The sequence below is a fragment of the Pomacea canaliculata genome, linkage group LG2, assembly GCF_003073045.1.
Source record: "Pomacea canaliculata isolate SZHN2017 linkage group LG2, ASM307304v1, whole genome shotgun sequence".
Lineage (NCBI taxonomy): Eukaryota > Metazoa > Mollusca > Gastropoda > Architaenioglossa > Ampullariidae > Pomacea > Pomacea canaliculata.
The window spans coordinates 26,260,628-26,382,523 of record NC_037591.1 but is presented as its reverse complement, the minus strand read 5'-3'; the positions used below and the strand labels follow the sequence as shown (position 1 = coordinate 26,382,523).

Below are 121,896 nucleotides of genomic sequence, written 5' to 3'. Positions count from 1 at the left end.
CTTTCAAAAAACAAAATTAGCATTTCCTACATTGACTCTGCTGCTCCACAAAGCCAAACCATCATGATGCTGCTACCCCAGGGGGTCTTAAAGTTTACATTATTATATTACATTGTGTAAACCTTTCTAGGAAGCGTGCTCTCGGGTGACAACTTTGCATCCATTCAATCTTTTGTGAAAACAAAAGAAAGTAGTAGTGTCAACAAAATTCATGTAATCTGGTTATAAAAATATCACATAAGCTGCCATAAAATACTTCACTGTCATACTTCATAAACAGCTACCAGACGTTTAATACTGGAATCCTGAAAAGACAAAAAAGGTTAAAAAAAAGTCTTTGTATTGTGTTGTGCTGGCACAATACTATACACACGCACGAACGCACGCATACATCAGGATTTCGTGCAATGCCTGTTGCCTTTTCCCCTACTAAAGATCCATGAAGGGTGTACTATATGTTACTAAAGATGTCCTGTATGTTCCTAAATACCCATGAAAGATGTTCCATATGTCACAGAACATTTGCCAACGATGTCCTATATGTCAGTAAAGACACGTGACAGATGTGCTGTTTGTCGGAGTTTGATGCAGAACAAAGACGAAAAACGTTCATTAAATATTGTTATTGTACTTTCTAGTCTTTAAATGAAATTTCGAAATGTCGCTAATTCGTTTTGACTCTTCCAACAGTTAAAAAAAAATCACATGATAACTAAATGAGTATTTTACTATCCATTTGAGAGTCTTAATGTAGAGGATAGTAAGCTTTTTAAATAAAACATTTGCTATTTACAGTCAAACGGACCACATACGGAAAACCTTCTGATGGCAATACTTTTGTTAAGGTGGATAATAAAAATATCTTTAGATATGTTTAAAAACACATAGTACAGCCATGGAAAGTGGTACTATTGACAATGAATTATTGAAATAATGAAAACAAGGAGCATTGAGGAGAAAAATGAGTGCATGAAGGTGTGCACATTTAAATGAGGGTGCATGATATGTGCGTTGAATAACCTCTGTCTTTCTTAACTTTCACTTCACAGGTGTCATGCCGTCACTTCTCAATTTTTGTTCTCGTATTTCAAATATCACATTTGTAAAAATTAAAAATGTTATAATTGATGTATTGATAAACCTATCCTAGAAACATGAGAGATAATGTGCGGACAATCATGTATCAGGAGATATTACAGACAAATGTCAGTCACTCGTGCCATCTTCAATCATTCACTTTTTGCAGGTCTGTAAGTGCAGAAACTAAAATTCAGGTAATATTTATGTAAAATGGCTTCAACTGATTGCTACTACTAAACTTTAAGGTGAGACAATTACAAGTTGTGAGGTACACCTGGAAATTCCGTGAAGACACGGGGAGATGTCCTCCTCCTGCAGACACACGACGACTTTCCTCTCAAGACTGCGGACATCATCTTCATTGGCCACCCACACCACATCACTGTGAGCAGTGGCCAGGTCGTTAATGTCATCATCGTTCGTTGTCACCTTCACTGGAATTCCACATTGTGCCAGCCCCTTCACAAAATCAAACTTTGTGTTGACTTCCCCTGGGTACAGTACGAGCATATCTTTGTTCAGCAGAATAGGGGGCGTCGGTGGCGGTGTCGAGCTACCAGAGCTTGACGGACTGGTGGCTGTGGGAACTGCTCCTTCTAAAGAAAATTGAACACCTCTTTTATTATCATTTCTGAGTACATTTGTAAACGCTTTTTTATCAAATTTTATATGTTTTATATATATACATACACGTCCATCTAGGCACTGTTTCTATGCCTTATCTTTGAAACGGAAGTTTTCTGGGTGAAACCATAAGTGTCTGCCGTTAATAGAAGAAAAAAGTTCTAATATGAGAGACAGAAGATGTTCCTTTTGTCGCCCTAAAATACAAACGCGGTCACAAAAGACTAAGGGGTGTGTGTGTGCCTATGTCAGAAAGTTGTGTTCACTGCCATGTTAGGCGCATGTATTCAGTGGAATTTACTGAGATAGCTTAAGAAAAACGGTTAAGAACATTCTAGAATTGTGACTGAAGCTGCAATAGCTTGGTGGGTAAAGCGAAGCTTGCTCACATGTGGCGCATATTCAGTGCGGGAGTCAAAAGCTTTCATTCTCTCGCCAGTAGTAACCTACCTATATCTCCTCTTTTGAGGCTGCACAAAAAACTTGCCACCTCCTGGCCACAGCGCAAACAGTCACGAACAGCACCTGAGTGACCTTTATGATACACGTGCTGGATCTTTGGGCCGTCCGTGTGATTTTGGAAACCGCGATCGTCATACTCTATGACCGTCTTGTCTGTGGCGATCTCTCTGGTCTTGATGACCTCTCTCACCACAACCGGCGGGCAGCGGAGTGACCTCCTCAAAGCGAACTCACTCCAGCCTTCGTCAGAGATGAGCTCGCTTCCATGGAAACAACTTGCAGCCCACAGATGAAGGCGAGGAAACTTACTTCTCAATTTGTCACAGAATTGTTCAAAGTAGTCCTTGTCCTTGTCCCTGTTTCACATTGAGTATTACAGAGGTGGCTATTACTGTTTCAGCAGCTTTACCATTTTTAGTGTAAAAGGGGATTATTATTGTATGTGTGCATGTTTGTTTGAACAAATATATGTATTTATAGATGTTAAATTTATGACATAATCCTACTGCAAAAACAAAGAAAGTCGTAGCATCATAAGTTGTCTTGAACATGTAAAATAATATGCAGAGGAGTGACCTGGCCAAAGGGAACTCAACTCAGCCTTCGTTATGTGTATTTGAATCATTACAACTCCCAAAGATCAGTTAGCGATATAATATTGTTCTTCGCAGTAACGAAGAAAAAAAAAATTGTCTTTGTTATCTATCAGTACGCTACATCCTACTTGCCAGTTATCAGGGCCCGCTTCATCAGCGATGACGTACAATGATCCATCCTTCGCTGCCTTTGTAAAGACATCTACAGCCTTGTCCACATCTTCCTCTGAATTAAGATCTTGCGTGACGAGGTGGAGCTCACCCCATTGGGTCGCTGCCTCCGTCTGCTTGCCGACAGCCTTCTGGAGTAGGAGATGCATCATGCAGCTCGCCGCGCGACTCTTTTTCCAAGAGTTCATGACCTGCACGTCTTTTCCGGAGCGCAGCCAACTTGCGGCAATCAGCTGCAGCACCACGGTTTTACCCGTACCCGGCGGTCCGGACAGGAAGACCCTCGGTTGTTCACCATTAATCAACTTAACTTGCTCTGGGTAGAGAGTTATCTGAGCAAAGCCCTCTCCTTGAGCACCGTAGCACTCCCCTGTGTATGACACGGCCTGCCCTAGGGTCTTGATAGACATGCGTGGGGCAGATGTGCAGGGCACTGTCACTGTTGCCGCAGGTCCACCCAACCTAATGTATAATTAAAACAATGACTTGTAATACAGAACAATAATAATTTGTTTCCCTCTCATTAAATCTAAATGCATTCCTCAGGTAAAAACACTGGTGCGTGTGTATTTTGTACTTTGGATGGTTTCTTAGAAAAGTGTTTTTCATAGTAGTCTTAAATGACAATCCCAGCCCCTCTCCTTAAAAATTGATGGCGCCGAAAAGAGAAAAGAGAAGACCAAAATTTCGTGAATCATAGTGATTCCAGAAGTCCCAGTATTCGTAAATCGTCACAGGTCACAAGAGGGTAGATGCTTAATGATGTCCTCCTGTCTTCTACACTTGAATATTGCATACTCTCGGCGACATGAAATATAATCCACACTTCAGTTACTTCATTTCCTGATTGGTATACAGCATCAGTCTTTCGAGTAAGTCAGGCTTATGCTCTTCTACCAACCTGGCTACCAGTTTTTTGTACAGGTCTGAAGTCATGAGAGGGTCAGGCCCGGATCCAGCAACACATCGTTGCCACCAGCCCTTGAGTTTCTCCAACAAGTCGCTGCTGATGTTCCATGGTGTCTTGGGGTCAGACAGTAGGTCGGCGCAGAGAATGAGATCCATAATGTTGGTGGGATCAGTCACTCCTAGACACTGACTCAGTTTCTGTAGCAAAGTTTCTCATTGTTAAGAAAGAATTCACTATCATAACCGAATATCACTCAAAGCTATAAATTTCGAATGTCTGAAAAGAAGACTGCTTGGAATGAAAGAGTTAAAGTAGTGTCGATGCTCTGTTCATTATTAACGTTACTATAAAAAAAAATAAGTATCTGAAATCCCAGCTCTAGGTTCAAAAAGCCCGCCGGGAAGTAATGTTTTATGGTCATGAATGAATCCTGGAGGGTTTCATGCATGATGTTCTTCGAACCTTGACCGAGGCCTACTGCCGTGTGAAAGAAAAGGTGTTAGTATGTCAAATGTCTGAAATGGCTGCTCATCGTCAAAATAAAGTTCACTTCTTACCCTTGCTAGCTCTTCGTTGCCATTGATGGCCTTTTTTATTTGTTCAGAGGTGAGGTTAGGGAAGGCTATTGTCTTGGTGATGTGCAGGCCAGGTGCGATGTCTGACACCATGTCTGACAGGACTCTGTCTGCCTTGTCAAGCTGTGACACGGATTCTGTGAGCTTTTTTCTGATATTGTCATTAATCTGCTGCTCCGACATCTTCAGCTCGTTCACATTGTCACCAAAAGCTTTTACTTCGCAAACTGTAAATCCATTGTTTTGGTGAATAAGAAGAAAATCAAAGTCACCTCGCAGTTTGTTACCTAGACAAACATACTAAATTTTATATATATATAAATAAGACTTTATTATTACTTAAAACTATGTCTTGATATTAGATATATTATTATTATTATTCATGTGCATAAATAATTTGTTAACTAGACATAAATACTGAGCTTTAGATACATGCATATATATATAAATGACTATCATTACTTAAAAGTATGCATGTTTTGTTATTAGGTACATTATTATTGCTGTGCAGCTAACCTATGACACAAGGGATCCAAGGTGCCTGCTGTGGATATTTGTGCTTGATGTGTGTGAGATGTGAAAAGAACATATTTGTTTAAGGGTGTTTTATTGTGTAAAATTTGTCATTTTCAAACATAATACTTGACTGCAGTGGCTGTTTCCATCTTGCACAAAGAAAGACTATAATAAATGCTGTTTCACTCGCACTTTATAACAAATGCAACTTCATTCTCATGTCACAATACATGCTGTATCATGTTACAAAAAGAAAAAAATGAAGAGCAAAAAAAGTGTACCCATGACCATGTTTAAAATGTTTTTGAGAGTATTAGAAGCATCTTTAGATAAAAAAAAGAGAGTACATTTCTACGACTGGAAAACAGCTGATAAGAAATTGGATGTATATACTCTTAGATGACTGTTACCTTATATGTAAGTTTGTGGTTTTTTACTTTTGCATGTTGTATTTTATGTATTATGTATCGATGGAACAGAACAAATGTTAAAAACGTATTCAAGGAAAATTTAAGATGCACATTAGATACGATTATATTTTATCATAGATTAGTATTTCTTTTTCATGTTGCGAGATATAAAACATTGCAAGTTACACAATATTATCTCATTTTTTGTTAACATCAGTAGTTAAAAAGTTATTAGGGCTATTGTAATACTCTTGTGGAATATATATTTTCGTAGATATTAAAAAAGTCACCTTGTGGCGAGTTTTGCTGCGCAGCCTTTGGAATGTTGGAGCGAACTGGGTACTGGTGAGCTGCTTTAGCATAGCAAGGTTCTCCTAAGTTCCTGCTGAATGGAAGATTGCTTAGTGCAAAGAACACCGGTGTGTCCTCGGACAATTTTTGGAGACAGAGAAAGACTCGTTGCATTGCTGCATCGTCCCTGACATAACAATCTTGAATGGGTGTCTGGGTGAATGAAGCCTGACCAGGTAGAACAGGTGATGTTGGCGTTGAAGACTGTTGGCATTGCTGACCAGCCTGTCCAGGTGCTCTACGGAGGACGTTAACATCCTGACCGGCTACCGACTCTCTTGTCGTCGGTACTCTGTTGAAGTACACCGGGGGCAGGAAGTAGGTACGTGAGTCGAGTTCAGGAAATGCGTCCTCAACCCATTGTAGCCAATATTCTTCTTTGCGACCTGCAAATGATAATTTTGTAAAATTACCTTTAAAGAATTAAACGAATAACACCTTTCTAATGTCAAAACATTTTTATCTCATACTTAAATTAAATCATTTGGCATTTTTAGTTGAATGTCTCCTTTGTTCTATAAGTTTTTTTTTTTAATCTGAGGAAATTAAAAACGCTGCATGATTGTTTATTTTTGTGTTGTTGACGTGGTATTTCATGGACAATAAAATTTCGCTTTGACAGTAAATTGAGCGGGAAAGAAGAAACTCTGTTATTATTTTTCTGCTTCAATGACGGCTATGAGAGATAAAGCCCCAACAGCCGTGATGATTGCGACAAGAAACTGTGACTAAATCATAAATAATTATGACTGTAAATTATTTACCTGGATGGCGACAGCTGACAATTGTTGTTCCGCCTTCACGGCGACAGCTGACTGGTTATCAGACATGATGGATTTCTCAACACTGAAACAATGGTAAGTGCCTAGGCGCCGGTACCTATGTTGTTATTAAAACAATAACAACAATAATAACAACAATAACAACAACAACAATAATAATGATAATAATAGCAGGACATCTGAAAGTTTTCTTAGCAAGCCTCTCAGAAACATAAATGTTGGAGTTGTCTCTCCATTTCTTTTTGACTTCCTTCACTAAGGTTACAAATGCAAAATGATAAAGCATTACTGAAAGGAAAAACCATTTAAGTAATTGTATTAATTCTATCAAAGCGATATGGGATTTAGAATGACTAAGGTTGAAATACCCCATGACATGCTATCGCTATCTCTCACCCCCACCCACCTCTAATAGTAATTATACAGCCATGATATCAGAGCTTGAAGTGCCTCCAAGTCATTGTTTACTTAACGATGACTTGGAATCGTTAAACTTGTCCTTGGCATTCAAACGCTTGTCAGCTAGAAAAAATGCAGTTCATTCAATAGGGGTGCTTGAAGGCGGGGGCGTGCGTTGGGTAATTTTGGTTTCCAGTGCAGACACTTCTACGACATACCCGCCCTACTATCAGTAGTAGCTTTGTACCGGTATTTCAACTCTCTCCAGGGCACCCTCATCCCACCAGTCACCCAATGTTGTTATCTGTTGCTGCTACAGTTTTCCTCCTAGTGTTCAGTGTTGACTAATAACCACATTATAACAAAGTCGTTTTTCAGAAACACCAAACGAGCTGTCGAGTGAAGGACCGAAGAAAGCAGATATATCTCGAAACAATTGATAAGCTAAACCTAGTGTCAACATCTCTAGGGAGAATCTATTAGCGTACGGACCAAATCCTTCTTAAATTGTGCATTTACATATAATCGGATTAAGACTGTGACATATGTCTACTTGTCCTAATATGATAGGCCTTGATAGAATTTGATAGACATTCATTTAGTGGTTAAACTACTGTAAATATTACTCAATGCACAACGTGGTCAATCTAGACACGTGAACATGTGATTCCTGAAAATGAAGAGATATTTTGAAAACACGAAAGATAACAATTAATTGACAATAAAAGTAGTTGTTGTGCTGCCATTTTATTATGTTTATGGTTAAAAAACACGCATGTATGATCTCCTTTGGTAGGGGAATCGGGCAAAAAAAAAAAAAAAAAAAAAAAAAAAGAAGGAATATTGGAGCAGGCTTGTAAAGAAAGAAGAATCTGCGGGTGAGTAGCTATGACACCTGAACTATTTCCGTGTTGATTCTCTGATTTCTATAGTATTATACCCTCGCAGGTCTCGGCAATGAACTCAGACCACAGTGATAAGATATTATTAATAAACTCAGACCCTCACCTGAAAAGGCCTTACTTACAGCAAAATGTCGGCACACAAACTGAGCTCTAAAACATCCTGGTTTGTTTAGACGATTAGTCGCGGATCAACAGCTTGACTAGACCGAAATCGTCACATGACCATTGACCAGGTTATTGTATCTTTTTATCTAGGGAAAGGAGTTTGAAAACTTATGCTGCGATAAAATAAAAAATCTCTCTTCAACTCTTTATTTCTCATAAGACCTAGTATTTTCCGTAATATGAGCCTGTTACCCAGATTGTAAGAACCAGCAAGAGCTCTTGGACCTGTCAACTAACATGTGACATAAATGTCAACTTGTTTACCTTCCATTTAATTCTACATAACGAAACGACATAGACTTGTGGTATTAGTGACAATAACACAGTCGGTTAATCATTAGCCAGGAACAGAGACACTCACCTTTATCCAGTGTCGACGCCTAATTGACGGGCCGACTTCTTTTGGGTGACATCATGGCAATAGCACCCTAAGGACAGATGTCCTGCACAGCACACTCTTCCTGTTCCTAGTCCTTTACACAACCTGTATTCCAAATCCTTTATTGCCTGGCAGTGGAGGTGTCGTCCTTAGCAACGATGAAGGTTGTAAGGTTGCTGCTGGTCGGAGGGTGCAGGCGCAGCCGCGGCCATATTGCACTGTGACATTATAAACATATGGCCACCAACATTGGGCGTGAACCTTAGCAACACCGCTTACAAAACATGCTATCCCTAAAATACAAGGTGTGGGCACTAACAACACAATTTCCTAGTTCTGAACACGCTCACGTCAGTGATGTTAAAAATAGATCAAGAAGTTTTTACTGAGATGATCTACTTTTTGAGAAACTGTAATCGGAAAAATCCGATTTTGTGAAAATGTCCTCATTCTGTAGGTGAACCTGATTGATCAATACTTTATTATTCAGACGTGTAAGCCTATCTACAGTTGAAGACCATTTATACAGGAAGAGTTTAGAAAGGGTGAAAACAAATCTGAAGAAGGAAGTATGTTGAAACATTCAAGCAGTATGTCACGCTGACATTTTAACAACTATGCAGCCATGTCCTACTTACCCTGTCTCATATTAAATCACTGCCACCACGCAGAGTTTTAAAAAAGTGCGAGGAGAGCCTCTTTCATGAGTACAACCATGAACATGTAGTTTGTTGTTTGGAATTGAAATGAATTGATTGTGACACCAGTCCCGTTACTTTCAGACAGACCTGTATGTCATGACCTAATGACAAGTAGGACGCCTTCCCTATTTGTATATTTTCATGCACCTATGTTATTCGTGAAATTTATAAATATGATCAACTTACTACGTGCGTTCGTCGATGTGTAAAGAAAGAAAAGAGTGTGTGTGTGAGAGAGAGAAAGTGTGTGAAGGATGACATCTCTCTAGTCTCGGAGAGCACCTATGGTTTCGTCGGGTCTACGTCTATTTTTTGAGAAACCATTTCCGGTAAGCCCCAGATTTGTCAAAATCAAGATAAAGCATGAATAAAACTCGGACATAAATCATGTTTATTTTTATTGCAGTGTTTTCAACAACGTGTTGAACAACAGTATAAATTAGCAATGAGAGGCAAACAAAGTGACTGTTAGTGTGGACTAGACAGTGCACATAGTCATCTATGCCCACTAGCCCGATTAAGAAAACCAGTATGATGCTCATTCTCGTATATTTTTTTCTCTTTTACATCATTCAGACCGAACAACATGGAATTACAGGTTCTGTTTGGCTCGGAATTTAACGACAGATTTCAACCGTTAAACGTCTAGCGGCACTAAATATCCATTCAGATTTCATCAAGGAACTCACTCTCACAGAAACACAGTCTCATAAACACTACACATTTCAAATACAAATTAGTATGTATAAATTATAAAACATATTACATGCACATCATAATATCTAATATCACATGGCAGTTTGTAGCAACAAAATCAAAACAATGGAAAGGCAGTCCTGTTAGCTACTGCCTGCTTAATGTGGAGCATAATATTGGTAAACTTCTAGAACTGTCTGAAGGTGGAGAAACTTTCAATCTTAAAGAAAATCCACAGACACATTTATACAACAACAGTCAGAGAATACTGCGAAGGCTGTAATGGGCAGATAAAAAGGCCTTGATGTCAAATTTTCTTCCGAAACATTGTGAAGAAATGGCAAAAGTGTTAGAGACATAAAGGAAATTCTCAAGAACTTTAACAATGTAAACGTTTAATTAAACAACAAAAATAATACATAATACCAAAATAATACAACAAATACTTTAAAGGCTTTGGCAGTGGTGTGTCCTAAGTTATAAAAATGATGAAGAGAACACCGACCTTTTAGAAGATGAATAGTATTATTCATACTTAGGTTGTGAAGTTTGATCCCGTTACGAGTAAAAGTTGGGTTGCAAGAACGCTGATTGTAATGAAGCCTCAAATAAAAATAAGAATACTGTAAGCAATCTAATAGTACCATTTACAATAACTTTGGCTTAATTCATGCGAAAACTGAATACTGAATTAATTATTGCCCAGTCTTTGACATTGAAGAACAAAATTTCAAATTAAAAATTAAAAAACAGCGAAGAAAAGTTTAGGAAAGCAAAAATAATAATCGAAGCATAAGACCAAAATCAAATGGAAACAAAATTAAATAATATAAAAAAGTAAGGACAAAATTTTAAAAAATACCAAATTAAAAAAAGACAGAATTCAAACCACCATTGCATAGCCTGCTAAAAAAAAGTAACAAATATCCTGGTTTCCTAAAAAAAACAACACACAAAAAACACGAGTGTAATAATATTATAATCAATCACGGATAAAGTAAAAAAAAAGTGGAGGGGATCAATGCGGCTTTCAAATTAAGAGAACGCACAAGAGGCAACTAAAGGTTTTGTTGCTCCCATCGGGAGACGACCACGAGTTGTGACGAACACCGTGACATAATGTGCAGGGGGAAGTCATCGTCCCCAAGACACACGATGATTTTTCTCTCCAGACCCCGCACCCGGTCACCATTGGCCGCCCACACGACGTCCTGTCTGGCCATGGCCACGTCATCGATGTCACCGTCCATCATCACCATCAGTGGAACGCTGCCATCGCTCAGTCCCTTCAACACGCCATCGTAGTCACCATCGTCACCGGTGTACAGGACCAGGACGTCTCTGTACTGCAGGCGGGGTGGATCGGAGACTGCGCTGCTCGAGGGAACTTGGTCTGCTCCGACCTCGGGACTTCCTGTGACATTAAAAGTAGTAAGGTCATCCTGACGGAGATACAACGGATAAAGCGGTCTAAATGACGCAGGTAAGGCCTCAGGATATACAGAAAGGAATTGGCTTAATTCAACTCAGTTTATAGTCTGTTTCTGTTACTGATCCTCAGACATGTAGAGACAAGTACTCCTAGACATTTTACAAACCCTCAAAACACTGACCTACCCAGATCACCCACATTGAGACTTCGGAGGATTTTGGCCACCTTCCGACCGCACCTGGTGCAGGCCCCGATCGACTCGGCATGGTTCTCACCGCCGTGAAACACCCTCATCACGGGTGGTCCATCAGCAGGGACAGGCAGCCCGCTGCTTGTGTAGACGTCGACGTGGGGATCCCTGGTCTTGCGCCAGTGACTCACCACTTCCCTCACGACGACCGGGGGAGAGCGGAGGGCTTTAGTGAAATACTTTTGTTGCCAGCTTGCCGGCGCGTGTCCATGATAACAACTTGCCGCCCACAGGTGAAGCTCGGTAGTTCGAGTTACTAGCTTATTGCAGAACATCTCAAAGCGTATTCTGGTACAGACAGAAATGTATCAGGAAGTTAAGAGACTAGTCAAACTAATCACCGTAATGGCCAAAAATACTGCCACTATAGTATTATAGGGTCGTGATAAAACCCCAAACAAATGAGAAAAAAAATGTTGGTAGACTGCACAGTTTCACAAAATAACAGCAACGGACTGACATATTGCGAAACATAGCAAAAGTCTTTGTCTTTATTTATACATATTTACAAAACGGGGGAAAACTACAACACCATGTGATTTTCTCAACGTCTATTTATTTGTTTTTGGATAAAATTCCACTTCTAAAACTTACACGTCTGGTCCCGCTTCATCGGCTATGACGTGTAACCTCCCTTTCCTGGCCAGCGCTGCCTGCGCCAAGTTGTTCACGGCGGCTTCCATTTGTCCTGCCGTCGAGAGGTCATAGTGCAGAAGGTGAAGCTGGTCTGATGTGACCTTTGCCGTCTGCTCTAGGAGATGGTGCAGCATGGCGCACGATGCACGGCTGCTGTCGCAAGTACTCATGATGTACACGTCGCTGCCCCGTCGCAACCATACTGTCGCCATCAGCTGCAGCACGACAGACTTTCCTGTCCCTGGAGGTCCGGCAAGGATGACCTTTGGGGGCGCCGAGTTGATAAGGTCAAACTGATATGGGAGTAAGGTTATCTGAGAGGTGTAGCACTCTCCTGTCAGGGAGACGGCCCGACCTAAAGTCCTGACACAGCGACGAGGGGGCGCTGTACACAGCACGTTCACGGTTGTTGGAGGTCCACAGAACCTAAATTTATTTACATTTATTAGCCAGACAGAACAGTTAAATCTGGAAAGCAATGGAAATATTAGAAAGAACTAACTCTGCTCGACTTGTAGATGTGAAGGTTTGTCATCAATGTCTCTAGCATAGTATCTGTAGAGGCAAGAAAACATAAAGAATTTTCCCCTCCCTTTAGAAATTAGAGCAAATGTGCTTAATTAAGTAAGAGAGAGCGTGTGGGAGTGCATCAAAACAAAGTTACAACCTGTTAATAAAATAATAATTGCTTTTTATAACGAACAAATGTTACAATGTAGTCATTTTATGAAAGAAGACAGTACATAATAGGAAAAAGTAATGTCACGAATATACAATAAACATGCAAATCGAAAAGGACATAAATATTTTTTTGCACATCAGACAGTAACCAGAAGAATATTTTGGGCTTGTACTTCTGATGTATTTTTTAAAATTACGGCTGTTTATTTTCGAACACTCTCCTACGTAAGTTCTTATTTTCACACTTTGATCTGGAGCTCTCATTAATTCAAGATGTTCTGCTCATTAGCTCAAGTTTTATATCTCACTTATGATATTGCACAATACAACACAATGTCATACGATACAATATATTACAGCGCAATGTAATGTCACATGAGACAAATCCATATATTTATATTTGGCACTAGCCTGGACACCAGTGTCATGTACACGTCACTGGTCATGTGACTGTCAGCCCCAGGCCCAGCCACTCGTCGCTGCCACCAGTTCTTGAATTCATTCAGCACATCTTCACTGATGTCACATGGTGTCTCGGGGTCAGAGAGACAATCAGAGCAAAGAAGGTGGCCAGAAATGCTTCCAGAATCTGTTGTTCCCAGACATCGGCGCAGGTCCTTTAACAGAAGCATGTGTTGTAGGGAGATAGCCTCCTAGTGAACCATTGAGCACTATCATTTCTACATGCTGACTGCATTTAAAGCCCTTAAATTAATATTAAATTCATCTTATTTCATCTCTAAATTTATTTCTTTGTATAATGTTTTTATGATCTGACTATCGTCAATAAGGCTCCAGAAAATACTGCTTTCGTCTTATTTTATATTCAATTATTTTAAAGTATTATTTTTGACATTTTTTCCCACTTAAACTGAGCTTATTGCACAAACCTACCTCTATGAGGTCGTCGCCGGATAATGCATTTTCTACCTGAAGTCTTGTGAGATTCGGAACAGCAATCGTCTTGGCAATGCGCAGGCCAGGTGCGAGGTCGGATACCACATGTGACAGCATGTCCTCCGCCCTGTCCAGCTGGGAAACGGCTTTTGCAAGCTTCACTCTAATTATACTGTCTTTTTCCTCCTGTGACAGGTCCAGTTGTTTGAAGTTGTCGCCAACAGCCTTCACCTCACAGACGACAAGCCCATAGCATCGATGAATGAGAAGAACATCGAAGTCCCCCCGTTTTGGCCAGGTAGGCAGATGTGCAGCGGCAGCAGCGTAATGAGGCTCTCCCAGGTAATCACCAAACTGAAAATTGCTCAGGCCAACAAAAACCTCTTTGGTCTTTCGCGCCATTTCCTGCAAGCAGAAGAGTACCCTTTCCACGGAGGCGTCCTCCCTCACCTGGCAGTCCTGGACGACCTTACCAGTACATAGGGAGATCCAGACACCTGGGTCCCTGCCTGTCCAAAGGGTTCGACAATGACGGAGACATTCTGGCCAGCAATCAATTCGTTGGTTGTCGACACACGCTTGAAGAAGACCGAAGGAACAAAATAGGCGCACGTGTCCAGATCAGGAAACGCCTCCTGAACCCACTGAAGCCAGTATTTTTGCGCTTGCTTCGTTAATGTATCCTGAAAACCAGCAAAAGTATCAGTTTGACATATTTTCATGTCTGATTTCCATCCCCCTTTTACCCTCCACCTCCTTTTCGGGTCCAACTGCTTTGCCATTTACCCCCTTTGATGGCTCGGCGTAAATGCAAATATTTTTTAGCCATCCATACCATCTCTCTATATATTCTCTCTAAACAGCTAAAGACCATTTTTTCTTTCCGACTCTTTTCCCCCTCTCCCCACACACATTTCCATCTGCAATTCTATCAAGAAAACACGAAGCAAACACTACCATTAGACTCTGACTATCCCAAGCCTACAGTATTCCTTGTAATCTTGGGTTTCACCATCGACATTGTTTGGGCTGATGTCTCTAAGAAGCGATTTGTCGGTTTAACGTACCTCAACGCCTGTCTGTTCATTGATGAGTCGGACTGCCTCTTCAATCTGCGAGCGAGAACCTTGGATGACGATAACCCTTGAGTCGTGTATGAGCTGCAGACTGGTGCCAGACCTACTTTCAATCTCTTCCACTGCACCTGTACTTTCTGCATGCACACCCAATGCGTTGATACGACTCAATACAGTTTCAAAATAACTGACACTTAAGAAAACATTTCTACAAGCATTTCAAAAGTGTTTCACTGAACAGTTTTATAAGTCATCTGCGGCAATAAGAAATTGACATTTCAGTAATGATAAGCGACCTTAAAGACGAAAGATGGATGAACTAGGACGATAAGAAAGGAAAAAAGACAATAAAGAATCGGTGAAGATTAAAGAGGAAAAAAAGCAGCGAAGTAGGCTGAGAAGAGGTTATTTTCTCTATATTATCACCCTCCATATAGTGCGTTCTTAGACTCAAATGTTCTGACACTGACTTAAAGTTTTAGCATCTGTGTCTGTTGTCTTGTCGCCCTTACTGTCAGCAATCAAAGAACGAGAACTGCAACAAGAACGATAAGCCTGCCTACCGGCGAGCACAGCCAGAGCTGCCAGTGTCACAGGATGGTGATATGTCTCACGAGGATCGCCTTTCTTTGCTCGTTTTTTGGGTTCCATGCCACACTCTTCACGAGGCTCTTTACCTCGTTTCCGACACTGGGAAGAGAATAAGAAAGTTCATATTCCAAATCATAAAGCATTGAAATATTATACAGGATCACAAAAACTTTTAAAAATGACATTATACGAGATAAACGTTACGGAAAGTTTTAATATATTCGTTGTCTAAGGGTTCGATCGACAAATCTGAGCTGTTACTTTAGAGAGAATATTGAAAGAAAATCTGGTATAGAGGTAGGTAGGTCAACATCACTAGACTCTGCCAAGCTTCATCTGTTCTTCCTGCTGCCACCTACTCTCCTCAGTATTTTATAAACTGTTTTCTCTGATAGGAACCTAAATCAGCAAAACACGATGGGGTCTGTGTTCGTAAACGCCATCATAATTTCGTTTTTTTCTGACACACATAAGCGATGGATCTGACAGCGCCATGTCACTCAGCATCAGGTGTCGCCATTGCTACTTTCCCCTCATTCAACACCCTGTTACCCTGTGAGTCAATCTGACCCAACCCTCCACGTGTTGCTGATTTTGCTGTCATACGACAATCCAGACACTGCAAACGGTAACCGAAATGTCAAGAGGTCTGGGAATAAAATGGAGACTACCTTATAAATATTTTTTAAAATAAGATAAATTAAAATGAAACAAAAATCTTCTTAATACTAAGAAATTAAACAACCGTAAAATAAATGTAAAAATAAATAAAAAAATTGTAAACAAAAAAAAAATGGGTTAGACTAGGATATAGCAGCTAATAAATCTCCTTACTAAGTCTAATGTTCTGGACAAAGTACCCTCAAAATTTAAAAGATATTAAACCAGATACTTATTAACGGGATACTGTTGGTTTTGAACTTGTGACTACGACCATTTTGTATGTGACTGCCATGTGAAACATGTCAGTTCGACAGTTTGCGCCCCCAGTAAGAAAGCCGCAATATCGTTAGCTGTAAAAGGTGCAGCTACTTTTAGAAGGCCCGCGAAAACATTATTTTGGTCTGGCCATGCTAAGCCACTCGCAGTTCCGACAGTTGCAATGTCAGTGCAACATAGGTGACGGCAAAAGTTATACAAACACACATACCTGCTAGGTAGTAACAGTCCCCCACTGCCTTCACACATACCCGCTAGGTAGTGACAGTTCCTTCATTGTCTCACCTTCTTTCTATCTTCAACAGATAGGTGAGGAAGAGACATGATGACCAGAAAGGACTGTCTGTCCACACCATGTCTGCTGGATACAGCATCTGCTGTCTGCGCCGTTGGTCATAGCAGGCGGCCTACTTTCGTGGCTCCGCCTATTGGATGGAAGCTGTAAATCACTGATACACATGGTCGAGAGGTACCGCGCCCACGCACTGCAATGTTACAAAACTAAGACTGATAAAGTCTGCAACACCTGCCTCAAACTGTACAATGCCCAAAGTTTGAGGGAATGTGAATGGTTGGATCCTGATGTTCTCTCATTTCAAACGAAGCAAAATCTAAGTTTAGCGAATAGTTTTTTTTAAATTATTATTTCATTGCTAGGTGCAAGATACAGGTAACAAAGTTGAAAGAGAGGCAGACAAATATTTTATTATTTAGCCATTATATGCATTATGGCAATTTAACATTCTTAATAGCACTTTGTGTTTCTGATTTATGATAGCATTAATGTTGTTTCCAGAAAATAGATGATATTTCAGTACAGTGGCAGCAGATTAAACTGCTTCTCCCCATAAATCTTCATAAATTTAACTAAGACGTTCGTTATTACGATGCCCAAAATTTACAGCATTAAAGGCCAACCTGAATGGTTTGCGTTTTTTGCAGATATCTGTAGATACATGCGATATAAACCTAACCTGCACATTTCAGCTTCTAAAACCCATCCCTTAATTATCCGCTAGTAAAGCAGGCGATTCGTACCTGCGATCAACTATACGTCACGTTGGTGCACCATTCACAACAGCCGTCAACACCAATCAGAGAGAGAGAAAGAGCGACAGTTCGGGTCACTCGGACGTTGAAAGTCTGCATTTCTCGTGCTACAGTAGCAGTTTTACAGAACCACGAGAAATGCAGACTGTCAGTGTCCGAATAACCCGAGATGTCACTCATTCTCTCTCTGTGGATAATTAATTAACAGATGGGTTTTGGAGGCTGAAATTTACAGGTCATCGCCTTTTGGTTTTAGCTAGAACTGAGAAGCACGGGATTCACTTGTAAAGATTGTCTTGTTACTTGGTTTGCTCATGTAAAAAAATTCACCTTTCAAAAAGAGATGACTCAACCCGTTTTATGCTTGCGATATCAAGGGTAGAGTATTCTTGAAGATGCGTAAAGTTGCTTTCTCAGTATTGTACAAGGTCTTGTTTACTATTTATGAGACTCCTTGTATTTTAGCCTAAGTTGATATATCTCCTACGTGCTCCGTTCCAGCTAAAGGGGGGAGTGTGAGATGGCAAGGCAGAATTATTATCCTGGACTCATTTTCGCGATTTATAGCTGGTGTAGGCCATATTCTGCCACTTCTAACGGGGTTTGCTTGTACCTTCGCTAACTGTACCACAGTCGTCCTCGTGCAGTGATAATGACCTCATTTCTTGTCACGGAGAAAGCGGAACACACGAGTCTTGCACCTGTGACGGCTGCCGCGCTAAATTTACACCTTTAGCTCAAGAGCTCCAGTTCGAAAAACAGATCATTCCATTTTCTTTTACTTTATACACCTGTGGTCCCTACCCCAGCACGCCAGAGCAGTGCTACAACAGCAAGCAGGAGTGAAAGGCTGGGGCGTGGTGCACTGTGGTGGGAAATCAACCAAAAGGTCATGACCGGCTAGTCGTGGGACACTATCGCCGTGCACCCCGCAGTTCGAGCAACGATGCATCACATGCCAACATTTTTACCATGCAGTATTAACAAAATCAGTAATAAAATGCAAGTGAAACGGAGTACATTAAGTGATGCATGCTTTTTCGTTGCGAGAGGAATAGACTTACAACATGGCGGGTACAACCCCATCCCTGACGAGCCTCAACTAATTTATGAAGAAATGCTACTTCATCGGGTTTTCCCGAACCTATTTTCATGAGTTGCCAAAAGAACAGAAAATAATGTGCGACTCCTCTATTTTACACCAGACATGATAATGTCAAAGAAAAGACAATATTACGTAACAATTATAATTTTCTGATTAAAGATAAGATTAAAACAAAAGTCATCTGCTGCGTGTGTTATCATAGTGGCAACAGTCTTACAAGGGACGTTACTGACTAGAAGGTTTTCTAAAAAGAAAGGTTACTTCCCTCTATGCCTAATGGGTAAGACGCGCGCAGATATCTGAAAGAATGGAAGTAAATGCGTGTAAACAGGTTAGGTAAAGGAGAGCCTCTAACCTTTAGGCTGTTGCGGAATGATCGAGGTGTTAGAGGCGTGTTAGCTAAGAGTGGTCAAGATTACCAGCAGGGTAGATTTCCACAAAGACCTTCAGGTGATCTACACTCCAGGGCTGTGAGGTTAAAAGCTGTCGGCATCACCCACTGCATCACCAAATGCATTCCTCTGGCCCTAAATATAATTAACTAGTAGCCATAAAGAGTGCTTTTGCCAAGTTGTTTATATCAACTGCATTGGCACTAGACAACATGAGGAATCTGGAGCAAATAATTCCTTCGAGAACAGAGCAACTTTTTTTCTGTACATTCTTTTTATCATTAAATTAAAGTAAATAATTTAATTGAAAAAAATGTGGAGAGTCACGAGAATATTTTGAAAACACCTGAAGGGACACTGACACACTGTATACAGCACTGATGACAAACACTCCCTTCCTCTCACAGACAACGTGTGAAAGACAGACTGCAGTCTTGCGGTCAAAGGTAGATAAGTTATAGAAAACGTTACGACCCAAAATCGAGTTCGCTCCCCTATCACGAGCATAAATTTTCCGCCGCGCGTTATGTGTGTGTGTGAGAATTACTATGGATACGATGATAGCTGTAACTCTGTATGAAAGCAAGGTGTCTAACATACTATTGTGAATGTTTCTTCGTCTGGAAGATTGCCATAGAAATGGTTTCAAAAGCGACAGACTGTCAAGCTTTTTCGGATCAGAATTTTTATGAATGCCACAGACGAGCATATTTGAATAAGGACGTATTCCAGTCTACAGGAGTTCAATGCAGACAGTATTTAGAATGTTTCTAACAAACTTTGGGAACCTGAAATTCTCTTGAGATCCGCGGCAGAAAACTCTTTAAACGCTTTCGCTTCTCTTTTTCTCACGATTCGCGCTTGTGTTTGTACGTAAATGCGTCTGTGTATCAATGTATGCATGCGTAATGAATGTGTGCCTGGACGTATGAATGCACATATTAAGTTTATCTTTGGTTGTTTGTCTTTTGTAAATATGTAGACACTCATATCCAGCAGTCATCCAAAGCAACAGTGCACGAGACTGGTTTTCATAAACAAAATTCCTATTTTAATATTTACATGCTGTGGTTCTAGACAATAAACTAAAAACAACATCACATTATGTCGAAAACGAAAGTCTGCTGTAAAATGTGATATGTTGGCAGGATGTCCTCAGTGCATGAAACCAAGACAATCACTTCGCGATGTGATAAACTCAGTAAAAGTAGCACGTTCCGTGACAAACACGTTGTCGGAACGTGATGCAGGCACAGCACCACAGTGTCTGGCTATGTGACGCCACAAATACTCTCAACCAATAAGAAGTCTCATACATACTACTTCGACCTGCAAAGGAAAAATATTTTAAATAAAAGTATTACAGATTCCATGATTACAGCTAATTCAAATAAAAATATATAATTTTATGGAAATTTTACTGTAGCTATCAGGATTCAACTAAATCCGCTGGTACTCGCACACATCGTCCTAACGGCATTAAACATCTTGTTCTACTGCTGCTATACTTCTGCAGGTAGGGTACAACTGCTACTATCACTACTGCTGCTGCTAAATGTCTACATCTTCAAGATATTATTGTGATCAACAAAGTTCTATTTCCATTGCTTCTTCTTCTACCTATGGAAGACGCGGACAGAGAAGAAAAAAAGTGCGAGAGACAGAAAAAAAATTAGATCGACAGATAGAGAATGTATAATAATAGTCGGTTATACTTACATATGCACAAAAGTGAATGTTTACGCTTTGTAGCTTCCAATCTCTCGTCGCAGCTGTTCCAGTTCTGGAATGGGCTCGTACTTTTGGTTCATCACTATCATCTGAAGCATACAACATTTTTGTCACAATCGTAAAATGCGTAATTTATTTTAGAACGACATTTCTTGCAGCAGGTCGATCAAGAACCTCTCAATCTGTTTTTCAGTCTCTCAAGCACAGAACTAGGAGGACTCAGTGCAGAATGGATTCAGAACCCAGAAAAGAAAGGGAGAGAGGAGAACAGATCACTCTTCCAGTAATACGGTACCTTTCTTCTTTCGGTTGGTGCAACCTTCTCCCACGGAGGTAGCTCACTAGATTTGACGACCCTGTAATTTAAAAAAGACCTTTTAAGTTCTATCAACTTTGAATGGTCACTTCACATATGCGACATAACAGAGTTACGCTGTAAAGACTGAGGGTCCACTTAATGCAATGATGCACATAGCAACTTGAGAAATCCCCGCCCCATCAACATACACACACACACACAAACACACTCACCTCACGTCTGGCTTGGTGGCCAGAGCATAAGCCATGAAGCAGCAGGCGCCAACGCAGGCCGTGCTGATGATGGTTGCCAGCGGAATGAGCTGCAGACAGGAACAGAACAGTGACATCCCCCGCACTGTAGTCTAAATTTACTTTATGACCGTTGTCAGTGCTGTTGCTATTTAGGTCCAGCGCAAGAGGTGGTCTTAACTTGGCCTAAGGTGTCGAAAGTGGGTCTTTTTATTTTGGTTCCGAGGAAAATCTCTTTAAATTAGTTTCTAGCACCATGAGGTTCCAGGACTCATAAATCTGAAGACGACGTTTATCTCCCTTCCTACATTAGCCTGAACTTCCTACAGACTGCTTACTGGTATCCTTAAAAAGATATTACTTTCTTAAAGAAACGACGAACTTTTTTTAAAAGAAACGACAGACTTTGCGTGATCCCTCAATTTTGCATAATGCGAAGAGTCTTAGTATTTGCGTCCGACTTTTTGAGAAGTAAGCAGTCCAGGAGATATTTTTCTTTCCCTGAGGATTGTCTGCCCCTTTCCTTGGAGCTCATATATGGATTGTAGCTACTACAGTCAACGGTTTCGCTCACTGTAAATTCCATTTACTGCATCATCATCATCATCATCATCATATGAATTCTGATAAACAATAAAATAAGTGCTAAGCATCACGAAATGTTTGTGAGGCTGACAATTTTTAATAGGAAATAACAGATACGCAGGAACTAGAATGCAGACAAAAAAGCTGGCTTTTTCGTTTTCTTTCCTTGTGCAACGCCCATCTCTCTTTTTTTACACACACTGTAGTGTCAGTCCTACAGACGCACTGGCTAGCCGAGCCAAGTTATCGACGTCGTCATCAAGATCGATACCAGTATTATCTGCAACACCAACCCACGTGATCGCTCACCTCCGGGAATTTCTTGAAGGCCCTCATGCCGAAGCCGAAACGCTGCTGTGCACGAGCCGTGGAGTCCATGGTCTGGTGTTGCAGGATTCACTGGAACTGCAGACACGTAAACAAACAAAACACTTGAGACCTTCCAGCTTGACCTGGAGCAAGCTTTGCCTGCTAGTGGACACTTAATGGCGGATACTGAACAAAGACAGGGTCGTCAAATGTTCGTGTACTTCCGAGAGTTGAACTTAATCTACAAGTGCCTTATTGGACCAAATAATCATCCCTGTATGACTATATTTATATAACATATATATATAATAAATAGCACGTTTGTATAGCGCCTTTTTCCAGCATCAGCCAGACTCAAGTCATTTACATATAGGCATGCAAAGACATAATATTAATTAATACACATATATATATAGTACTGTAGATACGCGAATGTTATATGAATGTAGGCCTCTTCTGATCCTAAGTTTTCAGAACCCTGATAGTTCATTTCCTGCTCATCTTCGTAAACCGGGTTCCTCGCCACCATCGTTATCGTGTTGATGAGAAACAAAATCACTTCCGCCTTTTATGGCACATAGTCGCCGAACGTAGACAAATTTTTATCGGTTTATTGGAGACCGGCTGGCCATGTGTTGTGTTTCCTTCTGTGTTTATGGCCCCGTGTCATGTTGCGCATGTTCTTTTTTCTTTTCCTTTCTTCCTATGGATTTTTTATTTTTTATTTATTTGTTTGTTTTTTTTGGGGGGGGGGGTTCTTTCTTCTGTGACGGATATTTTAAAGAGTTTTTTTTTCTATTTCACGATCACTCTATCTGAAATACACAATCACTTCGCTCCAATGTTGTAAGTAGAACAGACTTTATAGATATATATGTTGCTTTGAACAGAAATGCAAGCTTTGACATTTGGAAAAAAAGCTACTGGCGACCAAAACATGAGAGGTATGAAACGTCCTTCACCGCTACTGTCGTCACTCGCCAACATCATCGCGCATGACTGGCGCCGTTACAGGTGTTGGTTTTTGCGCACGATCGATTTCACCTGTTCACATTGAGTGGTGGGTCGTTTCGCCCACCACAGTCTGCTTACCTGGGTAACTGCACGTAGGCCCTATACCCCGCCCAGACACGCACAGGCACCCGGCCTGGTTTGCACCCGATCCTTTGTTCTGAGAGGGAGGGTGAAAGTGCTTCCTTCCCCAGGAGTCAAGGTTTTTACTTTATGTTTGTGAAAGGCTTGGGTATAAAAGAGGGAGGGGTACAAGTTGGGGCAGAATATTCAAGGAGCAAAAACGTTCTGAAATGTTGTGCAGGGGATTTAAAATATTGCAATCAGAAAGCTTATAAAAAATGTTTTTAGCCTAAGAACAAATACCCACAGTTAATCATTGAACACTCATTCTCAGTCTCTGTTTTCTTTCATTCTCCAAACGTGTCATACTACATATTCCCGAGATAGCCACTCCCTATGTAAAGTACACTGAACTATTTTTTTTTGTGAAAACATTTCCTAATAAATCGTGTAAACAACTGTAGTCGACCTCGTCTTTTCTCGTACATGCAAATAAAAACTGCGTTTCAAAATTTGAATAGTACATCAGTCGCTTCAGCATCATTACCAGCAAACTTTTTGCGCAGAAACAATGTTTCGCAAGACCAACAACACGATTGTTGAAAGTCTCTCCCCGTCAATTGCGCAATATTTTTGTAACTGGCGCATCACGAGGTCTACGTGACGGACCATTCTAGAATCCTCCCTGTCGACATCTCCGCGCCCTTTGTTGCTCTCTGGCATCCGCTGTTGTCTATTTATATCACACTAACTGCTGACATTGGTGATGCACTAACTGCCCGATCCAGTATTTCATGCTATAGAAAAGTGTAAATTTTTTTTTTAAACATTGTTAGGGATTTATTTAGTTTGGGATAATTTGGCAAAGTACATCCTAGTCAGCATATATATGTGTGTGGCCCAGTGTGTGTATTTTATTATTGTTGACAATTATAACGTGACTAAAGCGTATATGAGGGATATATTGCGCCCACCAAAGATATGAGTATTTTTATGTGCTGAAGTATGAGCAGAATGCGAGTCAGCTCATGGCAGGGCAGTTTGTTGCATTAAACTAATCAGTCGCAAGATAATTTCACATATTTGGAGATGCAACATTTACCAGGTCTCACAAAACGAGATCCTACAACAGCTACTGTGATGTGACATCTCATGGCGAGACATGAGGCCCAGGAAGTCATATCTCTGTCAGTGGATGTGTACTCCGGCATACCGCCGTAGTATCGACGTAGTTCATCAAGAACTTTCCTGCCGAACGTTCGAGTGATAAAAGCAATCACATTTCCTGGCTTACTGCGATCAGCAGAAAGTTCCAGTGACAAATGTATGACGAGTTCACCCTTGTTATTCTGTGGTAATATATTACAAGACGAAGACGAATAAAAATTTCTGCCATGTTTACTGTGTGTGTGAGAGGGGAGGGGTGTGGTGAAAATGCTTCAGCCCAATGTTAGGACGCATTAAATACTCAACTGCCGACGTTTCTAGAACCTTTTAATCCTGTAAACACAAAGCGCGTAGTACTTCCTCGTTCAGAATCGCAGTAAACAAACCTTGTAGTTAGGTACGGCGACATTATTGCAGTCCATCGAGATGTCTCGAAAAAGAAATCCGAGACTTCCCTTTGCTACTCAGCTATGTGTACAGAGTTTGTTTACTTATCCCTACATATAAACGTGTATCTATTAAAAACAAAACGCCTACCCCATCGATCCACATACACAGCGAGACCTTGTTTTCTCACCCAAGTAACAAAACATACATCAACGATTCTGACACACAACTACACAACCTGTCCGACCGATACTTTATTGTAATCTGCTGAAGTGTCGCTGTTAGGAAAAAGGTGAAGAGCTATGTTTGTTAGTCCTGCAGCAGATAAGGGCTGAGTGGTCCTTCACCTACACACTTATCCCTCTAGATCGCCAAGACTAGCATTGTCAAACACTAACCGAGATTAAATGCACCTCAAAAAGTGCTACTGAAAAAGAAAAAGGTTTTTCTTACGATACAATGAAGACATCTGAACCAAAACATATAATTGGCAGAAAACATTGTAAAAATGTGGGGAGGATGAGGTAAAGGGAAAGACGGGGTGGAACCCATGTACCTATATTGTAAGCTCCACGAAGGATTTATTCTCACAGCTACGCTTTATCTATGTACCTGTTCACACAGACACGATTCTCTGTGTACGTTTATTTATAAATCTACCTGTCATCATACAATAACTTACTACAGGTTACAAAATAACTCGGTTCTGTTCACTCAGAAGCTGAGATTGCGTCCACCTGACCTTATTGACACAACAATGCAATGATCCACAAATCAGTCGTCTTGAGGACCACTCATACGACTTGTCCCGCCTCTACCCAAGGCCCTGACAAGGACGCGAGTTGTTTGCTCCCTAGGTCCCTGTGCATCGAAACCGGATGTGTGCATGAAAAAACTGTCCTGTTTTCTTTAGGACAACTGTGTTCTGCTCATATTAATAGCCACCAAGACCTTGCGAAACTTGTTGTGTCGGGATATAAGCGGGATAAACAAACTAAAGCGCTGCGCATGTCCACAAATCACAGTCCAGAAGATGACATGTCACAATCATTGCCCATGACACATGTTCCCCTACCTGCTGAGTCTGACATGGTCTTGTTGAGGTAACGAACTGCTGAGTATCTCTCTCTCCTTCCTCCCCCAACTTAAAACAAAAATCACAATCGTTGCTGCGATAAACATGATTATTAAAGTCTCTCATTTGTCGTTAACGAACAGCGTTGTCTGTTGGAGTATGTCGGACGGCTGGCTGGGCGGGGTCTTTGTTCATCCCGTACACAGACTTGTTTTCATAATTTGCAGGAAGCTTGCTGTGTAGACACGTTATACTCTCCCTCATAAAAATACTTGAAATCGTAACACTTCATTTCATAAAAAATGTTGTTCTCTTGTAAGATAACGCCCAGGTATTCAGCGCACTGAATAGAGCCACAATCAGGATGAAATAGCTCTTTGCCACTAACCTAGTTACAAGCTTCTCCATGATTGAGAGAAGGGTGGAGAGGTTGAGAGGCATGTCCTGGGTGTAGAAGATCGATCAACCTTTACGAATAGCAAATGAATAGTCTGTGAGTTTGTGTGCGCACCTGCCCGCGTGTACATTCAGTATTATGTTGCACTATGATTACTTATAATTGATCTTGACATTTGTGTACAGTGTGATATGTCTCTAAAGACCTTTTTCAAGTAAATAGTTCCAGCCAAGTGAAAGAAAGAAGTTTGTAGCTGATCTAATTTATCATTTTACACTGACAAACGTATTTAAACAAAACCTGCTGTCGTATGTCACATGAGGAGTGATAAACTTTCTCGCTTCTTTTTGTAGTATGTGATATGAAGTAGGTCTGTAGGTCCACCTGTTATCAATTTTAGTAGCCTTTCTACTTTGATAGTACAAACAGCCTTTTCCGCACGTCTTCAAGGTGACCTCACACCAACGGACTAATGTTTAAAGGAGATGGTTCTAATTTTCCCATATTTGTTTATCTTGATACATTTATATCTAAAACGCACATAGGACTGGTTTCTTAGCAAAAAGTATCCAACACACAATCTGAAGTGGGGGCGTTCTTAATGTAAGGATGCCAACATAAAAATAAACGCATTTTTTTAAATGTTAAAACTAAATTGGTCATTAGAAATAATTGAAATAATGTACCCGTTTTCTCTTTTCGTAACTGTAACACATCACCTGATTAAAATCACAGGAAAACAAGAGACCTATCAACGGGCCCCACCGAATAATCAACAAAGTGTTCATCGCCCTCTCCCCCACTCACAAAATTAGAGTAACTCATAACTGATTATTAATTATTAATCTACAATACAAAGAAAAAATTAAATTGAAAATAAAATTTAACTGAATCCTTACCCGAAATGAAAACAGAGTATCTGCTCGCTGTCAGGTGAGACTGCGCGTCGCGTAACGACTGAAGTCCTCGTCGTTGGCTCACACCGACTACTGGTCCCCCCCACACTCTCTCAGTCGCGATAACATCGACCGCCGCTGACGAGAGAGGAAAAAATGACGTTAGAAAATGCACGTAGGCTCGCCTCGATCTCGCGCCTGCCCACCGCCCGTCCTAACCTTGGCGGAGGGCAACCACGCGAGGCCGTGACCGGGTGCCAGGGTGGTGCCAGGGTGGTGTCAGGATGGTGCCAGCACTGGGTGCACATCCTGCTGCCAAGGCCGTCCACACACTCGCGCGCGCAACAATCAATGTATTTCCGGATACGTCACAGCTCTCGTTAGCCGAGGCGATCGCTGATTGACTGTTCTCACAGCGACAACGACATAGAGCTGAGCTCCAACATCTCTGTCCTCGAGCAACTTAGTGTTTTCTACTTAATGGGACGTCCTGAATGTTTTGTGTTAGTGGGACGTCCTGAATGTTTTGTTTTAACGGGGTGTCCTGAGTCGCTGTCTCTGCTTGGAAATTTTTGTGTTTGAATGTTCGTGTATTACTAGGTTTATCGAGAAAATTCCGAGGTTTATCTAGTCATGCGCTCTGGCATGCTATGAGGGCTGAGAAATAAAAATAGGTTTGTCTATGCAGACCTGGACCAGTTGGGACGATAGTTAAAAAAGTGGATCCTGTTTAACTGCATTCCTAACAAGGCAAACATACAGTGACATAAAATGGGTTTGATGTCATGGACTGGTAAAAACCTTCGTCGTCGATCTAACTTTTTGTCGAGTATTTTTTTTGTCTACGGATATATCTGCGTAATATTTTGTATTTTGGGGTGGAGATCACTTGTCAGACACGCGGGTCGAGCAAGACAGTGTTTCTGACTTAACACCCAAGGAAGACAAAAGCCAGGCCTGATCGAGGTGTTTATTCCAGCCGATTGGTTTTCAATAAACCGTGATGTTGCCGTTGGTGTTTGACCTGGAACTGTGCCGGGATACTACAAGATTGGACAGGATAAAAAAATACTGTTGGCTAGGAACGTGACTGCTATTGTGTGAATATTTTCAGGTTGAGTGGCTTTGTTTCTGGTCTGCAGCTGTTCACAAGCTTACAAAAGATACCATTACTGATTTAACTGATGAGAAATCGTCGTGGTGAGGAGTGCGACTTGATGGAATTGCATTCGATCAGGAGGAGATGAACCCCAGTAACAACCAAAGCTGGTTTGTGTTCTGCTGGGCACGACGACTGATAGATAACTCCGGGGATCTGTAACTGATTGTTAACTGTGACACAAGCTCTACCAACACAGAAAAATAGAAGCACCTTTAAAGTCCTAGAAAGTGTGCCAGTTTCTCTCCACATCCATTTAACCCCGAGTACAAACACTAAAACAGTTGGTTTGGTGCTGGTACCAAAGCGAATATCCTTAATAGAATTTTTTTTTCAAACCAACCTACTCTTCGAAGTCCCTACCACTTAATTAAAAAGAAAAAAATTCGTGGACTTACCAAATTAAACAGAAACAATTAGCTAGCACACGTACCACTTAAATAGTGCACCGCCCACTAAGCAAGCTGCCCGCTAAAGCACACGGAACTACATTATCTCGTCACGTGACTTGCCTCCGCTGACGACGTAGACGATCCCATGCGTGCACGGTTGTTGTGAGTGGCTTGCTGGTCTTTCTGTGCAACAGTTTCAATAGAATCCGTTTAGGAACTGAAGCCGGTGTATGTGTGTGTGATTGCGCTTGCTTGCTAGTATATTTCTGGATGTTCAGGACAGTATAAACATGGGGAAGTAGTGAGACAGACGATGACAATAAGAGATGATTTTAAGATGGTGACGCGGATGCTAAATGCGACAGGAAGATGCTAAGCCCACATCGGACCTTCATTCCTACTTTTTCATAAATCCCCGGTCATGACACAATACTATTAATTAACATATGAACCTGAGTTGTTGCAAGTGGCTTGTGTTGCTAATAATGTCCGGCTAAGAGTTTGTGCTACGTGACAACAGTCGCGTACTGGGGGGAATTCCACTTTCTCTCATCATGGTGGTTTTGTCCTAGTCAGTCATCTGCCCGCGATACGTCATCAGACACCAGCTTCCGTACACCGCACGCGCGCCATTGTTTATGGGGAAGAGGGTAGAGGTAAAAGAGTAGGTGTGCCTAGTCTCAGTTTGTTACAGATGTTGTGACTTGTTACTGTAGCGGGTGAGTGGCGAACGTTAGGAAAGAGAGAAGGTAGCAGCAATTTTGCCTAACAACCACTTGTCCTGCACCTATTGGTGGGAGAGAGCGGAAGTTGGGCACAATGTCTGAGGCATTTCTTCTAGCAGACCGTCAATCATGGCAGTAATTGGTAATTAGCACTCAACATTACCTACTTTATGAATGACAAGATGCTCATTAAAAAGATATAAACTTACCTGCGTTACGATCTGTACAGATGAAGGCAAGATAAGAGAAGACATCGAAAAGTACTTACGCGGACATAGACCACCCTCTTACCATCCCGACACACCTACGCTTATAACAAAATAATTGCAAACAGGTGATGGAGCTTAAAAACGAAGATGTGTTCCTAATTGAGACAGAACAATAACCAGACAGCACCGTCCCTGACTCCGTCGGAAGGAAAAGTATAAGAAAAATAATGTGTTTGAAAAAATAAATGAGAGCAAGATTTGCAAAGAAAGCTTCCTAAATAAAAGCTGGCGCAAGATTGGCATTAATTCGCTGGAAAGCTGCCAACAGAATCGAATGGTGGCTGGAGATTTTAACTGGGGCAGAAAACCGGTACGAAAATAGCTGGCATTTCACGGCGAAAGAGAGAATGCACTTGACCCTGTGGCCTGCTTTGTGACAGAAACAGATTATGGTTCCCCTACTTAGTTTGTACCAAATGGATTTTTGAAAACATTTATGTTCTCGAAACTACTAGTTAGGGAGGCTTGCGAAGGAAGCAGTTGTTAGGAAGTGGAGGGTTGGGGGTCGCTAATAGTCTTGTATGACGGGCATGTGTAATGAGTCTTGTCAGAGAAAATGTCAGCGCGCCTAATGAGAGTCTAGTGGTCAGTGGTCAGTCATCTGCACCAAACAGTTTACATATTGCTTTGAAAAAAAATCCTCAACACTCATAGCTACAAGTACACAAACCTCTCTACTAGCATTTAGGACTGCGTTTATTGCCTTTCACACAGTCACGCCCATTTAGCTGTTTACTGAAAAAAAAAAAAAAAACGGAACACAGATAAAAGACTTATTTACATCGAGCTATCTCTGTCGTTCTCCACAAAGGCTCATTCGTGTTTTGGACAGTTCAGATCGCATGTGTGGGCTCTAGCATTTCAAGGTATCCTCAAAGAGAGACTTTGATCCCTATGGATACATTTCCTATGTTACCGATGGTCTTGATGGTCATGCTGCGTTCAGAGGAAGTTTTTTTTTTCTCCAGCTTCTTTACAGTCAAACGCAATACCTCACTCACAATCACTGTTATTTATGCCAGCCCGCTGTAGCTGAATAAGGGAAGGGAAACAACTATCAAGTATAAGGGAAAGATTTACGAAGAGCTTAGCTCCCTTGATATGTCAGCGCTGAGTTTCTGGCGGTTCATTTCTTTCATGGTCTTTGTCTCAGATATTTTAGAAAATTATCGAAAGGCTACTTTGACATGCCATTTATTCATCTTTGAACAATTTAGCCGTTACACACAAAGTTGAAAAAAAACAACAAATCAACTACTTTGTTCAACTGCCTTTCACGCACACAAAGCACTGTAATGTCTAGTCAGAAACGGAGAGATTTCTGTGCCATGAGGAGTGTGCAAGCATCTGTGATGAGCTTATGCTCACTGTACTTGGGGTGCTCACTTTCTTTTCGTTTCTGAGACGATGATTTTAACCACGCTGTCAACGACATAGGTTAAGGGAATTCTTCCCGGTAAGGGAAAAAAAAACCCCAAAAAACAAAAAAACAAAAAAACAAAAAACTCAGTGCAAGGGAAGTAACTCTCACCTTGTAGCAGACGACAACAATAGATATGGCTACGATGTCAGACACTACACTTACCCAATTTTTTATCTGTTCTTCGCCCAAATTTGAAGGGGTCCCCTGGAACCCCATTGACGAAAATTGAAGGGGTCCTCCGAACTTTTAATGCGTACTGTACGCAATTTTTTGCGTAAGCAGAAGCCCTGAATATATATTCAAGTGGTGCTGCATTAACGTAGTTGGAATTGTGTTTATTTTTCCTTCATTTTTTTTCTACTAACTTGAAAAGAAGACTTGTTACCCAGCGACTGATTCAATGACAAGCTAACACAAAGAAGAAGAAGACGCCTCGTAAAGTGCAAAGCAAGAACAATAATTTATCGAGCACATCAGCTGCGAAGCATAACATTTTTTTTTTAAGCAAATCAGTCAGCCAAAAGGATCTTATTAAAAAACGATGCGATGGAAGCATCTGCGTTGGCAAACTGCTTTGTTAGAATAAATAAAGGTATTGCATTTTACTTAGTAAAACTTTGTAATTTAACTTTTAAAATAATCTAAATAAAACATTATCTGAAAAAAGTAAACTTTTTATTATAGGAAGATGTTATTAATTTTCTGTGATGGATTTTTAAAATCTAGTTCTTTAATAGATATGTAGGTGTTATATGGCGTGTAAACATTGTTTAAGAAAAGTGTATATAGGTAGCTATCAATGCCCTGCAGCGTCCTGCCTTCGCTTCCCTCTCTTCTACAGATTGCTTCCAATAACTTTTATTTGAAACAACCTTCACAATGAGTAATGTTACCAACGTCAATATGTTCTCGAAACATGGACAGTCGATCTCTGCAGTTTCTTTCGTCGTGCAAAGATGGTGTCGAGTCGCTTATTTAGACTGCAATCGCTCGTTTTAAATGTCTAGTGGAACGAATTCGATGATCAAACTTTCATTTCAGTGTTCAGTCATTTTAGTTCTAGGGGGAACACCCCCTGTTGCCTGCATGAGGCAGATCCATATGAGCGCAAGCTGCTTTCGATTTTGATCTTTATCTTGGCCGCAGTATATAAGGATTAAAGCGCACAGTAAACATTAACTATCCAGCTCTGCTCGAGGTTCTCCGAACCTTCTTCTCCGTGAACTTACAGCAACTTATGACTCTCATTACAACCAAAGGTGAGTAAATTATTATTACTAGTAGTTGTAGTAAAGCACATTTCCCAGTGTAAATGCGAGCTCAGTGAGCTGTATACAAAAGACTGCAAACAAACCGGCAGTCAGTCATCTATAAACGCAAGCGCCAGCAAACATAAAACCTGAACAAAAATATGAACTAAGTGCATTGATGAAGAATTTAAATAGATGACGGAAACAATATTTTTGTGTAGTATGGTTTGTGGACTCTTTGCAGCCAACTGTTTTCTCATCCAAAATATGTACTTGTCTGACTGTTTCTTTCAATCTTCTTGTCCTGAAACCTGCGAATAAAAAAATTGAGTCAATTATGGTTTTTATTTAAAATAAACGCACGGAGACTGACACATTTTTTTAATTACTAAAATATAAATGGTCTTGTTTCCTGTGTTACTCCGGCTCGAGGTAAACAGACTGTTTCTTGTGTAGTGGTCATGCAATGAAAATTGCTTCAAACCTTATGTGAAGTGTTTGCAGTGACTTCATTCCCCATTTTTATTCAGTTACAGTGAATGTTTCTCAATACAAGAGATTTGCACTATGAACGTCCCCTCGAATAGGACAAACTTTTTTCTGAAAAGAAAACTCGTTACGAAAGCGAAAAGTACTAAATTACAGCGCCTGCCTGAAGGAAAGGAAACAAATAAATGATTGACTGGTCACTGGGTGAGATAGATGGTTCTCACTCAATCCCCCAGACACTTCATGAGACTGACACACTTGAAGTGTCGGGGATGAAGTGTCGGGGATGAAATGCTGCTTGGATCACTGTGACATTTTGGCTTAATGAAGGCGGTGAACGAAAAGAGACGGCTGGTAAGTCTAACTGCCCCTTGTTAGATATTAACTAACCTCAAAATAGTAAAGAGAAGTTGGGAGTGTATTTAATGACAGGTCTATACAACCACTGTCACACCAACTGCAGGCTCATATGCATGTTCTTTCATTCACCAAGATTCCACTTTAAAAAATTGAAGTCGTTTACAGCAGGTGATAAAGGATATAAAGAATTGTAGGGATCCAGCTGGGTCAACACAAAAGCAAGGTTTTTGATGGCACAGACTGACTCCATGGGTTGGACCTGACTGATCTTGCGAAGCTCGAGGGAGATGGATTTACAGACTGCACTGATGGTACACTCAAGAAATGCCGATCGATGGTAACACGAAGATTCCGGAGGACATAGGAAAAGAGATTGAACCAGAGAAAGTAATAGTAGTTGTGTTTCACATTTCAGTTTATTTGCAGAGGTTGTTGGAAAGATCTCAGTTTTGTCGTGATTTATTTTCCGTTTGTTAATGAACATTCGGGATTTCAAAGTCTAGTATGTTCTGTGTGGTGGTGCAGACCTGCTGGGCTAGGCCAGCTACTAGCAGGTATTCATGTTTAGGATATATGAGACACTTCAGGCCCTAGCGGTGAATGATGACACTAAGTGGTTGGATGTACACGTCCAAGAACAGAACCTCGAGGCACCATGTTTTTTTTTAAAAAAAAAAGTAGGTAAAGATGTGGTGAACTACCACAGACTGCATGCGATTGATCATGATGAATCATGAAAGATTACTTTCTATGCGTAAACAGGAGGCCCCAGCCTTTCAAAAAATCAGTATTCAAAACAACATGTGGTGACGATAGATTCTACTCACCACCTGGGAACGATCGAACAAACCGTCGAAATCCCAGTGGCTAAAGGACGTAGAGACAATAAAAGTGTTTACAAAAGTAGTAAGAGAGAGTTTTGATGAATGATTAAAATAAAGCTTAAATTCAATTGACAAAACCCTAACCGTAAGTGCCACCATGTTTCGAGTGTCAAAGAATGAAATGAAAGACCACTCGACTTCGTCCTCTATGGTTTTGTTTGCCTGGCTGTCATGGCTCGCAATAGTTTCTGTCGAACGGTATAAAAAAAGAGAGATGTCACGTCTGATGGACAAGTTCATACACAAAGCATTCCAAGAAAGTGTCCAGATCTTTCACAGCTTCATCAAAAACAAAACATTTTATCGATGAGTGCTGATCCACGTTTCTAATGGTCGACTCCATTCTTAAGCAGTTTCTGTTGTAATACAAATTTTATTTCTATATAGAAATCATTTTTCTTCTTCAAAGCAAATTTTCCTTAGTCTGTTCTTCTAAATGAAGTTTCTGTGTATTTCTCTTCCTCCAGTAAAAGTCTTCCTTCTTTTTGTCGCTCTGCTCCTGACGTCAATCTTTTAATTAACTTCATCGCTACTAATTTTACAAGTTTTTCTTTGGCCAGACCTCGTTCTATAGCCCCAGTTGTCCATCGCTGATGTTTTGCTGAGTCGTCCCTCCAAAGTTTACTAGTAGAGCCTCAAATATATCAAAGAAAAAGCTCACAATATGACCACGCCATCGCACTCTCCCACAAACCCATCACCATCTGCCCACCTTTTCCATTTCCCGTTTCCTTCCCATCTGATTGATTATAAAAAAAGCAACAGAATTGTGACACTGCGTGACAAAGTGTACAGGGTCACGGAGATGACAGCCGCATTCCATCAGGTACCGCAGGACAAACCAATCAAAGACCTTCAGGGCAATCAGTATTAAGACCACCGGTTGAAAATCATTGAACTGGTCACTTTTGTGTCTTCCTCGGTGTGAGAACAGTGAGATGAAATACTTGACACATCGTCAAACTGCAGGTTGTTGTGTGAGAGGTTGAAAATATTATCAGAAACTGAAGCCAACTGAGTTGACACGCCTTGCTGATATTTCGCTTCTTGAACAAGTTCTTTACCTCTGCTCTCTCAGTAACAAAGGATGGAGTAAAGAAGAGCAAGGGGGTCGGGGGTCATCTGGCAATTGCAGTCACAACACTGGAAATGCATTCTTTCCATCGAACTGACAATAAATCTTTCTCAGTGGGTTACACAGTGTCGGGTGGACGTACCAAAAATGTCCAGCTGTGTACGAGTATTGCCTGATCTACTGTAGTACTTGCAATATAGTTTTATTTACTTCTAACAGATTTCGACTTCCGGATCTTTCTGCGCAGTTTATTGTCTGCGCAGTTGTACAGCACCACATCTTTCTTAGTCAGGAAAAGTTCTGAAGCCAAGCCTCCCAACTGGATCATAATGTCAAATGTGTTGCCAAATCTTTTGTCACGTGTATATGCAAATCCAGCGGCAATGTATGAGACTTAGCATATTGACAACAGCCCCACGCACAACTTTGCCAACCTTACCGAACCCGTCCACGATGTTGTTCGGTTAATAACATGCAAGTTCCAAGACTGTCTTAAAAAATAATCCAACATTCATGTCCACGCAAAAGCATGAGAACAAAGGCTTAGGCATTCAGCTGTTGCACTTCATCCAAGCCTTAACGATTTTGAGAGTTCTGTCGCTACTTAGGGATTGAGTCCAAAGAACAATAGCAACCTCTAAATCCCTCACGGGAATCCCAGGTGGTGAGACGATAAGCACGTGTAATGTTGGGTAACAGCATGTCAGTATGTTTTCTTGGCGCGTGAGACAGTGAACAAGCCGATCAAATCAGATTCTGCATCTTACAAATACTAGTTTTTATATATTGAAGTTATTTATTGTCAAAGCGTGACGTGGCATATGTGGTAAACAAAATCGCCGTCGAAAACAACATTGCTGCGTGGACACGCTGTCTCAACAATTCCTCAGCAGGTACTGGAGAGATGAGGCGGCAACGATGACTGGAGAAAGCTTATGTGTCAAATACGCACGCGCATGGACAGATGTTCGCTCAGATATTCTTCTTCGAGCGGTGGTGTAAGACGAGACTGGTGTCGATGCATTGCCTGTTATTTGCTAAAAAGTCCCCCCCCACACCCACAGCTTCCCCTCTTCCTCCCACCATCCAGCTGCTTCTCAAAGTCGGTTAGGTCTGTAAATACTGCAACCAGAGAGTAGTAGGGTGGGGTGAGATGGGGTGAGTTGCAGCTGAATATCAGCAGGTGAAATAACTCATCTCTCTCCTGTTGCTCAGTGAGCGAGGACATTATTATTATGGTTATTGTTATTGTTATGATTATGATTATTGGTTATGGTTGTGATTATGATTATTGTTATTGTTATTGTTATGATTATTATTATGATTATTATTGTTGTTGTTGTGCCACAATCAAGCTCTATGGGAAAGCTCATGGCGCTGTACAAAGAACACAAGAGAAGTAAGTTAACGGAATGCCCAGACTGTATTGTGAAGATGACCTCCTGTTCTCACATTAAGATGTCAAGGTTCGATCTACAGACCATACAATCACTGGTCAAGCTCACAATTAAATTTAGCCACGTTCTTGATTATTCATCGCAACGATACCGGGGTGTGTGTGTGTGTCTCGGGTACAAAGGGGAGAGCTGGATCAGATGCAGCCAACCTCGCCCCACTTGTTTTCAAATCGCAGTCCGCCTCGAAGTAAAAAAGGAATATTGGCCAACTCGGTCCGTGAAATAATTCGTAAGAATGCTAAGGAAAGAAGGAAAATTGGTTTTATGTCGCTAAACAGTCAACACACACACACAGCCAGTGTAGTGGAAATTGAGATCGACTGATATTTGATTATTGACATCTTGTTCCCCTGCAAGAATATGTTGACATGGGTAGCAAGAGTTCAACCCTGTCACCCACGGGCCTAGTTCCCCGGGGTCAGTGTCCGCGTTTGTCTTAAACTTAGAAACCTTGCAACACTATCAATGATCTCTGGATTGTGTTTCAAAGGCGTGAGCTGAGTGCACAAGCGGTCAATGTTCAATAGCTCATCACCTGTGTTTACAAGGCATGCAGCGAGGACTTCATCCGGTTAGTGAATACCTTTTGATGCTCACAGCTGCGCGCCACCTACAGTCGTTCATCGTAGACAGGTTCAAAAGCACTCAACCACAACCCGAGGACAGTAAAAGTGTAACACCTGACAGGTACGAAGACAGCAGCGGGAAGGTGCACATGGAAGGAAAAGGAGGTGGGTGAGCGGATGTCCCTTTTTTGTCCCGTGTGTCACATCAGTTCCTTCGCCACTGAGCAGCGTCGAGTCACTTTTACGATTCCTTGTGCGCGAGATGGTGTTCCGAAGGTCAGTGTGATGTGCAGCAGCAGGACCACAGCAATGGACTGTCTGGTTGGCCGGGCAAACACAGCTGATCGGATGCATCTTCGTGCACGTCTTCTGTTTCTATAGCGAAGCTCGGATTCCTTGCGAAATGAAGCCCTCAAAAGGATTCCCTTACGGGGGTTTGACAAAGATAATGGTAGTAGCTGTAAGTATGCTTTTGATGCACAGTTATTAATACAGATTATTTTTTTAATTAAAACTTCATTACTTTACATTTCTGTCACACATGAAAAACTATCAGATAATCAACCAGTAAACTCACAGATCAAAAATATTAAGAAAGAAAGGAGAAATAATAAAGTAAAGCTTTTAGTCATCAACGAAATTTTTGACAGCATGCGCGATGGCGTTTCTAAGACATGAATTTCCAATGCCTTATCCTACGGAAGAGGAATAGCATAGGACAACAGGTGAGGAGTGATAGCATACTGAAGGAGCAATTCAAGTGATAACGTTGGTTTATAATTTCTTTTTATTTCAATTCTTTGCCTTGAGTGCAAGCCAAAATCCTATTTTTAGTTGAAGATCTTAAAAAATTTCCTGCAAAATCCAGAAAAGGAATAAGCATTTTGTTTATAAAAAGAAAGTATACTAGGACCTTAATTCTATTGTAAACGTTTTAGAGCACTTGTATTAACATTTTAGAACAGAGTTGAAGTATTCTGTACAATACATTCATGTCCTCAACGATGACAGGTTACAGTCACACTCTTATGTCACTTCAATGTGAACGCCTGCGACGACTGATGTGTGTGTGTGCACAGTGAACAGTGTGCAAACATTATCCTGAGCACACGAAAACTGTTTTGTAAACTTATTCTAAACACATTTGTTATATGTTTTCTGTGTAAAGAAAGGAAAATATCTGATTAACTGATTCTAAAGTAGCGCACCGTAGTATGTGTTCTTGTGTACATATAAAACCATCTTGAACACGGAGACGGCTTGTATTGAAACTATTCGTGAAAGTTCCTTCAGAGGTAAAGAATTTTTTTTAAAGACTGGATGTACAATTTTGAAAATCGCAAGTTTGAAGTAAAGTGTTTATAAGTGTAAGTGCATGTGGTGTCAGATATGTCAGCCCATGTCGTGACAAGGTGAATGTCTCACTCCACAAAAGCCGACTTTTCGCCTGGCGAACAGGCAGGTCGCAGGGTTTGCATCACGGAGGACAAAGCATGTTGGGCGACCATCACAGGTGACAGTTTGTGATGAAGTGTGTGCTAGATTCAGCTATGTCATTAATTAAACGTGTAGACAAGAAAAGGCCGCTGTAGCTAGTCTGTCTTCAAAATGAGGCTAACTCTCGAAGGCACAACACGTATAGGACCTTCGGGATGGGACACATACACACCATGAGCACGAGACCGACGATAAAACAATTATCACTTGTGTAACAGTATGCCTTTAATAATAATAATAATAATAATAATAATAATAATAATAATAATAATAATAATAATAATAATAATAATAATAATACGTCGGTTTAGTGGATTAGAAAATAGCAGTTGGAGTGAAAGAAGATGCATTATGTCAGAATGATAAATGTGAACATTGTGACAATGTTTGCCGAATGACCATCTTTGTCTTGCATTGTACATACTCCAGCTGAGTGCATGCTACAGAAAAAAAGCTCGCTGGTGACAACCTGACGTGAAAACAAAAGATAAATGGTTCAGCTCAGAATATTTTAAACTGAAGTAGGTACCCCGAGGAGCTATGTCATGAGCAAAAGAGTGATGCCGTGTTTTCTTGAAAGAGGAAGTTACAAATCACTGTTGAGGCATAGAAAAAAAACTTTTGTTCAAAAGTCCTAGAGACGTTAGCAAGCTACTGACATGTCCCTTTCACAGTTTTCTGGCAGCTCATAAAGAATTAAGTAAGGTGTCAACAGATTTATTTAAAATACTAGCGAAAAGACTTGGTCAGTATGTGTTTCGTGAAAAATTTTAACATCACAAGAACCAAGTATTAAAGAAGTCAACAGCATAGCTAACGTGTTAGCCCTTCCCCCCATACCTTAAATGGCTCTGCGAATGTGTGGATTTATTTTTATACGTCCATACATTTCTTCTTGTCAGGTGGAATTTTGTGGATACAAATACCAAACTGTTGTTTAATAACAGTTGTATTACAAGTAGTTAAAAACGGAATTACAATAATCCCTTCATTAAATTATAAGTGATTACCAAGTATTCTGGCATTGAATCTCCTTTGAACAAATGTAATGTAAGTACAAACAATGTGAACTTTGTTTTGTGGAAGGCAGATCCACAGTCTGACCCAAGAACACCACCATATGCAGCAGACATAGCCAACTCTTGTATCGCTTTGTCTTCCATATTGTTATGATTGCTTCTTGACACGTGCAAAAGCCATAAACACACTTTCTCCTCTCTCTAACATCAGTCAGATGAAGAGAAAGAGAAAAAAAGGAAAGAAGTTATAGTGTGTTGACAGTTGAAGGACAGTTGACAGGACAGTCACGAAGTAGCTCTGTGGGTCTAATGAGAAATGTGTGAAGGAGTAACGAAGACATACAGCCACTGCAAAGCGTGCACAGGGTGGAAGGCGACAGAAAGCTGTTCTTATTATCATTCTGCCATCAATCATCTTCTGACGGGTACGCAGGGGATAGAACCATCGCTCCAACTGTGCGTCACTCGCAGGGGAGGGGAGATTATGCACGAAAAAGACAATGCAGCGCTTCTCCGTCCACACCATCACTACTAAGAAATCGGTTTTGTAAGGTTGGGATTTGGGGAAGGAGTTCTTATTTATTTATTCGAAAAATGATCAGAGCTGTGACACAGGCCTTTTTTCACTGTGTCCACTTTGTCAATCCCAGGTTCACTGCCAACGGCAGCCTGTGCAGATATAACAAGCCTTCATAAAAAGCTTATCAAGATGGTCGGAGAAATTTTATTTTTTGGTGGAATATTTTTGAAAATCCGTAGCAGGTAAACAGCGTGAAAAAAGTTATTATCAGAAGAGATCTTCGTTACTGTTTGTGCGCAATGCTGCTTTTTCTGCTCACGTAGGACATCTGTCAACTTCTCGACGTAGAGTGAATGTTTCTCTTTGGTAATTAGCATACATGGCATAGTTTTTATAATTATGTAAAGAGAGTTTGTTCTTGTGGAACAATACAACGTGCGAGTTCATAGTTAGAAAGACAAAGAAATATATTTAGAAAGACAAAGACAGAACAGATGCACAAGCGCAAGAGAGGGACAAACCCTTCCGGGTTTGTTTTTCTCTCTGATGTAGCTATGGTGTCGTCGACGCCCAGAGTTTCTGTCTTTTTGCTGTCAGCGAGAAGATTGCCTTCGAGGGATTCACGTCTGCCTTTAAAATAATTTCATTTTTTCTTACTGGTTTCTTTCATTTGGCAGGGCGACAAACATCTGTTATCATGTAGTGATGTTGATGCTGTGTTGCATGTACTTATTCTTTTCTTCATTTCATTGTCAATATTGCATTATTAAGTGAACTGTAGAAAACATCAGCTAAAAAAAAATTTCTATTTCGAGAAAAACTAATTTACGATCACAATTTCCAAGGGTCCGAAAAGGTCGTCTGCCCTGAGGACCGTAGTGGCTCTCTGTGATACTGGGAGAAGGGATTTTATTGCTGCCTTTTATTGCTGATAAAAATCAACAGGTGGAACACAAAACATTTATTAATAAAGTTTTCGTGACATACCATCGATATCATTCCTGTGCCATCGATTTCTAGATCCGCAGACAGCAATGTATGCCCTGCCTTCAACATCACTAAAAGCTGGAAAGTTTGTAACTTGTCTTTTTTCTCGTTTATTTCGTTCTTCCTAATGTGAACATCGGCTAATAATCTGTTTAATTTATCTGAGCTGTCACTAACTTCCAAAAACGTATCTTCTGTTTGGGTCTTGTACACGTGTGATCATCATCATCTCATACACAGCATATAAATAAAATCTTCGTTGCCTAACGACGAGAAGTTTAAATACAGTAGGTGTTACGACTACAACATACGGGCGTTTTACCTTATATGGCTGTGGACATCGGAGAGTTGGACGTGGTTGTGGTGTAGGCCGAGATTTATTCTCCTTATAATAAAAGATCTGGCGTCAGAACAAATAAGAAAATGTTATAACTAGTTCTCTTGTCGTTTCTTTCAGATGATGGGAGTTGGTTGCTACAAATGCCCGACATACAAGCGACTAGGGATCGCGCTGGGCACGATGGCTCTGCTGCTCGTCTGTCAACTGGTCTTCGGGATCTCGAGCCTTCGGCAGTTCTCCCCATGGCACATCAACCCTCGGAATGTCGTGACGCCAGGCGCCGAGACCGGCAGCGCGAGGCCGCGGTACGTCGATGCCGCAAACTCATCTGCTGCACGCCACACGGATGCGGCTGCCGTTGTTGTCAGCAGCTGCAGCAACGAGAACTCCTCAAATGCTTCTTCTCGCTTGGTGTGCACGCTGCAGAGAATGCTGACCAACATGACCGGCGAGTTGGGGTACCTGCGCGATGAGGATGTCTTGAGGTTGGAAAGAGTATTGATCGAGTCCCTCAGCGCCCTCTGGGTAACCACCAGCAGCAGCAGCAGCAGCAGCAGCAGCAGCAGCAGCAGCAGCAGCAGCGGCAGAGCTGAAATCTCACTAGGCGTGTTCGGAGGGAGCGAAGCTGTTGCTCAAAATAAAAAGATAACGGAGAAGGTCAAGGATGAAGTACCAAACATGGACCGATTTATCTCCCTTGGCACGAGTAGACAACCACAGCAGACGTCATCACTCTGGTCATCACTTTGTCCGGATAGTCGTTCTTTGCAGCGTAAGTTTGTATTCAATCAGCGGCTTACGACGCAGAGGCTGTGGTGTCATTTCTACTATATCCACTAATCTTTTCGTAGAAAACTTTCTTTTGGATACCTTGCGACACAAGTATATTTGATCCTTTTCAAGCCAAAAACCCAAAAATCAAGGTTTCAACTTTAGCCACATTCACTTCCTATACATCGAGTACATATTTCACCGGTATGCTTTACAAATTAATATTCCACAACCAGCTTTATTTTTTTTTTCTTCAGGCTGTCCTTAAAGGTGAGAAAATCAACGTTTTATATAGAGATCTTTATAATCGAACGGCTTTGATATAAGTATATTATTCGTTTGATTGCTCGCTTGGTTTTCTTCCTCTAGTTGGACCTCGACCAGCCAACCAGTCTGTACAAAACCCAATCCATCTCGAAAAATTGTTTTCCTTTATGAAGATGGGTGGCAGCTACAGTCCTCCTCACTGCCAGGCTCGGCAGAAGACAGCGGTCATCATTCCGTATCGCAACCGCTGGGATCATTTACACGTGCTGTTGTACAATCTCATACCTTTCCTCGTTCGACAGATGATTGAGTTTACAATCTTCGTGATTGAATTGGTATGTCATCGTGGATACATGTTACTTACATATTTGTAACGGCACGTGCTTTTCTGCAAATGTTTGTATACAGAAATCTCAAGCAATATATGAAGATCTTGAGACAGCGTCGATAAAATGTTTACTATGAGAGATACATTGATATTTAGAGTAAATATCAATTATTTTCACATGTAAAGAAAGAGCGAATATCAGGTTAACACGGCCGCTGATACTCGTATACACCCCTGACCTTTTAAAGATGAACCACAATTCCTTTGATAAATGTACCTAATTTTCCACAGGTTTAGACAGCAATATGCACTTGTATCGACCAATCAGTGTCATTGTATATGTGCATCTTTACGTGTATCTGTGTACCCACAGGCACTGCCAACTGACTTCAACAAGGCTATGTTGCTAAATGTTGGTGTTCTGGAATCCCTGAAGTTAGACAACTATACGTGTTTTATCTTCCAAGATGTCGATCTTATTCCACTGGATGAGCGTAACGTTTATCAGTGTGGCGCACATCCACGCCATCTAGCGGTCGCCATCAACAAGTTCCATTTCAGGTAGGCTTGAGGTGCACACATCGACAATTTGGCTTGCAGTTTATTATTAATTTGACATTCATCTCTTTTTCATTTCAGGTTTAGGGTTCAACCATGCTCTCTCCGGAAAAATGGGGGCAAATAATAAAACTAAGGCTTTGGTCAGCAAGCATAATTATGTTCTGTAAAGACACCATCAAGAACCAGAAGAAGCGTTGCTACTGAAAGTTTTTTTATATATAACCAGTACTGGTCTTTTGTTAACATATACATATGTTCAAATGCTCCTGAGATACCGACAGGAAGACTTTTGGAGAAGGATATGAGCAATGTTGGCATGGTATGTTCCAGAATGCAGAGCTAGTTGGCTTGATGTATTGAATCAATCCATATTACTAAGATTTTATGAACCACTGAAGTGCAGTCATACTATTTTTTTTTTATTAACGAATTTGTGAAGCTTGTGTAAATATTCTAGCTATAATGTAACAGTAATTGACATTATATTCCTGGTACATTGTGAAGCGTGGTACATGATAGATATCCTGTAGCACAGACTTTTTCTGCAGAATTCTATTTTCCATACGATGGCTATTTTGAGTTCATGAACCTTTAAGAGCCTTGGGCACACAAACCTTGAGATGTACATGACCAAAATAAGCAGTTTGTTGTGTCTGGTTTGCCACATTACGGTTAATTTTTACACATGGAGCCAGAGATATTGTTTAACACATCTGTTTTTGTGTGTGCATGGGACTTTATAGTTTGCCTAACAGGTGTCTGTCTCTGTCTCCTGGTGTATAAATCAGTTTGCCATACGAGGGTTATTTCGGAGGAGTATCAGCCATGTCGCGGGAACAGCTGGAGAAAGTCAACGGCAACTCAAACCTTTACTTTGGTTGGGGAGGCGAAGATGATGACCTGTACTTCAGGTGAGTCAACAAAGTTCCCTTCACCTCATGATGTCCTATTTGTTATAATAAAGACAACTTTGAAATAGTCATTCCCAGGCATTCTTGCATGCGTGTTTGAGTGTGTGTCGGCATGTTGGTGCGCATGTGTGATAAAGAATATGTCGCTTGAGGATGCGTGAGTGTTTGTGTCTGTGTAGTATATTGTGTGTACCTCATCCTTGTTCATTTTTGTCGACAGAATAAAGTCACGTGGGATGCTCGTAGCCCGGTATCCTGAGATAATCGGCCGTTACGAGATGATTTCTCACGACCGAGACATAGGCAACAGTGAGAACAACAAAAGGTGTTCACTTCATTTGTACTAAAAATTGAAGAAGATTTTTCTGCACACACTTCTGCAATCTATCTGCAATGTGGAGGTTTTGTCACCACATTCCTTAGAAGATTTAAGGGTCGATAACGTGTTTCATAAATTACACAGGACTATTTTACACAGAATATTTCTTGTAGTATTGTAGTACTTTTATCAGGGGAGACTTATATACTGTCTTTGTGCAGATGGGATCTTCTGAAAGGTGCCACAAGCCGCATGCCCATTGACGGGCTGAACAGCGCTCACTACCGTGTCGAGCAGGTGGCCTATAAAACCTTATACACCTGGATCACTGTCAGTGTTAATATGACAGAAGTTCTTGAGGTAAGCTGACAGCGATGGTCTCGGCAGGTGTACGGGACTATTGTTGACAAATATCTAGGGATGTGTATATAAGAATTGCGGTTTGTAAAGGCCTCGAGTCTGCGGGGAACGGAGGAAGATGAGAGTAGTGTGTAACATAACAAGGCGTATCTCCCTTGCTAAAATTTGAAAACTGATTCTCAGCAATGAACTGGGTTATACACCCGTAAGAACACAGACCCTGACTTTAACACCATTCCCATGTACATCAGCTCAAAAGATCGAAAAACAATTCTCGTTGCCGGACATTTTGTCTTCTGTTTTGTTTCAGGGGAGCGGCGTCTGAATTCACAGCAGTAGAACTGACTCATCTCAACACTAAAAAGACTAAAGACTAATTGGAAACTCATCCAAACATGTGCTGACGATTGTCTCTCTGTCTGTGAAGATGTGGGTGTGCCTGTGCATCAGCCTCAACTATCCTTTCCCCCTCCACCCACCCCAAGAATATGCTACACAGTAGGACTGTTAAAAAGTGAGCCAAGACAAAATCAACCTTTCTGATACATCCAAGAAGGAAAAAAAAATGAAGAGAAAAAGTCTAAAAGACTCTACCTTAGTAAAGAAAATGCCCATGTGCCAACTTAAAATGACAGAGTTGGTTATTTTCTCGTATTTGTCTAGACTGCATGTACTCACTTTGACATATCTGCATGCATATAAACCTGTTTCAGCTTCCGCTTGTTAAACGTTCAGATCACTTCATATTTGTTAATATACATGCTGATTATGGACTGATACCTGTATGTGCTTGCATTGAAGTGGGTTAGTCGGAGACAAGTTAGCGACGTCGAGTGTGCTTGGGGATAGGGATACATTGTCTTATTTTAATTTCTTTATAGTTATCTCAGAAGTGAGTCTTAGTACCGACATCATCTGTTGCAATTTTGGTCATTTAAGCACTTGTGATTTGGCTAACAATTTGTTGCCATTAGTTTCAAAAAGGTTGGAAGTCCCTCTTGCAGAATGAGTACAGAAAGGTACAGAAAAAAACCAGCGCTGAATTTTCAGCATGGCTGCTTATACTAACTAAAACAAAAATAATTTTTGACGACGACTTATCAACAGCCTGTGAAATATAATACGATAGGTGGGGTTTTTCATTAATCTTTGTGTAGTGAGTGGTGAGCTGGAGGACTGCACTTATCTTGCCAGTACAAACGAATTAAACTTGTTATTACTCAATGTACGTCCAATAGAGAAATATTTGGACATTTAATTTTTAATTTGTTTTAAGAAAATTCGACAGGTACTTTGGTTGGTGTCTATGTACATTTATTTTTATCTACACCTAAGAAGACATTTTCATGTAAAGTAATTTTTTCTAGCACATTAAATACTGTCACTTTTTCAGGCCTGTCTTTACAAAGTCCCTGACATCAATGCAGGCTGCAGTTTTCAGTAAATGGAGGATATGGAGTAAGAGGTTAACTCTACTAGGCAGAGATGGAATTGTTTAGAAAAGTTCATTCCCTTAGACCGAGCAATGGTCGCAACACATTCCTTGCGTTGTCCTGACTTGCTACGAATTTTTTAGAAGACAGACAAAAAGAACACAAATAAAAGTTCACTCATGTAGTGCTGTGATGATGTTTGCGTGCATGCGTACAGTGTATTTCTTTTTACGTGTGCTTCACGAAGAACAACTCAAGATGTGAGCAACATGACATTCGAGAAATGGACATCGAAAGACGAGGGAATGCTGCGTTTTCACTTCAACATTAATGCAAAGTAACAACAAAAATTCAAGAGCCACCGGATTATTACATTTTTATTGGTCGCAAGCAATGAAAAAGTATAAACAACTAGTTTTATAAGTGAATATCACATATACAACCAAGAATGTATTATAAAGTAACATAATTGTTAACACTCGAAAACATGTAGACAGTTTATCTAATATTAAGCGGATATATATATATTGCAAAGACAACAAATCTTCTAAACATTTATTAACCATTGACTAATGGCAAGTATAATCAAGAAAATTGTTTCATACTAAAAGACTTATCTGTGTAGAGTGAGTAGAAAAGTGTAAAGAAGTCAATAAGAAAATAAAAATAAAAGGAAAGGAAGATTATAGTTTAAAGGATAGTTTTCAGTGTTCCACTGGGTGAATTTAGATACAGGCTATTCTCTCGCCATCCACCTATCCACTCACGGGCCAAAGCTTACACACGCACATACATCTCTCACCACTCACTCTCTCTCACACACACAAATACAATAACACTTGAGTTGATCATCAGAACACTGAAAGAGATAAACTAAAAGGGTGTGTGTGAAAATACTGAATAATTATTTTGAAAGGATGTAAATATTTATAGCATCAAGATCCCTGGCTTTTTCTATGACAGGAACCCGTTCCCAAAACGAGAAAGGCTTTCGATGAAAAATAATGAACGAAGCATTAGAAACAATATTGATCTTTAATCTCGCCGAGGACGAATGCAGACAAAACAACTTTCTACACTACGACGCCTGGGCGGGCGAAAGTACATCGATCTGACCTGCTCAGATGCACGGCACGCACCTTACCAGCTCATTGACGTGAATCCTGTGCATGTCTGTGTTCTTATGCAGGGCTTCTGCTTACTCAAAAAATTGCGTACAGTACGCATTAAAAGTTCGGAGGACCCCTTCAATTTTCGTCAATGGGGTCCCATTCACGAAGAACAGGGACTCCTTAAAAATCTGAATCCCTGGGACCCCAAGATGGTCAACATATTCAACAACGAAAAAACCCCAAATTAATGGCCACGCTTTAAGATCTCTATTAGTCCAAATATTCTGCATTGTTTGCGCAGAGTTTGATTAACTGCGAGGCACAGATGCGGAACAGAACTAGTTGGACTAATATGATCTTTCCTAAACGCTTGAGGCTTAATAGTTTGTGGGGATTTTTCCAATCTGAGCAGCCTGGAACTGCAGCGAGCATGCAACTGCAGTACATTGATTAGTACAAGCATGTCGAGTTCAGATGGACAGAGGACAGCAATCCTCGAGAGAAAGAGAGAATCGAAAAATACGTTCAGCAACATCCCTCGAGGGCTCTCGCGGTTGGCAGCCATTTCTTGTGTTACTGTGCCCCCAGCGCTCTGTCAAAAAGATTCAGGCCTCTTTTTTGCAAGAGGAGAACCCTAAAGTTCTGCCTGACTGGAGCCCAAGAGTACAAAGATGCCCTAAAACATTTCTTCTGTGCCTGCATTTATTCTGGAGAACACCCATCTAGCGAAACCATATCAGGCAGAAACAGAAAATATTTTTATTTGTGATTTGGAGAAAATCAAATTGCAATCGACAAGACGGCGTCGTATTTTTTATTATTCATGGTAATTATAATTTCATAATTTTTTAACCAACTTTTAGATAGTGATGGGTATTTAAGTAATAAGTTTGAAATTATTTCGTCTCAAAATCCTTGAGACCAATTGCTGTCCTTAAGTAAATAAATAAAAAAGCTGGTAGTAGTGAAATTAAGTAAATAAAAAAGCAAAGTAATGTAATTAGATAACCTTAAAATGTACTTACACTCGAAGTCAAACATACTACAAAATGACTATAAATAAGCAAATACTACATTGATGATTGATGATGATTGATGATGATCCTATAAATGTTAACAAAGCATTTTGTGATAAAGTTGTAATTCCAAGACAAGCAAATTGAGATTCAAGAATAGATTAAGAATCAAAGGTTATGGGGAGGGAGCGGAAGGAGGAGTAACCTGACAGAAGGGTCCCGACTGACTACACACAGCGTTTTCAGTCACCATCCCTCACTCCTTCATCAGCCAACATGCTTAGCATTTCATTTTCGTAAATAATATGTTATATTTACAAACACTGTACATGAAATGTATTCAATAGTCAGAATAAAGAACTGGCAATAAAAATCAATATTCACACAAACAACAGTCAATGAGTTTCATATTAGATGTAATTATGTAATTCCATTGCTCTTAATAACAAATAAAGTTTCTTGCGTGTTTCTGGAATAAAGTGTATTGATTGCTGGTGAACGACGACATACAGACTTCGTTCTTTAACTAGTAGAGAGAGATATATATTTAGCAGTATAAGTCTTAAGTAACGAAGCTTGAGTAGAATTAAAATAAACAAGAGCTGACAATGTGTTTTGAGCGAGTGCGACATTGTGTACATATGTACTCGCGAGTCTTATTATCATATTAAATCTTTAGGCCTAATTAGAGCTTCTCACAAAGCTTATAGGAAAACAACGCTGAGTTTCTGAATATTATATTAATAATACATACATTTATCTATCGCTAGCATTAACAGTACAACGTTGCACTGTTCCGACTTGATGAGGTCACCGAGTGGTTACACGACTCAAAAAAAAAAAAAAAAAAAAAAAAGAAAGAAATCTAATGAAGCGTAGTAAAATTTGAAACATGATTATGACTAAGCGCAATGTGGTTTGAAATTACAAAAGCAGAGAAGAATTGTATTTTATTGGTTTTAAAGATGCCATCGATTGATGGCCAGTTTTTATTTTCAGGAATAATTTTGAAAGAAGGAAGTCAGAACATATTCTCATGTATGTATACATGCCGACCGAAAAAACACAACAATAGAAACCAAAAATATATCAATAGGCATAAAGATACACACAGGTAGTCATCAATCTAGTCTGAAGAAATAATGTCATGATAAAATAAAGTGAACGAGAGAAGTCTACAAGACTCTGACATTACGAACGTCATCTGAAAAAAAAAAAAAAAAAAAAAAAAAAGAAAAAGAAAAGGTGGGAAATAGACTGAATTAAGAGCACTTTCTTTTGACCTCTGTGTCTTCTATATCAACGTTCTGTTGTAATAACAAAGTAATCCACCATCACTGTCGCAAGATCCGGTTTAAGGATTTAATAACGAACATCACGCTGCTTGAAAAACTTTGTCAAGTAAAAAAGTGTCAACATTAAAGTTTGACATCTGCTGTCATGGTGAAAAATTAAGCTTTTCATTATTGAGCAAGTGCAATTGACAGAATTTCCTGATGAAAAATCAGCTCTGTCACGTCACATTGTGCTGCAGCCAATAAGAAATCTTCTCATAATTTCGCTTCATCCAGTCGATGTTCGCTCTGAAAAATATTGGTACGGAGATAAGTAAAAGCTCCGATTACAAAGCACAAAACAATTGAAAGAAATGTTGTTTACACTTCTGTAGCAATTTATAGTTCGTAATTTTAGAAAATGTGTGGTTTAAGATTGTACGGACTATAGAAGTTATTCTTTTTGCCTTCAGAAGGGACAAGTAGGCCACCACAATGCCAACAACAGATATTCGTTAGACAGCAACCGAAAAAATTGAGACCCTAGAAAAATGGATAAAGAAAAGTAAAAAAGACACTATAGTGCATTTGTTACTCGTCATTTTTGCCAAGAGTGAACTCCCTTCTTCTTACCTGATCAGTGCAAGAGCGTTTCCCGTTGCCTTGGATGCCGTTTTTAGTGGTTTCTCGTGAAACAGACGCTCAAGCTGAACAATCGGACGACTATGTTATGGCATGCTGTTATTTACACTAAACATGATCCAATATGACACTAAAGCATGTACCAATTTCACAGTACATATTCAAAGTTAAGCTAAAATATGGTGAAATGGAACAATATTTTATACGTAGCAGATAACAAACCGCTGTTATATATTAATTGCCTCGCCAAATTTTTTACTTGTTTCGAGAAAAACTAAAATCTTACATAAATCAAAAACAGAAAGAACTATGACAAGGAAGTTCAATATATCTTTAAATATCTTTAAATGCGGCATCCAAGAATAATTGTGCTGGTGTAATTCGCTTTTAGTGGTTTTTTCAAGTTTACACCTTCTCACTCAGAATGTCTCTGTTAAACTTCATATAACTTCCCACGTAGACAGGTTGATGTCTTACCTGTCTTAGCTGAAAGTCCGTATTGACATAAGTTGTCACCTCCTGAATGACCTCGCGCATCATGAAAGCGTCTTCGCTAAACCTATAAACAATAAAGTCGACAAAATTATTTCACCAGGTGATCTTAATAAGCTCTCCAACTTTTTGTTTACATTGTATCACCGACTAAGGTTTACGTCGTATTCTGGCAGGATAGTTTCGTTTCCTTTCACTAATAGTAATTATAATGAATTCAAGAAGCTATTGTTTCCCTTAACATAAAACGTCCTCGCAAGAAAACAAAAAAAAAAAAAAACAGAAAAATATATGGAACTGTTTTCGCTCAGCAATCCATCACCAACATGTAGCATCGTTTTGTCTTTAAAGGCAAGCAAACTGACTGCCATCGCCAACGGCAAAGTCAAGACAATTTCTTTGTACTATACATCTTGCGACCATCCTTCATGTCTTCTGCATGGTCTTCTGTTACGCTAGTATTCATGTTTATAAGGTGCAAACAAACAGCCTATTCCACACTTGCTATTCGCCTAAGTAGCAGGTTGTGGAAGAGTCCAGTCCATACTTGCTGTTCATTTCGTCCCAGTGACTCATGAGGAAGTCTAACGACACCATCCGCGCCAGAGGAGTCTTAGTGAAGTAGGCCATCACTACACGCACGTCCTGCATCTTTATCTTCTCGGGATCAAATATCCACTTGACATAGCTGTAAATAAAAAATAGAAGGTGGCATGCTGTAAGCTATTCACTTGACTGATATAGCTGTCAGAAAACATCAACTTGATATAGCAGTAAATAAAAAACATCCACTTCAAGTAGTTAAAAATTAAGACCCAACTGACATCTCTGTCACACAGAATAAATCTGACGTACCTGTCAAAGATACATTTAATATAGCTGTAATTAAAGATCCATTGACATATAAATAAAGAAGCTGGCATGCGGGCAGCCGGATGGGCGTTGTTTGCTTGTCTACCGTTTTCAATCAGCCCATGCAAAACTCCACCGTGTATCCGATCCTCGCGACATTGGCAGAAGCATTTCCGACGGGAAGGTCGTAGTATAATTATGTTTGATTTGTGTACACTGCTCAAGAATGCTTATTTTTTACGTTCTAAGATCATGCCGGTGGCTCTGCAGAAATTTCCACAACGTTGTAAATGAAACGATGCCTAGGTGTGTGTGTAGTGGAGGGATGAAATTATTTTCCTTTGTTAAAACCAATCGACTATTCTCCTCTCTCCTGACTCCTTCCTTTGATATGTTTGATGTTTCCCTAGGATGGGAAATGGAACGTCCCACGGTACACCGCTTTATCTCCCCTTTACTCCCTATTACCCTTTCCTCCCTCTCATTTCCATCTCCTCCATCAACGCTTTGCAGTCCTGACTGCGCTGTCAATATCAGCAAGTGGAAATGGCACATCAAGAGTGCAGCAAGTGCAAGAGCACGTGTTTCGCTGTTTCGTTACTCTATGCCCACGCATGTCTGCTGCTCAATAAGCTGCAAGTGGAAGATGAAAATGGATCATTAAATCCTAATAAAATTAACCGAACGACGCTGAATACCCCGTCCAGTCTGTGAATAAAGGATAAGCAAAAGAACAACTTAATTTGTAACTTTAAGAAACATGATACATCTGTAATAATAAAGAATACCAAACAAAGTTAGAGAACAGCGAGAGGGCACGACAAGAAATGAATGATGGATGTGGCTGTGGTGGTGGTGGTAGGAGGTTACCAAGATTTTCACTCACCGCCAAAGAAGAAATGACTTTTGCGTCTGTGCGAGCGCCTCCATCATCATCTCTCGCTCAGACGCCACGGTTGTGGACTGAGTCTTGTTCCAAACGAAATCCCATTCCTTTACACCCCCTTCACGCACTCCCACCGAATACACGGACAGCGAAAGGTCAGGCGGTGGCCTACAACGACATCACATTGATGCCCGTCAGAACGTGAGCACACACACGCAGAAAATATGCACGCACACATGCATACATATAATGCACGCGCATATAACCGAACGTAAGGTTTGGGTTGTCGTTACTTAAGAAACAAGTCAATGACACACGTCAAACAAAAGTCGTACCACTATAAGTCACAGCTATCATCATGAACAAATGTGCAAAACAAAACACAACGAGAGAGCTCTTTCACCATATGCTGTATGATATGTAAGAGCAGATGATGTAGGTGATACGTATCAATTATGACTACCTGTTTCCAAACTCCATCCATTCCTGGAAAAAGGTTTTTGCGTAAGTGACAGCCTTCTCCAGTCCCACGTCACAAGCGATGGAGAGTATGATGCGCTTGACGTACCTGAAAGACTTTGTATTTTAAAGATGATGTGGAAAGAAGGATTTTTTTTAGACAATATATCTTTTTGTAACAGTATATTCGGCAAAGTCCGTGTCATTCGCACGAGTATTTTATATATAACCAAGAGCGGGCGAGCGAATATGTGTGTGTGAGAGAGATAGAGATTTCTTCTGGCGATGTAAAAATAAGGGAACTATCTGATTAAGAGAAAATCGAGTACAGTTTACGTAATCAGTGGTCCGTTAGCGAAATGTTAAAGTGTTTGTGTCCTCAGTTCACTTTGCCCGCGGCACTCTTTTACAGGCTCGATAAAGCCTTAACGTCAAAAAAAAAAAAAAAAAAAAAAAAAAAAAAAAAAAAAAAAATACAAATCTCAACCACTACCCACTTCTCAATGTATGACGCTTGCGAATGTCATTGCCGTCAGCTACAAGTCTGCTCAGTCACGAAAGTCCGACATACAGGAGGCAACATGTTTTACTTTATTATGTCGCTATACTAGTCATTCACACAATTTCCCCCAGAGTATATCATGGAATCCCTCCCACAGAGGAGGTAGCTTCTGTAAATTCGTGTCAGTTCCTGCTGTGAAAAAGAAGTCACGATCTCTAAAGAAAGGAAGACCAATATATCCTTGAGGAAGGAGTTTACCCTATTCAACAACTTACTGTTCTGACAAAGAGCCCTGTGATGACGCTATCACCTTGTCGAAGACAGGTTCCACCAGTCGACGCAGATATCGCTGAAGGGTCAGATGGTCAGTTCAAATTAGAAAAACATTAAACATTTAATTCGAAAATAATATACGTGTTTACTGTAGATATTTAATTACTTCAATTATAAAAAAGAAGCATTGATACTAACAACACTTTATTTGCCTTTTATTTCATATCGACGTCCATGAACCTGCACCTGCCAAACGCCAAGAAATAAAGCACAAAGACTGAATACCTCAAGATGAACGTATGCTTCTTGTGCCGCTAGCATGCCTCGAAGAAACTCCATGGCATCCAGAAAGGCGCGCCATGGCACGTAACTCATCTCATTTTTCAAGTATCGTGTCAAGTTGAGCGTGACATCGTAATCGAGAAGGTTGGCCCTAGGAGTGCAAGTCGAAAGGACAAGGTAGATAAAAGCAGCGTTACACTCTAGACATTAATTTTTAACAGCTGTTAGGTAGGGGGTTTCACAAAGTTACTTTCCATGAGGCTACGTTATAAGCATGCATTTTTATATCAATACTGCTATTATTATTATTAATTTTTTTAATATGACCTACCATGATGAAAGGAACGTGTTTAAACCTTTTAAGGGTAGCGAATAAAATACGCCTCTTATTTGTCTAGGGTTAGGGATAAATAAGCATTCAGAAGGAAGAATGCAGAATGAAAATGCTTTATACCTGGAAAAGGCAAAAGCGTCACCTATGAGGCCGGCTCGACTTGCTTCTGGAAAGATCTGAAACAAATTACCCCTGAAACGTTTGGTATGGTTTAAATTGAAAGATTAAGAAAGGAAATTCCTGAATGACTGATGTGTATTAAAAGCTACCTTTGTTTGTTTTTTTTTGTAAGAAATAATGTACTATAAGTATTCAGGTTTCGTGATTTGTTTTCTGTGCTTGTTGCACCAAAGAAACCAAGGAAGGCTTACACTGTGGTTTCTCAGCAGTTGGTCTGCAAGTTTTTCCCACATTGGTATTTCATATAAGACCCTGAAGAAGCCAGTGTACTCGTAATTTCCTAGTAACCACCCTCCGGAGTCTTTAGGTATCTTTGCTGAAAGCAAAAGGAGATAGAATCTGTTTATGAAGAAACATTGAATCGACAAACTGAAGAGAATGAATGAAAAAAATTAGTATCTATCATTAGCAATGTACTACGCGTTCTTGAAAAGACTATTGAAGATCTTTCCCAAAGTAAGAGTAGAAGGTATTAATTCCCTTACCTGAGTCCATGTTCAGCCACGTCATTTTGACGTTCGCTGGACTGTTTTCCGTAACATACGTAAATGGAATGTACCATTTGTACCTGTAAATAAAACAACGTAGTTCTTAATTTATTTAATAAATTCTTCACTTACAAAGAAAAAAAAAACCCTTAACAAGCCAAGTGTGGCGTTTACGTGAAAGTGAACTAGCAATGAGGCAACACTGTCGAAACCATTCTTGCGAACTGTATTAACAATCAAGCCACATTAAAGAAATACTGACCATTTAGTAACTATTTTAAAAAAGTATTTCTCAGTTCTGTGCTGACACAATGAAATCATCATCATCGCCGTCGACGTCGTCACCATTGTCGTTATCGTCTATTATGTTTGCTTAATTTACAGCACATACCCATACGGAGTCTCACTGTCGTTGTGTAGTGAGCTGTTGTCGTGAAGCAGGAAGCGTGACTGCTGCAAGAGGTAGTAGTTGCCTTCGTCCTTGACCATCACCAAGGGATACCCCATCTGCCGTGTCCACGTACCCATGATGCGCTCCACATTAAACGTTCCATTCACTGCCTACATTCGTAAAATATTTTCTTCATATTTTTCCGCATTTGTCAGGTATTGGCAAAACATTTTACAGACACGAGTCAAACAAGGGCGAAGACCTGCAGTAGTTTTGTTGTAAGACTGCTGCAGAATTTCCCTATGACCAAAGTTTCTGACATCATTTTCGTTAACAGTTTTTAATGAAAGTGATTTACATTAAAGTATGAAATAGTTTTTAACATATTTGTTTCATTCTTTGGCAATATCATTGCATCTATTTTATTTCCCTGATATTTATTTAACCCTGGAAAGTTGGTCGTATTACAGTTATCATAATATGAGCCACAATTTTAAGAAAGCAGAAAAACATTCGGTGTCTCTTCGGAAAAGCTGTTGTTAAGGGCTCTGTGTGATAGTCTCTCGCAAAACCTCTCTAGATACTGGACCTGCCGCCACTGCCTTGAAAATACTAAAGAGCTTTGCACATTACCTACCTCCGTAAAAGTCTGCCATAACTCGTCCATCGCAGCGTTCTTGAACTTGTACCTCCTCACGTACATCTATTACACGAAGAACGGCATTTTAAGCATTTAATAAAACGCATGGTTAGCGTAATCCGATAGATCCACACTGATCAATAATTTCGGGGATAATATGAAAGATATGCTACGTCTTTTTTTTTACCACTAACCCACTCAATAATGTTTAGTTTACCATTGTTACTTAAAAATAATATATTAGATGTAAATTATAATATATAGTCGTTTACCAAACAATGTTGTCTACAAAGACGAGCAAAAGAAAGTTATTCTCAGGGTTCGCTAGCAGGTTTGAGGAAGGCGGCTCTCCGCAATTTTTGTATTTTCATTAGTTTGTTGTGTTTTAGGTGCCCGTTGTGTAAGCAGGTGCTTATTTAGTTGCGTCGTTACTGTGCAGAACTGTTTGACTTTTGTTTTCTTCTGCGACTTTTGGATCTTCCATCGACTGCAGGTCTTTTTTTATTTTTTTGCATAAAGGTTTCTTCGGAACATCTTGAAGATCCCACAGTCAGTTCTTTGTTTTAAACACTTTTATTCAGTTTTCTATGCTTTCTGATTGCATCGATACCAGCAGTCTTCTGGCGATTTCAGCTCCGTTGACAGGAGTGTCTACTGATCTATTCTGAGTTCCAGTAGCTGGTCACATTCATAGATTCAAAAGGCTAAAGACAGACAAAAGTTGTGTCAGACAAAATCAGTAACAAAGCGTACTGGTTAACACGCCATCACTGTTTTAGTCTTCATTCATTCTTCTTTAACTGTGACCCTCCTCCTCCTTCTCCTCTTCCTCCTCCTTATCATCATCCTCTATAGCACCGGCCGGACCCGGAACAAGCCGGCCTGCCAATGGCGCTGACGCTCTAGTACCACTCGTCGAAGGAACACGATGAGCCACATCAGCGGCAAGGCTCGCCCTGTGCTGCCGTTAGAAGGGCCCCTAGTGGACAGCTAGTCCACTCTTTTACATTCGACCGCCTAGTCTTTTTATGTTCGCCCCGGCGGCAAATGCCTTCCACCTTCGGAAATGTGTTGTGTTGAGCGACATCCCCGGACCACGTCAGCCTTCCACCATTTGATGGAAGGGAGAAGTTGCTGGGAAAATTCTAAGGTGAAACCGTTGCTCTCAGTATACATAAAATAGAATCGGAAAAATGGGTAAGTTAATTAGCTTGATAGGTCAAACATGCAAACCCTAAAGCTGAATGAGTCTTTCTTAACTAGATAAATGTCGTGGAGTATATGACCAGGAAACCAAGTTTACTTGGCTAACATTCGAAATATATTTTACCAATACAATGGGCACTTAGAAGATTTGACGCATTGACCGTTCTTAACCGGAAAAATAATGGGCGAACGTTCGAGCAAGTTTGTCAACGTTTATATAAAGGTCAGTTTATTCCTTATTGCTCCCTTGCGGAGCATGGGGCCGTAGTTTATATAAAACAGTGGTCCTTAACCTTTTTGAGGTACCGAACCCACAAGCTTTATATGCACATTCACCGAACCCTTCTTTAGTTTCATCACTAATTGCGGGTGTGTTTTGACCTCCGTGGCGGAGGCTCCGCCGAACCCCTGAGACCGACTCACCGAACCCCAAGGGTTCGATCGAACCCAGGTTAAGAACCAATGATATAAAACTGATTTGTAAACACTTTTTCAAACTTGCTCAAACCTTCGTCTATATTTTTAAAAAGGGCCTTTAGACGGCAACATACCTGGAGCCCTTTCCGGAAACAGTTTGGCCCGATAAAAGATTTGAGCATGCGCAGTATTGCCATTCCCTGCAATGAAACGTCAGTATTTTCCTAATTCTCATTTTTGTTTTATGAAACGTTTTCTTACAGTTAGGGTTATGATGTTCTTTATATTCTATTTACATTTAGCCAAAGGAAGCTAAGACGTAAACGAAAAAAACGTAAAATGCTAGAATTTGTAACAGATACATTACCTGGACTTGAAAATTATTGAACGTTTTCTTTTGGGATGGTTACTAACCTTATTGTAAGAAATAATATCGAAAAATTGTTGTATGTCCTCAGGATCTTTGATCTCAGTTGACACAGGATGTGACGTAATAAGCGCATCCTTGACCATGACTGGGAAAATATCCTCGACAACTTGAATGGCGAACTACAAAGTGTGCACACCATAAACAATAGTTATAAAAATTGTAGGTTACCAACATTCAAAAAAAAAAAAAAAAAAGGAAAAAGGACAGAAAGGTCAAGTGAAAAACGGTCTTTATAATATATGCTTTCAGTAGTTTCTTGTAGTGGAACAAAGTTTGCTAGGATTAGTCTCCAGAAAGCTACATTACTGCCAATTTTCCTCGTGTGAGTGTTTTTCAATGTTATATCTAAAATTTTCATTAAATACCGAGTGATCGGTTAAATTTGCTTAATTTGCCTTAATACCTCGTACTGCCTGCGAAAAAATGAGAATTTTTTAGTTCTCCCTGAATCTGAGCAGAGCTTTAGATACAACTAAGTACATTACATTTAAAAATCAGCAGCCTGACACAAATTTTTTCTACTAATATTCTTAGCCTGGTGGGAAACTCATACTCTCCTAATTTCTTTTACTGGTATTAAATCTGCCGCAATATAACCTCTGGCGTCACCTCAGATATTACAGTAGAAATTACCACAGGTAATAACCACAACAAGAAAAATGAGTGAGCTTGCCTCATCCTTGATTCGACAGATATATGAAACCAAGTTCATTTCTAGTTTCCTAAGCCACGAGCTGTTTTCGATAAGCGCTAAAAAATCTCCCGATACTCCACGCACCGTATGCTTTCCCCCCGGCTGGTATGTCTTGATTATGATATTCTGAATTCGATATTCTGAATAATTCCTGTGAAACATTATCATGAAACAATTCTGTACACTTCAACTTTAAGCCGTTGAAATTTCGTCTCCAGTCTGTAATATAATTGTAGAATGTATATTTATTTCGATTCTTAGTGACAAATGAATGTAGTATTTGACATGTTCCTCAACGTAATATTCGTCATTAAATTCACTGAAAATTTTCAAAGTTGGTTTGAGGAAACAATACCAAGTTTAATACAAAAATGTTTAATACAAGATGTTGGGATAATAAAGGTCAGAAGGCTCATAATATGAAGGATATCTATCTATATAGATATAAATGTCACAGTGCGTACCTGCAATACGTTAGTTCGAAATTTACTTTAGGCAGTGACCTTTGGCAGACGGAGAAAATGAAACTATGGATCTAGCGCTAAAAAGATTTCTTTGGATGGTTTCTGGTATGATATTTTTTACTTACAACATTCCATTCAGGATATACATGGTCCATGGCAATATACATAAGGCTGCTGGCGAACCCTTCATTTAACCAGAGGTCGTCCCACCATCGCATGGTCGCCATGTTGCCAAACCACTGTAAATAAAAACCAGTGTAAACACGAGCCACTACAGACGAACCATTGAAAATCTTTCAGTAGTCTGAGTAATCTTTTGACAAGTCTTTGTGACAGAAATCTATCTAATAATTTTGTAAAAAGCATGCTATAGTGTTTTTAAAGTATGTTAACAACACTGCTCTATCTCTTTGTGTGTGTGTGTGTGTGCGAGTGCGTTGTGTGTGTGTGCGCCCGTGTGCGTGCGATGTCGTACTTGTGCATCTACGTTAGACATCATTTGTGTATGGTATTTTAAGATTCGATGGTATATTTAATAAATTGATCCTGACTTCTTGATCGACTGACTGGCTGAGGGATCGCTGCCTGTTTGACCAGATAATGGGTTCTAATTTTAATTGAATACGTGGGAGACAATCTCATGTGTAGACCTCACCGTATGTGCAATCTCATGAGCGACAATCAGCGTCACCATGTACTTGTTGGAGCTGGACGACACCATCTTATCATAGAGGAGGGCAGTTTCCCGGTAGATGACGAGACCCCAGTTTTCCATGGCCCCGGCACTAAAGTCAGGCACAGCTACGTGGTCTGGAATGAGGACTTCTTTACAATTCTCTCATTGCTTTTACTTACTGAAGCACTGGCTTTGCCAACAAAAGAAAACGTTTGTAGATAGTTTTTAAACGTGAATTGTCTTTAAAGCTACATGTTTTGTTGACACTAGCTGTCTCAGACATTTATTAATATTTTAAAGGTCGTTTTTTCTGTCTGAAAGTTCCAAGCAGTGCGCGCACCTTGTTGTAAACAAGCTTAACGCCTTACCCACGAACTGTGAAATTTACATTTTCTTTGATGGCGAGAAAAAAGAAACTTCATAGTGGCAAGACATTTATCATATTTATTATCGTAGTTTTATAGCTAGGGTGAGTTTTATGATTGCGGAGACTGTCAGGTAAACACGCATTAGCATCGCTGGATGGATGTATGGCGAACCAAAGGAAGAGTAATAAATCAAAAAGCCTGCAGAGAGATTTTTTATTGAAAATTAGGTACCTAGATCATTCTTATACACAGGAGGTGGAGACACCTGTTTATATTTTAATGTCATTTCTCACCTGCCTTGGGTACAGTATCAGGAATTCCAAAGTAATCTGTGAAGAACTTGTACGTTTCCACACCGAATTCGAGGGCGTGCTTCGTCTGGTCGTATGCATCGGGGCGAGCCCAAACCCTGAGCTGAATAACACACAGTGATCTATGAAACAAACCTGTGCACTCTTCCCTCTTTGCCCTTTCCTTTGTCTCCTTGTTTATGTGTGTGCGTGCGTGCGCGTTTCTTTGAGCACATAACAGTGAACGCCCCTATGTATAATAAGTGAGGACCATGATAAATTCAGTATTTATTTGTTGGTTATGAACACTTTTTTTTTGTTTCAAATACTAATTTTTGTCGGAGTCTAAAACATATCATCTCTATCATCATCGCCGTCCTCGTTATCATTCTCCTCCTCTTATTCTTCTTTTGTTTTCTTTGCATTTCTCGTCTTCGTTCGTTGCTTCCTCAGAATGTTATTCAAGTCTTTGTCATAACAACTTTTAATCTGCTTTATTTAAGTGGACACGCAAAGCTGAAGAAACTCACAGAATAGCCATTGTCAAACGTGTAGTTACGGGCCCTGAAATCAGCGACGACAAACGCCAAGGATATAGGTAGACATAATGGGAGTGACTTCGAAGTCTTTGCGAACCCAGTCAACATCTAGGATTTGGCTGTTTTTAACGGGCATGTTGCTGAAAGCTTCATACCCTGCAACACACAAGCAACTCGAATTCATTCCAAATTCGAATTTCTGCATAACATTTAGGAGATATTAAAAGAGAACCGTTTACCAAATAGTTTGCACTGTCTTTAATGTAAAACAATGATAAAGAACGTAAATAAATGCAAGAATGCATCTCCTCCTACTCACCTACCCCAACCCTTTCTCTCTTCTGTCTCTCTGTCCCCTTCCTTCACCTACTCTTACTCGTTCAGACACAAAGACGTAAAGGAGTTACCATCTACATGTCATTAATGCAAGGGCATAGTCTGCGACCGCGACAAAACAAGCAAACAGAAGTAAGAAAGAGAGATCACTACAGTGAAAACGCGGGTCAAAGTTGTACACGCAAGACGTAAGAATTTTTTTAGGAAGGAAGGCTATTCTAGTTTCAACTAACCTCTCTGATGTATGACGGAAATCCGGAAAGTCGCTTTAAAATCCGGCTCATCGAAGCAAGGAAACACACGTCTGGCATCGGTGGATTGCAGCTGGGAGGAGACTAGGTGCCTTGGAAAGAAAAAAAAAAAAAACGTTGGCAAATTGATTCAGACTTTAAAGAATTTCTTTCTCTCCACATCTTTCACCTCTACCAGTCTCACGTGACACGGTGGGATCTTCTTGCGCTAGCTGAACGTAGCCACGAGTAAAAGCATGGACATTCAAACTAATCGTCTGTTGGCGTGTGTAATAACAGGCATGTGGTCCACTGCCACCTCTCGCAGGATTGACGATGAATAACCCTTCAGCGTTTATCATGCTACATGAATGAAAGATAGCATTTGAGAACTGTGTTCATACACTGTCATGTACTGGCACCATATACAATATCGTCTGTTTCTCTTAAGGTTCGGACACAAAAGGTGAACCTTAGCGTAGATATGAATATAACGCCTTAATAATTATAGCTAGGTTCTATAGTCATCTTATTTCCAGCATAGTGCCATTTTTCGCAATCCTTAATTAATAAAGACACAATTTTTAAAAACGAATATTTTTGTTTTATCCATATTAACTGTAATTCCTCATTTGTTACTAGATGTTTCTAGATAGTAGATTTTACGTTGAAAGTCAACAGGGGAATCAGCAACGCACTTAACACACAACTTTGTTTGACACCAGATAAACAATCAAAATAGTCAGTTATTCGAGATCCGACTTTAACAGCAGCGTTCACACTTGTATACATACTATGTGGTGTTTGAAACATTCTTTTAAGGCAGCGGATAGCTTCTAGTATTTCCGAGTGGGAAATTTCCTCTTATAAGTTTGAATTTACGCTAAAGTGTAATCATATCCCACAGTTCCCCATTTTTGTGATCAAGCAATGAAATTTTAACCTCTATGTCAAAGTCAGTATCACATGATGTTTGTGTTATATTTAGGAGGTCTCTAAAGTAATCATCCCATGATTTTTGGGGCTACTTTATTCTAATCATTATGATCACTGCAAGTGTGTGCTTCTGTATAAATACATGTCTGCCCGTGCGTGCGTGCATGTGTATGTGTGGAAGGGAAATCCGGGTGCTTGCATACGTGCTTGTGTACTGGAAATCAGCGAAGTCTTGTACCCTCTTCCATCCACGATTCTCCAGCCGATCGATCTCTCTCAAATACTTTTTACCGAAAACGTGCCACTTGTAAAGGACCGACATTTCCCAAGCCGCTGGGTCTCAAGACTTCAAGGACAGACGGGGAATCTCGCTGTCACGTACCAGCCTCTACAATGACTAAGAGGAAAGAGGACTGTCTCATCACTAGCATGACCAGTGCGGGGAGACGACTGTCTAATCATTAAAGCTGATAGTAAGAAAAAATATGTTGTGTAATTAATTAACCCACTCGTAAGAAAACTGTCTAATTACACGAACACGATTTTAAAATAACTTTACATGATATTTTTACGTTTTCTGTAAGTTCTGTACTCGACACTTGTCTGTACTTTACATGTAATTAGGGCATTATACACTCTCTGGGTTCAGGTCTGCAGAAGCAGGAAATAGACGAGCTTATTTTGTCTTTTTCGTAGCGTTCAACCTTCACGCCTCTCTCTCTCTCTGACACACACAAACTCTATCTCTCTCACTATCTCTCTCAATCCGTCGTCTAAAATGCTACTGTAAGCAGATATAAAAATTACTCCCTCTTGCGACAAAAAACTTGAGACGATTTTATGGCGCCTACAGCTATACTGAAGTTCACACACACTCTCTTTCTTGGTCTCTCATCTCAGCTATCCTCTCTCATCCCTCCTAACTTATGCGTTTTTCTTAGACTGCATCCTTGAAACTTTGGTTTTTCCCCCGAATTAGATATGCATCAACAAAAAATAAAAGAGACCGTGAATTCCATTTTTTTTTATTGTAAGAGTTGTTACAGAAGATACAGTGGGAATCACATTCCCATATAAGCACTTTATTAAATCTTAGCAATTTAGCGTCCGGATTTACAGTTTTGATTACACACAGTTTAAGTCAGCACCAGAGCATATTGTAACCATTCCGAGTGCCAGGTGTTCGAGAAGAAATTTATTCAGCACGTTTCTTTATTTGCATGACATAAACCAAATTTTGACCTATTTTTTTAGATGCTTTAATGAATTACATTCACCCAGCGTTGATGATTTTACTACAAATATGCACTCTGTATAATACATATCTGTATATCTATACCTCTGTTGTATCGATAGCCACCATCCCGACTACATTCATTCATTCAATCAGTAGAAAAGTATTTTTCAAGGCACGGGAGAAGATTAGTTCTTCATTCTGCAACAAGGTGTAACAGTACTATATAAATTTATCAGTGAAACGCATTTAGTGAGAAAGCGTCAATAATTTCAGTGAACTACAAAAGGAATGTTTTAGTGCGAACAAATATGAATTACTGCGAGCGAATGATTTAGTAACTAGGTGGGTGGTCCGAAATAAATTAAGAAAAAGATTGTTTTTAGGTCAACATTCTCACGCAGGTATTGCTTGTGTGTGGGCGTTGATGCACCTTTATCGGATATCAAACAACTGCTCGGCATAGGAAGAAATACAGAGTACATAACTTGCTCTGTAAGACCTATAGAACACCTATCGAACTATTTAAGTTGCCGGCGGCAGCACTTTCCGATGTGTGGAATCGATGAAAGTGCTTCCACTGCTGTACGGAATGACTGGTAAATTTTGCTGATGTCAACGTCATGGTAGAGCTGTTTTCCTTTAGAATAGAGACCCCACCTACTCAGCCCTGACATCGGATGAAGACTCTGACAACCAGTTTATTCGTCGTTTGTAATAAATTATGTCCTTGCAAAACAAAAAAATTACTAGAATAGCTGCTATTCGGAAAGTATGTTATACTGAAATACATTTACAAGAATAATAACATATAGTAGAAGCAACAACACCCTTACGCATTTAATAAGCGTTTCATCTCACTATCATAACCAAAAAATTAATGCAGAACGTCTTTTTAAAAATAAACTTGCTTCGCAATTAGTGATTTGAGGTATTTTTTTCTATCTTCCCGTCAACAAAATGTCTCTTGGTTTTGTGTCTCCAAGCAAAACGTTTTGAACTATTTTTATTCCTCTTATATACACAATTTCACTCTTCTTGCTGCAAGATTTGTCGATTTATTTTATGAATACTTTATACCTATTTGTCCACATGCTTTAAAAACAAGGGGAAAAATCTACGTAAGCTTTGTTGTTTCATGGGGTATACTTGTCGTCTAAAAAAGGCTAGTAAAAACGTCTACACAAAGACATGTTTTAAAACAATGGCCAACGGTGCTCACAGCCAAACTCTCAACTGAACGAAGCATTCGAAAGCTTTTTCATTCGTCAATACATAATCACCAGCAGGCAGCCGATGTCAAGATATACGTGTCTGGGATTTCCGAATCTGTGCTCTTGTTTCAGAAAAGTTCTTACTTGAGATTCAAATCATTATTTGATGATGAGGGTCGGTGTTTCGTTCTGTTCTGTGGGCGCAGCTGTGTCAATACGGAGAAGGTCTGACTTCTTCCCATTACAACAGAACAGAAATAGGTGCCTCAAGAGTGGGTGTAAGTACCCCATGGTGATAAGCGCGTAATCCATAGACAAAAAAATATGGTCATGTCGATAGTACTTCTCAGGTTGTGCTTCTAATAAAAAGGTTTTGTAATTGCATGTTTGCTGACTTGACAGAACCTGCCAGAGGACAGACCATTTTTTTCTGCTGATTCGTCTCCCTCGTTTCTCGTCGTCTTTACTCAGCTCATCTTTTATCACAAAGAATGAAATAATATTTGTACCATTTCCAAGTTTAGTTCCTCTGAACTTCCTTTGGCAAACGCTAATATTTGTGCCAGGTTCTACACCGTCTCACACTAAACCTCTTTGTATGTGGCAATCTAGAACAAATTCAGTCAGTATAAGAAAACAGATCTTAACCCTTAAATAACACGAAAATATTTTTCACGTTGTCTATCTTTGATTGAGTTAAAGTGCAATTTTCAAAAGTTGAAGATACTTCGGATAAATCTGGCAATGATATTAAATTTGAGTTATAAATGTGCGTATGCACCAGTTACGTAACAGATAATATCTGTAATTTTGCGTTGTTTTCGCTTCAAATATTCTAAGCATGTAGTCAGATGGGTGGAAGGGTGAGGGAGTAAGCGGCTTGGTTGGCGGAGAGGTGAGTGACTTATGGTTGGTTGGCGGATTTTTAAATCGCTTAAGTTAAAAACTGAAACCTCAAATCGGAATAATTTTATTATAATCTCACGCTACACATGTCTAAGTTAGGTGACTAGTCCTCAAATCTCCAGGCATTTATTATTGCATAGAGCGTATTGATTGGCCAGAAGAGCAGGCTTCGCTGGATCCTAGTGTCATGCTAATATGGAAAAGAAGAACGCAAAGATAATTGGCCGGCCCTCTGGTCACTTTACAAGACGACAATCTCTGGGTTTGAAATGATAGAAACAGAGACCATTTACTTCTCTCCTTCCTTAAAAAAAATTAGTCTGAGAGGTGTCTAGAGAGAAAATCTGGGACTTACAATTTTGTCACTAGGACATTCACTGTCAAATAATCGTAAGTAACGTTGACTTGCATATGATGATGCATCATGTTCAACACAGCAGATGCTCAGGTAGTCTTTTTTCGACAGTTTCATTTTCGTTTTCCACCAAAGCCGAACTAGATTTTATTTCCTTCTTTCTCTTAATTCTTTTGTTTGCTTGCATTAAATCTCAAATCTCCTAATATTAGTAAAGAGGTAAGATTGTCAGTTTTCAGTAAGAAAGATGGTGCATCGAAAATAAGAAAATCTCGTCCAATCTCGGAAAATCTCGGTATAAGTTCTAGCAACTCATAACATTTGCTGCAAAAGCTGGCCCAGCCTATTTAATAGAAATCTGACTCAAATTTTACCAGTTAAATAACTAACGCAAATGCCTCCAGTATGCCACGACTGAATTGACAACAAATCCAAAGGGCTTTCACCCACTGTTCTGCTTGAAAAAAATTATGTTTAAACACTTTTAGCTAGTCCTTACAGTTTTGTCTTCAAAAGTTATTTGTGGTAGCTCAGCTGCGTAATAGAGAATATGGCAAAGTCATCCTTTACTCTTCGGTATCTCTCAGATTTTGGAAGAGCGAATAAGTGATATCAAGCGCTTGGTGATATTAGGCTAAAACAGGGACACCAATTTATCTAAGTGGTCACCTTAATCAGAGCTATTTCAGCTTGATATACGTTCATAACTACGCTGCATACTTGGCAAGAGGGAGAAAGTATGACCTCCTTTCTGTGCCATTATGTCGATATGTGTTTATGAGCCGAACCTACGCATTTTTTTCTTGACGCCTTCGTAAATCCGGCGGCTGGCGTGCACTGGGCGCTATTATGCTTGTCAGCACTACTCAGATCAATACTGCCGAGACGTATGGATTATGGCTCGGTAAAAAATGTCTGATATGAAGACGACCACGGAATTCCTTTACGTTTTCCGTAATACCGACGCCAGAAAGTTTCTCCGGGCAGTAGGGGTTTTGGAAATTATTTCTTTTTAATGGCTGTTTCGACGCACCATTCCCTCTGAGATCAGAAATAATGCAAAAAAATTTCTTCCATTACGTTTTAAAACCATATCTCAAATTCACTAGTTGAAATTTCTTATTTCTCTAAATACATGGAATCAAGACGTCAAAGTTTCGCACCACACATGCAAATAAAGAATAAGCACTTAATTTTAAGATAGAGAGAAAGAGAGAGAAAGCAAGTCACAATATTGGCATTAGTGGAAACGGTCTTTTCACGTGATAGTGACGTCACCTATGAGCTCTCTATATCTATACACACACATGTATACATTGCTCTCTATTAATTCAAAAACCTGTGTTGTATCCCATTCTTTTAATTCTTTCCTCCACAGAAGTAACACAAGTCGTTTTCAGCCATCTTCTGCCATTATTTCCTGAACTCACTATTTCCTTGTGCCCGAAAATTTCGTATTTTTTTGTAATGTTGATCATTTCTCTCATTGAGGTATCTGTTTTACAGGGTTGGCTGCTTTGCCGTGATATAGCCTTGGTTGCTGGGTCGGCGTAAAACACCAATTCTTCCATCCTTCTCCGTTCTTAGTACAATAAACAATATGTGTCAGAAAAGATAAAGATTTCCTTCTTTTACTGATTATATTCATGTCTGAAAGTCAAATGTAAGAAAATAAGTTTCTCGCGATTTTTATAATGTGTTGCAAACTTTACAAGGAGTGGAAACATAAAAGACCAGCTGTCACAGCATGCTTGACACCATTAGGATTTAAAATATCTTAATGCTCAATTTGTGCAAAATGCTACTTATTTATCCCAGGTCGCTCTTGTCAAAATATATCTACCTATCTTCAACGCTAGACTTATTCGACTCTTTTTAGAACCCTTATTCTTGCAGATCAAACGACGAACTGCTGCTATATGGCTGCTCATGCGAGATACAATACAACAAAGGTACCCTAGAAAAACTCACGCACCAGTCACATAGAAGAAAGTACACCAAGCCTTCATGAGAGCTAAATCTCATGGGAAACTGAAAGGTCACGCAAGATTTGACACAGACTGATGTAGAATCCACGAGAGCTGCGAGACTGCGCGCGAACATGTCTGATAGTGAGTGCTGGAGAGAAAAGTTGTTAGGCTGAAACCGTAGTTTGGTGTAGAAACACGAACTAGTTATGGTAATCAAATGCCCTTGTGGCTCAACGGGAAAAACGGAAAAGTACTGGGCAGTATACAAGGAGATATCCCAAACAGAATGATCGAAGGAAACGAAAATATGCTCATCTTTATAAAATCTTACTTTTAACTTGTGCAGATGCAAATAAACAAACCAACAATTTAATAATACAGGCCTCAGAATTTTAAAAAAATAGACGCTGGCATAAGATATACAGTTAAAAACAGTTGATATCTATATTGTCCTTCGCACCTTTATGACGGGCTTAGAGCACATAACACCACACATGCTAACGTACATAACAATAACAATGATGTGCCAGGGGTACATGATAATCAAGGTTGGAAACAAGGAAGTACATGTACTAGACTTATGCTCGGACATATCCCCTTGTGAAATTATTGCTGCTACAAGTGTTATAAACAATGGTGTCGCAGCTAGACCAGACTAAATCAATAGGGTAGTCCCAAACACACTAGACGTAACTGTCATTTTTCATGAAGTAAACTGTTTAGCATACACAGTTATCCAAGTTCCTAGACAGAAGCCTTCATTCAACCACATCATAATATAGGGGGATAAGGACTTACCTGACAACTACAGATTTTTTAAATTCTAAATACCTATTACTTACAATATAAAAGTGTTAGAGGATCGGAGTGTTCCAAGTTCCAAAAGTGCCCCTCTGTTTTATACTTTAAGTTATATGTATGAAATAAAAGTCCGAGAATAAGAAAAAAATTATTTTACCATTTTAGTATATTACAAATAAAAATGTGTTTTTTTTTTCACTTATTTTAGTCGTGTCCAGTTTGAGTGTCACTGGAACGTGATGGTTGCTCTATGTCATAACACCATTGTCTAGCACATAGAAATTCGCAAGTCCCTTCATACCTCAAGAATTGAAAGTTTCATTTAAAAAAATTCATTAGTGATGGCCCCTGTTACAGTCTTGTCAAGATATGGTCTTAGTGTAGTAGCAGCTGTGTTCACTTTACGTTTACTACAGAGTCGAATTATGTTCACAAAATTTGTGTGAAATAAAATGCTCTCTTTGAAAGGATATTGCTGATAAAAAGTCCATTTCCTTACCCTTATCTTGACCCTTCAGAATAATTAGATTTGACCTGAGAAACACAGACATGTCTCTATTGCACAAGAATGTGAATTTAAAGAAAACCCCGCAACCTCTGCCAAAGATGTGTATCAAATCGCTACGGCAAATCGCTGGAGGCACTGGCATCAGTTTAGGAACCCTAGAAGAAATTACAGCAATTTCACTGCACGGTTTACTGTCTGCGACTAAGAACTCTTACATCCTTGTGCCCGCTGCACGACCAAGAATGAAGCAAGCCACGTGCGACGTCATTATTTCCAGTGGTTGCAGTTTCTCTTCTCCCACTGCTGAATTGAAGATGTAAAGATCACATGGGGTATATGATTAAGAGAACGTGAAAAAAATTGAAGTTCTGCACTCTTAAATATAATATTATGAGGAGAAATATGTAATAATTTCACACAATATCAAAATAAGTTCCAATCAGGGATCTTAAGCATGAAAAGAGAAAGCTGCGAGAATTCATGATCTGCCATTCATGTCCTATAAGCTTTCTCGTGCCACTCAAATAATAAGTGAATTAGTTTAAAGGTATGTGAATATCTTTTAAAAAAGTGAAACTTGCAATGCACCAATAAATAAGATTGTGTTTAAATCAGAATCTACCTGGAACAACAGTCACGTTATTTCCCCTCTTTCCAAGCACTTCTGTGCATTTCAAGTAAAGAATTTTTTGTACGAACACATGAACGATTTTCTATTCAAAAAAAGCTGTTTTAAAGATTTTATGGGATAAGAGATAACTCTCTGAACTCCAGCTTAAAAATATTATACTGTCAGTAAATTCTTTTACTGCAAGCTTAGTGAAATTGAATCCATTACGGCGACTCGCTGCTTAATTAAGGTGAACACAATTTTATAAGGAAACTGCAGAGCGACATTAATCGAAATAATATGCAACCTGTTAAAGGTTATGTTTATAAAAGACCTTGTACAGAAAACTATTTAATTTTACTGCTTACACTACTATCTTATATACCATGTTTCCTATCAACTATCCCCACCTCAAAAATATTGCCTCCAGGCTCTGAGCTGTGCTAATCACGTAATCCTCATTACAGACAGGCAGTGAACTTTTTTAAAAAATAGAGAATCGGCATCAATAATATTGATCGTCAGCAGATGGCACAAGCTGTTCTCTCTCCCATGCCATCCATCATCTTCAGACAACCCATCAGGCCTCCTTCTCAAGTTTCCCTCATCAATTCTCCTTCAAGCAGCTTCGGCCTGTCTATCAAAAACACTTCTCGGCGAAAACTGTGGTAAATACTCGTGTAAGGATTTCCTTGCCTTGGGTTACTTACCTCAAAGCAAACTATGTTTTATTAACTCGACTACTCTTTTTCCCCACATTCTGCTTGACCCTAGTTGTGCCAAGTAGGTTGCACAATAAATCAGAGCTAAAAACAAAAACTAACTATATGGGGCTAGACGTGATTTGAAATTAAATTATGTGAAATATTGATTTTAAAGACATTTTCCCATGAGCTTCAACAGGTAGGAGACAATGGAATGATCAACAATGAAAAATAGTAAGGAAGAAGGCACCTCATACGGACAAACAGGCAGGAAGGCAGATAAGCAGACGGGAAAGGGTCGGGTAGGTGATGGGGGCGGCGCGGAATTTTTTTCCAACAGAAAATGTAAACAGATTCACCTATCTTTCTACAAAGAATTAGCACAGCATAGTAAAGCATATATATATATAACAACTGCATACTTCTTCCCCCAGATATTCAACCTTTAAAATAAAACATTCTCAGACATGCGAAAGGATGAAATTATCATGCTCCACAAGCAGAAATTATAATTTATTCAATAAAACGTTGAGCTTCTTATTTTACTGTATATGTTGTGTTAAAAATGAGAATAGATTTTTATCAAGACTCCATTTCGGTCTTTGCTTAAAGAAACTTTTAACTGACCACACAAAAAATTTTTTTTAAACTTTAATTTACGTTTGACACATTTTATTTGTTCTGTGGAGGAGGATAAGGAAAGTATTTATAAGTACCGGCACAATGCACACTGAATGTTAAATTAGAAGAAACGTTTCCCAGTGAGTCACGACTGAAGCTAAAGCGTGAAACTAATGCTGATTCAATCTGTCTGACAACTCGACTGGGCATAAGATACTGATTCGTAAGGGAGAAAGACTATCTGTAAATGGATTTATTGTAAAGCAGCTGCCAAAATCTTTAAGCGAGATCAGGGAGAAGAATGTCGTGTGGACGCGATAAGAAAAACATGAAAGATATACGAGATATGCAACAAAAACGCTTCATCAGTCTTTTGAGTTTTATTTGTTGTGAGCTAAAGCTGATGATGTATACCATCGAAGGTGCCAAATTCACACTTGTGAGCTAAGAACCAAGATGTACACGGTCATCGGTATCCTGTTCACACTTTTTAGCTAAAACCTGTGCAGTGTATGCTGTCAAATTTACACTTCTTTGCTGAAAGCTGGCAAGTCTAACGCGAAGGCCTTTAGTACGTCTGAACACGTACACCGTCCCAAGTGGCCCTGTAAGACTTGATTCATGTTGACCGGTTTCCGGAAAACATAAGGTAACTTTGGATCATAATCCTCCCGCACTTGAAATACATAATCCCACCCATAATTCCTTAAATGTCTACTGAACAACTGAAGTATTAGCTCCATTCATGTGCTTACAGCATCAGTTTTAAATGTTATAATTAGATACAGCTTATTTAGTTTTTGAAAATTTTATTGACAGGTTAATCGATAACGGAAAGTAAAAAAGAAAATAAAACAAAACAACACTAAAACCAGCATTTTACGTGATTAGAGTATAGTAACCTATAGATCTGAGTTACTTTTGGCTCCGGTGGAAATTTGCTCATCTGTCCATTTTACTGCCAAAAATACATCTAGTGCATGTTTAATTATCCATTTAAAATGTTAGGCTGCATGGGTAGAATAGATAACACAAGTGTTGAAATGCAAGGGTGTTTCATTTACTGTTTTCTATACTTTTTTGTCTCCAGATTTAGGAAACTTGTAAAGCAAAATAATCAATTATGTTTTCAGATTTTAAAAAAATCAGCTTTAAAGAAATCAGTGACACAATTATCTTATATTTTAATAATTTTTTTTAGGATACTAGTAACTATGGCTTGACCTATCCAAGAGAAAATAAAACGTTTTGAAGTCTAACGCTTACCATTCTCGCTTATATTTGAATGGTAATGAGGGCAAGCTAGAGTACTAACAGTTAACACAATTCATGAAAAATGAAAAGTAATTTTCTAGATTCATTGCCATTAGCAAAGTAGTGTTCACAGGGTTATAACAGAATAAACGAATAAATTAAAAATGATCCAAAACAAAAACCACGAAGTCCCTGAAATTTCAGAAGCCTTCTACTTATCATCAACAACACTTTATTTTCGTGGAATCTCGGGGTTAACGGACGGGATGTATTCAGATTAAAATTCAGTTTTAGTTAGCTGATATTAGTTATAATCCGGGTTATCACTGGTTTTATTTAAGCATGAATAGTCATCATAAATAGTCATCATAATGTTTGAAAAGAGGTCTTTCGCTCTCTCCCGCTGGTTGCGAAATTAAATATAGAGAAAGAAAGAAAAAATACTAATCTTATTTAGAGTAGGCAGTATGCCCAAGACTGAGAGAAAGAAAGCGAGCGAGTATGACAAGAAACAATACTTTTCAAAACGCACACGCAATGCGTATGTACACAAAACATAAATACACGAATGTCTGTTTACGCCTGCCTTCACATTGTACATACAGGCATACATGCGCAGGTATGCGCAAAGTTTTATTTACATGCATACACATTAATAAGACGACCAACGTTGAATGGGTATCGATAAGTGTTTTGCAGTATGGATGGATGGCTCTTTACCTGCATGTGATAGAGGGAGTGTAACGTAAAAAAAAATATCGCTAAAACGAATTTGAATAAACTGAAATTTTCAATATATCAAACTAAACTTTCAGGTCTAAAGTTTAACAAATCCAAGGAGTGGGGTCGGGTAGCGACTGGCTCAGTGAGGAGGGTCGGTGTCTGTGGCGGAAAGCCTAATGATGTTTGATTCTATTCGGTCAAGCGGTTACTGCGTAAGAAAATGTAACAGTGTCGAAGCAGAGGAAGCTAAAAATCTCTCGGCAGTCGATGAGAGAAAGTAAAAGAAGGGGCTGACAAGTTGGGTATTAGGCGATCCACATTGTCTACTTTTCTTAAAGACCATGACAAAAACTCAAGGAAATTTACGAAGGAGAAGCACGGGTAAAAGTGGAAGAACATGGACTGCTCTTCATGAAGATCTTGAAAAAGCTCATGTTACCTGGTTTCAAGAAAGAAGGTCACAAAATAATCATACGAGTGACCCAATTCTGCAAGAAAAAAAGTCAAGAGCTTGCAGCGTCCCTTGGATAAAGTGACTTTCAAGCTAACATCAGCTTCCTGCTCCTCTTCCGTTACAGATGCAGCGAAGGCAATTCGCAGTGAGTTAGTGGATGGTCCAAAGGAGAAAGTGAACGAATGGCAGTCAGTGTAACGTTTCGCGACTCAGATGATTAATATTGCTGTTGTGCTGAAAAATGTCAGGCACTCAGAAACGGAAGTTTCTGGTGGTAGGAAAGTTTTTCTTCTGCGACTATAAGGCGAACAGAAAAGCTTTGATGATATAACCTTCTTTTCCGAAGTTAAAACTTAGCTTAACTTTGACACCAAAATAATGAAAGAGAAAGAAACGAAAATATTTGCCTCGTAATCGATCCAAAACCTTATACCTCACATAGTCTTCAGCCACTGTATCTTGATGTCATCAGGTCGTTGGAGACCGTGAAGGTATCTTGAAGAAGGTTCTCATCATCATCACCTTCAAGGGAAGCCATAGACATGATCTGTGGTACCGTGGGTTTGGTTGAATCCTCCACCATTATCACCTGCTTGGCTAAAATTATTACATCCCTGGCGACTGCCAATATATTTGTCGACGACCGTGACGGACGGTTCAGCTTGTAAATCTGAGATCCAAGTAGTCTGGAAGTCTCTATGGAATGCTAAATCCTTTCAGTGTTATGTCTACTTTGAAGTTTTTGACAACGTGGACAACAAAACGATAACAGGTATATCACAAGCTGAGTGACGCTGATCTTGTTGACAATGTTTTGAAAATTGATGAAATTGATTCTGCAAGCTCGAGTAATAAGCCATACGACAATAAGGTCAGGATCAGCATTAATGAGATCTGAGCCAGTTTGGAGGTGTGTCGATTTTGGGTTGTGTAAGTGTAGCGATCGATGGCATGAATTGGTATCTTTGTCGTCTCGAGCGTGCTTTGCAGAAATTTGCTTCCAAGGACCTCGTCCAGCCAAAAAAATTACTAATCTGTAGATTAGCAAATCATAAACTTACATAGGCCATGTATCATTTGTATGTGTTAGTGCTCTGATTTGCAAGCTGGAGTAATATCGTCTTAAAATTATTTCATGTTTCAAATTGAGTCAAAAAAGTGATATTTCGTGTTTTCATAACGTTTTGTGTCTATTCCAATGTTAATTGAGTGAAAGAAAATTAAAAATGTTATAAAACTAAAATCATAATGAAAGTTTTTTGAATTTAAAAAAATTCGATGTAACAAATTATTCAACGTAACGAAATTTTCTCTGGTCCGAATGAGTTTGTGGTATTGAGATTCTACGTGTAATGACTAAAACATTTGCGACGGTTATATTGCCTGTCCTGAAGAAAATAACAGGAAAAGTAAAAGAATTGTACTCACTTCACTTGTCCGTCTGGAGTCTTGTATGAGCTCTGGTAGAGACCCCGGAGATCATCACGGATGACCCCTGAAAATTTCGCAACCTCGATGTAAATCTTCAGTCCTGCTGGAAGTGTCCGGTTCAGCTCCAGCACGTGGAACTGGTTTTCGGTCACATTGTACTGCTTGACGATATGCCAGGGATGATGATAGTCGGATCGAACTTTGACTTGTGACTCGTTTATGGCAAGGTCGCTACGATGAAAGACTATATAGCGCGTGGATGTGTTGACGTGAGCAGTGATGTTACAAGACCCTGAGAATTCTGAGGTGTTCAAGTTGACCTTCAGTATCAGGTCATAGTGAGCGGGAAGTATACTTCGTGGCAGACGAAGTCCTGACCAGGGAAACTTGCTCGGATCTAGAAACACCGAGGACGTCCGGTTCATGCTCGGGTTTTTAGAATGGGGCTCAAAGTTTCCCTTATTTTGAAGACCATGTCCTTCATGGCACTTGCACGATTCTCTGACGAGAAACGCCGTCAGCAGAATCGACACGGCCAGAATAAGAACAGCGCAGAGTCCGAGTAAGTACGTCCTAGTTCTTGACAGGAAGTAGCCCAAGTGTTCGCGCCTCTGAAGAATCACAACGGTGTCCTTAGAGTTGGAGCTGAAATTGGAGTTGGCATTTGGAGGGTTAAGCGGTCTCTGCTCTGCAAGTGTTACGTCGGGAAAACCGTCTTGTCTCGACATTTTGGCACTAGTGACGTGTGACAGAATCAACCAATCACTTTGCGAAGTAAATTTACACAGAGCTTGCCATCCCCCACTTGTCTACTAAATCACGAAAGTTAGGAACGGCCTGAGAAACTGATGTTGTCACAGTCCTGTGGGTGACCAATTCATGCTCTAGATTAGCATCGACTGTCCTTTGTACATCCTTGACACAAGGAGGGTTTTCCTAAAATTTATAAACAAACAAAGCATTTTCATTAATTTACGCAACGAGATGCATTATTTAAGTATTGATTGTGTTCCTACTACGTCAGTTAACACTAAAATTAGGTAGGAACACTACTGCGCCATTTTAAACTTACTTTACAAGTTTTAGGTTTTGAGAAACAAAATTGTAAATATTTCATTGACAAGAAGACAAGATTCACTGCTAAGTTTGAGATTTTTAAATAAATTTTTAACAGTGTTAAAACAAAATTTTTCTTTTTCACGATTTCGCTTATATCTTCTTCGGCTCTTGTAAAAAGGAATTGAAACTGAGTAAGTAATGTATTATCATAATTGAAAGAAAAGCAATGGCTGGTACTTCAGAAAATAGTTGGTTACTCCAAAACTGACGAGCCTAAAATGTATATAAAGAAATATGGGTAAGTCTAACTACAATTGTGAATAAGATGTCCATGACAAAAAATGTTGTGAATGCGCGTGTTCCCTTTATTTTTTGTGTGTGGCTAAGAAGGATCCGATTTCCGTGTACCTACACAAATTATATATATACTCGAACGAACAAATGTTTAACATATTTACAGCTTAAATAGTTCTTTAAGACTGAGATTATCATGTGCATAATTACTCTATTTTGTTACGGCAAAAGGTTTGTTAGACACGTGGTTTTTGTTTGGGATAATATATGTTTCTTGAAAATATTTCAACAGTGAAAACGACTTAAAGAGCACATTTCTAGGGTGTGTGTTGGAGTATTTTTAAACTGAGGTGTCTGCTTGTGGCATAACTATAGGAATGTTCCTATGTACGTTATTACAGCCACAGACTTCCACTTGTATTCAAGCCTTGCATATAATAATATAGTCCCAATACTACAAGAAACATTGTGGTCCCATTAACTTCACTTTATGTGTAACATATTAAGTTTGTGTGGAGCTCCTTAGCTTTTAGAAATATACAGTAAAAGAAAAGTATCAAGTTATGAATTTTGAAGAACTAAGACATCTCCCTCATTCCTTCGACACTCTTGGCCCTCAACAGGTTAAAGCTGTTCGACCCAGTCGTAGAAAAAAACCACTATAGTTCACTACAGTGCTGAAAGCGGAGCATCATTTTCTAAAGAAGGAATCCAGCCTCAAGAAGCTGTCTTCTAGCTGAAGGGGTGGACTAGCTGAATGGGTGGGCTAAACTGTACATTGTACAGTGCTATACATGCACCGACAGTAAAAAATTATGCCGTTTGGAGTGCATGTCTACAATTCTTACAAGGGCTGCTACTGGATCTGGCCATGGGGAAATTCATGAGTTAAAAAAGAGATCAGATGATAAATCTGATACTGAAATTTTAAGATCAGGCCACAAACTTTATATTTTAGATTTTTTTGCTCTAATAAAATCACTAAATAAAGCGCTTTTCATAACCAGTATCCCATTTCCACTTCCATCAAATAGGAGGAGCAACTTTCTGATATTATCTGATATTAAGATCTTACTCAGATAAACATGTTTGGATATATTTTATTAGAGAATTTATTGCTGTAATTAGAAAGCTACCGCGAGCCCTTTGCAAAGTTTCGATTTCGTTCCCGTTTGAATTCGGAACCTGACTAAAAATTTCGCTCCAAATGTGAAAACTGACCTTGCTGCTCTCAAAAAAATGCATTATGTCAACCTTCTATGTATATTCTATCTGCAATTTCTTCTTTGCTCTAAATGTTACAATTATCAACTGGCGCATGGTCTCTACAAATGTTTAAGAGAAACGTTTATGATGTGGAAGCTGATCCGACCCACGGTCATAATTTATAGCAAATTATTCGGGTGATAGTCAAACATTTTGTTGTAAATATTGAGTAAATATTTATAATATAACAACACCGCACGTTTGAACTCTGGCCCTTCAACAATATACTCTGGTTCAGGAAGTTGAAACTGTTACATGAAACGTCACGTGCCTAAAATTCTTAAATGTCTAGTAGGGTGCAATCCCCATGTAATCACTGGTTAAAGCTCTGTACAATATACTATTTCTCATAATCTGGGTAAATACCTACCATTCGTTATGGAAATACACGACTACAAATATCACCATACAGAGAAAGAGGTTAGCAGCACAAACATCAAGATTGTACATTGATAGGTTTATGTTGTGAAGGCTTGGACCAATGGGGAAACTGGGATCATATGCTAATTAGGCGTGACTGTACACAAACGTGACGCCACGAGTATTTGTACTGAAATTAGTTATTATAAACAAGCAGCACCCTACTAGATCTTTAACCTTCAGCCAACAGACACAAAAAAGTTCCGACCTGAACGTGCCATGGAAGCCCAGAAAATGTCTATAATCTCCTGCAAACGTGTGGCGACGGTTTATGCGGCATATAATCGCTTCCTCCAGGTTGATGAGAAAGTTGATCAATAACAGTGAGAAGTTGAAAGAGGGCGCATAATCTCTAGACTGCAATGCGTGCAACTGTATGAAGACTTGATTCAGCAGAGTGGTAGACTTCTGAAATCTCAGGTCAAGCCCTCCTCCACATCCTAGTTTCTGTCTGGACTTTGTCCCTCCCCCATTTACCCCTGCCAGTTTCTAGTGATGGATCATGCCTAAACCTTATCTCGTGCATGCCTTTGTGTCAATCTTTAGCGAGACCTGGCGCCAACATGTTTTGTCGTTATTGTAAGACGTTCTTAGCAGCGCTGGCCCTAGTCTCGCATGGACCTGCAGTAGCGTTTGATACAGACCAGTAACAATGCTATGCAAACTTGACTGCAAGAAGGTCTTCAAGTTTAGGGTTTTTCCTGCTTTTTTTCCTATCCGACCCGAGGCTTTAATATAAATCAGCATTATAGCCCATTTCGGGGCGACATGCAAAGTACCACTGCAGGAAACCTGCCCCATGGATCGGGCCATTCGACGTCATCATATTTTTTAACCGTCTGCTGAAGTTTCTGACGGTTGTTAACTTAGATTATCAAGTTTCATGCAGCATCTCTTTGAAGAAAAAGAAAGGTACTAAAGTTAGCCAAATCTAGATCAGTGGCATTTCTGCTCATGTTAAAGTAGTTCGGTATATCTTTCAAATAGCCTTTGCCTAAAATACCCCACATTAATTTCGCGAATTTTAGTTTTACAAAATTAAGCCTCTTAGCAACAACTATGTTTACTAGACAGGAAGACTGACTCTGAATGCAGTACGAGCTATAAGCCATTGAAGCGAGCGCCTATTGACAACAGCACTCTTTGGATTTTTTAAAAGAAGTTATTTGTATTTTATACTTTCGTGATTTTGAAAAGTTATTATTCAACTGCTGCGGTTTTTTTTTAATTAAGACCATTTAATGAGTCAGAGCTGTACATCTACGTCAGATTTCTGTAGCATCTGATGTTACAGTGATTACATTCATTAAATGCAGGAATTGGATCAAATTGAGCAGAAAACGGTCATATAAGAAAGGACTACAGGTAGTCCTCGACTTACGACGTTGATCCGTTCTTACCACGGCGTCGTAAACCGAATTTCGACGTATGTCGGATCATACGTTCATACAGTACTGTACCATAATAACAGTACAGTACTGCAAAGACTTAGCCTATCCAAACACCTATCCTAACACAATACCCTACATAATTATCAATAAACATAAGTCACTCTATGACTTCCCCCGCACGTGGAATGAGGCGCACGTACAGTTCGACTTACGACGCTCAACCTCATAAGTCGGAATGAGTTTGGTAAAAGCGTCGTAACCACGAAACGACGTAACTCGAGACCGTCGTAACCCGAGGACTGCCTGTATATGTAAAGAACATCTGTAGCGTATTCAATATGTTTCCTGTTGTCTTCACATTTATGAAAATAAGGAAATGTAGGATACAAAGCAGATAATCCAATTATTTTTATGTGTTCACTGAGGAAGACGTTATCAAACACATAGCATTTTCAAAATCCTCTTCGACTTGAAAACATTAAAATACAAAATTAAAAATAGAATAAATTCTGTATTTTATGTGATATGTTGTCTTGTAACCCCATTCCTAGTGATATAAAACTTTTAAAAGACAAAATAAGAATTATGAATTCTCTCATAGTCACAGATGTCTTATTTTTGTAGTCCAGTAACGTTTGGCAAATGTGCCCAGGGAACCGGATGAACAAACTAAATAAGCTTTAGTAAAAGCTTTAGCTCTTCTTTCGCTTTTGACAGATGATGAATTTAGGTCACAAATTCTATTGTGTTTTAAAGGAACTTCGATTGGTACCGAAGCAATTAACCTAAGAAGACAAACAAAGTGCAGACTGTCCTTGAACTAAGCTGTCGGTTGACTATCATGGGTGCGGCAAAATCAAGCATCGTTTCCACCACTACGACTACCCACACACCCGCTAAAGGATTCCTTTAGAGCGTGGGCCTGGGTCGCGCGCATGAACTTGGTAGCTCGGGGATAACGATGTTGACTGGAGCTTGTCGACAAGACTCAAGTGCAGGCCTCATACAGGAAGACCATTCGGATGAGTATAGGAGAGCTGTGGGCGCCTCCGGCATTGATCAGATTAGAAGTGTACCGGCTGCACAATTTGTTTGCTTGAAGAGAAATTGCGGACAAGTAGAAATGTTGTTTGCCTTCCCGTCTGAGAAAGATTTCGATTTTGTTGGTTTTTCTCTTTGATGCATATTTTAATATCACGTATTTTATTGTAGCTACCCTGCTTTTCACCATCACCACCTATTCTACAACCACTACCGCCATTTCTCCTCCTCCTCCTCCTCCTCCTCATTCTTCTTTCTTTGCGCAGATTTCATTTTCTCTTAAAATGGACATTTCACAGACCTTTTTAGTTTGAGCAGTGGTGACAACAGAGTTTGAGTTCACTATATACGTATATACCCACCATATATATTTGTGCTTCTGTATAAAATCGTGGTGAAGCAGATGGCCGAGTGGTTAGGTCACAAGCGTCCGATGCTGGTTTGATATTCTTTCGGCGCAGTTCACCAGGTGACGAAGAATTTAGAATTAGGTAAATTGTCGCTTGTCGCTGCGCAGCGTACTTCCCCAAGATAACCCACAGAGAGTGCCTGACTCGGTAGAGAGCAACGAAGGACAGAAGATGGGCCCTACCCTTACAAAAACTGGTCCCGAGATAAGTGAATGCACTAACATATCACCCTCCTTCGAACGCAAAAGTCATTGAACTATCTTTACTTTAAATCAGCTAGGACTTTCCGATCATTACATAATTTTGCGGAAGTTCTAGTTTTGTCTGGCCTATATTTTAGATTGTGTATTTAGCTGGAGAGTGTATTTTTATGCTTATTTCACCTGTTATAAGATGTAGCTGGTTCTTCAAAATAAAACAAAATAACACGCGTTAACATCATATCAGAGATTCTCACCAAATCAGGAATATTCATTATGATTATAGCTCCACCACTGACTGTGGTTGGTATACGATCCCCTAGAGCAGGCCTGGGCAAAGGCCGGCCCACGGGCCGGATCCGGCCCGCCTCCTGTCTCTGACCGGCCCGCCCGCTCGCCGCCAGTATATATACAGTATTGGGTAAAACTGAGTTAACTATATTAGTCCGGCCCTCTAAAACCATCCCAATTTCTCATGCGGCCCCTTGGGAAAAGTAATTGCCCACCCCTGCCCTAGAGCATGTTTGATGGGTTTCTATGATGATGATGGTGGTTTCGGATGAACAAATGCTACACAAAAGCAGGAAAAAGAACTGTGCTGTGCCTTTTCAACGCAGAACAAACATAGACAACACTGTAATTTGATACAGTTATGATGAGAGAGGAAGTGAGAGGACGCGTAGAGAAAAAGAAAGAGAGGGGAGAGGGAGGGGAGAGAGTGAGGGAAAGTTGCAAAAAGAGAGAGAGAGAGAAAAATGGGACAGCAAGCAAGATAGCTACTTGGCAGAATGCACCACAGAAATTTGTGTATCCCTTTCACTCGAAACGTCATACGCGCTACCGAACATTATCTTTAACCTGTCAAGTTAGGAAAAGGGCATGATAAGTACAGGTGTTTCACTCTTTCGCAACACCTAGGCCGCACAGCAATAAGCTTGACTTAAATGAGGTGGCAGATGAAGTTGACAAATTATCAATTCTCCGGTAAAAATACAAAAGTGTATTGAGTTTACAGAATACAAGTGCTTACTTTTCACATACGCACAGAGCATCTAAAGACCCGATAACGTGTTTTTCATTTTGTGCTATTTGGGTATGCACTTTGCTATTAATAAAACGTCAGTTATTTGAAGACAAAAACTCTAACATCCGGTCTTCACACTACCTAAACATGTCTCGTTCTCTCTGTCTGGGTCTCTTTTTTTTTTTTTGGCTTTCTCTCTTTCTCTCTCCTTCTACTGTACCTCTATCCTTTTCGAGAATGCGTATCTGTTTGCTCGCGCGTGTGCATGTGCGTGTGCGTGAGTATGAATATACGTGCGAGTGAGTGAATACGTCTACATGTGGACTATAGTTCTTTCTCATATCAGAAGCTTTCTGCAGACTACCTGGTTCTATGCGTAAAATAAATGATGTTTCCTATCTCTTTAGGATCACTTAAATACAAATTCTGAACTCTCGAACGTTATATCACAATCTGTATTTTTATAATACTTTACATTTTATGCACTGATATAGCGGGTGTCAGTTCACCTGCTACCCTTCGTGTCAGCGAATTCAATTTTCTAGTTTTCCTTTACCTTATTTAATTTTGTTTTTATTTTTCTTTACGTGAACATTTTACTTACGTTATCACCCTTGCCAGTCCTATAAATATACGAGTCAGACGTTAGTGCTTGAACTCTTTCAATGATAATCTAGAACATCTTAATACAATATTCAGAAGAAGAAAACGTGAAGCGTTCGTTTTAGAAAAAAATTCTAATCTTAAGGATGACGGAGTGGAAGAGGGTAGTATTCCTTGGAATGGAGTATGTCGTGTGACCTTGCCACAGCGCCTTTACAGTTTGTTGCGCAAGCATATGAATGCATTATCATTATTGAATGCTGTTCCCCGTGGTCGTGGTAAGCACGACTGCTGTTTGAATCACGACTAAAATTACTTTTAAAGAAACTGAGAACAGTATTTATAAACCACGCGCAAGGGCATTGGAACAACAAACGAGGCTGAAACTTGTGGATTTGTTTAGCTGATATATGCATACATATTTATAGAAAGAAGTAGAGACTGTCTGTGCGTGTGTGCGCGCGTTAGTGTGTAATAGCATTAGAAATTTTGAGACAAAAAAAAAAAAAAAAAACAGAGAAAAATGACGCGTGATTCAAGTTAATCTCTGACACTGAATGACATTAAAATCAATATTTTTTTGAAATATGCAATTCTTCTGGTAACTCTGTGTGCACTGAGTTCAACCACGATTGCAAAACGCAATGGTAAAAATTGTGTTGCAGCCACACACGCTCGCTGACTCAACACGCACATATCCTATTATATTATGGGTATTGTGTTTGACCAGTCCGCATATTCCAAATTTCAGCGTCGCAATTTTTATTCCTAGCGTCTTCAATTATCCCCCATTATACCGCTCCGATTACCTGTCTTCCTCAGCAAAATCTTAGCTCACGCAAGCCTGTTATACATTTCTGCCAATGTTTGCTTTCTTAGGGTCTTGCCGACCAACTCTAGTTCTTATTGGTGGTAAGCAAGGGCGGAAGGTTCAACTGATTTGTGTGCTTGTGTTTTGGGTGAGGTGGTATTTTGAATGTAATATATTAAAATAGTTTGCATCTATTAATACGTGGCAGGAAAACTCATGATGCAGCAAAAAGTATTGGAGATGACTAAAAACTTAAACGGACATTTGAAAGGGTCATCACAAGACAGATATCACCACTGAAGCAAAACTGTTAGACATATCTGACAGCAAAGTGGACTTATTTTTTCAGCCTCTAAGGGCGTTACACATTATAGAGGTCCTTACGTCTTTTGATGTCCTTTATATTTCATACGTTTGATACTTCTCCTCCCTCCCCTAAGCACACTTCAGTTCAGCACTCTCCATAGTTACAGTATTTAATTAGCTCCATGGTTTCACTCCATGCTCTTTTCAGCATTGATCGTGATTTTTTTTTTTTTAGTTCAAAGCATATAAACTACACGGGGAAAAAACCCAAAGCTCTACTTGCGCTTATTCTCAGACCATGTCCCATGCTGAACTGTCAATTTTACGAATTCCCAAGAGATTCTACGTGTTGTCTTGTCAATTTATTTTCCTGCAAGGGACGTGACATCTTGGCCTGTCAATTTACTAGCCCACAAAGGACGTGGTATCTTGGTTTCTTAGTTCACAAACCCACAAAGGAGGCCATCTGTTTGACTGTCAAAGTCCAGGAGAGGGCGTCAAAGTCTAGCACTCAAGAGTAGTCGTACACAGATTGAAAAGGCTTCTGGTTTATGGAAACCGGCTTAAGTCAAACAAGAAGATTTTTTCCTCTGCAATCATTCCGAGAGAACAGCCTTGACATTGACTTTAAAAAAATAAAAAAAACTGCCAGAAAAATTTCGTTAAAGTTGAGCTAATATGCTCAAGGAAAATATTGTTTGGCTGGTGGGCCCTCTGGCTTGCCATGGCGACCGATTTTATGTCGTCCCCAGCAGTGATATCAGCACTTGTTCTTTCCTGTCTCGTCGGTTCGGATGTTTGATGCGCCGCATTAGTCCTATTTTCGTTTCGTCCAGTTTACCCATGCATCTCCCACTTCCGTAAAAAAAGAAAGAAAATTCCGTCTGCAGATCCTCACCGCCATCCTTCAAACATTCTTGGAGAACCCTTGTGGAATGGATCGATAATGAGCCGCCATTCCCACAAAATATGGGACAGTGGTAATGCACAGACGACTACAATGAACGTTTCCCAGTTCCCTTTTATTCATTTAAATCACGTCACTTGATCTTCAACGAGCCTTGCTGAGGCGTTTCTGGCTCCAGCTTTAAAGTCATCAGAAGGCAAATCACGCCAGGTGGCCTGTGACATTTACAAATGGAGTAAGGCTGGTTTCCTGATAAGGCAGGACAGACATTTCTTACGCAGGCTATGGTCTGAAAGGTTCACACCGCTAATACACCTAATACACCGCTAATACACCAAAGTATTACGGTATGGTTAATGCATCCAGTGAACTGACTGGAGCTTTCCTGAAAATCTTTAAGCTTATTCAAATAACAGTCACTTTTAAAGAAGGTTAAACGAAACAAATATGATTGGTACAGGGGTTTAGATCATAGACACTAAAACCGTTCCACCTCACCAAAACGCCATCATCAATCCTGTCTAGTAGCTGTCATCGTGCAGAAAGAATATCTTAACAACGGCGTCTGTTAGCCACAGGAAAGTGATTACAGAAGACAGTTGTTCCCCATTTTAATAGCTATTGATTATAAAAGAGACTATTTGCATGGACTGACTATAATTTAAATATTTTTTATACTTTAATTTTGTTGAAGAGATGGCGCAAGTGGAAAGTGAAGATTCAGGTCACACTGTTTTGTATAGGCAGTAGAAGAGAAAATTACACAAAAGGGTATGAAAGGTACAGTAAAAGACAGCTAATAATATAACATACAGTAACAAAAAGTACATACTATCTTTGTTACCCCAACAAAAACCCCTGTAATTAAGGTGTCAATGACCTTTTGCATAATGTTGAAACAAGACCCTGGTTCATAGAACACAGATTCCAATCGGTGATATTTAAATATTTAAAAAACATTATGAAAGATGTAAGTTATTTATTTCTGTAATTGAAACAAAAACGTTACATTTTAAATAGATTCTGGAGATCATAATTAGTTCCGAAAGTACATAGAGAACGAGGTACTCTAGAGGTATCTAGAATTATGACAGCTTAAATGGAAAAGCCTGAAAAAGACACCGCAGTATCCCTGACTAGCCAGATTAACATTTTCTTGAGAAATAGTCAGGGCCACAGGAATAAAGCTTTTTACTGCGAGTACGTATATCTTTAGACTGCCTTGTGAAACGAGCAGGTGTAGGAGCTGTGCAAGCGAACAAAGAGCCTTTTTTTACCTGAGAGGTAACTATAATGCATCTACAGCACTGAGTCCCTATTGTTTCCATGATAAGAAGGTGATTATACGACTTCACAAGTTAAGCAGTAGCTGGGATACCCACAGCCATTCTTTACGCGACTGTTTTGGTGGCCGAGAGAGGGCAGCTGAAGCAAAGTTTTCTACACGCGTAACCTGCTCCTCAGAAGCCATGACACCTCCAAGCAGTTCTGTGGATACGCAAGCAGGTAGAACAGACAGCGAGAAGTGGGGGCTCAATCTCTTGGGTATTTCGTCAAAAATAAAGCTGCTTCGTGAGACAGTTATCCAGTTGTCCATCTTACTACCCAGCCTATACCATATTTAACATCTTTTGTGTTATTTTCCTTACTTTATCTGCCTCTGTTATTATATTACCTATTTTTTCTTCATTGCAAGAGGAATCGGCAAGATCAGTATGTCCTTGTGTTTAGAGCTAGTGTTTTCAAGTTTTTCTAAATAATATCACTTTCGCTTCTTTTCAGTTTACCTAGAAGCATTATTCTCCAAGCACATGCAAGCAAGCGCGCAGAGATAGAAAAAGAAAGCTTGAAAATTAAATTAAGTTAAAAAAGTTAGAAAACCAATCTTGTCTGAAATTAAAATGAAACGGTTTCAGATTATTACAGATGCAGATCAAGGTCTGATTGGGGTTTTTTTTCAGTTAAAAAAAAAGTACGACAGGAACAATGCTATTAAAAAGCCTCCATTAAACCATGCTCTACATGAAACGCGAACGCAAAAAAGGACTTTCGGAATTCTTTCCCTTTCAAGTGTATGGGCAATGCAGGACACTGTTAGTTGTGACAACTGTTACAACTGCGGAGAAAACCTCCAAGCATAAACACAGCTAAAAACATTTATCACTTTCCAGTTATGAATTTGAAAAGAAACCGCAGGTAAAAATGTTTGTCCCGCGCGGGCCTATAGTCCAGGTAGTATCATTTACTTTACACGCGCTCAAATTTCACTTATTCTCTCCCTACCTTAACTGTATAGTCGTTTGCTGGGCATAATGAGATGCAGCAATAGTGGTGTAAGTGCACCTGCCGGACCTGTTCTGCGCCCCTCTCAAAAGGTCTCCCAGCTGACGCCCTGTCCACTCCTTGATATCCTTCTACTATACTCACTGTCCAGCTGTCAAACGCTTGCTGCAAAGGTAGCGCTTCTCTTTGCCGAGAAAGCTCAACGGGCTTTGACATATAAATCTGATAACAGTATCTGCCACACAAATATACACAGCACACATGCACACGCAAAAGGACGCGTACACAAAAAAGAAGAAAAACTAGACACATATGCTCACAGGAGTGGAAAAAAACGAGAAGAGATAAATCCGCGATCTGTGCGTCTGTAAGAAGGAAATGAATAAGAACAGTGCAAGCTCTCTGTCCTTTTCTTTCTCTCTCTCCTTCCCTATCTGAATTTGTGAATGCGTCAGAGACTGCAAGAATGTGTGATATGAGTATGAACAAGTGCAGTATATCCTTCTCAGAGAGACACGTTTGAAAAAATAACAAAGAAGTTATGGGGGAGGGACATAAAAGTACTCACGTCTCCAGCGCAACTAAAGCGGTGCGTAGGACTTCACCCTCTTGTACCGATCACACAGGCGTGGTCTCCGTTCAACTCTGTTTCTTTGTTTTAAACAGTGCCCTCTATCGCAGCCAGCCTAATAACTCTTATCACTTGCAGGCCTGTGCTAGTGCAGTGGCTCAGTCGCGATGGTTGACAAGATAGGAAAGGGCAGAGGGGCTGAGCGTCGTGGTGGCTAGTGTCTACGGCACTGTTCTCCAGGTGTCAAGGAGTTCAAAGGCAGCGCCGCATGAAACCGCGACTACAGAATAGTGTCAGCGAACTTGACGGACCCTCCGCACGCGCCTGCCGAGGCTGCGCGTGCTTGCCTACCGGTTTGGGAAGTTTTCTCACGCGCAGTTGCTTGCAATCAAACCCTGTTGCCGCGAGCAACAGATACGTGGCGTAACGGACACACACACACTCGCGAAATCAAAATCACACTTGAAGATGAGCATACAATTGAGCAGCTATGCACACACATGTATATTACTGGGTTTTTTAATTATGTACAGAGAAAAGGGAGACCAGAGGAAGTCTGCGTGTGTGTGTTCGTCGGGGTATGTACGAAAGTAGTAGTGTTGTCTTCGAGAAAGTACAGGGTTATTAGTGATAATCTTACCTTATTGCAGCAGCAGCAGCAGCATCAGGAGGGTACACAACAGGGATAAAGTTATTCTCAGGAGAGCTCAATGATGTAAGGTTTTAGTAATGGCGTCAGGTAACAGAAGTCAGCTTGCACGTTTGTCTGACTGGCAGGACTGTTGGTCGGTTGGTTGTCTAGTCTGTTCAATAGTTCGCTGGTTGATTCGTTACTTGGTTCTCAAGAAGAAACCGAGCTTGCACGCGCTGAAGAGGGCTGCAGAAAAGTGTCAAGAATAATGCAACTCATCGCAACATTTCAATCATGTGCGTAACTATATGCAGTGTATATTATTATATTATCAAGAAGATAAAGCATGTAGTGTTGTGGTCGGGTTAATAAAGCATACCGTTACGACAAGTAAAAAGGTAAAGTAAACCCCTACTGTCGTCCATGAGTAATGTATAAGAACCTTCACTTTTGTGAGGACAGTGCCCATCTTCGTTCCTCAACGCCTTACCTTCCTCATCCTTAACAGAGCCAGGTCAGTTGCTGGGTAAGTATGTTGTCTCACGCAAGTATCGAAGTGGCTAATGTGCGCTCTTTTCACTTCGGACGCCTTGCCTCTATAACAACAGGGGTAACAAGAAAGATTGTTTCATACAGAAATAAACGCCAATTATCAAAAACTCAAGTGGATAACAATGAAAACAATCTCCAACGAAGCAAGAAGTCAAGATTAAGACAGAAAAGAAGGGAAGGAAATAATGTGATTGTGTTAATAGTAAATTAGTAGAACCAAAATTTCCTCCTAAGTAACACTTTTATACGCAAGTTTGCACGGTAGGTTCACTGATGAAAAACAGCAAGGACACAGACAGGTGGGCAAGACGAGTGACCGACAACAAAGATTTTGAGGATTAGTGGACGATCGTCTCTACCCCAGCCTGCAGTGAAAATTAGTTTTGCGCCGGCGAATAGTAGGAAACGGATTTGCCCAGCAGGAAAGATGACAAAGCCGCAAAAAGTGATGTTAGCCATGATCTCGCTTCTCTTCATACCAGCAAGAGTTTTTCCGAGCAATTCAGTTTTACGTTTGTCATTCCCCCATTCCCACCATTGCTCCTCCTCTCCTCCCAAGCCACAGCCCCTTGAGCATATCAAGTTCTTTCTTAATCGTTTTGCGCACTCGTGTCGCAAAGGAATAAATCCTCCAGCAGGCACGCAAAGCTTTCGGTGACGGGAGTCTGTGTCTGGGTCTTGTCTTCAGTTTATTTTCTTCGGTGCTCAGTACGGCAAAGCCGTGGTAGTGCTGAAGGCCTAGTGTTAGAAAGGGTTTACCGTCCTGATTTTTCTGTGCTTCGTCCTCCATGGAGGAGACCACGACATCGACGCGATCCATAATATGTACCTTTTACATGTGACAAACCTTACCACTGGTAACCAACCATCTCGGGCAAGACAAATAAATAGGTGGTTGTCAGAGTAAGGTTTTTGTTATGCGTTGTAAATGTGTGAAAGCTGTGACAGGCGCAAGAGATTGCAAGCATGTAATCTAGGTCGGTTCGGAGATGATGTTCGGCGCTTTAAAAGGTTGTGCAATCGCCGATTTCTGCTACTGTTCTGAGACATTTCCTCCAAGGCTTCCAGACCAGCATGCTCAGGCACGAACTGTCCTGAAAAGAAGGGAATCCGCAAAAAAAAAAAAAAACAACAACAAAGAGAGAGAGAAAAAAATAACCAAAACCAAAAAAAAAAAAAACAACAAAAACAACAAAAACTGATGATAAAATGAGCTCGCTGCTCATCCCTAAAACAAGTAAAATGAAAATCACCCACAAAAGCACGTTCAAGCAAGGGCAGTAACCCAGGGACGTCTCACGTCAAAGCGCAAAGTGGTATTTTTATTGTCAGATGTCAGCATGCAAGCAGAGGGTTATTCAAACGCTGCGCTGGAATTCAAACAGCAGAAGATAGCGATGGATGGTCGTAACAAGAACGGAATGCAATTTTTAAAACGGTCTAAACGCTGGCAACAAAATGTTTTCCTTCACGCCTAAGTTACACCAAAATTGATGTGCGTGCATGTCTGGAGAACGCTCTGTTCCTTTTTTTTTTTTTTTTTTTAAGCCTCAATGCCTTTGCTCCCTTCCTCCCTCTGTATGTGCGTGTGTGTGTGTGAGAAAGAGATTGTAAGATACTAGAACACTTTAGAGTGTACATTTTGTTACAGTTTTCGTGCTCGTGCTGCTGCTGCTGCTGCTGCTGCTGCTGCTGCTGCTGCTGCTGCTGCTGCTGCTGCTGTGGTGGTGCGGCTTTTCTTCAAGCCAGATTTTTTCTTATTTACTTTTTTCTTTATCGCTTATTTTTCTCCCAACCCCATCCCTGCTAATGCCACTTTACTATAGTCAAAGAGAAAGAAACAAAAATTGTTCATAACAATGGAGACAGTTGCTTTTTAATTGATGGTGTTAGAAATTTAATCGCAACATTTTGATTATGAGAAATAGATCTGGCTGTAGTAGTGGTTGAGCGAATACGTCAGAATGTGTTACAGTCGGGGTTAATAATAATGATTTCCCAGAAACGCTGCTAATTAATCGTAACCCACATATTAAAATAATATTTGTGACTGCCTGTGCTACCTCTGCATTGTGCGAGGTTTGAGGTTGTAACGATATAGGACCGAATTCAAAGCAAACATTTGCATTTCTTTAAGGTGTTGGGGTCGAACTTTGATTTTCAACGCACGCATTTGACATTGTGCGCTTACAAAAGTGCATGCTACACGATAAAAATGTCTGAGTTAACAGTTCACAACAAGGATTTAAATTTTTGTGTAATGACAAGTACCCTCACCGGTCACGCTGTGCCATGTAGTTTACTTTCCAACGTTTTCATGCCAGTACTTTTTTCTCCACAGCCACCAGAACCTGGAAGCGTTTCAAGAGTGCGTAAGTTTTAAAATCAGAGATCACTCAGTCACTGTTGGTTGTGCAGCACACGACAAAGGTCATTAGACCACCACGGCCGTGTATAGAAGTTCATGATTAGATGGATGACTGTTGCCGTCTGCTCAGGGACTGCTGCATGTGATAGTGATGTCCCCTTCTTGCCCCAGTTTTTCTTGTTCCTCTTCTGTCGTTATCACTATTTAACTAAGTTTAGTGATTTCGGCTCTTTGAAAAGGAGATTTAAAAAAAAACAAAAAAAAAAAACACGGGAAGTCCTCAGATAGAAATTGTTAACAGACATATAATCTGTATGCTGTATAAAATAATACTGAATCTATAAATCTCGCGTGAATTTATTGACAGGGGATCTGACACTAACTCGACTGAATCGCTTCTTTTCAAGGCATTCTCTTTCATTTTACTTTGTCAGTATTTTGTCACACATCTTAAGGCTTGTCTGAGTCAATAGTTTTTTTTTATGCTTTGAAGTAGGGAGGAGGAGATGGCAACAGTTTTCGCTGTTACATCACGTTTTATTGAAGCCGTTTTAGATTTTTAGTGGCCTCCCCGACATTTTAGCAGTAGCCTTCGTCTGGTTCAATGCTCAACGCTCTACTCCATAGACAATAATTTTCAAACGCTGTTATTTATGCCATAGTTCTTACAAGTGCTTTGTATTTATAAATGCAATTTTTGTAGCCAATTCTTCGTGAAGCCATTTGTTTGTTCGTTATATTACGCAGTATATAGGCTGCAGCATATATATATATCAGAAGTAAATATACAGCTGCTTATCTGTGGAATTATTGACTTTGTACGAGTGCAAAATATGGCTGCCATAAATCTTAATACAGGCAAACTACACCGACAAATATCCCCAAAAGTCTTTGAATCATGTGTGCCCGTATGTCTATGTATGGTATATCTAAGTAAATATGTGTGTGTTCCGGGAATGAATTTTTCCAAGTAATAAAACTACTGAGTTTCAACCACTCTGATAATTGGTTGATAAGCTTAATTTCGATGCCTGATAATCATCTATGGTTAGAATGTCTATAATCATAGTTATATATAAACATCTTTAACACTCTTTTGCTGATTCTGTGCAGTATGAAAGTTCCCATTTCGACAGGCACTTGACAGGTATGTAGGCTGATATCATATCCCCTCCCTGCCTGTGTGTGTGTGTGCTTACGAACGTGAGCAATTGAGCATAAAATTATATGTATGAATGTCTCAGTCTGAGAATATCTTTGTGCGCTCGCCTGTGTATGTGCCACAGAGGGGTGACATAAGGATATACAGCCAACACAGCGAGGGTGGCTGAGCCACACCAGTTAAATGGCGAATCGGGTTTTTTTTTTTTAAGATAGTGAAACAAGAAAAGTGGACAACGATTTCAATTAACTGTCACCAGCCACCACGTACATCACTTCCCAGAGAGACAAGTGTCGAGACACTACGTGTGAGGGAGGAATACTGCGTCTTACTAGAAAGATGTGGTATTCGTATTTTTGTGCATCTCGGTTTTTTAATATTGAATTTTTCATGTATTTTTTTTTAAACAGGTATGTATGAGTAGCTTTGTTTTCGTTTAGAACTGTTAAAGGTGCAGTTTATTGATATTCTGGAGTGTTTGGCCCAGGAAAGTTGAAGTCGCTCGTCCCCAAGAGGCAGCGCCAGTTTGGACGTCTGACCCCAAGAGGCAGCGTTTGATAACTTGAGTTGTGAGGTCGTTCGTCCCCAGAGACCGAGTCATTTAGTGAATAACATTTGTCCCCAAGTGGAGACGTCAGTTGTGTTTTGTTTGATTGCTTATACGATTCAGATTACTTATGTGTGTGTAAAAGATATATATATATAATTGATTATGGAACATTAATCCTCAGTTACTGGTAGTACAGTGAAAGCAGTGTTGTGCCGGAATATAAAATTTATTATTTTTATGTTTGATCTTCAACCAAGAAAAGGAACTTTCTTTCAGAGCTGTGTTAAAATTAGATATCTGAGATAATAATAAGGTTTGATTGATGTATTTTTTATTAGTTGCTATTATAGTTGAGGAGTTCTCTAGACTAGGAGCTAACCTCACACACCTGCCTCTAGTCACAACATTCCGTAACACTTCCTGTCCACAGTTTACCTCGAAGTGTTTACACCTATAGGTGATTAATTTTCGCTTTATGCATGGAGACGAGAGAAAACTGAAGTACCCGGAGAAAACCCCCGACGGCCGACCTTCTGAACAGACGTCACATATAAAGTGTGTCCTGAAGCTAGATCTGAACCCATGACCTCTCTCTCTGTAGTGGTGCCGAACGAGTGTTTTAAACACTACACTATCAGACGCTCTAATGTGAACGGTGTGTGACAGCACTGATCGTGTAGGTCAGTGACAGCATTAGCAGACCACGTGGATGAGACAGGCAATTTGGTTTCTGTTCGTCTCATAGTCTAGCTGCTGTCGGACATTGATAAAAACAGTTTGCCCGAGCTGTTAGCCAGTGATCCCAGTTGAGTTCTTGCAGTACCGCCTCTTCTCAGTACATCCTACTGCGACAACTTCACTGTACACTGTAAAGAACATCTACTCAAGACACAACTTCAAACCGGTGTATCTCTGCTATATTCATTTTGAGTCGATATTTGTATACTTGTGTATTTTACTTTATTTTGTGTTTGTAAAGTGAATTGCGCCTAAAATGTCTTTTAAAAGTAGGAGAAATACGACATAAAATATATTAGGAAAGTACACTGATCATGCCCAACTTCAGGTTTGCGTGTGTATTGTGTACATGCGATTTTTTTTTAAAATATATATACAGTAGATCGGAGAGTTTAGATGGGGTTGATCAGTGTCCGGCATCTTTGTTTTGGCGTGAGGTTTAAGATAAGGTATGGATTAGGATTCTAGGGAATATTGAGACTTAAGTAGATTGTGCTAGATTACTTTTAAGGGTTAGAAAAGATGCTAGCCATACAATCCGAAATACAAGACAATCTACGGAAGTTCCATAGACTAAATTTTCTTGGTCGAACCATGAGCTCTGTGTAAGGGTGGGTGGGCGAGTGCGTGTGTATGTGTGTATATATAAGAGAGAGAGAGAGATGGTGTTCATCTATGTGTACATACGGGAGAGAAAGTGAAAATGTGCGTGTTGGGGCGGGGGGGAAGGTAACCTAATCTGGCACTGATTGAAGAACTCGATTGTGTGTTTATATATATATACAATAAAATTGGCAAGGATACAAAGCTATTTTCTTCGGTTTCTTATGCATTAGTCTCGTTACTAACAAGCGAAACAAAACTTACAATAAACCATGGGGCTTCATTAAAATAAATGGCATTCCAGCAAGCTTTAGCCTTTAATGACCGAACGTGAGACCCCACGGGCACTGTGCCGCCCCGACTTCTGCGTTCTGTTGCTGCTTTTTACGTCGATGAAGCAAACAACCTCTGTCACTCACTTTCTTTTTACTCTGGCTTAGAGTGTTTTTATCTTCAGTTATTTCCTCTCTTCAGAGGCTCTCAGACCGATCGACAAGAAAGACCAATTAGAAGACGTGTATGTGCAATGTTGGTACATGTCTCTCCTGCAAAGTTCCATAACATTCACTATACATTTATTAACTAAAACACGCTTGTGCATAGCAACAACACCTGGTGCACCAAGTACAAGCACACATCCCTAAAATTAATCAGCCGCCCGGTCAAAAATCAAAAACGAACAAAAACCCGAAATCTCCCTAGAACTGGTAGAAAAATATAACTCTCTCTTCCTCCCTCTCTCTTTTCCCTCAGGAGGAAAAGAACCGTCCTCCCAATCTTCATCTTTTTTGGCGTTCCTTTTTTGAACAGGTCATTGTCGTCACGCCAGGAGAAACCACTTGCATATTGGTTAACATTCGTCACTGACTCGTTTCTTTAAGTCGCAAACGTCCTCTGCTGAAGACCGAAATGATAGAGGGGATATCCGTTGGACTACCCCCACCCCCTCATCCATTCTTTTGTCGATGCTGTCGCTTCAACCCATATCTCACGGATTACGCGAGCAACGAAAGAACGGGTGGGTGATGTAGCTGTTGTTGTTATCATGACGCCTCGTGTAGGAAGCGGGAAAATGACAAAAGTCCGAGACTAGACAAAAACTGTAATGTCACTGATAGATAACCGCAAGAGAGCAAGCGACACCGCGTTTTCCCTTTCTCTGAATTTCGAGAACAGAGGAAACTCAATGATGCTTTTTTTTAAAACTGTATCCATGATGTACAGTTTTCCGTCAATAACATGGCACTTTTTGTATATAGTTCTGGATTTCAACTGTTGTCCCCTTCCGTAAATCAGGATCCAGGGCTTGTACGTAAACCTTAATCCGACTTTTTTTTTTTTTTTTTAAAGAACCAACGCTCGTGCGTTGCCTGCTCTGACAATCTGTGCGACATCTGAAAGAAGTGGGTATGATAAGTTCAGAAATCATCCTTTGGCGAGTTCCCTGTACGTCCGAGTGCAATCAGAACTCGTTAAAAAAAATAACACAAATTTAAAATATTACTTCCGTCATATCTTGACAGCTAGATCACCCTTCACTTTCACGAAATTGGCAGCGCATTTCCTCCCGCAGTGGTCCTAACTGTTCACTGGCACCCCGCTAAATCACGTGGCTTGCTAGGCCCCGGCTCCCGACTGGCCGCTTCTGACAACATGATCAGGCAGTGTCCCGAGAGATCAGGTCAGAAACGTGGTGTCACGTTCACTTACAAGCGCTGCATTTTCTCCACACCCTCAACACTCATCTCCGGGCCACTATTGATTGCTTCTTGGGATTTTCGTGCCAGAACGGCAAGACTTGAGGGAGACTGGGGACCAGACTTACAGAAGGATGAGAACGGGAACTGCGCTTTCTTTCTGGTAAAGTGGGGTGGATAGAGATGAGATGGGATGGATAGGGAGGGGGGAAGTTTAAAAGGGGAGAAGAGTACTTACAGTATCGTTTAGTGAGGTTTTTATCCTCATAATTTATCCAACGACGGCGTGTTCGAGTAGCTGTGAAACAACAGAACTGCGCATTGCAGTGAAGTTGTTTTCTAGTAAAGCGTCTTTTCAGTTTTGAGAGTGTGTGTGTGGGGGGGGGGTCGTGATTAGTTTTCGGTTTACGAAGCAAATACCCCTATGGCGCGGCGTGCTTCCCCCAGCTGATGCAGCTTTCAATGGGCATTTGCGAGCAGGAGAAGGTAAAATGGAGGGGTGAGAGATGAGCACTACTGAAAAAAAGGTGACCACAGGAAATAGTGCTGCATCACCTCACTCCCCATCGTCCAAGAGGTTATGGGACTCTGGTTTACCATTTTCTGGAGATGTGTGTAACAGAGCCTAACCTACTCCCTTCCATCCGCCCCCTCTTCCGCTTTTTATGGCTAAATCTTGCCTCTTAAGACAAAAGAGTTCCCCCTCCCCGGATCATTTAATTATTGTAATATGTGTAAAAAGTTCGATCTATTTACAAAATGGTCTCAATCTCCATTGTGCACTTGTTCTTTTTGGCTAAATAATCAGGGTTTAAAATCCCGATTTCTGCAAATTACCTTGGAAACTCTTTCATTGATTATACATCGCCTCAGATTTGTTAAAAAATACAAGTGTTACTAGAAATGTTCTACTAAATATTGCATCACCAAGTAAAAAACATTGTTTTTCTTAATCTTGATATTGTTTCTGGTCTGTTCAACAGGCACATATTTGTCTCCCTATATTTGCAGCACACAAATCTGTCTTCTCAAGCACCACACGAGCACATTTTTACTTTGCTCTCTCATATATACTGCTAATGGCAACGTTAGTGGAAAATTTTAAATAATTTATTAAATGCATGAACATGAAAATGACACTCAGATGTTAGAAGAAACTGATCAGTTCAAGCCAAAGTAAGATTCTGTGTCACAGTCTGAATCTAACTAGGCAAAGCCTTGAGAATGTTTCACATGTAAATGTGCAATGTGGTAATTTGTGTAGTAAACTGCACATATGCTGGCATGTTTCAACAAAATGCAAAAAACTTGCAGATGAGTAGTGTTTGATCCAATCCTGTGTGGCAGGTGTCCCTGCATTTAGGTGACAAGTTGGTTGGTCATCCCTTTGATCAACTACACAAAATCCAAAGAAAACAAAACAATTTACCTCTCTGATTTTTCATTATTCTGAATAAAGTGTGGGTACAAGTATACTGAAGCATTGATAGCTCACCATTTTTATGTCTTGTCTGATAACTAATGTTAAGATTTGATTTCCCATTATGTAGTTCACCTAGGAAATCCTCAGCCTTGCCCTTCACCCTCAATAAAACTTCAAACTGAAACAGTATGGGTGATGACGAAGTATATTCAAATGCTTTAGTAAATATATTCCCAACTTATTATCTTATTATAATCCATCCAACACAAATGTCTGAACAAAGCGTGGCGAGAAGCAAGGTTGGTAAGGTAATGTTGAGAGTGGGGTAAAAAAAAAAGTTTTGGTGCTATGAGAAAATTGCTGTATAGACCCTTTCAAATTTATACACATGAAGATGCATAAAAGGTGATGGGGAAAAGCCTATCAGGTCTGAGTGTTGGTGTCAGTATTTATGTCAAGGTGTCAGTATTTATGCACATGTAAATTCTCATAACTATTACCATTTTATCCTTAACCATCGCTGTTTTCTGCATCACCCTCTTCCATATCATCTTCATCGTCTTTCTTTTCCACGCGCTCATATGCTCTGTCTGATGGTGAAACAACTACACCCTCCCACACACTCATCTCTGTTGCTATGCCTGAAAGATTTAACATAGCCTCATAAACCACCAAATATAAAATAATGTGAAACTGTACATAATCCAGATTTAGCCTTGATTGAAAGGTGCTAGGACAGACTTACTAGAACATTTTTCATGCAATTTCTATGGGGTTTTTAAACCCATAACAAAACAGCATATTTTACGAAGAAAATTTACATCTACATTTAAATCTGCATTTCCACTTTTTCCTAAAAAATTTGAGTACAATGCTTTGATATTCTCCCCTCCCTGACAAAAACCAATAAAAGGTTAATCACTAACTTGCATTTCCTTCTATGCCCAAAACCTGTTTGAATCCTCCATGACTTAGTACTCGAAGTAATGTTTGAGCAGTGAAGCAAACTTGGTCCTGCAAGTCAAGAAAATTTGCTGATGTGTGTGTATTTAACATCAAGATGCTGATGATAATAATAACAATTATTAGGAAAATGTATCTTTCTCAGTTACTACAACTAAGTTATGCCTCCATGACTTTAGAAATTCAAGTGTACAATAAAAAACTTAAATCGTTATCTCCATGAATATAACTTCTTTCTATGACTTGCATTATCCAATTAATCAATTGCCTTTTATTTCCTTTAAAATACTTATTCTGAACAAGTCTTAATATGAAAACAAAATCATTAAGGCAATATCACTTTTAGCAATACTACTAATTAGCTAATATACTGAATGTGGTCTATGGAAATCTTACTAATTACACTATGATGGTGGTGGTGGTGGTGTCATGATCGCTTCATGTCCTCTCATCATTACAGCCTAAACTTACCTGTTGCTCTAGTGTCATGACAACATGAACTCTCACTGTGCCTTGTTCACAAGGATCAGCAATGCCCACAGATCCTGGCAGGAATAAGCCAGCAGACAACAGCTGCAGGGCCCGTCTGTCCAACACCCAGCACATACCAACATGAAACAAATCCACACATCCCCACCCACCCACACAAACTGGCGGCACAGAAAAGCGTCAGCAACAAAAGGCCACCTGATGGTGTAAAGCAATAAATACAAACATATACATTTCTTTGAGGTATAATGTCCTTTGAAAAGATAATACAGAAAATTTACAGGAAAATATGTGACTTTACTTCCTGTGCATGCACCAGCGCATTTTTATTTATGTAGTTACCCAAACTCGAAAGTCTACATCCTTACAAATTTAGCACAGTATCCCTTTAAATGTATACAACAACTGACTCTGGCAAAGAAGAAAATGGTGGGTAATTTTTAAACTGCTCTTCAAGTGACACCAAAACAACTGCTGCACTGTATACTTTCTGCATCAAAAGTCTCGGATGCAAGGTTTCCAGCATGCAGCAAGCATCTTACTGACGGTCTACAAGAAGATCTTTTCTGAATATAGCTAGAAGTTTAATCTGTCTTCTTGCTGATCCCAACAAAGACTTAACGTGTGATACTTCACCTGAACTGTGAATTATTAAAGGACAACACGGGCGCTCAGCAAAAATTACTGGAAATAGAGCATAAACTATTGCAAAAATATATGCTAATGGTATTTTATGACAAAGAGGTCAAGAAATATTGTATTCATGTTTTCCTCTTAATCCCACCTGGATTTGTTGAACAAACAGAAAGTGACGAAAAAGTGTATTTCTAAAAACATTGTCAGCTTGAGCTGAATTCAAAGAGAAAAGGTGTGATCCTTGGTAAAAGAAGACAGACTAGGACGTGCTGTTGCTGAATGTTCTCTTCAACACTCAGATCGAATTACACTGTAGTTTGTACGCATTTAGAAAATCCTAAAAATAATGGTAACAAATGCCAGTGAATTAACTTTGTTAAAACATGCTGTGCTTTGTCTCCACAATTATTCAAGAATGTGCTTAAAGCATTTCACAATTGATTGTTATCACTTATTCGGTACAAGCATGTTTTGGAGTTTCAGTAAAACTAAGAGATCTTCTTCCTACAGAGAAGCCAGTGCCCAAAACACAAACGCATGAGCTGTTCAAAACAACTACAACTGCTGGTAAAAAGGTTAAAGATCAAGCACCAAATAAGCAACATCCACCATTCTGGTCTAGGTGTAATGTCGTGAAGCAGTCACAAACACATCAGTTGTACAATGCTAAAAACGACTGACAGTGTGAGGGCACAATTGATGTGTGTACTCAAAACAGCTAAAAAAGAATTGAGGGTGGAAAACATATGAGGAACTTAAATGGGAACATGTGCAAGCATCAGTAAGTAAAAAGTAAATTTTGCATGCAGCTATATGAGGAAGAAATAAGTTTTTATGTCAATAAATATGTATAAAATTTGTGTAATACTTTTGATGGTAAAAAGTCATTATCAGCAGTAAGTTGTAACTATAAAATAAAAATACAACACTGGAAGTTAACCGTCTATCAAATAAGAAAATTACAGAAGTTTATCTTGGACAAACGGTCATTTAAACTGTGTTTATATTTTATTAACAATAATACACATGGAAAAAATAACTCAAATGCACCAGCTTCGTAACAGAGAATCAATACAAGGTAGACTGCAATGACTATGATTGGTGCCACTAAATCTTGATCTGGAGAAGATTTACTAACCATTGTTGAGTTTTGATCTTTTTTCCTTTTCTAACTTTCAAAGCTTCTAAATAAAGTTTTAATTCTATAGGGCTGTATTCCAAAATCAGCTGTTTCATTTTCTGGGGGAAAAAAAATCTCTTCTTTGACACAACACCCTGACTGATATTTCTTCTTTTGACTTAAGACATACAAAGATTTGCTGAAATGAGACACATTTGCTGTTACAAATACATGTACTACTTGCGCAAAACTGAGCTCTCCAGTACAGCAGAGCAATTTCTTCTGCTATCCTAATGGCAGATGAGAATGCCGATGTTTGCAGGGTTACATCTTGAAAATTAAACATAATTATGTACTTGTATTTTGAGAATAATTATATTAAAATGAACTTAACCTAATCATTAAGAAAAAATGTTGCACCCGTGTTGTCCTTTAAGCCATTTAAATCCCTGATTTTAGAAAAGTACAATGTAGTCAGACAATAGAATAGTCTACGTACGAACAACAGTGATAGGACATCCAATGACAACAAAATGAAAGCAAGGAATTTCAAGAGAGGTAAAAATACAATAATCTCCAAACACATTTTTTGCTGGGGTGGACAAAAAACTAGGCCTTCAAGTGTTCCCATTACCTGAAGGCTGTGTTGATAGCCAGGGGTTGCCTCGCTGGATGGTTGACAACTGCAAAATGTGCCTGCATACACAGCGATAACAAAGCCAGATGTTATTTAATTTACACCAGAAGGTCATCTATGAAATGTTAAAAATGATACCAGTCATACTATTTAGGTCTCAAGCTGAGTTTGCAAAAATAAAAATCTTGCTGCAGCCTGAAAGTTTCCTCTTTAGAATTTGTTTTAGAATTATTTTTTGTGTGAAGTTTTATGGCAGTTTCATAAAGGGACAAGCAAGTGAAGTAGCAAGTTATGCTTAAATGACAAATGCTGACCTTTGAATGGCTTTTCCTTAAAATGATTTACAAGAACAAAGGACTACACAAAGACAGGACTTACCAACAACTCAATGATCCAGGGTGTGAGAGGTTGCAGGCCTTCAAACCGGTTTCTCAAATCTTTTAAGAGGCGAATGAGGACCTTAACACTAGCAAAATAAATATTTCCCTTTACATAAGGTACATCCAAATTTTGTTTGCAAAAAAATGTTACCAACTTAATAGTAAATGTCTATAAGAATGGTCATAATAGTCAGTTTCTAATTGGTACACCGTGGAGATCTACATACTAGTATCAGTAAATATAATTATGCTTACTGTGTACTCGTGCTTCATCTTGCAGGGGGCATTTCCTAAAGTGGTTAAAGGGAGGGTACCTTCTAAGATATTTTAACTTATTTGGAAGTTATCTCCCTTCTTAAGTAAGCGATCCAGGAAATGCTTTTACTTCGTTTTTATTGGAGCAGCCACTAACATCCCTATACACGTCCATGGGAGCAGCGTGCAACTTAGCAGTATCATTGTGTACCTTTTATTGATAAATGCATTTTTTCAGTATATATCTGTACCATGCATAAGACATGAGAAATTCAGCAGAAGCACCTTCTTCTCTTGTCATTTGGAATTCTTTACTCATTTTTTTTTAATGTGACCGCTCAGAGCTTTCAAGTCTTGCCTCAAAATCTCTTTTGGAAATACTTTTCATAACCGTGCACTCTTCCTCTTACTCCTCAATTTCTACTTTGTTCATGTTTGCCACTGTGTCATCATTAAGCTGTTTCTTTTCAGTTTCATTTGTTCTTGTGCTTTTTTTTTTTTAAAGTAGTGCATTTAGCTTGCTGCCACAGAGAAATGGGATCTATCGATTCACTTATTATTATTATAATCCAAGCTAATTTCAGCATTTTTGAAATGGAGGAGAGATTTAAATTCATCAGAAGTTTAGACTGGAGAAAGTTGTCAGTTCTTGAGTTCTTGCTGAATAACAATTTTACACCATGTGCAGCAAAAGGACAGCAAGACAGAGAATGATCTTCCTGGCTTGATGCCCGAGAATCTCATGAATGATCTGCCTGCATTTTGCTCTTCCATCTTTAAGTTTCTTGAAGAGAAAACCTCTGTTGATTTATTTTTTTATTACTGCAGGGAAAGGACAGGATGGACAGCGTAGTGTGAGAGGATACAACTGGTTTCACAAATAAGCTGTAACTATACAGTGACTTACCTGAGCATAGCCAAAAAACTTAACATAAGCTCAACTCTAAGCTGTATTTAATAGTTGTAAAAGCTTTTAACAAATAACTAGTTTAAAATAATGAGGGACTGAATTATTTCTATGTGACTGCACCAGATGTTTTATGATAATTACATGAAATACTGATAGAATCCTAGGAAAACTGACTTTTAATACCCATGACGTAATTTTAGGACTAAAGATAAGTCATTTATTTAAAATATTAACATCATTTTGAATGCACAGTCTTCAGTTTGTTACCAGCACAAAGTTCTATCTTTATATCACTTGTAACAGCAATGCTCCTGTGTAGAGCTTTTAAGTAGAAGATACTAACTTTTCTCCTGCCTCTTTAATTCAATACTGTGAAAAATGATAAACATAATGGTGATCTTTACTATCCATTTTGTTACATATGTATCTTAGAAAAGACAATTCTGAGTGGCCTTTCTTCAACCTTCCGCTTAGAACATGCACTAAATATCTTCCAAAATAAAGACATTGTATTATTATTTCTTCACAGTCTGATACCTTGTAATACGTTAAATTGATCTTTGAATGAGATACATCAATAGGTGGGATGTTCTTACAAGCAGTTATTACCTAGAGTGCTGTGCATTTTCTTCAAACCATCGTGCATGGCGAATGGCAGCTAGATGGCTTAACATTATCTTCCCTTCCACTGAAACAACGGAATGTTAAATGACATTAAATTCATTTCTATAACTTTACTTTTTTCTCTTTCACTAAATGTAAATGGTTAAATAAATGAGTATATTAAGCAAATCATTAATTTGGGGAACACTATGGAAACCAATGATTAATTTTGAATATATTTTCAATAACATGGTATTGAACTTTAAAAAAAAAAGAAGAAAAAGCAGCTCACAATGCAAGTCTGCATCTAGCTTCTTTAGATTAGGTGGGATTGTGGTGATGAGACACTTCACACTTGCATCTGCTGAACTGATCTCAAATCCCGAGTCATTGGTCAGCATCGTTAACACTGCAAATATTTAACATTGTTCACTCATTTTAAAGACAAGCAGAAAGTAACAGATCATGCATTACTTAATACAGGAGATGCATTTGAAAAATGCATTATTACAAAGTCATTGCTGTGTGATCATCATACATGGTCTATCGTTGACCAACAGCCTCATGCTGGTAAATTATCTTTCAAGCTGTTTTTCATTCACTTTAAATGTCAAGACACCTGATTTCAGAATCATCACTTTATAAAATAAACTAAAGTCAATAAAGAAATGTTTATAATATATTGAAATTCTGTAGATATATGAATGAGACATACCTTTGCCTTCAACAGGCTCCAGCTGCTTCAATTCGTCAGAAACTTTTTGTCCCAGTGCCAAAACAGCTTCCTCTGTACAAGACAAAAACGGAGAGTACTTGAAAAATGCACATGCAGATCTTGACACAGAATATCTCAAATGTCAAAACATTTTAATTGTTTTCTGCAAAGCCACTTGACTTAATAAATGATGCAAGCAGAATTGCATGAATTATTTCAAAGCCCATTTGTGTTTAGAAAATTTGAAAACAGATGATGTTTTACAACAAAACAAAAGTAACTGAAGTGATTTCGTAACATCATCAACCTGTTAATCAACATAAAAAAGCAAAGCCTATAAAATAAACCAGAAAAAAAAAAAGGAACTGCAACACCTACTCAGTGCTTGGGATCTGAGTTTAGCAGCATTACAAATTTAAATGACAGTTGAATATGTTATGTTCAAACGCACTAGTTTGCAGATGTATATATAGAGAGACAAAGAAGCTGAGCAGATCAAGTTTTGAATTACCAAATGAGATCAAATAAAACTTACTTGTGGGCAGTGTCTTCAACATAACAACAATGTCTGCTACATTGTGTCCTGCCATCATGGTCCCCTTTTTGAATGAACCCACCTGACGTACTTCTTCTATTTGCTGGAGGAGACAGGAAAAATTAAATTTATTTCAATCTGCATTTCTTTCTGTATGCACACAATAATTAGTAAGATCATTAAGGCTATCTTTACTTACTGGATATGAGAATTTTGATAAACTTAATAAACAAAGCTATCAATAACAAGAAATTATACAAGTCACTTGCATATCTCCTGAAAATTAAACACTATGCAAAACAATTCTTTTCCTTTATTAAAAACTAGTTTTCATTTTTCATACAGTTTTACATGAAACGAGTCAAATGTATAGGCTATAAAAATAGAGGTTATACAAAATAACTGGTCCTATGGTCAGACTACTTACATAAAACTCTAGTTAAGGCATTGATTAACATTACTGTGACTACCCCACAATAAATAAAACCAAACAGGAAAGTAACAAGTTTACAATGCTTTTGGTGCTTTGAAATATCAAGTGGGTAGTCTTGAATCAAAATCTCACAGGAAAAAACTTAACCACTAAGAGTAAGAATACTTACAGCAGCTTCAAAAGCACCAGGTGTGACAACAAGGTTGTCTAAGATGGTCTGTATTTTGCTGACAAGAGCCAAAATTGACGCTTGCTCATGTGATGATGGAGTGAGATCATTGTTGCGCTTCAATAAAGCCTTGAGAAGAAAAATAAAATATGACGGCTAAAACCATAAAAATTTCTACCACATTGCAATCATCAAAACATCTTTCCCTTTCATATATTTGTAAGGGTTTGAGGGCTAGATGCAAAATACACCACAAGGGACTAGCTGGATGGCTAAGCAGTCAGCTCATTTACTTTATGTTCAGTTCTGACCTGTATTTTTTTTTTCTTTAGTTTTGACTTACATCTGTGAAAGCCTTTTCATCTGATGGGGGCTTAGCCCTGGGAAAAGTTGTCTCACACTGAAAAAAAATCCCACACATGTATCAGAATCAGACTTATTATATAAAACATTTCTCTAAAAATTGAAGACACATCATTATGGCTTTGAGATTTTTTTGGTTTAGTTTTGTACTCTATTGTAAATCATCTGATACACCCCAATTTAAAAAAATAAAGAATGAAAAAATCTTGCTGGCAATAACTCTGGCTGCTATAATGTGAAGTCAAATGAAAAATTATTTTAAAAATTATGTCAGCTTCAGTATAACTAGTGATTAACACTTTCAGTTTGTAGAAAATTTTACACTATATTTGCATATTTCTCTATTTATTTGCTCTTGCAAACCTCTAAACATTTATACTTCTAACACATTTGTGTAACACTTAAGGGATTTTCCAAGTATTTTACCTGAATTAAATCAAATGGTATGTGTGGAATAAATGTGCGGAATCTGAAAGAAAATAAAAAAATCATTGAACAGCAATGCAATTTATCATAAAATGCCTTTTTTTGGAACTAATTTCTCTTAATAAAGTTATTATGCTCCACTTACAATTCTTCCAGATGAATGTCAACATGTTAACTCTGATCAGACCAGACAATCATGTTAGGAGAAAAACTGTATGGACTTACGTTTTTCAGCAAATTGTTTTATTTCACTCACACTAAATTCATTAAGATCTTCTTATTCAGAAAATGTAATAAAATGATAATAGCATTAACAATGCAAGAATTAATGAAACAATCTTACGGTGGGCCTGGGCGAAAATTTGGCCGAATCATCCCACCACGGATAGGTGGTACTCCTCGACCACGCATTTTTACTGCAAAGCATATGTAATAATAATTATTTATATAGCGCCTTTCCAAAGATTTTCTCATTGCACTTTACATAAATCCTACTTTGACTAAATCATCAACAACCATGCACCCATATTTGCATTAAAAAACTGACACGCTCACTTCTACAACATACACTCACACACAAAGTAAATTACAAACATTATGCACAATTATGGTCAGGACAGAGTCACAGTGAAATCGTCGTTCCACAAAGATGCATTTTAAGTTTAGATTGAATTACTACTAAAAGTAAAACGAAGGAGAATGGCATTTAAATGGATTAAAGATAAGTTAAACACATTACTATTGGTCAGATGATATCGATTTTAAATTTGACATTAAATTCCTCGTGGCTTTTAGCGTATAAACCACAGATGTATAATCTCTGTATAGTTTGGTACAGCCTATAAAAAAGAAATTGCATTGTCCAGTCAGTGAGATCTAAACGTAGAAACCAAAGTTGATCTTAATGTTTTCAGCATGTTCTGACGCTGCATCTAGTGAAAACTATTTTAGTGTTGTTCACGCTGCAGCCCAGTTAAACAAGCATGAATTTAAAAGATATAAAAATAATCAACAAATTGGAGATTTAAATTACCTTACACTTGGATTAGAAGACCAATCAATTTACGTTTATTTAAATAAAGTCTGAATGTACTTTTAAAATGATTTCTACAGTCCTCAACAATTGCGAAAGCGTAGCATTAACTCCCCTGCCTTTTTGCCGGGTTGTTCTAAAATCTGTCAATGGCAAACACAAAAACAAGAAGAGAAACGATAAAAATAAATAATATAAATTTTAATATGTGATTTGCTTTACATCAGTTAAAACTGTAACATAAATTAATCTTTCTATAGTTTTATTGCTCTTTTAAAATACTTGCTCAGAGCAAAAAGTTGGTGGTAGTCGCATCTTTCATGCAACATCGATTGGAGGATTGGCAGGGAGACGAGTGTATTCTGTAAGTTTTATAGTAGTCTTATTCGAGAATGCATAATTAAACGATTTAACTATCTGTGAGAAATTCGGAGGGTTTTTTGGTTGCTAAGAAAATGTAGATATTTATTCCATGTTTGATGTCGAACATTCTCAGCTTCTGTGTGACTCAGTTTGAGCAGAATTATCATAATTTCATGGAAACGTATTTACCACATTTGTGATAATCTTGTATAAGGTACAGTTTATTAACTAAACCTGTTTTGCTGTATTCCACAAAAATTATAGATACATGTTCGATAATTTTATTGATATTTACCCGATCTATATCTTTTGGGTGTGGAGCAGTTTCCTGAAACATGATGTTACCGATGACTGGCGAATGGCTTGAAAACGCAAAAAGGAAATATAGTATCCGTTTTGGGTTAAAAGCAAATTAGCTTGCTACATTTTTAAAAAAAAAATAATACCTATTAATGTATCATTGAACACCATTTTATAGCACTTTCTAAAGAAAATACTACCTTGTAATGTATCATTGAACACCATTTTATAGCACTTTCTCTCTTAATAGTTGAAAAGCATGAATAGTAGTATATAAGCTTGCTACTCTTTTTAAGACTCACTATGCACCGAAATTTATATAGTTTATTCTACATATATCTTTTCAAAAATATTTTTAAAATTGTGTTTTCAGGTGTTCTCTGGGGCAGAGGCTACACAAGATACAAACTGACTACTCATTGCAATATATTCTTATGAATACAAATGGACATAACACAGCATACTAAGTGCTACATCAAAAAATCACAAATATGAATGATACAGGCCAGACAAAGGTTAATTCTTCTGTCGTGATGAACGTTGACAATGAGTGTATGACATCTGAAACTAACAAAATGAATGATAGTTCACAAACAGATAAACCCCAGGTACCTGCTAATGGCATTGCAGAGCATTTGGGTAGTACAAAAGGTCAGACTAATGCAAGAGGCATGTTTTTAAGAGATGAGGAAAGTTTAAGTAATGAAACAGTTTCAATTCATGTAGGTCTCACAGAGCAAAAATCTTTAACCCTTTCACAGACCCATGCTAACATCACTCAACAGCAAGATTCCTCTTCAGACCTAGCAGATGAAGGCACAGATCCTGAGCCACCAGTTACTCAGTGTTTGCCATCCTGGAGACCGAAACCTGCAGCTTGCAACATTTATCGTAAGAGTTCTGCAAATGCCAGGAATAATGGAAAAACAGCATCTTATTCCCAAGCTGTTGCTGGTCATAGTGAGGATGGCAGTGAAGCAGGTGCGTCTGGCCATGACACCCTCACTAGCACTCTAGACTGGATCCGATGTGGGGCCAGCATTGTTTCTAGTTACCTCAACTGGAAAAGAGATGGTTGTAAATACTCTTTTTCTTTGCCACAGTTCAGAGATCCTGCAAAACTTCGACAGATAAACTCCTGTTCAGAGCTAGGTCGGACTAGACACAGACTGCCACCTTCACAGAGGACACACCTACGTCATAGTGAGAATGTGCACAGTCATGATGTAGGGATGCATGATGAGTTGTGTGAGCGCAGTGAGAACGATAACTGCACTGGTAATAGCTACATCAGTGAAGATTCGGGTCTTCATCGAAGCCTTGATGACACCAATAGAATTATATCACAAGTCTCACCATTGCAGAAACAAGGTCTACATGAGTCGAAGTACTCTCCTTCTGCCAAAACTAAGAGCATTGGCACTGCTGCAACTAGTGAAAAGCAGCTGGAGTCTTGGGATCTAAGGGAGCGATCTATAGGCAGTGTAGACTTGAGAGATCAGAATGTCTCAAAGACCTCATTAGATGGAAGTGCTCTGCCCTCATCAAACCTTCTGTTACCGCATAACACATACTCTGAAGATATTCATAAATCTAATCACAGCATATCTACTGGTCCTACTAATCCATTCCTGACTGTCAGTTCAGATAACATGCTTACTACATCTCATCTGAATGGGGATATCCTTTATATTCAAAGTGATCAACCAGTGCAGAACAGTAAAATCCCCAACAACCAAGAAAGCTGTATTTTTCATCATTTTAGTACAGTAGATGAATTGTCACTTGATAGTGTCAGCTGTCCAACATTACAGGCCACTGAAGACAACAACAAATTTCAAGAGTGTGATATGGTCTCAATTGCTCTTGACTCTGAGGAGAGTCGGAATGATGATGCAGATACTATTGAATGCAATACACCTAGCCCATGCAGCAGTACAGGGGGTGATGATCATTCCAGCTCTAGCAGTGAGGTAATGCAATCAGCCATGGGGCAGTCAGCTAGTGCGTGTTTCTGTTGGCTGGGAAATCCCAGGCGACGTGAGGATGGCCAATCAAAATCTTACTGTAGAGAACGAAATGCACGGGCATCGGGCAAAACTTCCTCGGCAAAACATCAGAAACAAGCTGATAGCTTTTTCTTAGGAGAGTATCAAGATACCCACTGTTTAGAATCTACAAACAGGGACCAAGAGTCACAGGTCTTTATTGTGCCAGATTGTGACTATAAAGCAAGAACATTCATAAAAGGAAATGAGATTGCAAAGCACCTTTGTGAGTCACCAGGAGGTCATGAAAATATAAATCCTTTTGAGGCACCAGAACTGATATCCACGCATCAGCTTTTATGCACTCAGTCAGCAAAAAATGTAGATTTCTTAGGAAAGACAGCAGCTAATAATGTAAGTGGTTCATGTCCTGCTTCTGCAGATGGTTCTGTCACCCTGCCTGCAGGATTAAACACTAAACACGCCATTTGTGTATGCTGTAATGATTCTTCTTGCATTTCACATATACCCACCACCCATAGCAGTACTCAAAATACTAACAAAAACGTGTGTTCCACAGACAACAGTAAAACAGAAAAACCTAAGCCTTATAGCAGCTGTGATATTAACATGTGCAATAGAGACAATCCCTACCTGACAGTGGATTGTTTAGAAGAAAATGCAACATTTTCAAAACCCCCAAAATCCAAAGAAATAGGCGAAGCTAATGGGATTTGCCAATGCCTTCCAATAGCGGTACCTCTCTTGGAAAGTCCTAGTACTAGGCCAGTAAACTTTTCATCCCATTTTGCCAGCGAACAGGCAAATTCTCTACAGGTTAGTATTTCAGACAGCTTCAACTCTGTTCTTAGAGATTTAACGAACTTGACCAAGCCAGAAACTCTCACCGCTGATTCAAGACAAGGAACTTCATCCACAGGAGAATGGGAGAAAAGTCATAACATGGATTCCAGGCAGAAGAAAAAACGCACCAAGCGAACATTACCACATGCTGGCCAGAAGGTGGCTCTGACTACCAGCATGGAGGAAAGTGATTCAGACAAGACATGTAAGGGGAATGATAGGAGAACTGCAGGTAAGTTATTATTATTATTCCATTTTTCATGTTTGGTTATTTTCATACAATAAAAAGCTGTGACAAAGACCTTGGCTTCAGTATTCTCCCATGCTTCAGCTCTTATGATTTTATTTTTTGCTGATTCCTGTGTGCATTATAAATACAGTAGGATACAGTGTCCAAAATAAGGCTGATATTATAAATAGCTGTGTTGCTGACATTTTAGATGATATGTCTTTGTACAGGAATTTTTAAGTAGTCTTCAAATGCAAAATCACTTATACTGACAGTGGTCATTTACAGAATTTGTTTTACTGAATATTTAGATGCGAGGTCAATCTGTCACAAAATAATTTTTCTATATAGATAACACTTTTACTTTTTACCAGGGATTTGCAGCAGGCTACAGAACAGAAAGTATCGCAGCCTTCAAAGCTCCAACTCTCAAAGCAGTGCTAGTAGCCCTGGCCAGTCACGTTCTAACACACAGTTTGATGCACAGAACTTTGTTCAGCGTGTGAAGGAAAGGCTGCAATCAGTCAGAAGCCTGGCCACTTCTAGGCAAGCTTCCCACCTCTCACCATCTGGGCAAAATTTGCCTTTGCAGACCAGTCATGAAGCCTTCAGATCAGTAGACAGTTCTTTATTAGGATCTGTGCCATCAAAATCAAATGTCCCTTCAAATGTCAAAAGCATAATGTGCTCACCCAATCAGCCACCATCAACTGATAGAGCAACAAAGTCTCCTGTAAGATTCAATAATTGGAACAATTCATCTTCAAGGAAAGTGCGAGCTTCATCTTTTGGTGCTCAGAGTGCCCTTCAGCAGTTCACAGAAGACCCTATCTGTAATATCACCAACCTTTGGCATGTTGGTGAAAGTGAGAGAGGAAATGGTCTCCAAAACATGGATTCTGCATATGCATCCTTTCGAATGGAGCATGAGATTGGTGCAAAATACCGTTGCTGGTCAACTTGGAGTTGTGGTGACCTTGCTGATGACAAAAAAGGTGCAAAGAAGTTGAAAGCCAGTAGCTGTCCTGAAGATGACATCTCATTTCCTGACCTTAGCTCATGTGGTTTGCCTCATCAGAATGATATGCTGAGACTTAAGCCTAATCGCACCTGGCCTTCTCAGTTATACCGTTGCATCTCATCATCATCATCATCATCGTCGTCATCAGTCTCCACTCTTTTCTCACAGGTAGATTTAGAGCAGAGTTCAGATTCTGAATCTCAAGGATACAACATGTGCAATTATATGAATGACAGGCCTTTTGATGGAGAGGATTGTTGCAGTGATGAATCTGAAACATTAGCAGCATCATTAAAAGTTTTACTAGCTGGGAGCACAGCGGATGTCATGGAGACTGAAAAAAATGATGTTGCTGAAAACCGAATAAGACTTCCTGTCACAGACACAGGTCTTCAAAGTGAGAGAGAATCTGGTCTCTCAACTCTTTATAGGGAACTTTATCATGGTGAGGTGGAAATTGATAGTGATGAGGAGTGGAAGTTCTTAGCCACAGTTGTCAACATTGATTTTGATGATGCTGATTGGGGTGCTTCAACAGTAAAAGACAGAAGTAAGTCTGGGCAATTCCAGTGGAACACAGAGCAGTCAAATAGCAGTGGTGCCAGCAGTGACGATCAGGAAAGAGACATGCTTGGCTCTGGAATCACTGGAAGAAGTGCATTTATTGTACACAGGCAGCTTACAGAGCCTGACAAAAAGTGGAGCAGCAAAGAGCTCCCTGGCAGTTTGCAACCCAAGTCAGAGCATCATAGCCCAGGTGGTAATGATTTGGAAGATGGATGGTTTGATTCACCTGGGAAAACATCATCCAGAAAAGAACCAACATCTGAACAGTGGCATTCTACAAAATACCAGGTAAGCTTGTTACTTTAAAGAAGATTGCATTACCTTTTCCATGCACTAGAAAGGTCATTTTCATTATTTCTTTCTCTTCCTACTAATACATATAGAATCATAGTCTGTTGGTAGGCATGACTCAGTGTGCCACTCTTAACAGAAGTCATGGCTACAACCCTAATAATCACACATAATAGTTAAAAATACCTATAATGAGAAAAGCAGTACAAATCTATATTCCATGATATGCAGCAGATTATAATAGTGTTTTGACCATTCAGAAAGCACCAGGCCAAGACGATATATTAAAGCATATGTATTTGCGACTCATGAAAGATGATAAGTTGAACATGTTGAAAGTATTATGCAGAAAAAAGACATCATGTTATGTTGTATGTGTCCATGTATGTCTGTGTGTGTCATTCTTTGATTCTTTGTAGAGCACCATTAGCTTGCCCATAGGGTTGGGGTATGGTGTTATATAACTTAACTTTATTTACAATGTGGCTTGCTAAACAAGATGGCAAACATACCCTTAATCTGTCCATTTAATGTTGACAAATGAATCCTATTTCTCTATAGTTACACATTTAGGTATATTTTCGTTTTTGGGTAATTTGTACCCGGTCATACCTGCTTGCTGTCAGGAAAAAAGATATGTAAAATATGGTTGCAGATGCCAAGGCAAGCTGACATGCCATGTGACACCCAGTCAAGCAGTTATCTTGTCCAGGAAGAAAATAGTAGGACATTTTTGCCCTTTCGGCAGTCTGAGCAGGATGTGGCTGGTCATAGCAATTGGCTAAGCATGACCTGCCCATCACTCACAGGTACTGAAACAGTCTGGCCAGGAACCAGTCTGATATCTACAAGCGTGAGACAAAAGGCAAGAAGAGGAAACAATAAATCAGGTGAAAACTTTTTTTTTTGTAGACACACATGCATGGCTTTGGTGTTACTGCTATTTTTAATTTTAGTTCTCTGTTATCCTCTATAGGAAAACATTACTTTCACATTTTCCAGAATTCTTTAACCTTATTTTATTGCGTATAGCAGTGATGCCCAACCTTTTTCGGCCTTCGGGCTATATCCATTTCGGACAGCCGTGTCGCGGGCCATATCCATTTCAGACAGCCATGTCGCGGGCCACTTCACCGCAAAAATACAAAAAAGAAAAAAAAATAGAGCAGATACCATTTTTTATTAGAAACAAGTTGCACTTACCATTAATTATGTAGTAATTAGTGGGATATTTGAAGTTGTTTTCCCGAAACCAACTTCTGAATGTCCGGCCTCATCGTAGAGACACCAAGTCGGAGCACTGAATCGAAATGTTCGTCCATCGAAAAAAAAGATTGTGAAACACCCCTACGTGGGGATAAATACTTCTTGTCCCCTTTTTTCGTTTTTTTTTTTTTTTATTACTAACATGCCGATTTCCTGCACTGTGGGCAGAAGTTTCGCGGGCCGGATGGCACCGCGTCGCGGGCCGGATATGGCCCGAGGGCCGTAGGTTGGGCATCCCTGGCGTATAGTATTGAATACTAAACTTTAATCCCTCTGTCTTTTTTTTTTTTTTTTTTTTTTTTTTTTAAGAGCTGTGTTCTGATGAGGAGGAAGAAGATAATGTTGCTAATGGGAACAGCACAGATGAAAATTACGAAGGTGACACAGAATTAGACTGTGACTGTGGGGGCTGTGATGTCACATTGCATGGAGACTGGATGCAGGTCACCAGATTGTCTTTGGATGAAAATAATTCTGTTAGCAGCTCCTCTGGCATTCCAGTCCAGTCATCCTTGCGTGGTGCTGAAGGCATTTTATCAGAAGAACATAATGCAGCTTCTTCAAGCAGTATACCAATGTTGCCAAACTTACCAAGGAATCAAAGTTGGACAGATTTTCCTAGGCAGTTGACAGATGATGGAAACATTGGTGGAGCATCAGGTAGGCAAAGAAGATCCAGAGGCAGAGATTTTCAGAGACAGTCATCAGAAGACGAGAGCTTGATGAGGAATTCAGAAAGGCAGTCTATGAGAGAAGTGCATCCAGGCTTAGTCTTGACAGGAAATGTTCTTGAGGATGTGTACGTATGAGTTGTCACAGAGAATTTTGATTTCTGTTAATTTTGCTTCTCTGTTCAATACAGCAAAACTTTTAAACCTCTTGAAGAAGATTATTAATTTGATAATCCACACTATTTTATAAATATTTATGGAATTTAAAAGAGCATTCTTTGTTTTACTGCCTTTTTTAACACACACACCAGTATTGTAACAAAAACTGATAGCTAAAAGCCTCTTCACAAAAGCATTTAAAACATTGATTCTTTTTGTAAATCATATAATAGCAACTAATTTTGAAAATCTTTAGGTATGCTTGAATAAAAAGTTGACAGTAAGAAAAGTGATTGGTTAGGGCTGAAAATAATAATAAAAAATGCAAAATTTGTAAAGCGCATACACACGCCTTAGGAGAATACTCTTAGCGCTTAAGAACAAGAACGAAACGTGGACAGCATACGAGGGACAGGCAAACAAACAAATAGCATTTGAACTATAAAAGTATCAACAACTGCACTAAACAAATAGGAACCAAAATAACAAGAACAAGAGCTGAGAGTAACATATTGCAAAAGGAAGTGAGTAAAAAAGACTAGCATTATGGGAAAGGGTGTTAGGAGTAATGTTTACGGAAGAGGTGTGTTTTCAGTGTACATTTAAAGGATTTGATAGTGGGTAGGTGGCGGATATGGAAAGGGAGAGAATTTCATTGTTTCTCTGCACAATAACTAAAAATCCTGTGGCCATATGTTGTTTTGATGACAGGAAGATTTAGAAAGATTAAGAAGGCGATCATTAGATGAGGAGTGGAGTTGTCCAGATGGGACATAAGGAAAGGGCAGTTCAGAAAAATAATCAGGGCAGGTGCCAGCAAAGAAATTAAAACACAGCACAGATTGTACTGGATGCGAGAACGGAGGGGAAGTCAGTGCAGAAAACAAAGGAGAGGGGTGGCGTGGTCCCGTTTCCTAGCTCTAAGCACCAGACGTGCAGCAGTATTCTGAAAAGTGTTTTGAAAAGAGGACTTGTTCTGTAGGAATATTTCAATGAAACCTGTATCTGTTATTCTGCATTTTTTTCCAAATAAAAAATAGTTGGTTTAGCAAATAGTAGCTTATTCCATTTATTTGAAAGTATTTATTGACGTGCTCTTATTTCAGAGATCTTTTAGGGACCTTCCTTTCAAGTCACTGGGAAGAACTCTCATACCACATGAGTATTGTTGACCGTTTTATAGTAAATATCTGAATTCTAGATATATTATTGCAACTCCAAACTGTAATTCGGAGTATAATGTTCCCGCTAAAAAACTTTAAAGCATACATTGCCTGTTTTGCGGTAAAGTGGATATTTCAACAAATTGCCGCAGCTGTTTCAGACATTTCTTTAATTCAAAAAATAAAGTATCTGGGCATTTTTTAAAAAATTTTGCTTATTAATTCATCAAATTGGAATTTTTAATTACAAAAAATAATGTACACAAGAGATAGTATTCAGTTTTACCTCTCTAAAGAGACGATAAATAATAATGGTGAAAATATTTTGTTGCCTTCGTTCATTATTCCTACATTTTAAAAGAGCTTGTAAGCATAGTCATTTGGTGTGCTTTAGTTGCATATGTAGCATGTTCATTGTTTTGGATAGGTAAACACTTATCTATTTTTATTTGCAGGAAGCTTTTGCAGCATGTCTTTCTGATGCGCCAAGGTTAACTGAGGAAGAATTAGAACGTCTGACTTCTTTTCCTGCCAGTGCCATAGGTCAGTAAATCAATAAGGGTATATTTTGAGTGGAAATCTTTTATTTCATAAGAAGATAGTGTTTTTCAAACGTAATATTTCAGATGTAATATGTTATGAATCCTTTGATTTTTACAATACTATAATTACATGTTAAATATTTTGTTTTAGTCTGGGAGTGGTCGTTGTTATGGCAGCAAGGTATAAAGAAGGATTTTTAACATGTTTGACAGATTGTTTATATTTCTTCTTTTTACATGCTATTCTTTTTGTGCATTTCATTAGTTGGTATTTTCTTTGTCATTTGACCACTAATCATTGGTGTTGACAAAAAAAATACATTGGCTTTCCTTTACAAAAGGAAGGGGGTTTTAATTAAAAAAGAAAAAATTCTGCACTTGAAAAAAGTGGTGTGGGGTATACTAACTTAATAAATATCTGACATTTCCAGAGGAAGGAGAAACTTGTGCCATTTGCCTCAGCAACATCCAGTTCCAAGAAATGGTTATTCGTCTGCCCACATGTTCTCACTTGTTTCATACCACATGCATCACAAAATGGCTTAGCACTGTAAGTATCTTTGTCCGTCTCATTTGAAGCACAGTCTTATCTTTCATAATTTATATTTATGATTATCATGCACCCTGTAGCTTAGCATGGGGCTCAGTTGTGAGAATTTTACAACTCACACATTTGAAGACCTAATATCATGCTGTTTATGCTTCGGTTACATGCTTCATTATATATAACTTCTGTAACTTATATGAAAATGCTACAGTGAGTCCAATGATAATTCATATTATTTCTAGTCCAGGAGCTGTCCAGTCTGCCGAACAGTGGTCCAGGTGCAGTCAACTTTATCATCCTCAGAGCTCAACCTTGAACAAAACTTGAAAGATTTTTCTAAGTGATCTTCAGACATTTTCATTTTTGAAAGCAGTGACATGTCTATTTGTAGTAATTACTGTTTTGTGGGCCCACCTAGTCTTCATTTCATGAAATAACTTGGGCCCATTTTTATAACTGATAATAATGAACCTTTCCTGAATGTTAGAATGTTAGTCGTCAGTCTAATATACACTTGATAAACTGAAATAATTCCTGCGGATTTCTATACTGGTTCAGTTTATTTTCATGCCTTCATTGAAGAAAAACTGAAATGTAGTTACGTGTAATCTTTATCCCATTATCCAGAGTGATGTGGCAAGTGATTAATGTTTATTCAGTAAAATGCTTCAGTATTCCACTGTCAGACATTTATACTAATGCACTGGATGTGATATTTCTTTGGTACTCACATTTATTGTTTATGTATTATGTATTTTTGGCTTTGATATGCCAGATTACTTGGTTGAAAAAAAAAGACCATTTCATTTCACTGCTTGAATAATTGGCGTCTCCACTCAAAAATTATTAAAATGTAATCAACCAAATGGTATGTTTGGTTTTCGTATGTCCTGCATGTTGGGTGAAGGGGAAGGTGATATCTGATTTTTAATAATAGTGAAAAGTTCTTGTAGAGCACATTTTAGCACTCTGCTGTATACTCAATGGATTTTACAAAAGTAATACAACAACTAGCACAAACATGCAAGAAAAATAAATGTTCTGGCTGGATTGATGTATTCATTTCCACATTACAGCACTCAAAATGTCATTTATGTAAAGGTTAGTAATGGAGTTGTCAATATTTCTCTTAGCAACATTCTCTTTACAGTTTTGATAAGCCAAATCTTGTTACCCAATTCCTCCTTTCACTTTCTTCGTTGTCTTTTATTAAGTCATCAGTACTGTTGTTTATCCTACCGTTGTTTGCATGTTGTCCTTGTCTCGGGGCGGCCCAGTGGCGTAACGGTTACCGCCTGTCACCAAAACAGTGAGGATTGTCTGTCCTGGGTTCTGCTCTCTTCTCGGGCAGGCTGTTATAATTCTTCCTCTGCATGTGGTATCGGTTTACAGGGTTGACTGTCTTGCCGTGATATAGCCTTAGTTGCTGGCTCAGAGTAAAACACCAATTACCTCCCTTCATCTTCTCTCGAAGGCTAAGAGCATGCTTCTTTATGCGCTAAATAAATCATGCATTGATAATGATTATTAGTAGTAGTGTTTGTAGTCCAAATTAAAACATTTTCTTTTGATGCAACTGGTGATACTGGAAATTTAAGATTTTGATAACAATGATTTCCTGAGTCAACCTAAGGGTCACGACACTGTGACAAAACTGATGAATCAGAAATGTCAGACTGACAACATAGAAAATGTATTTTAAAAAATGAGTTGAGCTGAATAAAAAAACCTCACAGGCGTTATACAAAATAAATTTACAATGGTAATTTTTCTTTGAAAAAGTTTCCATTACTTACTGTCATGATAATCATTCTCACCCAGTCGTGTCATGATAGGCTCTAATATCATAACGGTACATACATCATAACATTCATCATTATATAACAACCACACAGTGTCAGTCAAAAACTTCATGAAACTAGTGCGTCTTCAGCCGCTGCTCAAAAGTTGAAGATGATGTCATTTAATCACGTGTGCAGTCCGCCATACGGTGTAAGCGTAGGACGTATGCTGCTAGGGGTGGGGGACGACGAAGTTAGCAGAGCAGCTGCTACCCTTTCTGGCGGCGGAGGTGTAGCATAGTGGAGGCAAGAGTATATTGCTTAATACTGCACAAAAAAAAAAAAAAAAGCGAAACCAAGCGGCCGACTTGATGCCTTCAGTCTGACAACCAACTTTGTACAGATCAGAGGAACCGATGGGTGGTGCCTCTGCACCCCATGCGCCGGAAGAACAGCCCATACCACTATCTGTGAGTCTTCAGCACGGAATGTACTGCTGTACACACCACCAGACGCTCGCATTACACCGGGAGAATAATAGGCATTATCAGCGCACGGATTAGAGGCTGGGCATACTGCCACCAATAATAATAATTACAAAGCGCATTTTTCCATGTGTACGCGAGCTCAACGCACTGTTCACAAAAAATAAACAAACCAACTGTTAACCAAGTGGAAAAGAAAAAGAAGCGTCAGCAAACAGAGACAACAATCGTCGAGTAGCAATTAGGTGAGGGGATGAGTGAGGTGGGGGATATTCAAAGACATATTCACAGGTATCTGTCCAGGTGATGTTATTTAATTTGTGAGCCTTGCACGAACATAGATCGCGTGAAGTAGAAAACCTTACTGCGAGACACGTACGGAACTTATGGCAATGTATAAACAGATGCATCAAATTTATGTAGGAGTAATAGAAGAACGTCTTTGTCTAAACAACCGACATGAGAGTGGCCGAGGGTGAGCCGTTTGTCACGTATTGAGTTAACAGTGATGCTACGAGAGGTGACGGCACTCGTCAGTGTAACCTGTGGACGTTTCTTTCAATAGTTCCCCACCATCACCACAGTAGTTCCCAGTTATTATTATCATTCCTAACTATATATTTTTACCACATATGTATTTCTTATATTCTCATTAAGTTTTCAGGTTACTGTGAAGTAAACCTTTTAGTCCCTTCATGCAATGCAAGTCCAAAATCTGCTTTCTATACAGTGAGTGGTTACAGCCAGAATATATTGAGTAGGGGACGATAGGTAAAATGTGTACAATATGCCATGTCTGTTGTAGATAATTAAAACCATCTGAGCATAGAGCAAGCTAGAAGAAAAAGGGAGACAGCTGTTCATATTCTTTATGGCTTCAAGTTTCTGTCGGGAATGTGTGCTGCCCACCTGTCAAGCTCTTGGCCTATATTGGTTCTCGAATGGAAGTGGTGTAAGTGAAAGCCGCTTTTTCAGCAGTAAATATGCTTCCACAATCTCTCTTTCGAAAAAGTTTTGCTTTGATATCGATTTCCAATCACTTTTAGACAAGAAAATATAAAGGAGACTTGTAGCACGTTTCGTCTGGAGAGTTTCGTCACGTTTCGTCTTGTAGCACTCACATCTGGACAGTGGCACTCGAAACACCGCGCAACACACGTGCCTCCCTGCTCACCACATGTGCTACCCGTGTAAGTATGTCTTTATATACTTGTTTAGCTCTCAGTTTTTACCGCTATATCATATTCTACCACAGTGGAGGTAGCAAGAAAGACAATTCATTAGATATGAATGTTATGTGGTGTTGCTTCCCTTGCGTGAATCTTCCTTAAAATTGACAAATAATAAAACCACAAAGCAATTCTCCCCTGTTCAGAATTATATATTAATTCATTGGTTATTTAGGTAAACGCTTTTTTAACGTATGTCTGATGTTTGATTATTGAGTAGCTATAGTAACTGTCATTTTTATGAAAACAGTTTTGTTTTTTTAGTAGAAAGGTGGCAAATTCCACATTCCAGTTGTTTTTGACACTATCGGGCTCTGGGTGTGTGTGTGTGATAGAAAAGAGAACGTTTGAACTGAAAAGTATCGAAGGCACTGAATCGACTCTCCAATCCACGAAAGCTTTGTGCAGGAACTATCTCGACAAGCCATTAACAATTCAAGAAATTATTTACGACCGGCTTCCTTTGTGTCAGGTACGTGAACTGCAATGTGACAATGAGTTCAATACCATGCACAGGTCACCAAATCGCCTGCAGTTCTTCAAGCGTACCTTACCTTCTTGTATCTGTCGTCGCAGACCAGAAAACTTCTACCTTTACATAAAAGTGACACATAAGAGCACATATATGATATCAAGGTATAAAAGGCAGAAGTATAGCAAGACTTCCACCGTCCAAATACAATGGAACTTTGTGGAACATCGGAGTTTGACGCTTCAGCATTTTGTCCTGTTAAGAACGGCCTTAAAAGACAGATGCCCACCTATGAACATTGGAGATGCTTCGACTTGCCACTTGCTTTGGAACTTCATCAACATAGGGCATATAGGTCATATAAGTCATGCACCGACAACACTGTCGAAGTCTGGATCTCGTGAACTGAGTCAGAAGCCCATTAGAAAGGAATAGAATTTCGAAATGAGACAGACAGTCGCTGTACAGGCCGCGCCATTGATCA

General features: G+C 39.4%; 6 protein-coding genes and 1 long non-coding RNA gene across 13 annotated transcripts; 3 read left to right on the top strand and 4 right to left on the bottom strand.

The window, feature by feature from the left end:
- Positions 1–1,320: 1,320 nt before the first annotated feature.
- LOC112555512 lies at positions 1,321–8,723 on the bottom strand. The gene is made up of 8 exons (XM_025223949.1): positions 8,308–8,723; positions 6,460–6,574; positions 5,635–6,081; positions 4,401–4,705; positions 3,835–4,040; positions 2,895–3,395; positions 2,155–2,522; positions 1,321–1,676 (listed from the first exon to the last, which is right to left on the bottom strand). Exons 3-8 carry the CDS (start codon positions 5,807–5,809, stop codon positions 1,321–1,323), a joined length of 1,911 nt encoding a protein of 636 aa, XP_025079734.1. The 5' UTR covers positions 5,810–6,081; positions 6,460–6,574; positions 8,308–8,723.
- A 671-nt stretch (positions 8,724–9,394) lies between these two features.
- On the bottom strand, positions 9,395–28,712 carry LOC112556871. Of its 3 annotated transcripts, none has more exons than XM_025226269.1 (9): positions 28,499–28,712; positions 16,510–16,709; positions 15,258–15,384; positions 14,686–14,831; positions 13,616–14,301; positions 13,133–13,338; positions 11,999–12,466; positions 11,340–11,692; positions 9,395–11,136 (listed from the first exon to the last, which is right to left on the bottom strand). In XM_025226269.1, exons 5-9 carry the CDS (start codon positions 14,018–14,020, stop codon positions 10,781–10,783), a joined length of 1,788 nt encoding a protein of 595 aa, XP_025082054.1. In that variant the 5' UTR covers positions 14,021–14,301; positions 14,686–14,831; positions 15,258–15,384; positions 16,510–16,709; positions 28,499–28,712; the 3' UTR covers positions 9,395–10,780. The 3 variants fall into 3 exon arrangements, with proteins under 3 accessions (XP_025082054.1, XP_025082053.1, XP_025082055.1); XM_025226268.1 differs by lacking the exon at positions 28,499–28,712 and adding an exon at positions 18,339–18,399; XM_025226270.1 differs by lacking the exon at positions 28,499–28,712 and adding an exon at positions 18,339–18,400 and having other exon boundaries at positions 10,887–11,136; positions 11,336–11,692.
- A 3,344-nt stretch (positions 28,713–32,056) lies between these two features.
- LOC112557792 (beta-1,4-galactosyltransferase 1-like) lies at positions 32,057–46,487 on the top strand. Of its 2 annotated transcripts, none has more exons than XM_025227832.1 (8): positions 32,057–32,168; positions 41,471–42,125; positions 42,494–42,726; positions 43,093–43,280; positions 44,069–44,191; positions 44,412–44,516; positions 44,732–44,870; positions 45,181–46,487. In XM_025227832.1, exons 2-8 carry the CDS (start codon positions 41,471–41,473, stop codon positions 45,193–45,195), a joined length of 1,458 nt encoding a protein of 485 aa, XP_025083617.1. In that variant the 5' UTR covers positions 32,057–32,168; the 3' UTR covers positions 45,196–46,487. The 2 variants fall into 2 exon arrangements, with proteins under 2 accessions (XP_025083617.1, XP_025083616.1); XM_025227831.1 differs by lacking the exon at positions 32,057–32,168 and adding an exon at positions 37,073–37,450.
- A 1,143-nt stretch (positions 46,488–47,630) lies between these two features.
- LOC112558029 (glutamyl aminopeptidase-like) lies at positions 47,631–88,708 on the bottom strand. Its single transcript, XM_025228216.1, is given in 23 exon segments — positions 47,631–50,014; positions 50,339–50,412; positions 50,825–50,906; positions 51,387–51,527; positions 52,578–52,745; positions 53,041–53,145; positions 53,814–53,887; positions 54,097–54,244; positions 54,548–54,603; positions 54,799–54,923; positions 55,093–55,175; positions 55,487–55,656; positions 56,124–56,189; positions 57,884–57,949; positions 58,164–58,298; positions 59,463–59,576; positions 59,993–60,147; positions 60,675–60,795; positions 61,202–61,261; positions 61,263–61,366; positions 61,780–61,889; positions 75,495–76,433; positions 88,081–88,708. Coding segments are annotated over 22 exon segments (2,958 nt in total). The 5' UTR covers positions 76,226–76,433; positions 88,081–88,708; the 3' UTR covers positions 47,631–49,944.
- Positions 88,709–91,549: 2,841 nt separating this feature from the next.
- On the top strand, positions 91,550–94,366 carry LOC112558039. Its single transcript, XR_003098059.1, has 3 exons — positions 91,550–92,063; positions 92,748–92,781; positions 93,284–94,366. It is a non-coding gene; the product is annotated as an uncharacterized LOC112558039 (long non-coding RNA).
- Positions 94,367–97,472: 3,106 nt separating this feature from the next.
- Positions 97,473–108,186, bottom strand: LOC112558032 (interleukin enhancer-binding factor 2-like). 3 transcript variants are annotated; one of them, XM_025228220.1, is made up of 15 exons: positions 108,133–108,186; positions 106,785–106,857; positions 106,442–106,484; positions 105,996–106,052; positions 105,653–105,781; positions 105,051–105,153; positions 104,516–104,587; positions 104,093–104,209; positions 103,807–103,885; positions 102,031–102,118; positions 101,650–101,711; positions 99,242–99,356; positions 98,734–98,821; positions 98,308–98,448; positions 97,473–97,779 (listed from the first exon to the last, which is right to left on the bottom strand). In XM_025228220.1, the coding sequence occupies exons 2-14, from the start codon at positions 106,850–106,852 to the stop codon at positions 98,318–98,320; spliced, it is 1,152 nt and encodes a 383-aa protein (XP_025084005.1). In that variant the 5' UTR covers positions 106,853–106,857; positions 108,133–108,186; the 3' UTR covers positions 97,473–97,779; positions 98,308–98,317. The 3 variants fall into 3 exon arrangements, with proteins under 3 accessions (XP_025084005.1, XP_025084004.1, XP_025084003.1); XM_025228219.1 differs by lacking the exon at positions 108,133–108,186 and adding an exon at positions 107,475–107,615 and having other exon boundaries at positions 97,473–97,790; XM_025228218.1 differs by lacking the exon at positions 108,133–108,186 and adding an exon at positions 107,475–107,615.
- LOC112558028 lies at positions 107,702–118,311 on the top strand. Of its 2 annotated transcripts, XM_025228215.1 has the most exons (10): positions 107,702–107,838; positions 108,511–108,652; positions 110,998–111,221; positions 111,593–113,094; positions 113,753–113,987; positions 114,673–115,162; positions 116,300–116,375; positions 116,812–116,899; positions 117,330–117,448; positions 117,688–118,311. In XM_025228215.1, exons 2-10 carry the CDS (start codon positions 108,633–108,635, stop codon positions 117,787–117,789), a joined length of 2,856 nt encoding a protein of 951 aa, XP_025084000.1. In that variant the 5' UTR covers positions 107,702–107,838; positions 108,511–108,632; the 3' UTR covers positions 117,790–118,311. The 2 variants fall into 2 exon arrangements, with proteins under 2 accessions (XP_025084000.1, XP_025083999.1); XM_025228214.1 differs by lacking the exon at positions 107,702–107,838 and adding an exon at positions 107,887–108,051 and having other exon boundaries at positions 108,511–111,221.
- Positions 118,312–121,896: the final 3,585 nt, after the last annotated feature.

Coding starts and splice junctions, on each gene's coding strand:
- LOC112555512 (XM_025223949.1), bottom strand. CDS start 5,809: ATGCAACGAGTCTTTCTCTGTCTCCAAAAATTGTCCGAGGACACACCG. Junction 3,396..3,834: donor TACAAAAAACTGGTAGCCAG/GTTGGTAGAAGA, acceptor ATTATACATTAG/GTTGGGTGGACCTGCGGCAA. Junction 1,677..2,154: donor CCTCAAAAGAGGAGATATAG/GTAGGTTACTAC, acceptor AATTTTCTTTAG/AAGGAGCAGTTCCCACAGCC.
- LOC112556871 (XM_025226269.1), bottom strand. CDS start 14,020: ATGGCGCGAAAGACCAAAGAGGTTTTTGTTGGCCTGAGCAATTTTCAG. Junction 12,467..13,132: donor TACATGACACTGGTGTCCAG/GCTAGTGCCAAA, acceptor AAATAAATTTAG/GTTCTGTGGACCTCCAACAA. Junction 11,137..11,339: donor TCTCAATGTGGGTGATCTGG/GTAGGTCAGTGT, acceptor TTAATGTCACAG/GAAGTCCCGAGGTCGGAGCA.
- LOC112557792 (XM_025227831.1), top strand. CDS start 37,394: ATGAAGCCCTCAAAAGGATTCCCTTACGGGGGTTTGACAAAGATAATG. Junction 43,281..44,068: donor ATCAACAAGTTCCATTTCAG/GTAGGCTTGAGG, acceptor TGTATAAATCAG/TTTGCCATACGAGGGTTATT. Junction 44,517..44,731: donor AACAGTGAGAACAACAAAAG/GTGTTCACTTCA, acceptor GTCTTTGTGCAG/ATGGGATCTTCTGAAAGGTG.
- LOC112558032 (XM_025228220.1), bottom strand. CDS start 106,852: ATGCGTGGTCGAGGAGTACCACCTATCCGTGGTGGGATGATTCGGCCA. Junction 106,485..106,784: donor AATTTTCGCCCAGGCCCACC/GTAAGATTGTTT, acceptor ATTTTCTTTCAG/ATTCCGCACATTTATTCCAC. Junction 106,053..106,441: donor TACCATTTGATTTAATTCAG/GTAAAATACTTG, acceptor ATTTTTTTTCAG/TGTGAGACAACTTTTCCCAG.
- LOC112558028 (XM_025228214.1), top strand. CDS start 108,629: ATGAATGATACAGGCCAGACAAAGGTTAATTCTTCTGTCGTGATGAAC. Junction 116,376..116,811: donor GTATTGTTGACCGTTTTATA/GTAAATATCTGA, acceptor TTTTATTTGCAG/GAAGCTTTTGCAGCATGTCT. Junction 117,449..117,687: donor TCACAAAATGGCTTAGCACT/GTAAGTATCTTT, acceptor TATTATTTCTAG/TCCAGGAGCTGTCCAGTCTG.